The sequence below is a fragment of the Ranitomeya variabilis genome, chromosome 8 (genome assembly GCF_051348905.1).
Source record: "Ranitomeya variabilis isolate aRanVar5 chromosome 8, aRanVar5.hap1, whole genome shotgun sequence".
NCBI classification, from domain to species: Eukaryota; Metazoa; Chordata; class Amphibia; order Anura; family Dendrobatidae; genus Ranitomeya; species Ranitomeya variabilis.
Window position 1 is genome coordinate 170,609,854 of NC_135239.1, and position 129,198 is coordinate 170,739,051.

At 43.4% G+C, this 129,198-nt stretch overlaps 1 protein-coding gene and 2 long non-coding RNA genes across 3 annotated transcripts; 2 read left to right on the forward strand and 1 right to left on the reverse strand.

Moving 5' to 3' along the window:
* Positions 1-8,160: 8,160 nt before the first annotated feature.
* Positions 8,161-33,806, reverse strand: PVALB (parvalbumin). Its single transcript, XM_077278081.1, has 5 exons — positions 33,673-33,806; positions 23,853-23,926; positions 21,091-21,223; positions 10,681-10,790; positions 8,161-8,359 (listed from the first exon to the last, which is right to left on the reverse strand). The coding sequence occupies exons 2-5, from the start codon at positions 23,911-23,913 to the stop codon at positions 8,331-8,333; spliced, it is 333 nt and encodes a 110-aa protein (XP_077134196.1). The 5' UTR covers positions 23,914-23,926; positions 33,673-33,806; the 3' UTR covers positions 8,161-8,330.
* A 21-nt stretch (positions 33,807-33,827) lies between these two features.
* Positions 33,828-80,254, forward strand: LOC143788411 (uncharacterized). Its single transcript, XR_013218623.1, has 3 exons — positions 33,828-34,742; positions 35,287-35,354; positions 80,213-80,254. It is a non-coding gene; the product is annotated as an uncharacterized LOC143788411 (long non-coding RNA).
* A 9,752-nt stretch (positions 80,255-90,006) lies between these two features.
* LOC143788412 (uncharacterized) lies at positions 90,007-100,232 on the forward strand. The gene is made up of 4 exons (XR_013218624.1): positions 90,007-90,255; positions 90,922-91,090; positions 96,403-97,171; positions 100,034-100,232. It is a non-coding gene; the product is annotated as an uncharacterized LOC143788412 (long non-coding RNA).
* Positions 100,233-129,198: the final 28,966 nt, after the last annotated feature.

Sequence of the window (129,198 nt, forward strand, 5' to 3'; positions counted from 1 at the left end):
CTTCCGGTTTCCCAGAGGATGTCGGTTATCTGGGTGGTTTGTGACCGGTTTTCTAAGATGGTTCATTTGGTACCTTTGCCTAAGTTGCCTTCCTCTTCTGATTTGGTTCCGTTGTTTTTTCAGCATGTGGTTCGTTTGCATGGCATTCCGGAGAATATTGTGTCCGATAGAGGTTCCCAGTTTGTTTCTAGGTTTTGGCGGGCCTTTTGTGCTAGGCTGGGCATTGATTTGTCTTTTTCTTCCGCATTTCATCCTCAGACAAATGGCCAAACCGAGCGAACTAATCAGACTTTGGAAACTTATTTGAGATGCTTTGTGTCTGCTGATCAGGATGATTGGGTGGCTTTCTTGCCATTGGCCGAGTTTGCCCTTAATAATCGGGCTAGTTCTGCTACCTTGGTTTCACCCTTATTTTGTAACTCTGGTTTTCATCCTCGTTTTTCTTCGGGGCAGGTTTAGCCTTCTGATTGTCCTGGGGTGGACTCTGTGGTTGACAGGTTGCAGCAAATTTGGGCTCATGTTGTTGACAATTTGGTGTTGTCTCAGGAGGGGGCTCAGCGTTTTGCTAACCGTCGTCGGTGTGTTGGTTCCCGGCTTCGGATTGGGGATTTGGTCTGGTTGTCTTCCCGTCATGTTCCTATGAAGGTTTCTTCCCCTAAGTTTAAGCCTCGGTTTATTGGCCCTTATAGGATTTCTGAGATTATCAATCCAGTGTCTTTTCGTTTGGCCCTTCCAGCCTCTTTTTCCATCCATAATGTTTTTCATAGATCTTTGTTGCGGAAATATGTGGTGCCCGTTGTTCCCTCTGTTGATCCTCCTGCCCCGGTGTTGATTGATGGTGAGTTGGAGTATGTGGTTGAGAAGATTTTGGATTCTCATTTTTCGAGACGGAAGCTTCAGTATCTTGTCAAATGGAAGGGTTATGGCCAGGAGTATAATTCTTGGGTTGTTGCCTCCAATGTTCATGCTGAGGATTTGGTTCGTGCCTTTCATTTGGCTCATCCGGATCGGCCTGGGGGCTCTGGTGAGGGTTCGGTGACCCCTCCTCAAGGGGGGGTACTGTTGTGAATTCTGCTCTTGGGCTCCCTCCGGTGGTTATAAGTGGTAGCACTGCTGTCTCTGAATCGCAGCATTTATCAGGTGTGTTCACTTTTTGCAATTCTGACTGGGCTATTTAGTCTTGCTTGACCCTTTAGTCAGTGCCAGTTGTCCATTGTTCCTGGAGGATTCACATCCCTGCCTGGTCTCTCCTGCTTTGCTGTTCATTTCAACAAAGATAAGTTCTGGCCTTGATTTTTGCTGTCCACATGCTGTGGCCGTATTGTTCAGTTCTTTTCCATGTTTTTGTCTTGTCCAACTTGGTCTGTATAAGGATTTGTTTAGCCAAGCTGGTATCTCTGGAGATGCAGATATACCCTCCATATCTTTAGTTAGCTGTGGAGATTTTGTATTTTCTGTGGTGGATATTTTCTAGTGTTTTAATACTGACCGCATAGTACTCTGTCCTATCCTTTCTATTTAGCTAGAAGTGGCCTCCTTTGCTAAATTCTGATTTCAGTCTGTGTATGTTTTTTCCCTCTTCTCTCACAGTCAATATTTGTGGGGGGCTGTCTATCCTTTGGGGATTTTCTCTGAGGCAAGATAGTTTTCCCTTTTCTATCTCTAGGGGTAATTAGTCCTCCGGCTGTGTCGAGATGTCTAGGGAGTGATAGGTACATTCCACGGCTATTTCTAGTTGCGGTGTTAAGTTCAGGGTCTGCGGTCAGTACAGGTACCACCTTCTCCAGAGTACGTCTCATGCTGCTCTTAGGCTACCAGATCATAACACTGGAGACACTGGGGGCAATGCTGGAGACACTGGGGCAGATTGCTGGAGACACTGGGGCAGATTGCTGGAGACACTGGGGGCAATGCTGGACACACTGGGGGCAATGCTGGAGACACTGGGGCAGATTGCTGGAGACACTGGGGCAGATTGCTGGACACACTGGGGGCAATGCTGGAGACACTGTTGCAGATTGCTGGAGACACTGGGGCAATGCTGGAGACACTGGGGCAGATTGCTGGAGACACTGGGGGCAATGCTGGAGACACTGGGGGCAATGCAGGAGACACTGGGGCAGATTGCTGGACACACTGGGGGCAATGCTGGAGACACTGGGGCAGATTGCTGGAGACGCTGGGGCAGATTGCTGGAGACACTGGGGCAGATTGCTGGAGACACTGGGGCAATGCTGGAGACACTGGGGCAGATTGCTGGAGACACTGGGGCAATGCTGGAGACACTGGGGCAGATTGCTGGAGACACTGGGGGCAATGCTGGGCACACTGGGGGCAATGCTGGAGACACTGGGGCAGATTGCTGGAGACACTGGGGCAGATTGCTGGACACACTGGGGGCAATGCTGGACACACTGGGGCAATGCTGGAGACACTGGGGCAGATTGCTGGACACACTGGGGCAATGCTGGAGGCACTGGGGCAGATTGCTGGAGACACTGGGGGCAATGCTGGAGACCCTGGGGGCAATGCTGGAGACACTGGGGCAGATTGCTGGACACACTGGGGCAATGCTGGAGACACTGGGGCAGATTGCTGGAGACACTGGGGCAGATTGCTGGAGACACTGGGGCAGATTGCTGGAGACACTGGGGCAATGCTGGAGACACTGGGGCAGATTGCTGGAGACACTGGGGCAATGCTGGAGACACTGGGGCAGATTGCTGGAGACACTGGGGGCAATGCTGGACACACTGGGGGCAATGCTGGAGACACTGGGGCAGATTGCTGGAGACAATGGGGCAGATTGCTGGAGACACTGGGGGCAATGCTGGACACACTGGGGGCAATGCTGGAGACACTGGGGCAGATTGCTGGACACACTGGGGGCAATGCTGGAGACACTGGGGCAGATTGCTGGAGACACTGGGGCAGATTGCTGGAGACACTGGGGCAATGCTGGAGACACTGGGGCAGATTGCTGGACACACTGGGGCAATGCTGGAGACACTGGGGCAGATTGCTGGAGACACTGGGGCAATGCTGGAGACACTGGGGCAGATTGCTGGAGACACTGGGGCAGATTGCTGGACACACTGGGGCAATGCTGGACACACTGGGGCAATGCTGGAGGACACACTGAGGCAGATTGCTGGAGACACTGGGTCAATGCTGGAGACACTGGGGCAGATTGCTGGAGACACTGGGGCAGATTGCTGGACACACTGGGGGCAATGCTGGAGGACACACTGGGGGCAATGCTGGAGACATTGGAGCAATGCTGGAGACACTGGGGCAGATTGCCGGACAGACTGACGGCAATGATGGACATACTGGGGCAGATTGCTGGACTTACTGGGGGTAATATGCTGGAGACACGGGCAGATTGCTGGACACACTGGGGGCAATGCTGGATACTCTGGGGCAATATGCTGGACATACTGGGGCAGATTGTTGAACACACTGTCTGGGGGCAATGCTGGAGACACTGGGGCAATGCTGGAGACACTGGGGCAATGCTGGACACACTGTGGGCAATGCTGGACAAACTGTGGGCAATGCTGGACAATTGAACATACTGGGGTAGATTGCTGGACACACTGGTGGTAATATGCTGGACACACTGGGGCAATGCTGAACATACTGGGGCAGATTGCTGGACACACTGGTGGCAATATGCTGGACACACTGGGGCAGTTTGCTGGACACACTGGGGCAGATTGCTGGACACACTGGGGCAGATTGCTGGACACACTGGGGCAGATTGCTGGACACACTGGGGGCAATGCTGGACACACTGGGGGCAATATGCTGGAGTCAGACACTAGGGCAGATTGCTGGAGACACTGTCTGGGGGCAATGCTGGACACACTGGGGCAGATTGCTGGACATACTGGGGCAATATGCTGGACATACTGGGGCAGATTGCTGGACACACTGGGGGTAATATGCTGGACACACTGGGGGTAATATGCTGGACACACTGGGGCAGATTGCTGGACACACTGTGGGCAATGCTGGACACACTGTGGGCAATGCTGGACAATTGGACATACTGGGGCAGATTGCTGGACACACTGGTGGCAATATGCTGGACACACTGGGGCAGTTTGCTGGACACACTGGGGCAGATTGCTGGACACACTGGGGCAGATTGCTGGACACACTGTCTGGGGGCAATGCTGGACACACTGGGGCAGATTGCTGGACATACTGGGGCAATATGCTGGGCATACTGGGGCAGATTGCTGGACACACTGGGGGTAATATGCTGGACACACGGGGGTAATATGCTGGACACACTGGGGCAGATTGCTGGACACACTGGGGGCAGGGCTGGAGGCATGGGCAGAATGTAGACACGGGGCATGATTGGAGACACGGGGCAGAATGAAAGACATGGGGCAGGATGGATACCACGGAGACAGATGGGGCAGGATGGGGAGATCATATGGTGTAGAATGGATACTCATGAGTGCAGGATGGGAGAACATATGGCTGGAGCCAGGAATGAGACACACGGGGCCAGGGTGTGGGAATATTATTACCATAGGGGCTAATTAAGGGATATTATTACTGCAGTGATGTATTTATTTTATTTTTTGAGTATACTGTTTTAAATGGGGGGGGCGGTCCTGTTACTGTGCAGAGTGACACTATATCGCCTTTTTTTCTCCATGTGGTGTAATGTAGAAGTTGTGAAAAATTAAGTAATGTGTTCTGCAAGCAGAGCTCGAGATAACTGTGTTATTTCCTGCAGAAACGAGTCCTGGCTGGAAGAAATGATGGCGGTCTGTGCTGGATGAAAGATGAAGGACTTCACCTAGAGAAGTCACTGGTGAGTCAGTGTTACCTGTACACTGACACTATACACTGTATACTATATACAGAGGTCCTGTGTACAATGTCACCAGTGATCACTGTATTACCTATACATTATATACAGAGCTCCTGTGTATAATACCACCAGTGATCTCTGTATTACCTCTACACAGACACTGCATACTAAGTACAGATCTCCTGTGAATACTGGCACTTGTGATAGTATTGTGGTTTTTTTTTTTTTAATTACTGATCAGTATTGTAGTATTCAGTCACTATGTGGTGGTAATATGTGGTCTGGAAATGGTGTTGTGGTATTTGTCCCTTGAATGTGCTATTTGGTCACCAAGTGGTGGTAATATGTGGTCTTGACATGGTGCAGTGGTATTTGCTCCTTGTATGTGATATTATTCGATCACTGTGGTTATAATTTGTGGTCTGGTCATGGCGCGGTGGTATTTGTTCCTTGTATGTGATATTATTGGTCAAAATATACCTAAATTGTATTGCAGATTTTAACAAATATTTAATAGGTTACAGTAGAGTAGGGCCCGGCCATTTTTCTGGAATAATCTGGTTCGGGTATAACATGACCCCCGTCACATGACCCCCGTCACATGACCGGGGGGGGGGCACAGTGTCTGAACAGCCCGGGGCCCTGGCTACCCTTAATCCACCCCTGCATGGAGCTAACGACCTGTGAGAACGATAAGTGAGTCACCGTTACGTCACAGGATCGCTCCTGCATCGTTGTGGAGCTGCTGTGTTTGACGTCTCTACAGCGACCTAAACAGCGACGCTGCAGCGATCGGCTCGTTGTCTATATCCCTGCAGCGTCGCTGAGTGTGACGGTACCTTAAGGTTACGCGGGATCCCTCTTAACATTTTGTCTGATAGGGGAGTGCAAGTTGTCTCTAAATTCTGGAGAGCTTTTTGTGGTAAACTCGCGATGGACTTCTCATTTTCATCTGCTTACCACCCTAAAACCAATGATCAGACTGAAAATCAATGTTTAGAACACATTTTAAGGTGCTTCGTGGTAGCTAGGAAGGAGGACTGATGTTCATTTTTACCTCTCGCTGAGTTTGTCTTTAACAGTTGAGCTTAACAGTCTACTGGAACCTCATTTTTCTGTAATTATGGTTTTTGTTCCCATTTTGATGAATTTTCTATGATTAGTTGTGAATGCCCTGGGGTGGAAGTCACAGACTAGGGGATGTCTGTAGGGAAGTTCAAAAGAATATTGGGACAGATTTACTGAAAAGGGAATGCCGTGAGAAGATTTTCAGTGGGTCCTGTTTTTAAGATTGGGGATAACGTTTGATTGTCATTTAGGAACATTAAACTTAAAGTGCCGTTGGCGAAGTTGGGTCCAAAGTTTATTGGTCCATATGAGATCCTAAAGGTGGTTAATCCATTGGTATTCAGATTAAAGCTTCCTCCATCCCTTCGCATTCCTAATGTATTCCATAAATGTCTATTAAAGGAGTATGTTCCTGCTGCATTGTCTCCCTCATCCCTGCCTTTTCGGCTTTCAGTTGATGGTGGCGAGGAGTATGAGGTTCAGAAGGTTATGGATTCTTGTAGGGTCCGTAATTCCGTCCAATGCACCATCAACTGGAGGCTATACAAGCCCAGAGGAGAGATCCTGGGTCCCAGCTTGAGATGTGAAGGCTGAGCAGTAAGTCAGAGCCTTCAATTTAAAATTTCCTGGGAAGCGTGGAGGTCCGATGGCCCCCTAGAAGAGGCAGTACTGTCATGATTCTACCCCTCAGTGTGTCTGGGATGCAGTTACTGATGCTCAGCTGTCCAATCTGGTACAGGGGCGTGACAATGCCGTCAGTACTTTGACAGCTCAGTGTCCAGTCTTGTGCAGGGGCATGCTGAGCTGTTGGTGTTTTGATTGACAGCTAAGCCATCTAGTCTGAGACTGGGAGGTGCTTGCTGTCTCCAAGTGTTCACTGTCCCCAGGTGATTGCCCAACTACTTAACTGGGCTGTTAGTCCAAGACCTCTGCCAGATGTACATTCACCTTTTGTGTGGTTTGTCTGCCTGTGCCTTGTGTTCTGTTTGATCTTTCATTGCCTGACCTTGGACCTCATTCTGACCATCCATCTCTTTAACCCCTTCATTCTGATCCCCTGTCTTCCTGGTATTTTGACTTAGGACGGTTACCTGACTATACCTTTGTTTCTTCCTTATGTTTATGACGTACCCTTCTGGCTTTTGACCTTGGACTCCTTGATTATCCCGACTCACGGCTTGTCTGAGAAGTAACTCAGCATCACAGGAAATCTTCTGCTGGTTTGTTGTACATTCTGGTTGATAGACTATCCAATAGCCAAGAAGTCTCTGGTGTGATGCTTGTAAATGTCACTTCTCACATACAAGCCGTGAGGCAGGGAAGTCAAGCAGTTTGGGGTCAAATGCCAAGAGATTTCATTATAAACAGAGGGGCAAGACAGAGGAGTACACAGGTCACCGACCGATGTCAGAATTCTGGGGAGGTAGCAGATTGAGACAAAGGGGCTAGGCAAGCGGATGGTCAAATGCAAGGTTCGAGGTCGGGCAGCAAAAATCAAAATAACAGAGCACTACAAAGCAAGGCACATACACCACCAAGCTACAGCTAGGACTGGCAATAATCTAACCATTATCAGCTAATTAAATAGCCAGGAAATAATTTAGAACGGGAAATCCACGAAACCCAGAAAACCTGACTTAAATGGATGGCTGATATGTCACTCACAATATTGACAATCCTGGCACACCCCTACCACTAATTGGATGACTGGGCTGTCATTCACAAAACTGACAACCCAGCACGCCTCTGCATTTCATTGAGCGGCTGAACTCTCACTCACCGTGTCCCTAGGGCCTTGTGAAGGGCAGATTCTTGACTTCCGGTTTCGAGCAATAGACTTATTACACACCCTTTGGTTACATGTTGTACTAAAAATGTGCAATACATTTTATGTTATTTTAAAATCTATTATAATAAGAAAATTTTCCCCAGCTACATTTTTTAGGCAATGAGAATTATGGACCTAATAAACCCCTGTTAAAAGGAATCTGTCACAAGGTTTTTGCCACCTAATCTGAAGCAGTTAAAAGAAGCTCAAAAGGCTGAACGTACAAATAGTTAACTATAAATGCAAATTTTCATTTTTTAACGCTTTTTTTCAGCTGTCGGAGAGGTCTCCGACTGAAAAATACTTTTTTTTACGCATACCCTATGTGTGCCTTCACTAAATCCTAGAACCACACAATTGTCAAAATGAAGGAACCCAAGGAAAATAATAACAATAAAAAATGAATTAATGAACACAAACAAACAGATTCTATTTTCTGAGATGTTTTTGCCCTTTATTGCATTGTGTTACGCTTTGTTCCAGCACGGCGATCCAGGAGGCAGGGACCAGAGGTGGAGTATAAAACGGGAGCAATAAATAAATTGGTGTCCAAGGAGGGGAAAGGCTTTGCTAAAATAACAACAGAGCTTCTCTTGCTTAGGATTCGCTCACCAAGGTTACAAACTCTGTGAACACAAGATAAGAGTAAGTCATTCTGAGGAAAGGGACACAAGGCAAATGCAAATATGGTACAAAAATGTATTTTACTATCATCTTAAAGGGAATCCAGCAACAGTTTCTGCTATGTAATCCGAGAGCAGCATTGTGTACGGGCAGAGACCCTTATTCCAGTGATGTGTCACTTACAGCACTGTTTCAATAAAATCAGTTTTCGTCATCAGGAGATCATCACTAGAGGATGAAGTGCCTTGTGCCTCCTAGTCTAACCCTGCATCCATCACTGACTACAGTGTACACAGGAAGCTGCCAATCAGTGGTGTGGGCAGAGTTATACAGGGCTCAGCATTCAGAGCTCTGCTACATCTGCAGCAGAGAAAACTCTGATTGTATCAAAATGACTGCAAGCTGCCCAGTAAGTGATACATTGCTGGAATCAGGGTCTCAACCCCTACATCATGCTGCTCTCAGATTACATTGCAAAAACCTGGTGACAAATTCTCTTTAAGTCAACGCTGTTTCTGATATAGCGTAAATAAAGCATAAAATGCATAAAAATGAATCCAATCAAACTGATCAACTTCAGCATATAAGTATCAAAGATATCAGACCCATCGTCGGATGATAGAATAAATTGAATATTTTTTATTGTTACACATGTGGAGAGGAAAAGATTTCTGGCCCAAATGTTTACTATGCTAAATGGTATGTAATGCTGCATCTGGAATAATCTGTGTATGTCTTGTCCCGTAACTAAATTAATTACATTTCTAATGAATGTTGATCGATTAAAGCATATAATGCCAATCAGATACATTTCAAAGAATTATTGGAATTAGAATCTAAGAGAGTGATTTAAAGCCGACCGGGGAACGTATCTCACACTGGGTAATGTTCTGTTGTTGGAGCCGGTAAATGCTTGCTTACCGGTTTACTAATTACTTTCCGGGCAATCAGCGATGTTTGTAAATTGTTCAATAATTTAATAAACTTTTTCCATGATATATGTTAATATATATTTTTTATGGTGTGTTGGAGACTTCCTAACTTATTAAATTATACCAGACATTTAAAATGTAAATAATCTTAATACGGCTTACAATAAGTAAAGAATCAGATGATGAATGACACTTTCGTGGTTCTTCGCTGGTCCTAGCATATTCCGCAGCAGTGGTGACATCTTATTTTGACACCTGACCACTGCAATCAGGTGAGGTTGTCGTGGTCCTCATTGTGGTCAGTGATTAGCTGCCATAGTCATGTGTTGGGTTACACTATACGGACAAAGGGATATCTACAGGAGCTTTCATGACATCCCATTCAAAATCCTTAGACATTGATGTGGAGTTGGTACTCCTCGTTTGCATCAAAACCAGCTTCTGCTCCTTTTGGAAGGCTTACTATAAGATTTTAAAGGTGTCTGTGGGAAGTCTTGCTTATTCATCAAGAAGAGAATTTATGAGGTCAGATACTGATGGGATGGCAGGGCTTAGAATCTGTATTCTAATCCAACTCAAATGTGTTGGATGGAGTGGAGGTTCAGGTTCAGCCATGTTCTTCTACACCAAGCTCGCCCAACCATGTCCTTGTGGACCTTGCGTTGTGCACTCAGTCAGTCATGGGGAAAAGAAGAGGGCCTTCCCCAAACTGATCCCTTAAAGTTGGATGCTCAAATTGTCCAAAATGTCTTGCATGCTGAACCATTAAGATTTCCCTTCACTGAAATTAAGGGGCCAAAGCCAACCCTTAAAAAATAAGCCCATAGCCTTCTCCTTCTTCCACCAAACTTTAATGTTGGCCAAACCCAGACTCATCCATCAGGATACCAGATCGAGACATGTGATTTGTCACTTGACAGAACACGTTTTCACTGCTCTACAGTCCAGTAGCCCCGTGCTTCACACCACTCCATACAACATTGTGGTTGGTAATGTAAGGCTTGCATGCAGCTCGTGAGCTGTAACAAACCATACCATGAAGCTCCTGGTGCACAGTTTTTGATCTGACGTTAATGTTTGAAGCTCCACAGTTATGTAGTCAGCAGAGGGTTGGTGACTTTTCTGCCCTACAGAATTTTTTTTTTTTATTCTGGCAAGGGTCTGGTAGCTTTCTTTGATGTTTTTTTGGGAGACTTGACATATATTGACCGGACCTACCAAAATATGACCATCTTAAATGCAGTGTACGTGCTGATGATAAGGATGTCTCCTTAGCGAGTTTTAGTGGTCATACATTGTGCATTACAATCCCGGATCACTGTGATACTCAGAAAATGCACAGATACCTCATCTACCCCTGTAGACACTTTCTTATTTTACCACACACTTACCATCCACGCCGATTTTACCATCTCCATCTTTGTCACCGGCGTTCAGAAGTTCCTTAGTTTCCTTGGCAGAGAGAGTTCTGCCATCAGGAGTGAAACCTTTCAATATAAGACTGGAGAATGGGGAAAGTCATTAGACATAATTGTATAATCTGCAATTTTGCTATTTCATAATTTCATGTTTGCTACATTGATACATTGTAATCAAATTAACATTTTAATATTACTTTATTATTATTGTAACATTTTGGCTACATAGAAGCCGATAAGCAATCATTTGATATCCTGTTTAAACAGGCCACCACCACCCTTCCAAACAATCATTCATAGATGGTTCTGTGTATATAAGCTGTCATCATTTTTGGTAGCACGGTTCTTGTGTCCACAGGACGATCTGCTGCCGAGAACAATGATTTGTAAAACTAAAGTCCATTTCACCTGACGAACAAGTGTCTTGCTCATTAGTCGGATGATTGGCAGCCCATTTATACCTCATGATTATCGAGAAATGAGTGTTCCTACAATGCACGCTTAAAGTGTTTGGTCCCTTAATCAGTGGAGAAGTTGGATTTTTGATATCGTATAGACATGTGAATGAGTTTTGTGTTATATAAAAAGACTGGATATTTCAGATTCTTTGCTGTATTTGTTAAAAAAGAGGGCTAAAAAAAATAGAATAAATGTGGTGATCTGTCGATCAGTTCTTCTGGTTCATCTTTGTTCCTATTGATGTTATTAACAATGTAAACAGTTTACTTTTTTGTCTTCTTAAAAGAAATGATAAAAGAAAGGATAAAAGACTAAGAAAATCCAAAAATCGCCTTGAGAGAATCGATCCTCGCTGCTGATCTGACAATCTCCAAACCCAGACCACTAGAGATGACGCCATGACCACTGGTCATTTGAGCGCTACGGCCACTGACTGGTCAGGAAAGTGCTGGTGGAGATGTCATTGCTTCCAGTCCTATGACGACTGTCAGAGCTGTAGTGATAGAGAAAAGAGCAGTTTCCCGTGGTGGGTACAGCTGCAGTGCTGGAGAAAAGAGCACATTCGCTGTGGTGGGTACAGCTGCAGTGCTGGAGAAAAGAGCAGTTTCCCATGGTAGGTACAGCAGCAGTGCTGGAGAAAAGAGCGGATCCCCGTGGTGGGTACAGCTGCAGTGCTGGAGGGAGAAAAGAGCAGTTTCCCATGGTAGGTACAGCTGCAGTGCTGGAGAAAAGAGCAGATCCCCGTGGTAGGTGCAGCTGCAGTGCTGGAGAAAAGAGCAGATTCCCATGGTGGCTACAGCTGCAGTGCTGGAGAAAAGAGCAGTTTCCCTTGGTAGGTACATCAGCAGCGCTGGAGAAAAGAGCAGATCCCTGTGGTGAGTACAGCTGCAGTGCTGGAGAAAAGAGCAGTTTCCCGTGCTGGGTACAGCTGCAGTGCTGGAGAAAAGAGCAGTTCCCCATGGTAGGTACAGCTGCAGTGCTGGAGAAAAGAGCAGATCCCCGTGGTAGGTGTAGCTGCAGTGCTGGAGAAAAGAGCAAATTCCCGTGGTGGGTACAGCTGCAGTGCTGGAGAAAAGAGCAGTTTCCCTTGGTAGGTACATCAGCAGCGCTGGAGAAAAGAGCAGATCCCTGTGGTTGGTACAGCTGCAGTGCTGGAGAAAAGAGCAGTTTCCCGTGGTAGGTACAGCTGCAGTGCTGGAGAAAAGAGCAGACTTCCATGGTGAGTACAGCTTCTTTTCTTCTTTATCTACATGCCTTCAGCATGTAATTTTTTTTAAGCTGAAAAAACCCTTTAAAACAGTTTCCCTGCTGATTCTTCTCATTGTACAAATAGGTGGAGAGCTAGAAATCCCTGGTGTTTATATTTATGTGGGCGGTCCTACTAGTGATTGACAGTTATCTCTACCGAATCAGTACAAGGAAGACTGTCAATAGGTCCGCCCACTGGACTCTTACGCACACAAACACCATGGATTTCAATTAATAAATTATAAGTTATACTGAACCTAAATATCATTCTGCTCTGATTCACCTTCTCTACACCCTGCAGTCTACGGTCAGACTGTAACAACCTGACTGTTCCCTTTAAGGAATTCCGGGTCTTTTGTTTTATAGTTTGTGACATCTTATTAGTTTCCATGATGGCTATATCTCTTGTGAAGATCTAATTGTAGAGTTTTCAGTACTATTTATAGCCACTACTTTTTGTAGGGAGCTGTGCCATTACTGCTGCATCACTCCACCTTCAATCATCTAATCTTCGGGGGTGCCTGCAGAAGTCAGCCCCCCAATGATCTGATATGGATGACCTATCCTAAGCATAGATCCTCAGTATTAGTGTATGTTTGTTCACAGTGTTTCTTTTTCCACTGTTTTTTCCATTGAAAACATTGCACAAACGCCTAAAAGAATGGACCTAATATGGCTAAGGCCATGTTCACACACTGCATTTTTTTGCTGCGTTTTTTAATGCACATTTTCAGCTGCATTTTACACTACCAGCAAAGCCTATGAGATTTCAGAAATCTCATGCACACACATTGGTTTTATTTTCCTGACTGATTTGGAAAACTGCTGCGTTTTTGTAGACTGCGGCATGTCACTTTTTTCAGTGTATTCGCAGCGTTTTTTCACCTATAGGAATCAATCAACTTTCTTGAAAAGTATAATGTTACAGGGTATATACACTAGATTCCTTGATAAGGCGTTGATCCAGGGAACTAGTCTGACTGCCGTATGTGGAGTCGGGAAGGAATTTTTTTTCCCCAATGTGGAGCTTACTCTTTGCCACATGTTTTTTTTTTGCCTTCCTCTGGATCAACATGTTGGGGCATGTTAGGTTAGGCTATGGGTTGAACTAGATGGACTTAAAGTCTTCCTTCAACCTTAATAACTATGTTACTATGTTAATGGGTAGTGCAAAAAGGCAGCAAAAACACAGCAAAAAAAGCCGGTATCAGTTTTTGCTGCGTTTTTGGTTCGTAAACCTAAGAACGTTAAATCAGCGTTTTGGGGGGGGCACTAACCTTTATCAACATGCACAAGAGACAGCAAAAACGATGCAAAAAACCCATAGTAAACAAGCAACAATAAAAAGGCAACAATAAAAACGCAGCAAAAAAACGCAGCAAAATCTGCTTTTTGTAAGCAGCTTCTTTATTGCCAAGAGAGCATAAAAGAGATAAAGCAAAGCCGCACAGCTGTTCCACGACCCAATGTCAGCTGCGGTCCATCCAAGGTGTGTAAAAAAGGAGTCCGATATTCAGGTAGAGGTGCTCGCATGAAAAAAGTATGCAACTGTGGAAAATATGTAGAACAAAGCGGCAACACTCACCAGTCCAAGTGTGGTCTGAATCCTTTTATTGAGACATATCAAACAACACCGTCATCTTCACGGCTCGGGGTGGTAAAAACAGGGAAGGAGGTGAGCAGGATGTGACGACGGCCGTTTCGCGCCTACAATAGCGCTTCCACGGGTCTAAGGTGCAGGGGAGTGACGCAGACTAAAAAGGTGTGTAGGAGTAGAAACCCCACCCACCCCACGCCCCTAACCCCTGGCACCTTAAGACAAAATACAACATGTGCGTGACATAAAACATATTAAAAACCGGAAAAAACATCCCGGAATAAGTACCAAACCTAATACCATAATCAAAAAACAGAGATTATAGGTGGGGTCATGGTATGTTTGCTGCTCTTGATGTGGGTGGATATCTCCTACATTATTGTGATCTCCCCGGCCGCTTTATAAGATTCTGGTTTTTGAGCTGGTATTAGGTTTGGTACTTATTCTGGGATGTTTTTTCCGGTTTTTAATATGTTTTATGTCACGCACATGTTGTATTTTGTCTTAAGGTTTTAGGGGCGTGGGGTGGGTGGGGTTTCTACTCCTACTCACCTTTTTAGTCTGCGTCACTCCCCTGCACCTTAGACCCGTGGAAGCGCTATTGTAGGCGCGAAACGGCCGTCGTCACATCCTGCTCACCTCCTTCCCTGTTTTTACCACCCCGAGCCGTGAAGATGACGGTGTTGTTTGATATGTCTCAATAAAAGGATTCAGACCACACTTGGACTGGTGAGTGTTGCCGCTTTGTTCTACATATTTTCCTTTATTGCCAAGAGAGCAGGTTTTGCCTGCGGGAAAAAAATGCAGTGAAAACGCAGTGTGTGAACATAGCCTTACTGTTTATATGTTCAGGCTTATAATAGATGTCAAGCATTTAAAAAGAGTAACATGTCCATATTTTAGGCGTTTTCCACCAGGAAGACACTCAGTACAAGTCAGTGGGAAAGTTGAGGGTGTATTTTTGGCATATTTTGTAGCATTTAAGTGCAGCAAAAAACACTAGAATTTTCTTAATATCTTTATATATGTCAAAAAGCAACTGGAAAACGCTCTAAATAACTCCCAAAAAACAAACAAAAATATGCTGCCAGAACAGAAAATGCTCATGTAATGGCTAAAAAAAAAATGCTAGGAAAAGATGTGTGAGGTTTATAAAACTCTAGAGGAAAGGAGAGCTTCCTAGAGTGTCCTCGGCCTGGAAAACAGATGTTTTTTGGAAGTGTGAATATAACCTTGAAGTCCTGGTAAATCCCTTGAAACGAACGTCCGGTCCTTATTGGGTTCGGTTTAGGCCAGTCTCACACGTCCAGATAATTCCGGTACCGGAAAAATCGGTACCGGAGTTATCTGTGTCCGTGTGCACATGTGCGGCAGCCGTGTGCCGACTGGGTACCACACGGACCGTGCAGGAGACAGCGCTAGAGATAAGCGCTGTCCCCTGCATCTGGTGCTGAAGCCGGAATTCATTCCTTCTTCCCAGCAGCGTTCGCTGGAGAGAAGGAATGAAAAATCATTGTTTTTTGTTTTTTTTTGTGTTTAAAATAAAGATCCTTGTCACCTCCCCCCTCCCACCCCCTGTTCGCCCGCCCTCTGGAAATAAAATACTCACCCGGCTCCCTCGATGCTTCCTCTCAGCGCCGCAGCTTCTTCCTGTATGAGCGGTCACGTGGTACCGCTCATTACAGTGATGAATATGCGGCTCCACCCCTATGGGAGGTGGAGCCGCATATTCATCACTGTAATGAGCGGCACCACGTGACCGCTCATACAGGAAGAGCTGCGACGCTGAGAGGAAGCATCGAAGGAGCTGGGTGAGTATTTTATTTCCAGCGGGCGGACGCACAGGGGCTGGGAGGGGGGTGGTGACAAGGATCTTTATTTTAAACCCCAAAAAAATAAAAAAACAATAATTTTTCATTCCTTCTCTCCAGCGAACGCTGCTGGAGAGAAGAAATGAATGGCGGCTTCAGCACCACGCTGGGGGGACAGCGCTTACTGTAGCGCTGTCTCCTGCACGGCACACGGACTGCACACGGACAGCATCCGTGTGCGGTACGTGTTTTACACGGACCCATTGACTTTAATAGGTCCGTGTGATCCGTGCGCTCCCACGAACACTGACATGTCTCCGTGTTTTTCAAACGGACACACGGTCCGTGAAAACACGCTGACATGTGCAGAGACACATTGATTTTAATGTGTCTACGTGAGTCAGTGTCTCCGGTACGTGAGAAAACTGTCACCACACGTATCGGAGCCACTGACGTGTGAAACCGGCCTTAGAGAGTATTTCATATACGCCATATATCACACTTGCAATTGGACATTCTGTCTGTTCCATTTTTTGAGAACAGGTGGAGTAAAATGGATCTGTTGATTACTATGTTGCATTTTTTTCCAAAGTTTTAATGCAAATAAAAAGCTGCTTTTTACAATGCCAGCAAAAACTATGAGATTTCAGAAATCTCATGCAAACTTTGCTTTTCTTTTCTGCCTGAATTGGAAAACTGCATCGTTTTTTAAAACCTGCAGCATGTTAATTTTTTTTCAGAGTTTTTGCAGCATTTTTTCACCCCTAAAAAGCAATAAATAGTGCAGAAATGCTGGAAATAAAATCCAACCATGCGTTTTTGCAGCATGTTTGGTGGATAAAACTAACTTTATTAAAATTACTGTGGACAAATGAAACATAACCACACACAAAAAAAAAATGCTGCAAAAAAAGCTGCAGAAATGTAGCAAAACCTGCTTTTGGTAAACAGTTTCTTTACTGCCAAGTTAGTAGGTTTTATCTGCAGAGATAAAAAGGCTGCAAAAAGGCAACATGTGGACATAGCCTTATTGTGATTCATGACACACAGGAATGTCAGATGTTTCACCAGTGATTAGCAAGTGCGTTCTTGCTGTCAATGATGATCAAGAATCCATACAGTGAGGTTTCTACCCTCTGGGTCTTTCTCGCTATTTTCACTGAATCGAAAGAGGTATAAGATGTATGTATAGTGACACTGATGGTGCTCAAGATGACCTCTCACACATATATATAATAGATAGATGACAGATTATAGATAGATAATAGATATGTAAATGATAGATAGATAGATAGATAATAGATATATAGATAGATATGAGATATATAGATGATAGATAGATAGATATGAGATAGATATATAGATAGATAGATAGATAGATAGATAGATAGATAGATATGAGATATATAGATGATAGATAGATAGATATGAGATAGATATATAGATAGATAGATAGATAGATAGATAGATAGATAATAGATAGATATGAGATTGATAGATAGATGATAGATAGATGATAGATAATAGATAGATGATAGATAGATATGAGATAGATATATAGATAGATAATAGATAGATATGAGATTGATAGATAGATGATAGATAGATAATAGCTAGATATGAAATAGATAATAGATAGATAGATGATAGATAGATAGATAATAGACAGATAGATATGAAATATATAATAGATAGATATGAAATAGATAATAGATGATAGATGATAGATAGATAGATAGATAGATAGATAGATAGATATGAGATAGATAGATAATAGATAGATAGATAATAGATAGATATGAGATTGAAAGATAGATAATAGATAGATAATAGATAGATAGATGATAGATAATAGATGATAGATAGATCAATAGATAATGGATAGATATGAGATTGATAGATAGATAATAGATAGATAGATGATAGATATATAGATAGATAATAGATAGATGGATTGATAAGAAATAGATCATAATAAATAGATATTAGATAGATAGATATTGGGAGGGGACAGTTGGGGCTATTATACTGTGAGAGGGGCTGTTTGGGTCATCATACTGTGGGTGTGGGAAACCTGGCAGCCATTATACTTTGTGTGGAGACATTATACCATGTGGGGGACTACGAGGGCATCATACTGTGTGGGGAACTGTGAGGACATCATACCGTGCAGTTTAGGTGCATTTTACCGTGTTGGGTGGATGTGGGAGGGCATTGTACTGTGTTGGGTGGATGTGGGAGGGCATTATACCGTGTTAGGTGGATGTGGGAGGGCATTATACTGTGTTAGGTGGATGTGGGAGGGCATTATACTGTGTTAGGTGGCTGTGGGAGGGCATTATACTGTGTTAGGTGGATGTGGGAGGACATTATACCGTGTTGGGTGGATGTGGGAGGGCATTATACCTTGTTAGGTGGATGTGGGAGGGCATTATATCGTGTTGGGTGGATGTGGGAGGGCATTATACTGTGTTGGGTGGATGTGGGAGGGCATTATACCTTGTTAGGTGGATGTGGGAGGGCATTATACTGTGTTAGGTGGATGTGGGAGGGCATTATACTGTGTTAGGTGGATGTGGGAGGGCATTATACCGTGTTGGGTGGATGTGGGAGGGCATTATACCGTGTTAGGTGGATGTGGGAGGGAATTATACCGTGTTAGGTGGATGTGGGAGGGAATTATACCCTGTTGGGTGGATGTGGGAGGGCATTATACCGTGTTGGGTGGATGTGGGAGAGCATTATACCGTGTTGGGTGGATGTGGGAGGGCATTATACCGTGTTGGGTGGATATGGGAGGGCATTATACCGTGTTGGGTGGATGTGGGAGAGCATTATACCGTGTTGGGTGGATGTGGGAGGGCATTATACCGTGTTGGGTGGATATGGGAGAGCATTATACCGTGTTGGGTGGATGTGGGAGGGCATTATACCGTGTTAGGTGGATGTGGGAGGGCATTATACTGTGTTGGGTGGATGTGGGAGGGCATTATACTGTGTTGGGTGGGAGGGAGGGCATTATACCGTGTTAGTTGGATGTGGGAGGGAATTATACCCTGTTGGGTGGATGTGGGAGGGCATTATACCGTGTTGGGTGGATGTGGGAGAGCATTATACCGTGTTGGGTGGATGTGGGAGGGCATTATACCGTGTTGGGTGGATATGGGAGGGCATTATACCGTGTTGGGTGGATGTGAGAGAGCGTTATACCGTGTTGGGTGGATGTGGGAGGGCATTATACCGTGTTGAGTGGATGTGAGAGAGCATTATACCGTGTTGGGTGGATGTGGGAGGGCATTATACTGTGTTGGGTGGATGTGGGAGAGCATTTTACCATGTTGGGTGGATGTGGGAGAGCATTATACTGTGTTGGGTGGATGTGGGAGGGCTTTATACCGTGTTGGGTGGATGTAGGAGGGCATTATACCGTGTTGGGTGGATGTAGGAGGGCATTATACCGTGTTGGGTGGATGTGGGAGGGCATTATACCGTGTTGGGTGGATGTGGGAGGGCATTATACCGTGTTAGGTGGATGTGGGAGGGCATTATACCGTGTTAGGTGGATGTGGGAGGGCATTATACCGTGTTAGGTGGATGTGGGAGGGAATTATACCGTGTTAGGTGGATGTGGGAGGGAATTATACCCTGTTGGGTGGATGTGGGAGGGCATTATACCGTGTTGGGTGGATGTGGGAGAGCATTATACCGTGTTGTGTGGATGTGGGAGGGCATTATACCGTGTTGGGTGGATATGGGAGGGCATTATACCGTGTTGGGTGGATGTGGGAGAGCATTATACCGTGTTGGGTGGATGTGGGAGGGCATTATACCGTGTTGGGTGGATATGGGAGGGCATTATACCGTGTTGGGTGGATGTGGGAGAGCATTATACCGTGTTGGGTGGATGTGGGAGGGCATTATACCGTGTTGGGTGGATGTAGGAGGGCATTATACCGTGTTGGGTGGATGTGGGAGGGCATTATACCGTGTTAGGTGGATGTGGGAGGGCATTATACTGTGTTGGGTGGATGTGGGAGGGCATTATACTGTGTTGGGTGGGAGGGAGGGCATTATACCGTGTTAGTTGGATGTGGGAGGGAATTATACCCTGTTGGGTGGATGTGGGAGGGCATTATACCGTGTTGGGTGGATGTGGGAGAGCATTATACCGTGTTGGGTGGATGTGGGAGGGCATTATACCGTGTTGGGTGGATATGGGAGGGCATTATACCGTGTTGGGTGGATGTGAGAGAGCATTATACCGTGTTGGGTGGATGTGGGAGGGCATTATACCGTGTTGAGTGGATGTGAGAGAGCATTATACCATGTTGGGTGGATGTGGGAGGGCATTATACTGTGTTGGGTGGATGTGGGAGAGCATTTTACCGTGTTGGGTGGATGTGGGAGAGCATTATACTGTGTTGGGTGGATGTGGGAGGGCATTATACCGTGTTGGGTGGATGTAGGAGGGCATTATACCGTGTTGGGTGGATGTGGGAGGGCATTATACTGTGTTGGGTGGATGTGGGAGGGCATTATACCGTGTTGGGTGGATGTGGGAGGGCATTATACCATGTTGGGTGGATGTGGGAGGGCATTATACCATGTTGGGTGGATGTGTTAGGGCATTATACCGTGTTGGGTGGATGTGGGAGGGCATTATACCATGTTGGGTGGATGTGGGAGGGCATTATACCATGTTGGGTGGATGTGTTAGGGCATTATACCGTGTTGGGTGGATGTGGGAGGGCATTATACTGTGTTGTGGGGCACTATAGAAAGCATCATAAAGCATGGCGGTCACAGTGGGGACATCACACCTAGTTTGGGGCACTGTAGCAGCATCATACTATGTTGCAGGTACTCTGGGGACATAAAACTTTGCTAGGGGCCTTGTGGGGTCATCATACTGTGCAGAGTTGGGACAGAGTGTGGAAGGAAATTGTAAAGGGGATTCACTGTGGGAGGGTCATTCTGTGGGGACGGGGGACATTTTTAGGAGCATCATACTCTATGGGTGCCATGAAAGGAGGTCTCAGTTGGTAAGAATACTAAGGGGCTTCAATAGGGGCACAATTTCTGCGTTTGTACGGCACTACCTGTCCCTCTCCCACTCCTACCATACCTATGTGCAGTGATACCGCCTCATATATTAGATTTTTTTTTTGGAAGCTGGCAATTAGGACTTTTGTTGTAGGGCCCCATAATTTATATATATACGCCCTAATGTTTTAATCAATGTAATTATTTAATTACTGTGGTACTCACCACAGCTCTTCCTCCTCTATGAATCCACTGGCATCTTGATCCAGGATTCCGAATACTTTCTTCATGACATCTTTACTCTTGGACTTCAGGCCAACCAACTCGAAGAATTTCTTGTAGTTAAAAGATTCAGCAGCTGGATGGAAATATAAGGAATGCCGAAGTCCTTAAAATACTGTCAGATATTTAATTAATATATTTAGCGATTACAACGGGAGCAATGCCCTGATATGGCCGCAAAGCTTCTCTTCTGCTTCTGGAGAATCACTGGCTTTATCATGCAGGCCATTAACCAAATGACACACAATGTCCGTATAATCAGAGCTTTCATCAGACTGCAGACAATGTACTGAAATTGCTACAACCCCCAAGATGTCATACGAGACTTCGGGGATATCCACGGGAGCCCCGATCCTATGCCAGAACAGCCACGTGTCATGACACAAGTAACTGACGCGCTCTGCTGTGCTGGGGAGACACCCAGTAATCATGCGACTGCCGGGTCTAAACGAGGCATTGCCATTGTTGTTGCTCCTTTTCACTCCATAGCACTTACTGAATGCTATTGAGCCTGGAAAAGAGAAGACAGAAGAGGGTTAAACCACATCTGTCCCCTCTTCTGACAGCCGAGGATCCGACCTTCTCCTGCTAGATTGCAGGAGCTTTAGATTGATATTCCCATCTCCAAGATCCTATCCCAATATGTAGTAGGTGTAGTAATAATAATATGAGCAAATACCTCCAATTTAAAATGTAGTGTAGTTCTTCTGATTAGCTATGTCTCTTACTCCAAGTTCAGGGCATTGCATTAACTTAGATATCCATGGTTACGACCACTAACAACTTACTGTCACTATATGAGTGGTCATAACCATGGTTACCTAAGCTACTGCAATGCCCTGCACATAGGGTAAGCTACATAGCAAATCAGAAGAACTATACTACATTTCTAATTGGAGGTATTTGCTAATATTATTATTATTATTACACCTATTACATATTGGGATAGGATCTTGGAGATGGGAATACTGTTTTAATTCAGACAAAGCTGCAGACTTGGGACTCGAAAGGCCCATTGTAAAAAAAAATACTGTTTGGTCTTTAAGAGGTTAAAAAAGTCCTCTCTAGTGTGATACAAAGCTGTTCATGGTAAATGTGTTAGTCCGCACATATTCCATGAACGTAAGATGGAATATATATATATATATATATATATACACCCATTATATGCGCACAGGTCAGTGCTCTGACCCTGGCGTCCAGTGCTCCATGGATCCTGCAGTGCGTCAAGGTTTCTATTTAACCGAATCTATGATGTCTATGTAGAAGGAGCCTAGAATAGCCCATTTAATGCCCTTTAATAATAAATGTGCCCATACACATAACGAGAATGGCTAATTATTCTTTGGCAAGCTTTTGGGATAATCATCATATATCTGTCACTAAGAGGTTTGGTCACGAAGGATGGAAATTAAAAAAAAGTCTAAATATTTTAAAAGAGGTTACTGCATTTAAAGGGGCTTTGAGATTGCACATCCTCAGTACGGCCATCATTGGAATCCTCTTTTTTTGAGCAAAGGAATCACTTGCATGCACACTTTGGGATGAAAAATCTATGGGAGTCAATTAGTTGGGATAGATCTTTATACTCTAACAGGACAACCAAAAGGGATCATTGCTTTAATCGGGTATTCCACTCTCCAAATGCCTATCCCAGTATGTAATATTAGCAAATATCTAAAATTAGAAATGTAGCATAGTTCTTCTGATTAGCTCTGTCGCTTACCCCATGTGCAGGGCATTGTAGTAGCTTTGGTATCCATAGATATGACCACTAACAACTATATGAGCAGTCGTAACCATGAATACCTAAGCTGCTGCAATGCCCTGCACATGGGGTAAGCAACAGCTAATCAGAAGAACTATACTACATTTCTAATTGAAGGTATTTGCTAATATTATTATTATCACACCTACTACATATTGGGATAGGATCTTGGAGATGGCAATTTAAGCCTGAAAAATGCAGTGTGAATTTTTGGTGTATTATTTTATCAATCTACAGTGATTCCACATTTTATTGCCAGATGTAGTTAATAAAGTATCTCTTTAAATGTCATGCTGCAGATTACACGATGAGGACACAATTTACAGCATATCATAATCCGGGCTGGATATGACGCTAGCATCATTTCATCTTTAATTGCTTTCAGGGAACAATACGGCTCGGTGTCCCTCAGGCTGCAATTTTTTTTTTCCCCGTGATATAAAGATGTTAATCAGATGTTCCTTCAGAGCGAACGCGATCTAACGACTCACTTTATTTATTTTTTTTTGTTGCAGATTTATACAGACAGAACCAGTTGTGAAGGACAGACGGGCACAAAAGAATAAGGGATGAGATGGGAGGATGCACCGAGTCAGCAGGAAAGATAAGAAGTAAAGACCAGGGATGGGAGGGAGACCGGGGATGGGAACATGCAGCTCGCGCAATAAAGCTTTGCATGGGTTGAACAAGGTCAATCCTCCGCGAAAAAGTGAGTTTTTAATTTTTTTTTTTTTATTAAATCTTAAAGTTATTTTTTATATACGAGATATAGAAAAGTCATCCAAAGTGTCGAAAATTCCACTTTTTCGACTTTCCGGTTGTCATATTGAAAGTAGGAAAAATTCACAGATTTTGTCCAAATTTTTTCTTTTTTTAAATAAGTTTTTTTTTAATTTTTATTCCCCCAGCATAGACCCAAAGCGTAAACGTCTCTTACCTGCAAAGGCCCCCACAGCCTTTGAGATGTCGGCAGCAGCGAGTACATCAGTCATAGACATTGCGGCTCTGGATCTGCAAGAGAATGGGACAGACTGAGAGGCAGGGGATGTTCTGCTGGACTCATCACTTCCAAGGGGCAGCCGACCTGACTGCGGCTGCCTGCAGGCACGCAAACTCCGGTGACAGTATATTAAGGGGGGTGGCTAGCTGAGGGCGAAACTGCTGGCGCTGAGCCACGGGGCAAGATGCCAGTCACCTGAGAATTTACCAATGTCACATTATCCTCTGCGTCTAATCACCGGGGCAGGTTCCCCCGCTATACAGTCATCTTACCCAGAGGGTTAACGCCATTTCAGCCTCCTATACTTTCCCTGATAAGCTTTGCATGCTCTTAGCATAAATCAATTTCTTCCTGCAGTTACATCAAAGCTGCAGCAGAGATTTTTTTTTTTTTTTTTCATTGATTAGTCTTACTTGCTGCTTAATTTTGCAGTAAAGGCTTTACTGGCAGGACTGTGCTTTATCATACTGCATATAATCCGCCGTTCCCCAGTTTGCTGATATTCCTCCTAAACACTGCATGCCTGCAGCAAAAATTTGACGTTCGTGCGCCCCTCGTGGGCTTTAATAACAGAAAAATAGCAACTTTTAAATAGTTAACACCCTTGGCCCTTCTGTCAATCATGCCAATCCTTCATCCCCTCTGCAGCGTATCGTTATAGGTCATAATTATAAAGGACGACATATTGTGTATTATAGCAGTACCTGCATTGCAGATCAGGGCCGGTGCCAGGTAAGATGAATACCCAGAAACTATGGCCCGGGGCATCCCTGAATAAAGACGTATGCATTCTATATAGAGCCGAGGCAGGATGACTTGATCTTGGCATTAATGACTCTTTTTTGTTCTAGTACCATCATCAGAAGGGCCTGTGCCTTTGATGATAGACTTCGTGCCCTAAGTCATAGTCATCATGCTTTCCTTCCTACAAGCATAGAAACTGCTCATTGTGTATAGTAACTGAAGTGGTGATTATTATAAGTTTGTGAACCTCTCAGAACTTTTCGTACTTTGTCATAAATGTGACCTAAAACTACATTGGATTTTCAAACAAGTCCTAAAAGTAGATAAAGGGAACCAAATCAAACAAGTCAAAATTATAAACGTTAAAAAAGGGCTCCAATATTCAGGGGTGTACGAATAGGATACTACTCCAAAAATACAGAAAATTATGAATTCGGCACTCCCAATTCAGATGCAAGAACAATAGAAATAATTTTATTGGTATGGATACATCCACTGTTTGACGTTTCGGCCAACACTAGGCCTTCATCAGAAATTCTCCTCAGCTCTTGCCCTACCCTTGGCACAGCAGTGAATGTCTCCATGTCTTTTCTGCTCAGGTGTACCTGACCTTTTCATCCTCAAGAGCTGAAGAGAATTTCTGATGAAGGCCTAGGGTTGGCCGAAACGTCAAACAGTGGATGTACCCATACCAATAAAATAATTTCTATTTTTCTTGCATCTGAATTGGGAGTGCTGAATTCATAATTTTCTAGTCAAAAATATCAGACTTTGTCTTATGCCGCTCCCGTCAAGATCCGGCATCTTGTGACTGCAACGTCTCAGTCAGAGGTAATGGTCACAAGCTCTCAATTGAAGTCTTGTTCTGGCCTCGTTGTGGTCATAGACTTACATTGAGTTATGACTTCTGGATGGCCCAGCAAACACCGGAGGGATCCGGTAGGTCACAATGTGCAGAAGACGATCTGATCGGCGCCGAGAACAGCAGAAGACTGCGGCTGGTAAGTTTATTACTAGGGACATTAGTGATTCCTCTCCAGGGACGAAATTAAAAAGAAAAACACTGGCGTGGAACTTTAAATGAAGAATATTATCCAATATCGCATATCTGTCAGTAGCAAAAGTCTGGAGTTTTCTATCAATAGGCTAACAATCAGATGTGAGTTGGTGACCTGTTTTACTTAAAGAACGACATTACAAGACTCAAAATTCCAATAAATAGGTGGCAGATGAGAGTACCCACATGGCAAAGGGACTACAGTGGAGAACGGGCAATTACATCCGGTACAAAGTGCCAAGTGTAAACTTTAATAATGACGTTCCAAGGCTTGAAGTAATATTTATTCACAAAGCCAAGCAGGATCAATCATGGAATGTGTATGTTTCTGAGGGACATAATCAAGGAGATAATCTTCACCCACAGAATTATCCTTGTGTTTATTGTAATGTATTTCGATGATTACAGCCAATCAGTACAATACAAACAATACAGACCACACGTGCCATCATATTCCCCCACCAGTTATTACCAGTTGCGGCACTGGCCCAATGTATACAGTCTACGGAGTTGAACTACTGCTCCATCAGACTGTTTAGTGGCCGCTAAAAAGCTAAAGACAGAAACCTAATGATTGAATAGTAAATAAATAAATAGCATAGTGCATGAAAATAATATACGGAACTTGATTGACATGTTTTTTGATAAAAAAATGCGGAAGCCATCCAACCTTGTCACGGTGACCCTGCCTGGTACTGCAGATCAGCTTTGATCCATATAGTTTTACATCCTTCCGCTGCCGTAGCCGGTAACAGCTGATTTGTGGCAGTGTCGGGTGTCGGACCCCCACCAATCTGAAACTGATGATCTATCTTAAGGATAGGTCATCAATAACATACAAGTGAAAGAAAACCCTTTGTCTTATGCCGCTCCGATCAAGATCCGGCATCTTGTGACTACAACTTCTCGGTCAGAGGTAATGGTCACAAGCTCTCAATTGAGGTCTATGAAAACCTAGTTCTGGCCTCGTTGTGGTCATAGACTTACATTGAGTTGTGACTTCTGGATCACCCAGCAAACACCGGAGGGATCCGGCAGGGTGCATCTACATAGATGACTGACCCATTGTTTTGTGGTTCCACTGTTCTCTATGGGATCAATAACTTGACTGGTTAAGGAGCCGGATAAAAAAGTTGACCTCATTGTTTTTCAGCCTGACAGTGGATGCCAGACTTTTGCACAACTTATTTTTTTTACAGTTGTGGTTGTCTCAGGTCAGACATAAAGGTATGTAAATAAATTCCAAGTACGGACTACATACCGTATCATTATAGCGGTAAAGATTCTACGCAGACATGATATAATGTTTTTCTAGCCTCGGGGAGAACACTGAGGTCACTTTAAGACCATTTGATGGATGCATCTCTCAAACCCTGGGCACTATGCCACGTTGGGAATACCAAGATACACTTTTAGCATCAACACCTCCAAGCAAAAGGGTTTCCATGACTGTGGCCCTGTGCCCTTTAACAAAAAATGCCTCTGGTCAAAGCATTTGTTAGTTTTCCGAGGTTGGCAATGGTGGTAATTTGAGTGTTGCTTCTTCTGGATGAGAAGGAAATTAGAAAAACAAAAAACAAAAAGTGTATAAAAAACAGTCATTACAAAAAAACTCATTACAGTCTTAGTGACATTTCTTTGACTATTGGAGACTGATCGGATTACTAAGACAGTGTGACGCACATAGTGGGAAATGTCAGGATTGTCCATGAGATATACAAGTGCCTGGAGGAGCAACCACCGATTTCTTTGTGGCAAAATATGATTCACGCCAGGGAGCGATGCCGAGGGTCTCATTGTGTCTGCCAAGATAGATTTTCTCCTACACCAACTTGCTGACAGTGCAGGACACTAGGTGTTATGTATCCCCGATTTAATAGTAACTGTATCCTGCCTACCCCCTCCCAAATTCTGTGCTGGCATCACTTTTTTACTGGCTGCGGCAACTGGCACCTGGGGCGTTAGCTGTGTATTTATGGAGTAGTAGCGGTAATATAGACCCGATCTAACCCTCTGCTCCATCTCATGTGTCCTATTCTGCCTAAAATCTCTAATGGGTAATACTTGGCAAGATTTAAAAGGAAAGTATTTTAGAACCTTCTCAATTACATTTCAGATATATCAGCTAAGGAAATTTATGAAAGCGGCTAGCGGAAGAATTCTGGCGTGAAAGTCTCTGATTTTATGCAAAGAATTTATCATTTTTTACGATGCTCTCATTGCTTCTACAAAAAGGTAAAAATTCTGGTCTGAAAGTCTCTTTTTTCCCCAAATCGTGGGCTGTGCTTACGGGAGTTATGGGGCCCTCAACCACCCAACAGATTTAAAATCATATGTAAAAAATAATAATGGACATTTTTTTGCCTTTGTGGTGCACAGTCTAAAATAGTGTTCCCCAACTCCAGTCCTCAAGAGCCACCAACAGGTCGTGTTTTTTCCTTTGTATGGCCCGGGTGATGGAATTGTTGCCTGTCTAGATGATGGAATTCTCACCTGGGCAATACTAAGGAAATCCTGAAAACATGACCCGATGGTGGCTCTTGAGGACCAAACTTGGGGAACACTGGTCTAAAAGATGACAAATCTATTCAATGGCATAGACCATTTAAAAAAATGTATCACATTTTTCACCACTACTCTGGACAAAAACAAGTGTACAAAATCTTATGAAATTTCCCCCAAAATCTTTAAGTAGGTTCTTCATCGAAACATACAATCAGGGGTGTAACTAGAGTGGGAACACGGGTTGAAGTGACACCAAGGACCTGGAACCTTGGAAGGTCCAAAAGGTTCTTTTTGCCCATATGAGAAGACAAATATGAGTAAAGACACTTGAAAGTTGGTGACACTGTTGGAGATTTTGCATCGAGGCCCTTGAGTTTCAAGGTATGCCCATAAAGGGAGGCCCAAAAAAAGAAGAGTCCAGGAGCAGTGACCCTCCACGTGGAGCAGTCAGTAGACAGCTGTCTTTTAGGCTAGGGTCTCACGACCATTTTTCTCTCATTCGAGAAAATCAGACTGATTATGCTAATCAGAGTTTAATCAGATTTTCTCGGATGTGAAGAAAAAAAGAAGAATTTCTCCATTGTGTCAGCAGACCAAACTCGGATGACGATTTTTTCCACTGACACCTAGACATGAATGGCCAAGTGCGATCTGATCGGATGCAACTAGTGCATGTTGGGACTTTTTTCCTTGGATAACATGGGGATGAAAACTATCCATCAAAACAAAATATAGTGCTTGTCCGAGGTATAGGATCGTCTGCAGGATCACTTACACTGATCCATCAAAATACTAATGTTTTATGTGGCCGGACAACTTAACATCACCCAACTAAGCCCATAGGCCCCGAATGGTCATGGACCTCTTATACTTTAATATTTTGTAAAAAAAAAAAATGTAATGATCAGACAGTAATTAAAACATGAGACAGTCTGAAGGAAACCATATAACACTCTGGGCTGTTGATTGGCCTTACTTAACCGAAAATCGCCACCTGTTTCAGTTACGTGATACCTTAGAGCAGTCCTCAGTTAATCCCCCACTATCAGATCTAGGATATGAGACTCACACGAGAAGTAGTTCATTAGGACGCTGAGCCTCTCTGACATTTATAAAAGGGTTAATAGCATAGCCCTAATGCCACATCCTGAGAACAAGCTGCACCCGTAAATATGTTCTCGTTAAAATATGGGGTAAAATTAAATCACTTCTCACTATTTCAAGAGCCGACTGAAGCCTCCATACATTTGCACTGCCAATTTGATACCTTCTGCATGTCATCAGCATTTCTGCAGTGAAGGGTTAACACCAGTTATTAACATCCACTTGTCTGATTCTTCCGTCTTCGCGAGCAATAAAAGCGACGTTTTTTAGTCCAATCACAATCATCATAAATATAGATGACATGAATGTAGATGCGGTGCTGCAGGGGGTGTATCTGGCGCAGCATTTGGTGACGGTATATAATGTACAATGCAGCGCTCATTAATCCTATTGATAAATACATGGATGTGACAGTTATTACACTTCAGCATCTATCTCCTGATGTATTGTGCGTCGGCCAACACTTACATTGAGCGGATTCACCAGCATCTACTGGGGAATTGGGGCCACTGCTGCACAATTTTAGTGCCTGTACTCTTTTTTTTTTTTTTGGCATTTGACCATGACAGCTAGAGGGCAACTTAAGTATCTTTATGAAATAATACCACATCACTTCAACATGGCAAGAAAATCTGCCTCAACTCTTTGCCAACTACACTCAGTGTTTTATTAACATCATTTCTTTCCTTTTTCTGTTATTTCTCTACTTTAAAGAGAAAGTGGCACCAGCTTAAAAGTGGCCGCTTTTGCGCTTATTTTATTCCCGCTGCTCCCCTGAGTATTTAATGTATTGTATTATTTAAGTCCACCATACGGTTCCAGAGATATGGGCCTTTTTTATTTAGTGCTTCATATTTTGGTCAGTGCTCAGGGGGTGTGGCTCACAGGGTTGCTCTGGGGGCGTGTCTGTAGGCTGCTCTGCTGTATTACCCTGTAAGCACCGCCCCTTTAGTAAAGAACATGAATTATCACTGAGTAAAGAAGCCCATATCTCTGGAACCGTATGGAGGAATTAAAAAATGCGAAAAACGAAAAACTCAAGAGAGGAGCAGGAATAAAATAGGAGCAAAAATTGGATACTTACATTATAATTTAATTATAGCTGCACTACTTTACAATTAATTTATATAGTGCGCTCTGGTGTGTGGAAAACGCGCCTAGAAGAAATGTAAAAAAAATGGTGTCTTTACAGGATCAAAACTAATTGCTATCTTAACTCATGCTAGCAAGGGAAAAAAACTGTCCTTAACTTCTTAATATATATTAGTGGGGCCAAACATGCCAATTTCATCAGGTCCAGTATTGAAACCCCTCGACTCTTCTCTTACAACAGATTTCAGGGGCGAAAAGGATTAGTCAGTTAGATTTCAACATGCTCAATCCATTTGTTCTCATAGTGGATATAGGTGTTTGTCAGTGGCATTCATGCGCATGGGGGGAGGTCGTGAAGGATGGCTATTAGCTAAGTAATTATTTAACTAAGTGCTACTGTATCTTAAGTGTATAGACAACTTTACTTCTGCATGTCATGTCACTAGTCTGAAGATCTGATCAAACAACTCCATGTATAACAGCTTCCTGGCACTCTATAATTAAGACTTAAGGCTTCCAGCATGTTAGATGAAAGCGGGCTGTCTGAGGTGTATGGGGGACAGATAGTGACAAATGAGAGAAGGATAAGGCTCTTATAATTTCAATTGTTTGACCTTTTTTTTTAGGGGAGAAAAGCCACTGCCAGACGTATCTGGCAGGAGCTTTTTTCCCTCTCTCCACTGAAAATACATGCCTTGCCAAAACAAGTGCTCATTTTAATGGGGGATTCAGGAGAGATAGCGGTCTTGTAAAAGAACAGTTTACCCAACAGATATAGTATCTTATGTGTATGGTAAATATTAGCAAAATGGGAATAGAAGTTTAACTGCCTGTTGTAATAGCATAGTACATTATGAAAAAACAAAAATAAAATTGTTAGAAATCAGTTTATCTTCAATAATGAGATCACTAGTGATTCTATAGGTTAGATAAATAAGATTAGAATAATCCGATACTCCCTAAAGCCAAGTGTTGCTTGAGCTCATGTGGAAGTTATCTGCTCCTCTACTTTAGAAAGATTAGGTTTATCATTGATTTCGTAACAGGCAGGTACACGACCACTACTATGTTGAGAAATTCTATGCCATGTATTTTATGAAATGGTTCCAACTAATCCCATACCACATAAGCAGGGTGGCTCAGTGGTTAGCACTGTATTCTTGCAGTGCTTGAGGCTTGGGTTCTAATCCAACCAAGGACAACATCTGCCAGGAGAACGTGTTTGCGTGGGTTTCCTCCAGGTTCTCCGGTTTCCTCCCACACTCCAAAGGCATACTGGTAGGGAAATTAATTGTGAGCCTCATCGGGGACAGTGATTATGATGCCTGTAAAGTGCTGCGGAATTATTGGTGCTACATAAGTAAGTAAAAATGAAAAATACACTTTATGCACCCAAGCCATACTATACTTGTATTTCCCTGATGTTTGGAAAGTCTATGTTTCTTCCTGACTATGCAAGGCTATTACATTTCCAATGATCTATATAAGTGAATGATTGGCACATTCACATTAGTTCCCTTGAAGGATTAGTGAAGTAGTCTCCCAAAGGTAGAGTTTTTCTTTAAGAAACTAGCCAATAAAATGTTCTTCCTATACCTTGGCAGCCTCAAAACTTCTTGACTTTCCCAAACTCTGAAGCTGCCAACTGGACGGCCGCTACTTTTGCCCATATTTAGGCCAGGCTCACAACGCTACCCCTTTGCAGATTCTTTCTGATACTTGAGTGTGCCTTCGACACATCCTCATAAATCTGTCACTCTCATTTACTCCCACATCTGCATCAAACGAAACGAGTCGACACGTACTCTTATTTCAGATGATCTTTTGGAACTCGATAACGCTTCAAGTCAATAATTGAATGCGTTTGCTGAGTCTACATATTTGCGCCCCCCATAAGGATCCATTACCCTTGGCTTACAGGATGGAACATGGTGACATTTATGAACGTGAACTCGAGTACCACCTGTATCTGCTGATGTAATGGTACTGTGCCCAGCTTTACATGCCCGCTTGCTCATCATCTGCATTTTAGATGTATGAAGATTAATGGAAGTTTGAGACTTGCTCCTGCTTTTACGGCTATTTATGCATAAAAGCATTTGCAATACGACTTACACATTTTGCAGAGACCTCAATCTACCTAATATAAGTGCAAAATATTTCATAAAATACGGCAACTGAATAATCTCATCGTGACTTTTCACGACTGAACCTTTTATGCATTCTGAACATACAGAGCTGTATATCCTTTCATATATCTTACAAATTGCTCATTCCTTCACTCTTGTACTCGATCATATATTAAAAGGACATTTCACTGAACTTTTTAACATAAACTAAGTACCCCATCTAATTGGCGCTATTCCACTGATTTTGGAACAGTTTTCTTTTTTTTTTAATGCTCCAAAATTATGCCCTCCGGTAATAAAGATGCAAATTTTTCTTTCAGCCAACTGGTCTTATACCATAGAACTTCTGTTATAGAAGCGAAAAAGCAAACGCTCATAGAGAAGTTCTGCGGTATACGCCCAATTGGCTAAAGGAAAAATTTGCATCTTTATTACTAGGGAGGGCATAACTTTTGAACAGACGGGAACATAAAAAAAAGAAAAACTGTTCCAAAATTGGTGGAACAGCGACAATAAAATTATCAAGTGAAAGGACCTCTTTAAAAGACAATTCCTATTTCTTGTTTCCTATTCTTGATGAAGCGGTATACCCATTTCTGACATTAAAAATGAGGGTTTCCAGCTCTGTGACCCACACCGGTTTCGTGAACCGGGTTCTTTAGGAAATGGAGAGGTGGCTGCACATGCGCGACTCTCTCCATTCACTTCCAAAAAATTTTGAGCACAAATGTCCAAGATGGGAATACCTCTTTACTGGTCCTATGTTCTCCTAAGATACAGTAATAAGAATATATACTAAAGCCAGGTGTGTCCCATGTCTCATGGTTCGTAGACACCTGCTGCACTGGAGGAACGACCAGTATAGCAGTGATTCATTGATCACTTCTGATCATCCAAAGCTCTCAACTGTTGACCATGCTCAGCTTGCAAATAAAAAATATCAGGCTATAAAGCCCTTGAATATGATAGCTTAATGCTAGTCCCAGCTATACTATCCAACAATGCCAATGGCTTGAAGGCTAGTCCTGACAAATGTGCACGGGCGTTAGTATGTCTCAGTGCATTGCATCCTCTCTTACTGTAGATCCAGTCTCTTCTACCCAGAGCCTCCTCCCCTTGTACTCACTTGGGGATGGATCAGGATCCGTGGGAAGGGCTGAGATAAGGCAACGGTGAGGAGCCCCTAAGAAGGGATTCCCTCTTAAATACTTTCTCCATCTGTTCTATTTTGGGAAAGTCCATCCCCTCCTCCTCAGCATCTAGATCGCCTGGTGTCAGATACCCTGAGACAGCAGGATAGGGATCATGTTTATTGACAAGTAACTCATCAAGAAACTCTATTTATACGCCTGGCAGGAGCTCAGGTCCTGGACTTGGGCTTTGAAGCCAAAGGAGGAAGGACGACTGGTAAAGAGACAATCTATCTGAAATCTAAAGAGTGGGGGTAGGGATGCTCCAATTATTTAGGTGCACCCCTATATTGAATACATTCATTGTCTTTCTACTGCTCTTGAAAGACTTTTCTACCAGACTTGAAAAAGACAGAAGATTTAAGGGCTTTTTTTGTTCCAAGCAAAATCTAAATGCTTGGTGAGGAAGCGGTGCCAACGAATAGGTCAGATGTCTTCAGGATCCAAGAAAGGTGGAGTAAAAGTCTGGGCCTTGTTGATGTCTGAACAAATGGACTGTATAATGTATAAGCAGAAATTTGCTCAAATCTATATTTATCTAATTACTTTATTGGATGATGCGATGCTGGAGTTGGCAAATTTAATGTGCGCGATGAGTACGTCCTGGCAGAGCAAGAGAAGATACTCCCATAAATGGGATCTATTGGCATTTTCAACTTTGGACAACCAGACTGGGAAGTCCGCAGAGCGAAAACAATCCATTAGTGGATTAAAACTTCTCAAAATATTTTGGACACGATGGTTGTTCTTTGCTCCTTTTACTTATGGATATCGCCTCTTCCAATTTGGATCCTTATGTTTGTGGACCTCCATTCCAACGAGTAGTCTCCAACTATTACTGGAGTTTGGATTAAGCCTGCGGTTTCACAGTGGGAAGCACTTCTGGAATGGGAATGCTATGTATTAGCCACAACAAGTCATTCTACTCCCCCCTCCTGTTATATGCAGTGTGCCAGGACTACTGAATGAATAAACTCGGAGACATGCTCATAGATTATAGCTGCAGGTATGAAACACACAGCCAAGAGTCACAGGAATCCTGTACGTGTCTTTTGTGCGCGTGATCCCGGCTAGAGGTTACTGAGACTCAGATAGGAGATCGCCATTCATAATTCATAACCAGGAATTTCAGCAATGCATGGATCTCAGAAAGTGTCCGCTCAATATTATAAATATTCATGAAGCCTGAGGAGATCCTATGGCACGCATCATACTTTGATGATGAACCTTTTTCAGTTATCAAACAAAAGGTTTGAGATGCAAACTATGCCATGCTTAGGACTGACCATATCTTTACCTGCTGTCATTTATGCAGTTGTCTACAGCTTTTTGCAAGCCCTATCATTGTAATTGTATTTTCTTAGCATTACTTCTCTTAGTATTATTATATTTTTACTTCCTAGATTTTAGCGCATGTAAAAGTTCATCGTAAGTTTCATGTTTCTGTCCAGTCCTAGAATTTTGTCAATGCATTGCTCTTAATGTAATATTCATTCCTTGCCTTTATTTACAATGGAGGCTAATATTGTTCTTTTGTGTTTTCAATACAGGAAGATTACAGAAAGAAAAATGTCTAAGAAAATGCATTGAATACATTATAGCGGTAACAATCTTAAATGTAAGTAAAAAAAAGAATAATAATGGCACGTAATAAAAAATAATCAAGCAATCACTGCGTTGTCACTCTACGGGGTCATTTGTTTGGAATGGATTTTGGGTGATTATTTTTTCCTTAACTTATATTTGTGGGGATCTAGTATGTAAAATGACCACACAAACATAATGCATGATGATCATATGATGGAGAATTATGGGCATTAATATTATACTATGCCAAAAGGCTTCATATACTGTACACATAACAGCTAACGTATCATATACACATGATGGCACATTGATATCTACGACTATGTGATTTCCATGCAGGCAGTTTTATGGATTTAACTACTATGTTATTTCCTCTGATTAGCGCCTAGCTGCAAATTTAGAGAAAATACTCTTTTTATCCAAACAACACACTAATTAATGATAATATATCAAACAACTTACATACATTATATTGGCCATCAAGATCTAAAAACATTTATCTGCTTGTGGATCACCCAATGTCTTAAAACAGTGGGCTGGACGCATATATGGTAACTTTGCAGTGACATTTTAGAACATCATTTCAAAGTCAGTAGTAGGGAGCAGGATGTCAGAAATGACTGGATTACCCATAGGGAAGACAAAGATGATTCATTACCATTCCTGCCTTCCTGAGCACTGAATGATCTCCATGACCAACAGTGCTTCCTCCTCAGGTCCAAGTGATCATGTGATTGCCGAGTGCCAGAAGGGAGCAGGAGCTGCTTAGCATATCCTGATCAGCTCTGCCGTTTGTGATTCGAGAGGCTGAACTTGCCCTGTAACTGGAGCTAATATGCTAGCCCCAGTTACAGGGAAATCAGCGATAATGAAGCTGTGTTTAGATGTTGAATTGGTGCCCAAAGGTCTTTTATGGTGGGCACAATGTGTGAAATAAATGAAAAAAATATAAAAAAGCAAAAAAAAATAAAATAAATAAAAATAAGGCCCCGAGTAGCACAAAAAAATGGCAAAAAGACATTTGAATAAATAAATAAATAAATTAAAATGTAAGGGTTCTTAAAACTTCATGTATGAAAAAAACACCTAAATTGTGCTTGGTCATGATGAACTGGTGAAAATGTCCTGGTCTGGAACTAAATACCAAAAACAAAATGATTGTAAATAACACATAGAGTATATGAACAAAATAGCTTTTGTGCATTATGCATATTAATAGGGATTGTTCCCTTTCAGGTAATTTTCATTCCTGAGGCAGTTTGGTATAAAAAAAAACAAACTGCACTGTATCACCATTCCTGGCTCCACTGGCGAGTCTCTGAGCTGTGCTCGATGTCTGGCACTGATGTCTCCCCGCAGTGTTCACGTGTCACCAGCACTGCAGCCAGTGTCAAGCCCCAGGAGCAGTGATGGAGACTCGCCGGGGGACCTGAAGAAGGCGAGTACAGAACTTTTTTTTATGAAACTGTCCCTATTGATGACAATTAACTAACTCTTTAATATATTGTACACTGTACACTTTAGATAGGTTAACTGTTTCTTATGGAGTTTGTCGAGGAAAACATGAGGGTTTTTCCTATTTCAAAGGTTATTTTAGGCTGAAACTTTTATAACCTATCTAGATTAGTAAAGATTAGAGATGTGGAGCGGCCCCCAGACGCAGGGCAGTGGGGTACTCGGTACCGGGTCTCTCGGTTCTGGGGATGTCACAGTGACCTGACCCAGTCCGTGGCCCTGCAAAGGGGCGCCAAATTAAAGATGTAGGTGACGGTGTAGGTCGCAGTAAATAACGAGGACACAGGGTTGCAGTCTCTTTACCTTTTTACTGAAGGCTTCGGCTTCCGCAATCCAGAGCACTGCTAACAGGGCTGGCTGAGACCGGCCGGTCCGAAGGCACATCCAGAGTTCCCTTTGCAGGTGGAAATCAGTGCCTACCCACTAGCGCCTGGGTGTTGTAGTACTTCCCTGCTGAGCACCACGGGATAGTCCTCACAACTGTCGTGTATGTTTCTGTTCTCTCTCCGTCCCCCAGATGATATGGATAGGACGCACCCGTATGACGGGGTAGGCCTGGAGTTATTTTATAGGGACCCTAGAGACGCCCCTCTCCCACAATTGCCTCCGTTGTCTTCATTAGGTGAAAAGGTGAGACAGCCAACCTAGAGTTAACTGCCCTGCCGTAGTTTAAAGTAATGCGTAGAGCCCAATACTTCCTCGGCGTTCCGGCCGCCGGCTACGCGCCTCAGAAGGATGTTGCCGATCTCGGGGCACGACTCCTTCTGGTTCTATCGCCTTTGTGCTGTGACCTCGTTTCTCACTTCTCCACAATATACTTCGCTTCGGGTCCTTTCTTAAGATGCCGCCGCAATGAGGTGCAGGCGCGGTTCCGTAACAATCTGTCCTGTGCTAGGCCACTGTCAGGATCCCACCCCTGACAGGGACCTCCCTGTGTCTTTCCAAGCAACCTCTTCTCTCACTAGATGTTACCTAGGCAAAACCCGGTCAGCTTCTCTCTAACTTCCTATCCAACCCCCAGTTTTACCAGAGGGAGTGGCCTAATACATAGAACCCTTTGCTCCCCCTGGTGGCCGGAGTGTGAAGTGTAATGTGTGACTGTGATACCTGGTCAGGTGAACTCTTTTAGTGCAATCAGACGTACCATCACTCCCCTTAGCGGCAGAGCGATGTTACTGCAACGACCAGGTCTCTGGGGCGCTGCGGATGAGCAAACCCGAATTGTAAAGTTCGGGGTTCATACCAGACACCTAGTGTCCAAAGCTGAACTCCGAGCACGGACTTCTCCCCGAAGTCCATTTTAGTGTTCGGATGGAGAGAGAGACAGAGAGAGTAACCTTTTACAGCACCAAAGTTCAGGTTCTCATTGACTTCTGTAGGGTTTGGGTTGAAGTTTGGGTAGAGTTCTGGTACTCAAACCAAACTTTTGACTAAGGTTCGGTCAAACTCGATGAACCCGAATATCCACGAGTCCGCTCATCCCTAGTAGATATCCAACTCTGGTTCAGCATGTGCCTTGCTGCTCCATTCAAAATTTTTGGGGCTAACAGAAATAACTGAAAAAAAGGGTCCCCTAATTTGGTGATCACCTGGGGGTCTGATGGCTGGAACCTCCATCACTCACCAGTAGATAAGTGATAAATCCATCAATCTGGAATAGTCCTTTAAGCGTATATAATTCCTTTACAGTGTAATATTCACAGTATTTACTGAGACACAATAAACTGTTTTCACTGGAACTTTCACCTCCCAACTTGAACCAACCTCTTCATAACCCATCCTAGAGGTAAAGGTGTTTGTTTGGTCCATGCACATAAATCAGTGTACACTATATTACTAAGTAGATGGGCCTAAATTTAGTTTCCTAATCACATATTCTACAGCCTAATGGAGGACTAATGAAAGGATTGATATAGTACCCAGTTTAGGCCTTCTCAATTGTAAAAGCCAAGGTAGTTGTCTTATCTGCAAGTACCGGAGCAATCCCCTCACCATAAGCACTTCTGTTTATTGACCTTATAAACAGGGTCAGTAAGAAAGACTCACAGCTCAATCGTATTAAAAGCAATAGAGATACTTAATAAAAATATGAGCTCTATGAATAGCAACTTATTAAGAGTTTTAGTGTAAAATGGGCATTATGAGTTGCCCACAGGGCAGTGGGGTACTCGGCACCGAGTCCGGTCGCAAGGGGGATGTCACGGAGGCTGCGACCCGGTCCTTGGCCCTGGGCCTCAACGTTAAAGGTCTTTAAAGGGGAAAATGTACAAAGTCTGTTGTGACGCCACCTGTGGTGTTCGGTCAGTAGTGGGACTGACGCTGCGTTGAAGGGGTCCCCTGGGGGATGTTGTTGCTGCACGGGTGTTACACTTCCCACAGGTGAAGCGGGCTTCCCAGGTGTCCTATGGTGTGTGGCCAAGATGATGGTATGTGCCGATGAATAAATGGAGGAGACAAGTTGTAAGTCTTTACCTGGTTTACTGTAGGTACTGGCCACAGTCCAGGGTATGAGGCACGGATGATGGTGGTCCGGCCGGCTCAGAGGCAATGGATGGTCGCCTTATCCCAGTAGAGGTCCGTGAGCCTTTCCAACTAGCACCGTTAAAGGTGAGGTCCCTGCTGCCTTAAACTTCCTGCAGAGTCCTCTATTCACCCTGTCCTAAGACAGGTACCCGCATGACGGGCAGCTTGAGCCTTTTTACAGGGACTCTATCATGCCCCGGGCTCCTCAGGTGCTGCTGCGTCTCTGGCGTGGTGCGGGCAGTTAACGTGTAGTGTCGTGCCCTCTGGTTCTGGTCTGTGTCCTAGAGTCCCACAAAAGCCTTGGGCTCCCGGTTCCCGGTACTGCGCTTCAGCTCTGAGGGTACCCTGCCACAGTTCCCCTCTGACCTCCGTTCCTCTCCTGTGCTCCTTCCCTTCTGGCTACTCCACATTCAACCCTTCCAGGTTATCTGTCCTTCCAGAGGCTGCAGCTCCCTCGTGGCTGCCAGGCCTCTCTGTCTGCACTCAGTTCCAGACTTCCTTCTTCTTCAGTGTCTCTGCCAGACTAAACTAACTCCTCCTCCAGGTCAGGATACATATAGCCTAGGGAAGCTCCCCTGAATCCGGGTGCTGAGCTCCCCCTCCTGGCCTGGATTCAGAATGTGTTGCATGTGTGTGCCTTACCTGGTGAAGAGAACTCCATTGCCTCTGAGCATTACAATACTCTCCCCGAAGGGAAAACAACATCACTGCAGCAACCGGTAACCTGGGGTGCTGCAATTACACTTTCAACAAACTACATAAAAAGAACTGTATAGATACAGGGAAGAGCAAAGGGGTAGCAATGTTTTGAGCTTTTGACTTTCAGGCTCCATATCTCACCATCCACTACTGCTTTGATCATGAGACTACCATCATTTTATAGAAAATCATCTTGGCTATCTCATACATAAATTTGACTTGCCCGTATTTGGCATATGATTAGTTCTTGTCATGTCACTGCATTGTTACTGTTTTGCTTTTGATGATGGAAAAATATTTTTTTTCCTGAATATTACAAATTACAACCTGTCCTCGCATTCCCTAATAGCTCAGTGTATTTTTAGGCTGATGTCCAAGTGAGGAGCAGCCATAAAGATTTTCCAAGAAAAGAGAAACGGCATCATCCAGCTCATTGGTATCGGTCTCTTGGCCAAGAAGATTGCCAACTTGCATCATGAGCGCACCATGACAGTTGGAAGAATATGAAATGAATTCCGCCCATTCATTCAGAAGCCAAAAGGTGGACATCCAGGCAAAATATCGGAGTCAACAAGTCGGCTCATCACAAGGTCTATCAGTTCTGTCACAACAAACACAGCAGTGGAGATGGCTCATATGCCTCATAATACTGAGATCACAGATGTCGATGCAAGCACAGTACACAAGTGTGGAATGGTGGCCCGAAAAAACCTGAAGAAGCCTCAACTTCAATATTGTCATAGGAAGCGTCGGTTTCAGTTTGAAAACAAGTACGAAAACTGGACATTTAAAGATTTGAAACTGGTGATTTGGGGCGATGAAATGAAAGTCAATAGACTAGGCTGTGATAGGTGCAAATGGGTCTGAAAGAAACAAGGAAAAAGGGGCTAACGGATTGAGAAATTGAAGAAAATGTCAAGATTGGTGGAGGAAGCCTGATGATATGGGGTTGTTCCACAGCCAAAGGCTTTGGATGTTTGACCAGGATCGATGGTGGTCTCAATCCTGAGCTGTATTTGAGTATCCTACAAGATGAGTTATTTCATACACTCAAGTACTATGGGTATGAAAAAGATGACATAGCGTTCCAACAGGACAACAACACGAAGCATATGTCGAAATTGGCGAAGAAATGGTTCAATGACAATGAAGTAGAGGTGCTGGATTGGCCCCCACAGTCCCCAGACCTCAACCCAATCAAACACTTGTGGGAAGAATTGAAGGAAAAGCTGTATACAGACCCAAGTGAGTCGACTAGTATGCACCAACTTTTGGAACATGTAGAAGATACGTGAGATGACACATGTTTGAATCTGATCGAGAACATGCCCAGAAGGATTCAGGCAGTGTTGTAAGCCTGAGGCGGATTTACAAACTACTAACAAAATAATAAAAAATAACATTAAAATCTTTAGGAGCAAAACAGTAACAATGCAGTGATATGACAAGAATCTCCATAACTAATCATGTACTAAATAGTTGCAAGTGAAACTTAAGTATGAGATTTCCAAGATGATTGTCTATAAAGTGATGGTAGTCTCAAGTTCAAAGCAGAAATGAATAATGACATATGGAGCCTAAGAGTCTTTAGCTCAAAACATTGTTGCCCCTTTGCTCTTCACTGTAAATATAAAAAGCTTTGTAATATTTCTTATCATATAAATTTAGCCACTTTTTCCCCTCCCACCTTCCTCTTGTTCACCGTTAAAAAAAAAAAAAAAAGTCAAATTAGTCTTGTTGAAGACAAAGTGGACTGGAATGCCGGTACAATGAAGTGTCAGCTTACTCAGCGTATTGCATTGTGAAGTCTGTGGAGAAGGGAGAGTGAGCTGGAGTTAGCAAGTTTACATTGCGTTTGAGCCACACATCAGTGGCTCTGTCATGGCTTCCACAGATGGAAGCCTCAATGGAGCCACTGATGGGCAGCCCAAACATACTCTGAGAAAACAAGCAGAGACAGAGAGACATATCATGCTGCATTGTCATGCGACTTATCCATATGCCGGATTCACATCTACACTGCTCAGTACTGCTGTAAAATGTCCTTCCTGCTGCAGCTACTTCTGTTTGTGTGTTACAGAGAATGAAGAGCAGCAATCCATTTCTCTGTATGTACAGAGGCAGCATTAGGAGTGGGGGGCAATCTGAGCAATTACCCAGGACCTTCACCCCCCAAGGACCCCCTGCATCTATAGCAGAAATTGCATAAATAATAACCCTGCCTTAGCAATGTAATTCCTGCTGTTGAGAAAGTTTAAGGACCTTTGGTGACATCACCGTCATTTGACGGTGATGTCATCACAGGGACCGAAATGGGCGGGAGTTTAGAATAACTGAAGAAGAGGAGATTGGTAAGTATTCTATAGTGTGTAAATATATATATATATATATATATATATATATATATATATAAATATATGTATGTGCTCTGTGTATGTATGTCTCTGTATATATGGTCTCTGTGTATGCATGCATCCGTATGTATATGCTCTGTATATGCATGCGTCTACATGTAGCGGCTTCGTGTATGCATGCATTTGTATGTAAGTTCTCTGTGGATGCATGCGTCTGTATATACGTCCTCCATGTATGCATGCATCTGAATGTGGAAGGTCCTTATATGCAAGCGTCTATATGTAGGTTCTCCATGTATGCATGCGTTTATTTGTAGGTGCCCTGTGTATGTATGGGTCTGTATGTAGGAGCTCTGTGTATATATATGTCTGTATACAGGTGCTCTATGTATGCATGTGTTAGTATGTAAGTGCTCTGTGTATGTATGTATCTGTATGTAAGCACTCCGTGCAGGCATGCGTCTGTATGTAAGTGCTATGGGTATGCTTGCATTTGTATGTAGGTGCAGCGTGTATGCATGCGTCTATTTGTAGGTGCCTTTTGTATGCATGTGTCTGTATGCAAGAGCTCTGTGTATGCATGTGTCTGTATGCAAGAGCTCTGTGTATGCATGTGCAGCATGTATGCATGCGTCTGTATGTAGGTGCTCCGTGTATGCAAATATTCATGTGTGTGAATGGCCCAAAGTCCAGACCTAAATTCCATTCATTGTTTGTGGCAAGACTTGAAAAAATTGCTGTTCACAGACGCTGTACCTCGAATCTCACTGAGCTAAAGCTCGTTCGCAAAAAAAGAAAGGATGAAAATGTCAGCCTCTAGGTGTGCACAGGGCTGCCACTAGAAATTTCGGGGCCCCATACTGGCAAAATTATTGGGGCCCCCTTGAGACTCCGCCCAGGCTCCACCCCAGCCCCGCCTCCACGCTCCACCCCTCAAACTGTCCACAGCCCCACCGCTCTCTCTTGGAAAAACGCCACTTCTCACCTATCACACATTGACAGTTCCCATCACCAGATCACACATATAGCCGGCAGCTTTTGTTTTGGCCAAAAGATTTTTTATGCCACCAAAATGACAAGGTAGACACTTTTGGCCAGGCCCTACTCTACTGTAACCTATTAAATATTTGTTAAAATATGCAATACAATATAGGTATATTTTTATTTATTTTTCAATTTTTAAAATGACCTATAATACCACATACAAGGAACAAATACCACAGCACCATGACCAGACACCATATTATCACCACAGTGACCTATAATACCACATACAAGGAACAAATACCACAGCACCATGACCAGACACCATATTATCACCACAGTGACCTATAATACCACATACAAGGAACAAATACCGCCACACCATGACCAGATGACATATTACCACCACAGTGATCGAATAATATCAAATACAAGGAACAATTACCACAACATCATGACCAGACCACATATTACCACCACATAGTGACTGAATACTACAATACTGATCAATAATAAAAAAAAACACAATACTATCACCATAAGTGCCAGTATTCAGAGGAGATCTGTACTTAGTATGCAGTGTCTGTGTACAGGTAATACAGTGATCACCAGTGACATTATACACAGGAGCTCTGTATATAGTGAATAGGTAATCCAGTGATCACTGGTGACATTATACACAGGACCTCTGTATATAGTATACAGTGTATAGTGTCAGTGTATAGGTAACACTGACTCACCAGTGACGTCTCTAGGTGAAGTCCTTCATCTTTCATCCCGCACAGACCGCCATCACTTCATCCAGCCAGGACTCGTTTCTGCAGGAAGTAACACAGTTATCTCGAGTTCCACTTGCAGAACACATTACTTAATTTTCCCAACTTCTACATTACACCACATGAAGAAGGCGACATAGTATCATTCTACACAGTAATAGGACCGCCCCTCCTTTTAAAACAGTGTACTCAAAAAATAAAATAAATACATCACTGCAGTAATAATATCCCTTAATTAGCCTCTATGATAATAATATTCCCCATCCTGGCCCCCGTGTGTCTCATTCCTGGCGTCAGCCATATGTTCTCCCATCCTGCCCTAATGAGTATCCATTCTGCCCCATATGATCTCCCCATCCTGCCCCATCTGTCTTCATCGTATCCATCCTGCCCCATGATCCTGCCCCATCTGTCTCCAATCCTGCCTCCAGTGTCTCCAATCATGCCCGTATCACCATTCTGCCCCGTCTCCAATCAGGCCCCCATTTCTGCAATCATGCCCCCTTTGTCTCAATTTTGCCCCATCTGTTTCCATTCCTGCCCCAGTGTCTCCAGTCATGCCCCAGTGTCTCCAGTCATGCCGCCATGTCTGTCATCCTGCCCCGTGTCTCCAATCATGCCGTTTCTCCTTTCTGCCCCTGTGTCCAGCTTTCTGCCCTGGGCCCCCCGGATCGCTGCTCTCATTAAAAAAAAAAAAAAAAAAGTTCTGCTTACCTGCCGCGCTCCTGCTCTCTCCACGCAGCTGAAGCGTGCACTCGCCGGCGACTGACAATGACGTCAGACGCCGGTGACATGCATGCTGCGGCTGACGTCAGCTGCCAGCCTCGGATTGGCTGGCGGCTGTTAACTATTGACGTGCGGGCGCGGGCCCGCACGTCAATAGCGTTAAACAGCTGCAGCGCCGGCCGCCGCTAAGGGCCCAGTTCAGCCTGCGGCTGCCGGTAGGGGCCCGGTGAGCAGATGAGACGGGGCCCGATACTGGCCCCCTCTGCTCACCGGGCCCGGGCCCCATACGTCAGTCACGGCTGTAATGCCCTGATGGCGGCCCTGGGTGTGCAAAGCTGGTGGAGACATACCCTAAAAGATTTGCAACAGTAATTGCAATACATTTAAGTTTGCAGGTCTAACTTGAAAAAATGGAGAGACGTTCACGAGGTATGAATACCAACATGCAGAGCCTACACGGCTTTAAATTGACCTGAACATGAGGCTCATACTTGATGACACGAGGGTGACCTAGTACCTCCATATGCAAATTGCCTCTTCAGATACAAAGAGGACTTCTATTCTATAGCACCACCTGTTGGAAGCAGCAATCCTACAAGTCACAATCAAGTCTTGCAATATGACTTAGGATAAAAGTCAAATCAGAATCTCAATTTGCAGACACAGTGTTTCGAGCTATTGCGTCTCGTCAGTGCAAAATATTAGAACTGATTTGGCTTTTCATGGATTTCAGTAGTGAGTGGATAAATAAATCGGTCTACTACCACTCTTTTCACCATACGTGCTGGAGAGCAGGTCTTGGGCTGTAGCCATTTTTACACCAGGTGTAACAGATCAAACATCTGGGACCGGCGAGGTTTATCCCTTTGGTAGCGCCAGAGGTGCAACTGTTGTGCCTGGACCGCCAGGGTGATGTCCAAACATGCCATAATCGTCACCTTCAGGTTGTCATACTCCTTGGCATCCTGCAGGGCAAGGTCGTAGTACATTCTGTGGCTCCCCAGTAAGGTATTGAGCTAAAACTTCTGCCTATTGCTCTGGAGGCAGTATCTCTGTCTGCCAACCTCCAGATACAGTCAGGAAATCCTCAATGTCGTCCTCCAGAGTCACCTTCTGTAAGGACTCCTGTCTATTTCACCTTATCTGGCTACCTTCACTTTGGCTGGCAGGTGGTGTCATTTTTTTGGTCTGGACAGTTTGGGACAGGAAAGCCATCTACTACTGATACAGCTGCTGAACCTGCAGTAACTGCCACTGAAACGTAAATCCCTAGCCTTGTCCAGGCACTAACTAAATAGGCCTGACTACATCAGACACCGCTGAAGTATTATATATAATATAATACCTACTGGTCCCACAAGTGGACTTTGACATGTGATCCTTAATCACATTGATAGTACAGTGTGCAACCTATGTAGAACAGGTAGCTATCTAACTTGTCAGTGTTTGACAGACAGCCCATCTGGCCCCGTCCCAGCACAATCTGATTGGCTGAGGGATATGGCAGACATGGAGGCGATTGTTAGGCATTCGTTTTGCCATAGCAACCATTGTCACCCTGCAATTGTGCTGCGGGGAAGCGAATGGGCTCACAAAGGGAAGTTTTTTTTACCTCGTTAAACTCCTTACTTTTCGCTGTTACAACTGACAGAGTCATGTGAGGGGTCAATGTGCTGGGATGAGAGCTATGTCCCAGCACACACAGCAGGAGCCTGGCTGTGTAAAACAGCCGGCTCCTTTTGTAGATAGGATGGGCACAACTCCTGAGCCCAAGTCATCTGTCTCATATGTCGGATTGCTGGAAATCACCTGCAATCTTGATGTACAGTAATCAGGAAATAACAGTGTCACTCTGAAAACAGTCAGCATGTCAATTCACAAATCATTTCACAGGGAAACATATTTATGAATCGCTCACTTAATTATTAATTGACTGTAACTGACTATTTACTGAACATCTATCGTTTTTTTCATCCCTATTAGCATTACATTGATTGTAGGGCACTTAGGGGATTAGTAAAAGTACTCAGCTCTGACATAGTAATTGTGCATACAGCAGGATAACAGAATTTACTGACAGTATTAACCTCAGTCCTGCGCGATGCGTGGAGGCTCATATGTTATTATCATAGACCAAGAATTTCACCCTGAGATCTCAGCAGTGATGTGCACTTGTACAAAAAGAGATTAACAATGTAGTAATGAAAAAAAAACTTATGGGGATGGGAATACGATTGTAAAATATGATGGGCCTTTATGAAAAGAACCAAGTCATCTGCGATGTGAGTATTGGATCTCTGATGTACGGGATAGTAATTTGCATCATATCCTACATAAATCTGTAAATCATATGAACTATTATAGTAGCAGAGGGGATGTGCACATAATAGGTGCAGAAGAACTACTCAGCAAAGATTTATTCATACATGTAATAGCTCAATTTAGTTGATAGGTAAAGAAGATCTTCCTAAAGGCTCAGGCATAGAGCATAGCTGTATATCTGCAGTCTTTATGTCGTTGCATGGCGGTCATATCATCCTCTAGTTTGCATGGCCTCTTCGGTTGCCATACAGAGCTCCATTTATATGTTGTAGGTAGAAATCTACTATATTTTGCAAAGCCTAGCATTAGTCATTGTATAACTCTTAAATGTCCCTCCTTGCGGAGAGTGCCAAGCTGGTGTAAGGAGACTTTTAGGCCATGCAATGCCCCTATGGGAATTTAAATATGCAAATAGTCTCTTAAGAAGAAAGAGGACATGATCTCTGGTGCCACAATCCTAAAAGTCAATATCGACCCAATAATAAGCCTTGACACTTTATATAGGATAAGAAGCCAAACCAGAAACTCCATGTGCAAATATGTGTTTTGTAGTGTTGCCCCTCCTCAGTGCAAAGCAGGAGATCTGATTTGGCTGAGGAGTCTATTTACATACGTAAATTCCCAGAGGAGCATTGCATGGCCTATAACTCTTCTTATAGTGGCTTGGAAACATTCCCCCCTTTGAATCGCAATCAGATTCCTCTCACATAGCCAAATCAGATCTCTTGCTTTGCACTGAAGAGGGGCAGCATCCCGAAACACGTGTCTGCAAATGGAGTGTCTGGCTTATTTTTGTGTCGTAAATCATGTGGCAAAACTCGATATTGACTTTTAGGATTTACAACATCCAGTTGGCACCAGAGATTAAGTGATCTTCCTTCTGAGGAGGCTATTTGCATATTTAACTCTTAAATGTTATTTATAGCCATCATAGGAAACTCTGTAATGTGTCTTCTGCTACTTTCTGAGCCATTTCTTGCCCTCTCACTTGCGTGATGAACTCACCCAAGGCAGAGACAAGGGGTAGGCACCTTCCTAAGATGCTACCTCCTGCCTGCCCAAGGGCAAAAAAATCCTGATGGTGTTGAATGCCTGTGGCTGCTAGTATTCTGATACAGGTAGTGACACTGGTGCAGCCATAATTTGATAGCTGAGGTCCATGGAGCACGAACTATAGCAGCGCCCAGCACTTAACCTTGGTTAGGTCACCTGGCTCTCCAGGGTAGACTAATGTGTCTATTATCATCTCCGTTTTCCCATTTATGTTGGGCGATTTATTTTATTCCAGGTCACTTTATATTTAATAAAATTAATTTTGTATATACTATGTGAACTAATTGGTAAATATTATATTACCTTTATATCTTAATTTACTCTGTGACCCTTGTGTTAGTTAACCCTTGTGACTGCATTTTGTGAGGACTTCCCCTTTTTCTCTCTCTTTAGTTCTTATATAATCTTTCATATTTGTTTTGGTTATTTTAATCATGTACTGAATAAAAATTGTATTATTCTTTTGAAATATTGTCTGTGTATCATATTTGTAGGTTTGCTTAATTGAAACATGATCGAACAATGAATGATTCTATAACTTTGAAAACTCACTCCATGTTGAGCCTCACCCCTAAAATACACAACTTTTTTACCTTTGCTGATATTTTTGGGTGAAAAAAGGAACAACTTTATGGGAAGTGGTCATCAGAACGGCAGGAGGGTGCTTTAGGGGACCTGTTACCTTACTCTCTGACTGTTCATCGGGGAGTGAGGGGGCACCATCGGCTTCATCTGCCTAGGGCACCAAAATACCTTGCTCCGGACCTAACAGCATTTCCTCTGAGAATCCACAGGCGCAATCTAATGATGTTATCATGTTTCTTAGCATGAATCTCAGTACCACAGACTGAATGATGGAAGAGGGATCCAATGTTTCCCTCCTCCACCCTTTTATTCAATGGTATTTGCATTCTAAGGATGCAGATACCATTGAAATTGTGAGATCTGGTGGGGAAATAGTGGTGCTGTTAGGTACTGGGGATCCCCAATTCATGGGCAGAATGCCACTGTTTCCGGTTTCCATCTCTTTGACTGTCCTAGGCTGTGGGTTGGCCAGGAAAAGCCAAAGAGGCTGAATAAGGTCCATGGGTTACAGTTTGTCCTAGTCTGGTGTTTTGCATTCAAACAAATGCTTAAACCTGGGGAGATTTAAAAAAAAACAACAACCAATAATGGTAATGAGAAAATAAAAAGTATTTTTAACACGTATCAAAACCCAAAATAGGGTAAGCAAAAAAGGGAGTGTGGGCGGGAGCCTTGAAGAAGGAGAAAAGGAAGAATGGCAACATGACACAATAAATATCCCATGCCGGTTGGATAGGACTATGCTATAACAAACTGCAATAACAGGGACCATTAATTTTAAAATAGAGGTGGAAGACAAAAAGAGGAAGGGGTGGACTTCTGACACCAAGCTATTAGGTGCCAAAATAATGGAGTGTGAGAATACTTTGTACTCTATCAAAAGAGGATCCCAATTCCTCGATGGTCCGGTACAATATAAGAAAGGAGAGGAAAAATTTTCAAAGAATAAATTTACTAAATTGTATCCGAACCTTAACTGAGGGGTCAGGGCTCATGTAGAAAGTAAAATGGGGAATATGTGTCCGACATGCCTTTTTTTTCTAACGAGGAAGTAATTTTAGAAAATGGTTTTTAAACACCACAAAATAAGCCTGACTTAAAGCCAATTATCCGAACTACGATGCTGTTAGTTTGGGTGTTCAGACCAGAAGGCAAGTGGTGAAATGCACCAATAATATGTTTATTTTAAATGGTTTTAGATGGGCCTGACTACGGTACATCTACAACGGCTGGCCATCATCCAACAAAGAGAAAACTACGTACACGTCAGGTGTGTTGATTTTTAAGCTTGAATATCATCATTATCATATTAAAGATTGTTCTGTGCACATAGAATATTCCTCGATCTGTCCAAACATACAAATAAACGACTGTTGATTGCCATACATATAGCCGATCAGCGGTCATTAACGGCTTAGATTGGCCTTTCTAAAAAGTCACTAAAAATCATTGCACCAGAAGAACGAGAATTTTGCTTATTCGTTGGATGATTGCCAACCTGTTTGGATGGGCTGATACTTGTAGTAGTGAATGAGCGTTCCTACGAAAGCGCATTCCCTAATTATTGGCTCGTCTAAATGGTCCATGACTCTCAACCTTCTATTTTTAGGATTAGTTCAAATCTCAAAGGGGTTTCATAAGATGAGAAAAAAGGGTCTAATTTTTCTCCCACAAATGGTGCCGTTCTTGGCCATAGGATGCGTCTCATATTACGTCCGAGTCACAATTAGCTATCTTTTATTACTCAGCAGTTCCAACCTGAATTAGCACTGACATCAGAGGTGGGTAAAAGAAGCACAAGAGGAGTTAAAGGGGTTGTCTGGCTTTAAAAAAAGAAAATGAGCAATCTGATCCCTGCAGTCACAAAAACAGGACTTCATCACTTTTGGTCTAAACCAGTGTTCCCCAACTCCGGTCCTCAAAAGCCACCAACAGGTCATGTTTTCAGGATTTCCTTAGTATTACACAGGAGATACTTGCGTCAGCTGGACAACCAAGAGTCCCATCACCTGTGTAATACTAATGTAATCCTGAAAACATGACCTGTAGGTGGCTCTTGAGGGCCGGAGTTGGGGAACACTGGTCTAAACGGAGACAACTGGAGCAGTCGCTGTGGGTGACGGGGCATTAAACCAATGAGTATTGGCTCATTTGTTATTTTAGAATTTCCTGGCTTTGACAATTTTTTTTTACGTTAAATAACCCCTATTAGGCCAGAGTAACACGCGCGATAACTATCTCTTCCCAGACAATCGGATCGAATATGCTAATGACACTCTGATCAAACTCCGATCCGAGCGATATCTCTGATCCAATAATGGAGGCACAGGTGAGGAGAAGATGGAGAACTTAATTTCTCCATCTTCGCCATTGTCTGAGTGCACTGATGTCAGACTGTACTTATATCACATCTGACTGCAGTCCAATGTTTTACAAGCAGCTATAGACTTGAAAGGGTGCGTGTCATCCAATTTGTGGATCACATCGCAGCATGCTGCAATTTTTATCCACAGAGGGCTGGCTCATACAACCGTGTAACTCGGATGAGTGGTATCTGACGTGGCAGTGCAGATCTGCATTTTCCTTCTCTTGCCGATTCGGTCTGCTGAAAAAAATCCCAGCATGCTGAGAGTGGCTTCGCAAATCAGATCATGCGCACCCATATACGGTAAGTCTATTTACGCTGATACAGACAGTGGAGAAGATGGAGAAATTAAGTTCTCCATCTTCTCACCTGTGCTTCCATTATTGGATCACAGATGGCATTCGACCCAGAGTTTGATCAGAGTGTCACTAAGTTCTCTGCACTTGTGATACGATTTCCTCATGTGATAGAATCGGATCACAGTGACATGACGCTCAGCTCAAACTCTGATCAACTTGAGCCGAGTGCCACTTAAATATTTGATCCGATTCTCTCGCAAGAGGGACTCAAGACTCCTGTGACTGCCACCAGATTTACTCTATGGAAAAAGACTGAAATCTGCACTGTCCCATTATATAACATTGGTCGAATGCCATCCGAAAAAACATCGATAAGCACTGGTCCATTGTGTGAGCGAGCCCTAAGTCATACTGCTCCCTTTCTCAGACGGTGGTTATTAGCAGATTTTTAATAGAGTACCTCTGTCTTTCAGACAAGACAACAAATAATTATTTTGACATGCCGAGTGCATAACTCATTTTTTACAACGCTAATTTTACAAGGTCGTAATCTCTTGGACTTGTAAAATGCATTGATGCTCCTGGCCTTTTCCATTTTTTATTTTGTATGCTCAGTAGGACGCGCTGCTCTCATGAGCCGCTGTGATTTGACCACTGCCAATAGTAGTCGTCTGTTGGCAGGATACAGATAAAAACACCTGCTCTGAGACTTATATATAGACAGAGCATGCCCAAGTGATTGAAATAGCAGCCTCCTCCTTGTCTGCGAATCAGCAAATTGTGTCATTGTATGTTCTGTAGAATAACATATTTATTGCACTTCGAGATGATCCAAACCTTTAGTCGATGCCTGCAAGATGTCATTGGAACAGTTCCTATGTGTAGCTGCCAATCTCTCCATAGATGAGCAATGATACAACTCAGAACATAACATAGGTTCCAACAGTCAGAATTTAAAGGGAACCTGACATTAGAGTCATGTTGCCCGTATTACAAGTCTGGCTGCACCAGTGCAACCAGGCCTCTTTTACTCTGAAAACATAGTTTGAAGATCCTACTGAAGACTATAGGGAGAGACGTGACTAGTCTAATGCAGACAGCGGATGACTTCACCCAACAGCACTCCATTTGATTGACAGGCCTCTACCATATGTCTACAAAGAAAGAAACCTGTCAATCAACTAGGATGGGGTGGGAAGAAGCTGGCCGGAGGACTTTATTGGACTAGTCATGGCTCTTCCTATGGTTCTCGGATGGATCTTCAAACTATGTTTTCTCTGAAATGTTGCAGCATTTGAGAGTAAAAGGGTCATGTAGCCAGGCTTTGATTTATGCTACCTGGGTAGCGTTAATCTAATGAAAAAAAGAAATACCAACAATAAATTAAAAATATATCCTAGAATACCAAAAAATGAAGAGAAGCCCCAAAAAGTATTCAAAAAGAAAAACCCCCAATTCAATTATTCACAGAAAATACTTTATTTGGAAACAAATAACATGAAAACAACATGTAGACAAGGACATAAAAAAAGTATAAAAAACAGCTCAGTAGGGGGAAGGGTATGTTCAAGGGATCAAAAATGCAAACCACCATTCCAATTATATATGCCTCCAAAAAAAAATGCACACGTGGCTAAGCATACATAATTACACAAAAAGTAAATTGAATTATAATAAGTGTTCAATGACAATAAATTCAATGAATATTAAAGTGCATATAATAAAGTGCATGTACGGTAAATAATTTAACGATGGAAACCAATAACCTATCGTACAGGTAATAAATACTTAGGACGCAATGTTAACATCCTAGATCGTATCCATAAAGTGCTGAAAAGTGCAATTTATATACTAGATAACAGAGAGTCTGCTTAGAAGGCATGATTGTTATGGAGATTATTAAAAAACATGGAAAAATACCGAAAGCAATATATTCAAGGACATACCACAACCCCCTACCACCAGTCCAATGCTGTTTCGCTACTGCTTCATCAGGAAGCGTGGAACTTGGGGGAGAGCAATGTATAATTGCTGCACATAATTACCAAAGGGAAAATGCAATAGTACCGAGCACCGTCATTCATGTGCATGTTCTCCCCCCTCTATCACACTCCCTGATGAAGCGGTAGCGAAACGGTTGTGGTATATCCTTGCATATATTGCTTTTGATATTTACGTTTTTCAGTAATGTGACCCTATTCTATCTCCATAACAATCATACCTTCTAAGCAGTTAACTCTGTTATCTAGTATATAAATTGCACTTTTCAGCACCTTACGTATACTATCTAGGATCTTAACATTGCGTCATAAGTATTTATTACCTTTATGATAGGTTATATGCTTTCCATCATTACATCATTTATATGTACTTTATTATATGCACTTTATTATATGCACTTTATTATATACACTTTATTATATGCACTTTATTATATGCACTTTATTATATGCACTTTTTTGGTTCTTTGGTTGATGTTTTTTGTAGGCGTGTGATCAGTTGGATTTTCTGCCAGGAATTTTGCATCTCATTTGCAGAGAACCCATAATATCAAACAATACAAGTGGATTTTGCAGTGCAAAGAGTAAACTCCAAAACAAAAATGGTTAAAAGGGGGTGAAAAGTCCATTCATACACCAAAAAGATCTGATTTGCTGGCATGTTCTGCAATGGAAATTTCCACTACGTGTGAACATGGCCTAGAACATGTTGCTTTCTTTGCACTGCAGGTTTTTTTGGCCGCTCATTGCTCTGTAAGTTGTGTAAGGGTAATGTAATGAGAACTAGTTGCCAGGGATTTCACTTCACCAGTAACCATCAACTCTGCAAGCACAGGGTCAGCTCGCCGGTGTGAGGATCTTGCCAAAAACCACCATATAGATCAACTTTCTGGAACCCTGTAACATGAACTTAGAAGATTAAGAGATGTGTTTATGGAGATTGTGTTTAAAGAGTGGCCATCATTTTATTTTAGACATCAACAGTACACATGAAAATAAGCAACTTTATAATATACAGGTCTTCTCACAAAATTAGAATATCGACAAAAAAGTTAATTTATTTCAGTTCTTCTAAACAAAAGTGAAACCCATATATTATATAGAGTCATTACAAACAGAGTGATCTATTTCAAGCGTTTATTTCTGTTAATGTTGATGATTATGGCTTACAGCCAATGAACACTCAAAAGTCATTATCTCAATAAATTAGAATAATTAACAAAAAACTCCTGCAAAGGCTTCCTAAGCATTTAAAAAGGTCCCATAGTCTGTTTCAGTAGCTCCACAATCATGGGGAAGACTGCTGACGTGACAGATGTCCAGAAGGCAGTCATTGACACACTCCACAAGGAGAGTAAGCCACAAAAAATCACTGCTAAAGAAGTTGGCTGTTCACACAGTGCTGTATCCAAGCATATTAATGGGAAGTTGAGTGGAAGTAAAAACTGTGGTAGAATAAGGAGCACAAGCAACTGGGATAACCACAGCCTTGAAAGGATTGTTAAGAAAAGGCAATTCAAAAATTTGGGGGAGATTCACAAGGAGTGGACTGCTGCTGGGGTCATTGCTTCAAGAGCGACCACACACCGACGTATCCAGGACATGGGCTACAAGTGTCGCATTCCTTGTGTCAACCCACTCATGACCAATAGACAGCGCCAGAAGTGTCTTACTTGGGCCAAGGAGAAAAAGAACTGGACTGTTGATCAGTGGTCCAAGGTGTTGTTTTCAGATGAAGGTAAATTTTGCATTTCATTTGGAAATCGAGGTCCCAGAGTCTGGAGGAAGAGTGGAGAGGCCACAATCCAAGCTGCTGGAGGTCTAGTGTGAAGTTTCCACAATCAGTGATGGTTTGGGGAGCCATGTCATCTGCTGGTGTAGGTCCACTGTGTTTTATCAAGACCTAAGTCAGCACAGCCGTCTACCAGGAGATTTTAGAGCACTTCATGCTTCCCTCTGCCGACAAGCTTTTTGGAGATAGAAATGTCATTCTCCAGCAGGACTTGGCCCTTGTCCACACTGCCAAAAGTACCAATACCTGGTTTACAAACAAAAGTATCACTGTTCTTGATTGGCAGCAAACTCGCCTGACCTTAACCCCATAGAGAATCTATCGGGTATTGTCAAGAGGAAGATGAGAGACACCAGACCCAACAATGCAGATGAGCTGAAGGCTGCTATCAAAGCCACCTGGGCTTCCATAACATCTCAGCAGTGCCACAGGCTGATCACCTCACCACAGTAATTGATGGAAAAGGAGCCCCAACCAAGTATTGAGTGCATTTACTGAACATACATGTCAGTAGGCCAACATTTCAGATTTTAAAATCATTTTTCAAGCTGTTGTTATAAAGTATTCTAATTTACTGACATAACGACTTTTGGGTTTTCATTGGCTATAAGCCATAATCATCAACATTGACAGAAATAAACGCTTGGAATAGATCACTCTGTTTGTAATGTTTCTATATAATATAGGAGTTTCACTTTTTGTATTGAAGAACTGAAATAAATTAACTGTTTACGATATTCTAATTTTGTGAGAAGCACCTGTATCTGCTTCTTTTTCCTCCAGGACTGATCTTAAGGTTTCAATTCACTGATAAAACCTGTATTCGTGAAGGCAGATTTTCACATTACTGGGCTAAGAAATGACAGGTGTTGCTTTTAAAATTCTCTGGAGGGAGGAGCTAGAGGCAGATATTCTGCTACTAGTTCTCTGGAAATAACAGTTACAGTTCTCCATAGAACTTTATGAGCACCAACTGTCATCTACTATCTCAGTAATGGTAAAATCTCTATTGACTAAAAACAGATTTTACCTGTGAATTGAGAATGACAGATCAGTCCAGGAGGAGGAAAAAAAGCAGATTTCTCTACTAATATGTGCTTGGAGGATAGGCGTGAGGATGTGCTTGCGATGAGGTAATCCCTATAAGAATCCAAAGGCCGTGAGCATCCTACGCGCGCTGCAGCAGCTGCTCTTGTCTTGACTCCTCAGTGATGGGTTGCACAATCCTGAAAGGAGAGAAGTTACTTATTGCTTCGCGTTTACTTTTATACCAGATGAGACCCTATTGCGCTGTTGTCCCCCGTTTATCTGATTTTTCTACCAGGATATATGACATTATAGAAAGATTATTGCAGCAGGAATATCAGAAATACTGATTATTACCGTTTTGTGTATACAGCTCTCATACAGAACGACATGTCTCCACAAACCCTGTGTCATCTGATGCTGCTGTCATCTGTTTTTCCGCACCAACTCTTTTTTTACTAACTTGTGATGGCTAACAAAAACATTTTTTTTTCTTGGCAATCACACATATTGTATCATAGTAAAATGTGATATGTTGAGTTTGATGCATTATGTATGATGTCATCATTGTCATATGATAACAGTATGAATGATATCATCACTGTGTTATATAGCAGTATGAAGTATGTCATCACTGTGTTATATGATAACAGTATAAATGATGTCATCACTGTGTTATATGATAACAGTATGAATGATGTCATCACTGTGTTATATGATAACAGTATGAATGATGTCATCACTGTGTTATATGATAACAGTTTGAATGATGTCATCACTGTGTTATATGATAATAGTTTGAATGATGTCATCACTGTGTTATATGATAATAGTATGAATGATGTCATCACTGTGTTATATGATAACAGTATGAATGATGTCATCACTGTGTTATATGATAACAGTATGAATGATGTCATCACTGTGTTATATGATAACAGTATAAATTATGTCATCACTGTGTTATATGATAACAGTATAAATGATGTCATCACTGTGTTATATGATAACAGTATAAATGATGTCATCACTGTGTTATATGATAACAGTATGAATGATGTCATCACTGTGTTATATGATAACAGTATGAATGATGTCATCACTGTGTTATATGATAACAGTATGAATGATATCATCACTGTGTTATATGATAACAGTATGAATGATGTCATCACTGTGTTATATGATAACAGTATGAATGATGTCATCACTGTGTTATATGATAACAGTATGAATGATGTCATCACTGTGTTATATGATAACAGTATGAATGATATCATCACTGTGTTATATGATAACAGTATGAATGATGTCATCACTGTGTTATATGATAACAGTATGAATGATGTCATCACTGTGTTATATGATAACAGTATGAATGATGTCATCACTGTGTTATATGATAACAGTATGAATGATGTCATCACTGTGTTATATGATAACAGTATGAATGATGTCATCACTGTGTTATATGATAACAGTATGAATGATGTCATCACTGTGTTATATGATAACAGTATGAATGATGTCATCACTGTGTTATATGATAACAGTATAAATGATGTCATCACTGTGTTATATGATAACAGTATGAATGATATCATCACTGTGTTATATGATAACAGTATGAATGATATCATCACTGTGTTATATGACAACAGTATGAATGATATCATCACTGTGTTATATGATAACAGTATGAATGATATCATCACTGTGTTATATAACTGTATGAATGATGAAATCACTGTGTTATATGATAACTGTATGAATGATATCATCACTGTGTTATATGATAACAGTATGAATGATATCATCACTGTGTTATATGATAACAGTATGAATGATGTCATCACTGTGTTATATGATAACAGTATGAATGATGTCATCACTGTGTTATATGATAACAGTATGAATGATGTCATCACTGTGTTATATGATAACAGTATGAATGATGTCATCACTGTGTTATATGATAACAGTATAAATGATGTCATCACTGTGTTATATGATAACAGTATGAATGATATCATCACTGTGTTATATGATAACAGTATGAATGATATCATCACTGTGTTATATGATAACAGTATGAATGATATCATCACTGTGTTATATGATAACAGTATGAATGATATCATCACTGTGTTATATAACTGTATGAATGATGAAATCACTGTGTTATATGATAACTGTATGAATGATATCATCACTGTGTTATATGATAACAGTATGAATGATATCATCACTGTGTTATATGATAACAGTATGAATGATGTCATCACTGTGTTATATGATAACAGTATGAATGATATAATCACTGTGTTATATGATAACAGTATGAATGATATCATCACTGTGTTATATGATAACAGTATGAATGATATCATCACTGTGTTATATGATAACAGTATGAATGATATCATCACTGTGTTATATAACTGTATGAATGATGAAATCACTGTGTTATATGATAACTGTATGAATGATGTCATCACTGTGTTATATAACAGTATGAATGATGTCATCACTGTGTTATATGATAACAGTTTGAATGATGTCATCACTGTGTTATATGATAATAGTATGAATGATGTCATCACTGTGTTATATGATAACAGTATGAATGATGTCATCACTGTGTTATATGATAACAGTATGAATGATGTCATCACTGTGTTATATGATAACAGTATGAATGATGTCATCACTGTGTTATATGATAACAGTATGAATGATGTCATCACTGTGTTATATGATAATAGTATGAATGATGTCATCACTGTGTTATATGATAACAGTATGAATGATGTCATCACTGTGTTATATGATAACAGTATGAATGATGTCATCACTGTGTTATATGATAACAGTATGAATGATGTCATCACTGTGTTATATGATAACCGTATGAATGATGTAATCACTGTGTTATATGATAATAGTATGAATGATGTCATCACTGTGTTATATGATAACCGTATGAATGATGTCATCACTGTGTTATATGATAATAGTATGAATGATGTCATCACTGTGTTATATGATAACTGTATGAATGATGTAATCACTGTGTTATATAACAGTATGAATGATGTCATCACTGTGTTATATGATAACAGTTTGAATGATGTCATCACTGTGTTATATGATAATAGTATGAATGATGTCATCACTGTGTTATATGATAACCGTATGAATGATGTCATCACTGTGTTATATGATAATAGTATGAATGATGTCATCACTGTGTTATATGATAACTGTATGAATGATGTCATCACTGTGTTATATGATAACCGTATGAATGATGTCATCACTGTGTTATATGATAATAGTATGAATGATGTCATCACTGTGTTATATGATAACTGTATGAATGATGTCATCACTGTGTTATATAACAGTATAAATGATGTCATCACTGTGTTATATGATAACTGTATGAATGATGTCATCACTGTGTTATATGATAACAGTATGAATGATATCATCACTGTGTTATATGATAACAGTATGAATGATGTCATCACTGTGTTATATGATAACAGTATGAATGATATCATCACTGTGTTATATGATAACAGTATGAATGATATCATCACTGTGTTATATGATAACAGTATGAATGATGTCATCACTGTGTTATATGATAACAGTATAAATGATGTCATCACTGTGTTATATGATAATAGTATGAATGATGTCATCACTGTGTTATATGATAACTGTATGAATATTGTAATCACTGTGTTATATGATAACAGTATGAATGATGTCATCACTGTGTTATATGATAACAGTATGAATGATGTCATCACTGTGTTATATGATAACTGTATGAATGATGTCATCACTGTGTTATATGATAACTGTATGAATGATGTCATCACTGTGTTATATAACAGTATGAATGATGTCATCACTGTGTTATATGATAACAGTATGAATGATGTCATCACTGTGTTATATGATAACAGTATGAATGATGAAATCACTGTGTTATATGATAACAGTATGAATGATGTCATCACTGTGTTATATAACTGTATGAATGATGTCATCACTGTGTTATATGATAACTGTATGAATGATGTCATCACTGTGTTATATAACAGTATGAATGATGTCATCACTGTGTTATATGATAACAGTATGAATGATGTCATCACTGTGTTATATAACAGTATGAATGATGTCATCACTGTGTTATATGATAACAGTATGAATGATGTCATCACTGTGTTATATAACAGTATGAATGATGTCATCACTGTGTTATATGATAACAGTATGAATGATGTCATCAGTCTCCATCCTATGATAGCGGTAATAGAAGAGTGCACATTGCTCCGTGTATGATCGTGAATAGTATCTCGCTATGAAGCTTTGTTATTACCTCACGTCATATCTGTAAGTACAGATGTAAAGATGGCCGCTGTGCCAGTAACAGACGTGAAGTGAAGCAGAATTGTGGTGACATCACGGAGATCAGTGTAACGGGTAACATCCCCGTGTGTGACAGCGCGGTCCTGAGGTGTCCACAATCCTTAGTACTTGTGAGCGCCATGCAAGAAGGATGATGTTGTTACCAGCCCGGAATAACCTCGGACTTCTGCACCTGTTCAATGTGCGGATTGTTAGACAACGCTAATATATGAATTATAGAATAAATTCTGTATGACCTAATGGACAGAAGAGGAAACGCTAACCACACGCATTGCTTGTCCTGTACTGACCCTACCTTACAGCCTGTACTATACTCCACAGCTGCCTTTATGGTTTACCAGGCTTCAGAGCTGAAATCTGGACGCATTTCTTACTTGCTCAGAATCTGTCTTAGTGATGTACGATCTGGATGGAGTCCTCTTTATACCTGTCACTGTACAGTCATCTGGAAAAAATGATAACTGGTTCACAGGAGTTCAGCTCAACAGTAAGGGTTAGCTATTTCTAATAACAGCGAGAAGAATTCTGAATTCAGCTCTGGTCTAAGGGGATTTTTCAATTTAGTAATTTTGAACAATCTCTAGGATAGTTTATCAATTTGAGATCACTGGGGGTCTGACACCCATCGCCCCCAGAGATCAGCTGGATGTAAGCACAGCTCCGTTCACTGATTAGTGGCGGGGGTCTTAGTTCACACTGGGCGTTTTTGATGCTTTTTTATGCTAATTTTCTGCTGTGCTTTACAGTATCAGCAAAGCCTATGAGATGTCTAAAATCTCATGCACACACATTGTTTTTTTTGTCATCAGTATTTTGTGCTTTGCATGGTTTTTTTTGGACATACAGCTTGTCACTTCTTTCAGCGTTTTTTCAGCATTTTTCACCCATTGACTTGAATGGGAAAAATGCATGAAAAAAAACTCAACAAAAACGCTGCAAAAAAAAGCAGCAAAACCTGTCTTTTTGCCGCAATTTCTTTCCTGCCAATCACTCAGGTTTTGCTGCAAAAAAAAAAAAACGCAGCAAAAAACGCCCAGTGTGAACTTAGCCTTAATAACCGGACCTTGAAATATACATTGACATCTACTCCTTTTTTGAACAGGTGCAGATTTACACTATACATTTCCCAATTTGTGGCATAAATCACAATACATTTTTCCGACCATTGGTGGTCCCTCTCACCTATCCATCGACTTTTCAAAAGTGTCAAGAGAAGGTTGCAAATTCTTCTTTAACTATTGCATAACCTGGTGTAAAGCCTTTAATATATTTTTATATATTTTTCAGCATCGTCCAGCTAAAAAAGAAGTGTTAATTATGATTAAATATATTAGAAAGTTGGATCACTTTTTTTTAAAGTGATAACTAAAATGTGCTTGATCTTCAGCTACAAGCTCTGGCACTTGTCCCCGGCGAAGTCCCCTTCTGGTTTGTGTCCAGTACAGGACAGCTTTTTCTGTATCGGCACATGACCAGCGCTCTGTGAGAAGAAGGGATGGCTGACTGCACATTTCTAAAGTTAGGACAGCCCCTTCTTAGTCTATACATCAGATGTGTCAAAGAACGGGGCTGGCTTTGCCGACCAGCCCCCTTCACACACCGCGCCGTTCACGTGCCGAAACAGGAATAACTGTCCTGTGTCGGAAACATATTGGAAATAGATCTGCTGGGACCAGAGGATCAGGAACCTTTCAGACTAGAACTATATTTAGGAAGTTGCTTGACTTACTCATTTAATTATATTTATCTTTTTTTTTAAGCTGGACAATCGTGTGTGGAATATCCATGGTAGTTCTGCGTCTATAAATCTTGGCTGGACTGCACTGTGTGCTTCAGAACAAACGCAGGGTGTCTCGTCTGCCTGCCCTATGATATAACACTGATGTACCGGCTGTGTGGACTGGAATGACACTTGGCAGCCCAATGATTGCAGACTCCAGTACACTCCGACTGCGGTGCTGGACAGCTCTCTGGCCACTAGATGTACAATTATACCTGATCCTACTTCCCAATGGCTCCAAGTTCTAATTTAGCTTCAGGCTTGGCCATGTTTCGAATGCTGATAAATTTAGTGGGGGATTAAGAAGCCCAAAAGACATGAGAGGGCCTTAAAAGGAGCCTCAGGGCGGGAGACGGAGACTGACAAGGAAGGCATCCTGACTTGCCTTGAATGGTGTTGCAGACCTGGGATCCAGAGTAGATGCAGTAGATTGGCAGATTTTTCAGACAAATGAGTATGAAACACTCTTAGGGCCTATTCACACATCAGTATTTGGTCAGTATTTTATATGTCAAAACCAGGAGTGGAACTTACAGAGAAAAACTATAATTGAAAAATGGACACCTGCTCTGTGTTTTTGAACCCCCCTGATTTTGCCATACAAATACTGACGTGTGAATAAAGCCTTATTATGTGAAATGGTGAAACCCTTTCGGAAATAAAAAATCGATCAGCATTGGATCTTTAGGTTTTATTACTGAAAATATAAATTCTTTGCAAAAGTGGAACATGTATAGTCAGTTAAAGGAAACCTGGCGCTGTGTACATGCCGTCCGTTCAGTGGACAGTATGGTATATAGGAAAAGTAGAGCAGATTGGCGTTTGTTGGAAAAGATTCAGTAAAAGTTGCATTTTATTTATTGAAATCCCTGGTGAATATATGTATATGAGTCCAGTGGGCGGAGCTACTTAGTGATTGACAGCTGTCACTGCATGCACAGTACAGGGAAGGCTGTCAATCGCTGATAGGACCGCCCTCTGGACTCCTGCATACAGACAGCAGGGATTTCAATTATTAAAATGCAAGGCCTTGTGTTGAGTCTTTAAAGGGAACCTGTCACCTCCAAAATCGATGATGAGGTAAGCCCACTGTCATCAGGGGCTTATCTACACCATTCTGTAATGCTGTAGATAAGCCGCCGATGTTACCTGAAAGAGGAGAAAAAGACGTTAGATTATACTCACCCAGGGGGGTCCGATCCAATGGGCGTCGCAGGTCCGTTCCAGCGCCTCCTATCTTCATTCCATGACGTCCTCTTCTGGTCTTCACGCTGCGGCTCCGGCACAGGCGTACTTTGTCTGTCCTGTTGAGGGCAGAGCAAAGTACTGTAGTGCGCAGGCGCTGGGCCTCTCTGACCTTTCCCGGCGCCTGCGCACTGCAGTACTTTACTCTGCCCTCAACAGGACAGACAAAGTACGCCTGTGCCGGAGCCGCGGCGTGAAGACCAGAAGAGGACGTCATGGAATGAAGATGGGAGGCGCTGGAACGGACCTGCGTCGCCCATCAGATCGGACCGCCCCTGGGTGAGTATAATCTAGCGTCTTTTTCTCCTCTTTCAGGTAACATCGGCGCCTTATCTACAGCATTCTGTAATGCTGTAGATAAGCCCCTGATGCCGTTGAGCTTACCTCACCATCGATTTTGGGGGTGACAGGTTCCCTTTAACTGGAGCAGCATTTCTGGTGAGGCACATGGACACGTATGGGCATGCGCCCCGTAAAAATAAGTGGCATGAGCCCCTTCATTTATATTGGTGTGTGCTGCATTAATCTTAATTAATAAGCCCATATGTTTCACTGTTACATAACTTAAGACACACTTGCAGCAGGAAACAGAGGGATGTGGCTGAAGCCACATGGTGTGATAAAGGAGCCTGCTGTTCTTGAGAAATGCATGGGGTGATATTGGTGTAGGAAGATGGTCCCTCTTGCGTGTCTGTCGGGGCTGTCACCATTGTTGCTGGGGGAAGCACTTTCTGACCGGAGTAGACCTTTGAGTCTGACCGGAGTAGACCTGACTGTTGGGGGCGGGTGTGATATAAAAGAGACTGAGCGCGCGGGAATGGGGCTTTTGTTGGGTACCCAGTGTGTGCTACAGGAGAAGGTTGACTCCCTCTCCGCTGACTGACGCCAACTGACAGGCCCGCATTGCACCGCTCCATCTGCCGCGCATACAGACTGTACATCTCCTGAGACCAACTCCCCGTTATCCCCCGACCCTTACATCACTAACCAGTCTGTGCATCGTATATCTGCTGACTCTCTTAGCAGCGCTGATCTGGTGATGCACGCGGTTCACACCGTTGAGACTGCAGCTTCCACTCCGGGACTTTGTTCATCCGTAGCCATGCAGCAGATAATTCCCCGTTCAGCACCTCGTTCCAGGATCACAAAACCACGTGTAGGAAGACCAGGATACTTCGTCGACGTTCAGAGACATTGATTCACTTTTCTCCAGGACAGGCTCAGAGACTTCTCGCGCCAACTACGGCGCCGTCGTGGGATTTTCCAGCCGCCAACATCCAGGAACTAGAGACTGATAAGTTAACCCGTTATTTGACCAGTTGTAGTTACTTTATTGACGTATACATATTGTGGGCCTGTATATTTACACCCCCTTACTCCCTGCGTGGAATACTTACTGCTGAGATAAATACAACCCCTGGCAAAAATTATGGAATCACCGGCCTAGGAGGATGGCACAGACATGGCACAAAACTAAAGTCATTTCAAATGGCAACTTTCTGGCTTTAAGAAACACTAAAAGAAATCAAGAACAAAAAATGTGGTAGTCAGTAATTGTTACTTTTTTTAACAAAGCATAGGGGAAAAATTATGGAATCACTCAATTCTGAGGAAAAAATTATGGAATCATGAAAAACAAGCAAACAAAAAAACACTCCAAAACATCACTAGTATTTTGTTGCGCCACCTCTGGCTTTTATTACAGCAGTCTCTGAGGCATGGACTTAATGAGTGTCAGACAGTACTCTTCATCAATCTGGCTCCAACTTTCTCTGATTGCTGTTGCCAAATCAGCTTTGCAGGTTGGAGCCTTGTCATGGACCATTTTCTTCAACTTCCACCAAAGATTTTCAATTGGATTGAGATCCGGACTATTTGCAGGCCATGACATTGACCTTATGTGTCTTTTTTTCAAGGAATGTTTTCACAGTTTTTGCTCTATGGCAGGATGCATTATCATCTTGAAAAGTGATTTCATCATCCCAAAATATCTTTCAATTGATGGGATAAGAAAAGTGTCCAAAATATCAACATAAACTTGTGCATTTATTGAAGATGTAATGACAGCCATCTCCCCAGTGCCTTTACCTGACATGCAGTCCCATATCATCAATGAGTGTGGAAATTTGCATGTTCTCTTCAGGCAGTCATCTTTATAAATCTCATTGGAACGGCACCAAACAAAGGTTCCAGAATGATCACCTTGCCCAATGCAGATTCACGATTCATCACTGAATATGACTTTAATCCAGTCATCAACAGTCCTCGATTGCTTTTCCTTAGTGCATTGTAACCTTGTTTTTTTCTGTTTAGGTGTTAATAACGGCTTTCGTTTAGCTTTTCTGTATGTAAATCCCATTTTTTTAGGCGGTTTCTTACAGTTTGGTCAAAGACGTTGACTCCAGTTTCCACCCATTCGTTCCTCATTTGTTTTGCTGTGCATTTCCTGTTTTGGAGACATATTGCTTGAAGTTTCCGGTCTCGACGCTTTGATGTCCTCCTTGGTCTACCAGTATGTTTGCCTTTAACAACCTTCCCATATTGTTTGTATTTGGTCCAGATTTTAGACACAGCTGACTGTGAACAACCAACATCTTTTGCAACATTGTGTGATGATTTACCCTCTTTTAAGAGTTTGATAATCCTCTCCTTTGTTTCAATTGACATCTCTCGTGTTGGAGCCATGATTCATGTCAGTCCACTTGGTGCAACAGCTCTCCAAGGTGTGATCACTCCTTTTTAGATGCGGACTAACAAGCAGATCTAATTTGATGCAGGTGTTATTTTTGGGTATGAAAATTTACAGGATGACTCCATAATTTTTTCCTCAGAATTGAGCGATTCCATAATTTTTCCCCTATGCTTGGTTAAAAAAGTAACCATTACTGACTATAAAATTTTTTGTTCTTGATTTCTTTTAGTGTTTCTTAAAGCCAGAATGTTGCCATTTGAAATGACTTTAGTTTTGTGCCCTGTCTGTGATCTGCTTTTTTTCTACAAAATTAAACAACTGAATGAACATCCTCCAAGGCCGGTGATTCCATAATTTTTGACAGTGGTTGTAGATATATAAAACCTGTTAACTCTTGCTCTGCCTCCTGCTCGTAACTGCATCCCACGTTCCTGCTAGAGCCTTACACTGGCATGGCACAGCACTACATGAATGGCAGGGGCCCCTGATGACATGTAGCAGTGTTTTGCCGTCATTGAAGTTAGTGGTGATGCAATGAAAGACAGCAGGACGAACGTTCCCCTGCACCACCACATCCTAACATTCACCCAACCATCCATCCACCCTTGTCAACGCCACTTCACATGTACATAAAAATAAACTGCAGAGCATGTAGGTGAGATGTCCATAAGAGTCATTGCGTACCAAACAATAATAATAATATTTTTTCTACAGCACCGACATATTCTGCAGCACTTTATATTTTGGAGGGGACATGTGCGGCGCGCCCCCACACCGCCGCAGGGCCTAGGGGCACCCGGAGCCGGGCCTCTGAGTCTCAGTCCTGGGGTTGTCACGGTGGCTAGACCCGGTCCGTGGCCCTGTCTGTCAGTGGGGGACGTCCGGTGCAATAAGTCGTGTTGTAACGGTGCAGTTGTGGGGTGCAGGTCGCGGTAAATAACGAGGACACCAGGTTGCAGTCTCTTTACCTCTTTACTGGAGATCTCTGAGTCCTCAGTCCAGAATACGGTTCACCAAGCTGCGCAAGTCCGGCCGGTCCAATGGCACCTCCAGAGTTCACTTCACAGGTGGAAATCGGTGCCTTCCTTCTTAGCGCTATGTGTTGTAGTCCTTCCCTGCTGTGCTTACGGAAAGTACCCCACAACTGTTGTGTCTGTTTCTTAAGTTCCCTCACAACTCGATTAAATGATGTTCTTCTAATCGTCCGTCCCTTCCTGATGTTACAGTTAGAACGGCACCCGTTTGTCGGGTAGGCCTGGAGTTCTTCCGGGACCCTAGAGACGCCCCTCTCCCGCAATTGCCTCCCAAGACTTCATAGGTGATATGTGTTAGACAGCCCGCCTTAAACTGACTGTCCTGCCGCTGTTTAGAGTATTGCTTGAAGCTGAATGTTATAATACTCCCTCGGCGTTCCGGCCACCGGTAGTGCGCCTCAGCAGGGTGTTGCTCTGGTCTTACAGCATGACCCCTACTGGAATTCTCCTATTGCTTGATCTCGTTTCTCACTCAGCACAATCTATCTCGCTTCTAGTCCTTTCTTGGGTCCCGCCGCTTCCCGGAGCTGGCGCGGACCCGTTACGTTCTTTCCAATGCCAAGCCTCTGCCAGGATCCCACCCCTGGCAGAGACCCTACTGTCTCTTCCTCCACAACACCCTCTGCCACAAGGTGTTGCTTTGTTCAATCCAGTCAGCCTTCTCCTCTAACTTCCTGCCTGACCCCCAGTTTACCCACTATGGTGGGGGAGTGGCCTAATGAATAGCACCCTTAGCTCCCCCCCGGAGGCCCAGCTGTGAAATGTATTGGTGTCTGTGATACCTGATCAGATGAACTCCTTCAGTGCCATCGGACGCACCATGGCTCCCCATAGTGGCGGAGCCACAGTACTGCAACGACCAGGACTCTGGGGCGCTGCACTCCCCCCTGGTTAAACACAGTACTCCGGGACTGGGAAGAAAAAACAACAATACAAGTTAGCAAAAAGACATACAATTTTGTTGAGTGCAAACAACAATAAGCATACTTGAACAGGCTTCCCTTTATGGGAGGTGAGGACACTTGAACGTTACAAACAGAGTTAAATATTCAAACATTATAAATTACAGGCTATAAATAACTCCTGTTACCCAACCGGGTATTCTACTAAGTGCAAACATTATTGAACAATAATTTAACTTTGCCTTTAAGGACATACACTCTTCATCCACTAAAGACCTTCCTATAATCACATTATAAGGCATTTTAACTTTCTCATTCTCCTTCTTTGAACCTGCAGGACCGCCTGTCCCTATGGCACCAGACCTACTGCCTCTCCTTTCTTTTACAGGACCGCCCCGTTCAGCCAGGGCCTACTGCCTTTCTCTACTATACATGGTATAGACATAACATTCCTTTCAATTAGAGAACATGGAGCCGGCTCTACTTGGCTCCTATTAGGACTCACTCACTAACCCCTACGGGTTCACTTTCTGTCCTTAGTAACACATTATTAACTTTCTATGGGGACTCAGGGTTTACCTTCTATCCTCACCTTCATTATTACTTTCTTATATGCAAAACAGTTACATTTCTTCCAGAGCATCATCATCAGTATTTCTTTACATTTAACTAGTTAAAACACATACAACTTTTCTCATTCCAACATTATCATGGCATTACTGTTCTTAAAACAGTATCTCTCGTAAGTACGCTGTTGGACATCCCCTTTAAAAGAGGATCAAGTCTTTCTGAGGTAGCTCGTCTTCTCAGCCTACCAGTCTTTGTTCAGCAAAGGTTCCAGAACGGTATCTTCGCAAAGAGTCTTTAAATAAAACCAGTAGGAAGCGCCTTTAATAAGGTGCAAACTATTTACAAGAAAGTTTGGATCATGCACTGTTCATGATTTCTCAGTTTGTAAAACTTGTGCAAAACTGTAGAAAAACAAACAATAAGGATCCCGGGTCAACAAAGGGATCCCTTTTAAGTTAACCCTAGACGGGTTCAGCAGCAAAACAGGAACAAACAGTTAAGAACTATATACATTTTTTTTAAGGCATTCATGCTTACTCATTCTTCGGGGAGGAAGGTGGTTTCCTCCCGGGCCTCACCAGACCAACGGGTCGTCCGGCTGGTTCAAGGATCGGGTCCCGCCCCAACAATGACAGGATCCCCCGCCGGGATGTTCTTTTTACCGAGGATCCGGCACGCCCCCACGGTGCATGGTAGGTCCGGGTCCCTCGCTGCTCCCCAGGATCGGGTTCTGTTGTCTTATCGGTGGGAGGTTTCTCTTCGGAAGTTGCAGCGGCGGCCTGAAGCGCAACGCACCGCTGGACGCCCCGCGCCATCCAGCCCGCTTCGCTGGTTGCCCTCCTCCACCTGGTATAAGTGACGGCATCACCCGGCTCCAGGTCGCGATCAAATCTTCCACTGCAAGGCTCCACCTCTTCTCGGTCCACGTGGACTTGTAGCGGCTCCCCGATCTCCTGGATAACCCCGCGTCCATATTGGGGGTTAAAGGAGACCACTACACCCCAGTGGGACAAGGGGGGCTCCGCAACAGTAAGTCCACCTGGGGTACCGGTTGTGGCCGGGCTCGCCATGCAGCCATCATGTGCCGCAGGCGTTCGGCTTCAGGCATGAGCTTCAAGCCTGGTGTCAGCGGCGCACTTCCAGCCGCGACCGGGTTGAGAGGATCAAGGGACATTGGAGACAAGCAGACCTCCGTGGGCTGGCCCAGCCGAGCGGTCACTCGAGCATCGGCCTCCAGGCGAGCAGCGATCCGCCGGGCCTCGGCTGCGGCCACGCACTCTTCCGACGGCGGCCTGGGGGGTCGGCCCATCGTTGGCTCCGTAAGGGTCAGCTCCCGCAGCGGCGGCGTATACTGAGCCACACCGGGCTGTCCAGCCTCTCTCGGAGTTCGACCATCCCCATGCGGTGCTTCTGGTGTCGCCATCTTTATCTCCTCTCCAATGTCTTCTTCCCGCGGTCTCTTTCGTGGGCGGCTCCGTCTCCATGGTCCCCATCCTCCAAACAGGATCAAGAGGCGGACTGTCATGTTCTCAATGGCAAGAGAACATAGCATCAGCATATATAGGAACTAGCTCTTGGAAGATGGGAACTGAGCTGACCATGAACTAAACCTAACACACAACTAGCAGTGGCCGGGTAGCATGCCTACGTTGATTCTAGATGCCCAGCACCAGCCGGAGGACTAAATAATGCTAGCAGAGGGAAATATTAGTCCTAGCTCACCTCTAGAGAAATACCCCGAAAGGAGACAGAGGCCCCCCACATGTATTGGCGGTGAATCAAGATGAAATAACAAACGTAGTATGAAAATAGGTTTAGCAAATTTGAGGTCCACTTACTACATAGCAGAAGACAGAAAGGGCACTTTCATGGTCAGCTGAAAACCCTATCAAAACACCATCCAGAAATTACTTTAAAACTCTGGCATTAACTCATAACACCAGAGTGGCAATTCCTGTTCACAAGAGCTTTCCAGACACAGTAACGAAACTACAGCTGTGAACTGGAACAAAAATGCAAAAACAAACATGGACAAGAGTCCAACTTATCTAGTAGTTGTCTAGGAGCAGGAACAAGCACAGAGAGGCTTCTGATAACATTGTTGACCGGCAAGAAACTAACAGAGCAGCAAGGTTATATAGCGACTCCCACATCTTGATGGGAACAGGTGAACAGAGAAGATGAAAACACCAGTTCAATTCCACCAGTAGCCACCGGGGGAGCCCAGAATCCAAATTCACAACAGTACCCCCCCCTCAAGGAGGGGGCACCGAACCCTCACCAGAACCACCAGGGCGATCAGGATGGGCCCTATGAAAGGCACGAACCAGATCAGAGGCATGAACATCAGATGCATTCACCCAAGAATTATCCTCCTGGCCGTATCCCTTCCACTTGACCAGATACTGGAGTCTCCGTCTGGAAACACGAGAGTCCAAGATTTTCTCCACAACGTACTCCAACTCACCCTCAACCAACACCGGAGCAGGAGGCTCAGCGGAAGGCACAACCGGTACCTCATACCTGCGCAATAATGACCGATGAAAAACGTTATGAATAGAAAAGGATGCAGGGAGGTCCAAACGAAAGGAAACAGGGTTAAGAATCTCCAATATCTTATACGGGCCGATGAACCGAGGCTTAAACTTAGGAGAAGAGACCCTCATAGGGACAAAACGAGAAGACAACCACACCAAATCCCCAACACAAAGCCGAGGACCAACACGACGGTGGCGGTTGGCAAAAAGCTGAGTCTTCTCCTGGGACAACCTCAAATTGTCCACCACCTGCCCCCAGATCTGATGCAATCTCTCCACCACAGCATCCACTCCAGGACAATCCGAAGATTCCACCTGACCAGAGGAAAATCGAGGATGAAACCCCGAATTACAGAAAAACGGGGACACCAAAGTGGCAGAGCTGGCCCGATTATTGAGAGCGAACTCTGCCAATGGCAAAAAAGCAACCCAATCATCCTGGTCAGCAGACACAAAACACCTCAGATATGTCTCCAGGGTCTGATTAGTCCGCTCGGTCTGGCCATTCGTCTGAGGATGGAAAGCGGACGAAAAAGACAAATCTATGCCCATCCTAGCACAGAATGCCCGCCAAAATCTAGACACGAATTGGGTCCCTCTGTCAGAAATGATATTCTCAGGAATACCATGCAAACGAACATTTTGAAAAAACAGAGGAACCAACTCGGAAGAAGAAGGCAACTTGGGCAGAGGAACCAAATGGACCATCTTAGAAAAACGGTCACACACCACCCAGATGACAGACATCTTCTGAGAAACAGGCAGATCCGAAATAAAATCCATCGAGATGTGCGTCCAAGGCCTCTTAGGAATAGGCAAGGGCAACAATAATCCACTAGCCCGAGAGCAACAAGGCTTGGCCCGAGCACAAACGTCACAAGACTGCACAAAGCCTCGCACATCTCGTGACAGGGAAGGCCACCAGAAGGACCTTGCCACCAAATCCCTGGTACCAAAAATGCCAGGATGACCTGCCAACGCAGAAGAATGAACCTCAGAGATGACTCTACTGGTCCAATCATCAGGAACAAACAGTTTATCAGGTGGGCAACGATCCGGTCTATCCGCCTGAAACTCCTGCAAGGCCCGCCGCAGGTCTGGAGAAACGGCTGACAATATCACTCCATCCTTAAGGATACCTGTGGTCTCAGAGTTACCAGGCGAGTCAGGCTCAAAACTCCTAGAAAGGGCATCCGCCTTAACATTCTTAGAACCCGGTAGGTATGACACCACAAAATTAAACCGAGAGAAAAATAATGACCAGCGCGCCTGTCTAGGATTCAGGCGCCTGGCGGTCTCAAGATAAATCAAGTTTTTGTGGTCAGTCAATACCACCACCTGATGTCTGGCCCCCTCAAGCCAATGGCGCCACTCCTCAAAAGCCCACTTCATGGCCAAAAGCTCCCGATTCCCAACATCATAATTCCGCTCAGCGGGCGAAAATTTACGGGAAAAGAAGGCACAAGGCCTCATCACGGAGCAGTCAGAACTTTTCTGCGACAACACTGCCCCAGCTCCGATCTCAGAAGCGTCGACCTCAACCTGAAAAGGTAGAGCAACATCAGGCTGACGCAACACAGGGGCAGAGGAAAAATGGCGCTTAAGCTCCCGAAAGGCCTCCACAGCGTCAGGGGACCAATCAGCAACATCAGCACCCTTCTTAGTCAAATCGGTCAATGGTTTAGCAATATCCGAAAAACCAGCAATAAATCGACGATAAAAGTTAGCAAAGCCCAAAAATTTCTGAAGACTCTTAAGAGAAGAGGGCTGCGTCCAATCACAAATAGCTTGAACCTTGACAGGATCCATTTCAATGGAAGAGGGAGAAAAAATATATCCCAAAAAGGAAATCCTCTGTACCCCAAAAACACACTTAGAACCCTTCACACACAAAGAATTAGACCGCAAAACCTGGAAAACCCTCCTGACTTGCTGGACATGAGAGTCCCAGTCATCCGAAAAAATCAGAATATCATCCAGATACACAATCATAAATTTATCCAAATAATCGCGAAAAATATCATGCATAAAGGACTGGAAAACTGACGGAGCATTTGAAAGACCAAAAGGCATCACTAAATACTCAAAGTGGCCCTCGGGCGTATTAAATGCGGTTTTCCACTCATCCCCCTGCCTGATTCGCACCAAATTATACGCCCCACGAAGGTCAATCTTAGAGAACCACTTGGCCCCCTTTATGCGAGCAAACAAATCAGTCAGCAACGGCAATGGGTATTGATATTTTACAGTGATTTTATTCAAAAGCCGATAATCGATACATGGTCTCAAAGAGCCGTCTTTTTTTGACACAAAGAAAAAACCGGCTCCTAAGGGAGATGACGATGGACGAATATGTCCCTTTTCCAAGGACTCCTTTATATATTCTCGCATAGCAGCATGTTCAGGCACAGACAGATTAAATAAACGACCCTTTGGGTATTTACTACCCGGGATTAAATCTATGGCACAATCGCACTCTCGGTGCGGAGGTAATGAACCAAGCTTGGATTCTTCAAAGACGTCACGATAGTCAGACAGGAACTCAGGAATTTCAGAGGGAATAGATGATGAAATGGAAACCACAGGTACATCCCCATGAGCCCCCTTACATCCCCAGCTCAACACAGACATAGCTCTCCAGTCAAGGACTGGGTTGTGAGATTGCAGCCAAGGCAATCCTAGCACCAAATCATCATGTAGATTATACAGCACCAGAAAGCGAATAATCTCCTGGTGATCCGGATTAATACGCATAGTTACTTGTGTCCAGTATTGTGGTTTATTATTAGCCAATGGGGTGGAGTCAATCCCCTTCAGAGGAATAAGAGTCTCCAAAGGCTCTAAATCATACCCACAGCGTTTGGCAAAGGACCAATCCATAAGACTCAAAGCGGCGCCAGAGTCGACATAGGCGTCCGTGGTAATAGATGACAAAGAGCAAATCAGGGTCACAGATAGAATAAACTTAGACGGTAAGGTGCAAATGGAAACAGATTTATCAAGCTTTTTAGTGCGCTTAGAGCATGCTGATATAACATGAGTAGAATCACCACAATAGAAACACAACCCATTTTTCCGTCTAAAATTCTGCCGCTCGCTTCGGGACAGAATTCTATCACACTGCATACTCTCTGGCGACTTCTCAGTGGACACCGCCAGATGGTGCACTGGTTTGCGCTCCCGCAAACGCCTATCGATCTGAATAGCCATTGTCATGGACTCATTCAGACCCGCAGGCACAGGGAACCCCACCATAACATCCTTAATGGCATCAGAGAGACCCTCTCTGAAAGTCGCCGCCAGGGCGCACTCATTCCACTGAGTAAGCACAGACCATTTACGGAATCTTTGACAGTAAATTTCCGCTTCATCTTGCCCCTGAGATAGGGACATCAAAGTTTTTTCTGCCTGAAGCTCCAAATGAGGTTCGTCATAAAGCAACCCCAAGGCCAGAAAAAACGCATCCACATTGAGCAACGCAGGATCCCCTGGTGTCAATGAAAAAGCCCAGTCTTGAGGGTCGCCCCGGAGCAAGGAAATCACAATCCTGACCTGCTGTGCAGGGTCTCCGGCAGAGCGAAATTTCAGGGACAAAAATAATTTGCAATTATTTCGAAAATTCTGAAACCCAGATCTATTCCCCGAGAAAAATTCCGGCAAAGGAATTCTCGGCTCAGATATAGGTGCATGACAAACAAAGTCTTGCAAATTTTGTACCTTCGTGGCGAGATTATTCAAACCTGCAGTTACACTCTGAAGATCCATTACAAACAGGTGGACACAGAGCCATTCAAAGATTAGAAGGAGAAAAAAAAAATAAAAAATTCTCAGCAGACTTCTTATTTCTCTCCTTTCTCAGCCAAGGATTTTAACCCTTTAGTGGGCCGGTCAAAACTGTCATGTTCTCAATGGCAAGAGAACATAGCATCAGCATATATAGGAACTAGCTCTTGGAAGATGGAAACTGAGCTGACCATGAACTAAACCTAACGCACAACTAGCAGTGGCCGGGTAGCATGCCTACGTTGATTCTAGATGCCCAGCACCAGCCGGAGGACTAAATAATGCTAGCAGAGGGAAATATTAGTCCTAGCTCACCTCTAGAGAAATACCCCGAAAGGAGACAGAGGCCCCCCACATGTATTGGCGGTGAATCAAGATGAAATAACAAACGTAGTATGAAAATAGGTTTAGCAAATTTGAGGTCCACTTACTACATAGCAGAAGACAGAAAGGGCACTTTCATGGTCAGCTGAAAACCCTATCAAAACACCATCCAGAAATTACTTTAAAACTCTGGCATTAACTCATAACACCAGAGTGGCAATTCCTGTTCACAAGAGCTTTCCAGACACAGTAACGAAACTACAGCTGTGAACTGGAACAAAAATGCAAAAACAAACATGGACAAGAGTCCAACTTATCTAGTAGTTGTCTAGGAGCAGGAACAAGCACAGAGAGGCTTCTGATAACATTGTTGACCGGCAAGAAACTAACAGAGCAGCAAGGTTATATAGCGACTCCCACATCTTGATGGGAACAGGTGAACAGAGAAGATGAAAACACCAGTTCAATTCCACCAGTAGCCACCGGGGGAGCCCAGAATCCAAATTCACAACAGCGGACCTTGGCTGTTGACGGACACGTCCTCAGGACCAAGAAATGTTTAGACTGGGCGGCCATTGTTCTTCGCGCTCTCTAGCTCGTTTACGCCCACTCCACGCCCCTTCTCTTCTCCTGCGCTTCTCCTCAGCGCTGCAATGGCGGCGGTTTTGGCGGCAATCCTTGTAGTAATGGCAGCACACAGTCTCTCAATAAAGTTACAGTCCAAGCACAACGAATCACAGTTCCAAGTATAATAAATCACAGTTCCAAGGCACACATGACCTGATTCTTCAGGCTTAAGTAGATCCTGTTCGTGACGCCAAGTTTGCGGCGCGCCCCCACACCGCCGCAGGGCCTAGGGGCACCCGGAGCCGGGCCTCTGAGTCTCAGTCCTGGGGTTGTCACGGTGGCTAGACCCGGTCCGTGGCCCTGTCTGTCAGTGGGGGACGTCCGGTGCAATAAGTCGTGTTGTAACGGTGCAGTTGTGGGGTGCAGGTCGCGGTAAATAACGAGGACACCAGGTTGCAGTCTCTTTACCTCTTTACTGGAGATCTCTGAGTCCTCAGTCCAGAATACGGTTCACCAAGCTGCGCAAGTCCGGCCGGTCCAATGGCACCTCCAGAGTTCACTTCACAGGTGGAAATCGGTGCCTTCCTTCTTAGCGCTATGTGTTGTAGTCCTTCCCTGCTGTGCTTACGGAAAGTACCCCACAACTGTTGTGTCTGTTTCTTAAGTTCCCTCACAACTCGATTAAATGATGTTCTTCTAATCGTCCGTCCCTTCCTGATGTTACAGTTAGAACGGCACCCGTTTGTCGGGTAGGCCTGGAGTTCTTCCGGGACCCTAGAGACGCCCCTCTCCCGCAATTGCCTCCCAAGACTTCATAGGTGATATGTGTTAGACAGCCCGCCTTAAACTGACTGTCCTGCCGCTGTTTAGAGTATTGCTTGAAGCTGAATGTTATAATACTCCCTCGGCGTTCCGGCCACCGGTAGTGCGCCTCAGCAGGGTGTTGCTCCGGTCTTACAGCATGACCCCTACTGGAATTCTCCTATTGCTTGATCTCGTTTCTCACTCAGCACAATCTATCTCGCTTCTAGTCCTTTCTTGGGTCCCGCCGCTTCCCGGAGCTGGCGCGGACCCGTTACGTTCTTTCCAATGCCAAGCATCTGCCAGGATCCCACCCCTGGCAGAGACCCTACTGTCTCTTCCTCCACAACACCCTCTGCCACAAGGTGTTGCTTCGTTCAATCCAGTCAGCCTTCTCCTCTAACTTCCTGCCTGACCCCCAGTTTACCCACTATGGTGGGGGAGTGGCCTAATGAATAGCACCCTTAGCTCCCCCCCGGAGGCCCAGCTGTGAAATGTATTGGTGTCTGTGATACCTGATCAGATGAACTCCTTCAGTGCCATCGGACGCACCATGGCTCCCCATAGTGGCGGAGCCACAGTACTGCAACGACCAGGACTCTGGGGCGCTGCACATGTACAGACAAGAAAGACATAACAGAGAAAACACATTATTCAACAGATACCAAGAGGAGTGAGGGCACCTGATCACAAGTATACAATCTATGAGGAAATGGGGGAGACCCAAAAGATGAGTGGTAAAAAGTGATTGTATTTTATGGTCCAGCCATCAATATAATAAATAAGGTATTCACATAACACTGCATGAAGCGGCCACCAACCAGTATGTGTACAAATGCAGATACAGAATGTTAATAAGTACATGGAGGGTGTGTGAACAGATGCTACGAGGAACCAAATCTGGAAGGAAATTTTGGAAGGGCAAAACTGGAATAATTGTATCAGTAAGGTGAGGCGATAGGCCAGTCTAAAGAAGTCTTGGAATTAATTGAATTTTCTGAGGTAATTGCATTCCAGAGAATTGTCACAGCTTGTAGACATCTTGGAGACAGGAATGGGAGGTTCCGATGATTGAGGATCTTAGGGTACCGTCACACAGTACCATTTTAATCGCTACGACGGCACGATCCGTGACGTCGCAGCGATCGTATGATTATCGCTCCAGCGTCGTAGACTGCGGTCACACGTTGCAATCACGGCGCTGGAGCGATGCCGAAGTCCCCGGTAACCAGGGTAAACATCGGGTAACTAAGCGCAGGGCCGCGCTTAGTAACCCGATGTTTACCCTGGTTACCAGCGTAAACGTAAAAAAAACAAACAGTACATACTTACATTCCGGTGTCTGTCCCCGGCGTTCTGCTTCTCTCCACTGTGTAAGCGCCATAGCCGGAAAGCACAGCGGTGACGTCAGACGTCACCGCTGTGCTCGCTTTCCGGCTGGCAGACGCTCACACAGTGCAGAGAAGCTGAGACGCCGGAGGACAGACACCGGAATGTAAGTATGTACTGTTTGTTTATTTTACGTTTACGCTGGTAACCACGGTAAACATCGGGTTACTAAGCGCGGCCCTGCGCTTAGTTACCCGATGTTTACCCTGGTTACAAGCGAACACATCGCTGGATCGCTGTCACACACAACGATCCAGCGATGTCAGCGGGTGATCAAGCGACGAAAGAAAGTTCCATACGATCTGCTACGACGTACGATTCTCAGCAGGATCCCTGATCGCTGCTGCGTGTCAGACACTGCGATATCGTAACAATATCGCTAGAACGTCACGAATCGTACCGTCGTAGCGATCAAAATGGTACTGTGTGACGGTACCCTTAGTCTTAGGTTATTAGCAGAGCGGGGGGCACCTGCAGGGTGAGGTACAGAGATGAGGGAGGCAGGTGGAGATAGAGTGGTGCTGAACCGTGGAGTGCTTGGTGGGAGAGAGTGAGAAGTTTATATTGAACTCTTTAGTGGATGGGCAACCAGTGGAACGACTGGAACAGGGTAAGAGACATCGGTGTAGCAGTTGGTCAGGAATATGATCCTGGCTGCTTTAAGGACGGATTGGAGAGGGGAGAGTTTAGTAAGAGGGAGACCAATTAGTAGACAGTTGTAACGACAATGAGTAAGAGCTTTTGCAGAGTCAAAGGTAAGAAAATGTCAAACTTTAGAGATGTTTTTGAGGAGTAGGTTACATGAGTGGGCAAGTGATTGGATATGGGGAGTGAAGGAAAGATCTGGGTCAAATATACCAAATATCAAAAAATACCAAATTCCTTTAGGCACGCAGTTGCATGACATAAGATTGCACCCTACTACATTGCAAATCGTGATATTCACAATTTTACCTAAATGTAGCAACCGGACAGCTGGGTCAGCAATGACCAAACCATGCTGGATTTCTTTACAACCACATTCACTATGATTAGATATAGGCAGAAGCAGACTATTTGGGATCCTACTGTCTCATGAGTACAAGTATATCCCTTCCAATTTTAAAATTTTTGCATTTAATGTTCTGTTTTATCAAGTTATCGACAAACACTTACTTACAAATCACCTCCTTAGATTCAGTGTCAAACTGGGTTGGCAAAGGCCCACCAATGACATTAATTTTGGGGTCCACTGTTCAGCTACATATAAAAATAATCTGACTCTAGTACACTAATTTACTATTGCTTCTATATAATATTAATTTGGCTAGCTTGTTTAATTGTTTAATGAATGATAAGATGATACCTTTTCCCTGCAAATTGTGAATCATAGCACTGCTCATCGGCCTACTTTCTCAGGGGCCCACTGGAGGATTCTCCTGTGGGCCAGTCCGAGTCTGGTTATATTCTCTATTTTTGTATGATTAGCCCATACTACTCTCACCCAGTATTTTGTGTGCTTATATGTACTTTTCATTTACTTATGAGTTTCACATTTGTTTAAAAATGTACTCTTGGTGGTGGACCATAAAAAGGAGTAAACGGGTTGTTCTGCGCAGCAGTGAAAGAATGGAAGATGCCAATCAAGTAGTATGTGCTTTATTTCTCAACGCGTTTCAAAGTATACAACTTTTTCACCAGGACAACCAGGATGGTGGTCTTAAAATAAGAATACACATACTGGTCACTTACTGGACCCTTATTGCTCCACCACTGGCTTCAGGCTTATACCTAAGCTGTTTTTTCCTGCTTGAACAGATTGTGACCACTGCAGGTCATCAGAGGTCACCTAACCCCCCCCCCCCCCAGACCACCAGGGAACACCTGCAGCAGTTTAGGTGAGCGGTGGTAGTCAGGGAGTTGTGTATTTTTTCTTTTTTAGGACCACAATGGGCACATTTTAAATTATTTAAAACTAGTGAACATCTGCATTAAAAACTTTCTGGTGCACATTGTAAAGTGCTAATATTCATTTTATCCAAATATCCCCTTATGAAAGAGCCGTGTATTATATCCCCTGTATATTGGTGACACTTGGAGACATGTATGTGACCAGATCCATATTCTTTTCTTTCACTACACCTTCATTATACTAATCAATGTATTTTCTCCATGCAAACACCTCCAGTTATTTGTGTTCATTATTTTTTTCATCTGACAAACCTGGCATGGCATTGTGCTAGTACAGCAGCTGCTAAGGAGCCGGGAGGTTTGGTGGCAGACTGCTAATTGGCTGCTGCTTCTAAGAGTAATGAATTTTGCAGCATGTCATAAAATGCTTCTAATTAAAAACACAACTATCCGGTCTACAAGATTCTCATCTGCCGCACACATAAGCCCCACACAACCGTTATAAAGCTGAAGCATGCGATGCAGCCTCCTTCTGATGGATCTCACAGATTTTGTTGTGACTGATGATGTGGTAACTTTCATTGTAGAGGTGTAATTAATGAATTGCTTGAGATAAATGCTTCTCTTTCATCTGCCCCTCAACTACGATCTCAAATTGTAGGTATCTTTACTTATGTAGAACTAGATGTTTAATAATTTTCTTAAGAAAGTTGTGATTTTTGTCAGATTATAAACCACCAAGATTTGTGGTAATAGTAAGGGCCGTGAGGACCTCTCACTTGTTGTGGCAGCTCCCTTCCCACGTCGGGAGGCACACAGACTTATAGTGGTTGCCCTCATCCCACCCCAGAGGCACATAAGACATATAGTGGCATCCCTCATCCCACCTCAGAGGCACATAAGACTTACAGTGGCATCCCTCATCCCACCTCAGAGGAACATAAGACTTATATTGGCATCCCTCATCCCACCCCAGAGGCACATAAGACATATAGTGGCATCCCTCATCCCACCTCAGAGGAACATAAGACTTATATTGGCATCCCTCATCCCACCCCAGAGGCACATAAGACATATAGTGGCATCCCTCATCCCACCTCAGAGGCACATAAGACTTACAGTGGCATCCCTCATCCCACCTCAGAGGCACATAAGACTTACAGTGGCATCCCTCATCCCACCTCAGAGGAACATAAGACTTATATTGGCATCCCTCATCCCACCCCAGAGGCACATAAGACATATAGTGGCATCCCTCATCCCACCTCAGAGGCACATAAGACTTACAGTGGCATCCCTCATCCCACCTCAGAGGCACACAAGACTTATAGTGGCATCCCTCATCCCACCCCAGAGGCACATAAGACTTACAGTGGCATCCCTCATCCCACCTCAGAGGCACACAAGACTTATAGTCCCATCCCTCATCCCACCTCAGAGGCACATAAGACTTACAGTGGCATCCCTCATCCCACCTCAGAGGCACACAAGACTTATAGTGGCATCCCTCATCCCACCCCAGAGGCACATAAGACTTACAGTGGCATCCCTCATCCCACCTCAGAGGCACACAAGACTTATAGTCCCATCCCTCATCCCACCTCAGAGGCACATAAGACTTACAGTGGCATCCCTCATCCCACCTCAGAGGCACACAAGACTTATAGTCGCATCCCTCATCCCACCCCAGAGGCACATAAGACTTACAGTGGCATCCCTCATCTCACCTCAGAGGCACACAAGACTTATAGTCGCATCCCTCATCCCACCTCAGAGGCACATAAGACTTACAGTGGCATCCCTCATCCCACCTCAGAGGAACATAAGACTTATATTGGCATCCCTCATCCCACCTCAGAGGCACACAAGACTTATAGTCGCATCCCTCATCCCACCTCAGAGGCACATAAGACTTACAGTGGCATCCCTCATCCCACCTCAGAGGAACATAAGACTTATATTGGCATCCCTCATCCCACCCCAGAGGCACATAAGACATATAGTGGCATCCCTCATCCCACCTCAGAGGCACATAAGACTTACAGTGGCATCCCTCATCCCACCTCAGAGGCACACAAGACTTATAGTGTCATCCCTCATCCCACCCCAGAGGCACATAAGACTTACAGTGGCATCCCTCATCCCACCTCAGAGGCACACAAGACTTATAGTCCCATCCCTCATCCCACCTCAGAGGCACATAAGACTTACAGTGGCATCCCTCATCCCACCTCAGAGGCACACAAGACTTATAGTCGCATCCCTCATCCCACCCCAGAGGCACATAAGACTTACAGTGGCATCCCTCATCTCACCTCAGAGGCACACAAGACTTATAGTCGCATCCCTCATCCCACCTCAGAGGCACATAAGACTTACAGTGGCATCCCTCATCCCACCTCAGAGGAACATAAGACTTATATTGGCATCCCTCATCCCACCTCAGAGGCACACAAGACTTATAGTCGCATCCCTCATCCCACCTCAGAGGCACATAAGACTTACAGTGGCATCCCTCATCCCACCTCAGAGGCACACAAGACTTATAGTCGCATCCCTCATCCCACCTCAGAGGCACATAAGACTTACAGTGGCATCCCTCATCCCACCTCAGAGGCACATAAGACTTATAGTGGCATCTGTTGTGAACTCCGTTTTCGGGCTCCCTCTTGTGGTCACAGATGGTATTGTGTGACTTTGGTTTTTTGGCTCCCCCTGGTGGTTTGGTTTATTATCCTGAGGGTCTGGCTGGATCAGCTGCCTCGTTATTCACCAGGGAGGCTCCTATTTAGCTCTGCTTCACTTCCACTTGTTGCCGGCTGTCAATGTATTCAGTGCTATTCTGATTACTCCTGATTATCTCGTTTTCTGCCTCTTCAGGATAAGTTAAGTTCTGTTTGAATATTTTTTGCTCATCTGCCTGCAATATGATTTCTGTGTATGATGAGTCTAGTCCAGCTTGCTAATATGTGATTTATTTTTGCTGGTAAGCTCTGGGGTACGGAGTTGCTTCCCCCGCACCGTTAGTTGGTGCGGGGGCTCGAGCAATCTCTGCGTGGATATTTTGAATAGGGTTTTTTATTGACCGCACAGTTCCCTTCCTATTTTCTGCTATCTAGTATTAGCGGGCCTCATTTGCTAAATCTGATTTCATCTCTGCGTTTGTGCTTTCCCCTTAACTCACCGTTAATATTTGTGGGGGGCTATTCTATATCTTTGGGGTCATTCCACTGAGGCAAGAGAGGACTTTCTTTCCCTCCAGGAATAGTCAGTTTCTCAGGCCGTGAAGAGACGTCTAGGATTTTTAGGTAACGCTGCCTATAGTTGTTTGCGGATAGGATCAGGTTGCGGTCAATCTAGTTACCACTTCCCCAGAGCTAGTAGTCTGTTCAGTTACTTAGCTAGTCCGACCTGCGATCCTTGCCACTAGGATCATAACAGGCATCCCTCGTCCCACCTCAGAGGCACATAAGACTTATAGTGGCATCCCTCATCCCACCTCAGAAGAACATAAGACTTATACTGGCATCCCTCATCCCACCTCAGAGGCACATAAGACTTATACTGGCATCCCTCATCCCACCTCAGAGGCACATAAGACTTATAGTGGCATCCCTCATCCCACCTCAGAGGCACACAAGACTTATAGTCGCATCCCTCATCCCACCTCAGAAGAACATAAGACTTATACTGGCATCCCTCATCCCACCTCAGAGGCACATAAGACTTATAGTGGCATCCCTCATCCCACCTCAGAGGCACATAAGACTTATAGTGGCATCCCTCATCCCACCTCAGAGGCACACAAGACTTATAGTGGCATCCCTCATCCCACCTCAGAGGCACATAAGACTTATACTGGCATCCCCCATCCCACCTCAGAGGCACACAAGACTTATAGTCGCATCCCTCATCCCACCTCAGAAGAACATAAGACTTATACTGGCATCCCTCATCCCACCTCAGAGGCACATAAGACTTATAGTGGCATCCCTCATCCCACCTCAGAGGCACATAAGACTTATAGTGGCATCCCTCATCCCACCTCAGTGGCACACAAGACTTATAGTGGCATCCCTCATCCCACCTCAGAGGCACATAAGACTTATACTGGCATCCCCCATCCCACCTCTGGGGCAGACAAGACTTATTGTGACATCCCTCATCCCACCTCAGAGGCACATAAGACTTAGAGTGGCAACCCTCATCCCACCTCAGAGGAACACAAGACGTATACTGGCATCCCCCATCCCACCTCAGAGGAACACAAGACTTATACTGGCATCCCCCATCCCACCTCAGAGGCACATAAGACTTATAGTGGCATCCCTCATCCCACCTCAGAGGAACACAAGACTTATACTGGCATCCCCCATCCCACCTCAGAGGAACACAAGACTTATAGTGGCATCCCTCATCCCACCTCAGAGGAACATAAGACTTATATTGGCATCCCTCATCCCACCTCAGAGGCACACAAGACTTATAGTGGCATCCCTCATCCCACCTCTGAGGCACACAGGCTAATAGTGGCATCCCTCATCCCACCTCAGAGGAACACAAGACTTATAGTGGCATCCCTCATCCCACCTCTGGGGCACACAGGTTAATAGTTGCATCCCTCATCCCACCTCTGGGGCACACATGCTAGTAGTGGCATCCCTCATCCCACCTCTGGGGCACACAGGTTAATAGTGGCATCCCTCATCCCACCTCTGGGGCACACCAGACTTGTACTGGTATCCTTCGTGCCACCTCTGGGGAACGCCATACTTATAGTGGCATCCCTTATCCCAGCTCTGGGGCACACCATACTTATAGAGGCATCCTTCATCCCCCTCTGCGGAACACCAGACTTATAGTGACATTCCTTCTCTCAGCTCTGGGGCACACCAGAATTATACTGGCATACCTCATCCCACATTACGGGCAAAACAGACAACATCCACCAGACACCGTGTACGGGTATTCTCAAATTTGTAAGTTATCCCCTATTCATTGGATAAGGGATAACTTCAACATATCTTGAGGTCTGACCACTGAGACCCCCACCAATTGCAAGAACGGAGACTCTTAAATGCCCCATGTGAATGGTGCGGTGGTCGATCACATGCATTGTGCTCAAATTATTTTTATGGGAGTGCTAAAGACCAGCCAAACTCAGCGCTCCATTCACACAGGGATCTTCAGAGCCCAAGTTCTCAGGATCAGTGTTTGGACTATAGTGATCAGGATGATATTCCCTGACCTATTGATGGGGAATATCTTCAAAACTTGAATACCTCTTTAAGGTGCCCATACACATGTGATAGATTTTGGCTGAACGTTTGTTCATTGTATTGCTATGTTAACTGACCCCCATACACCTGAACATTAGTGAGGGGAGAAAGTCATTGGCAAACTCCTCTAGATACGGCTTATCTCACATAGAACATAGTAATCAGCTGTTTAAAATTAATATCTCTCCTGACATCATCTGTCGGGGTAGGAAGCTCCTTTATGAATTAGATGATCAGCCGGTTCTCCCAAAATAGGCAGTTTGGACAACTTTGTTCTAGTGTGTGTGGGGGCCTTTATGGCAGCCACGTTTAGGAGAGGAAACTGCAAATGGTCATGGACTTTTCTACTGAAGTTGTGAGAGTTATGGAGGCAGCCAAGCCAGAAAGTCTCTTAGACATTAATAGGAATACCCACAGACATGCATGATTTCTACACCTGTTTTTTTTTTTTTTACTGGATTGGACAACAAAACAGCCAGCCATTTTCCAGAAAGGAGTTGGTCTAAAAGATGAGCTTTAGATACACTACCTGTAGACAAAATGAATGTCATGGGAGTATCTACTAGATGAGGCACATGCCTTGAGGCTACCACCAACCACCATCCCTGCAGAGATGTCCAAGACTTATCTCTCCAGGGATAGTGGTTGGTGGTAGCCCCAAGGCAAGTGCCAGTTCTATTAACTGGCATGGCTATTATCCATTCTTGAAGAAGAGCTCTGGGTAGCATGGCCCCCTTCTATAAATAGTCCTAAACTGACATCACCATTGGAAAAAACTTCATCCTTAGATTGACAGCACCATCAGATACACAAACCACATGGTGATTGAAGCATCATGGATGGGTTGACCATTTCCTATGAAGAAGATCTTGCTTGGCATCTTATATCAAAGAAAGGTTGTCCACAAGTGGATCATTCCTCCAAAGTGCTATAATATACTCATCTTCTTGGCTAGACATAATCTATACTAATGCCACGTTCACTGGTTATTTTTTTCTCTTATCAGTCATGCAGTAAGTAAGGGATGTCACTTTTTTTCTAATGACTGTGCAGAGGACATTTTCATGTATGTTCAGGCCTCTAATTGACTGCTTCCACTGTATGCAGACATCGGCGTCTGATAGCACAGCAGAGCAGCAGTGAATGAGTTAACGGTTGATTTAGCAATAAGTGAAATGTAATTTAGTGTGATTATCCTTATAGTACCAGTAAATTATACCTTTTAATTTAACTGGCTTATATCACAACAAACAAGAGAGAAATGCTCGCACTGTGTAATCTTATATCCATGACTGTGATTCAAGCTGGTGACATTTGTAAGGACATCTAAAGTCACTAAAGCAATTCACATAAAAATGTTATTTTTGACTTAAGCCAAAAGGTTTAAGAGTGGATCAATGACTGCTTAAAAACATAAAGATTGCCTATGCAGCTGCTACGGGGCACTTGCAGGAAGTAAGGCCTATACAGGTTCTACTACCCTATAGTGAAACTGATGGAGCCAATCAAGGCTGTAGAGGTCCTGCATAGGTTCTACTACCCTGTAGTGAAACTGATGGAGACATTCAAGGCTGTAGAGGTGCTGCATAGGTTCTACTACCCTATAGTGAAATTGATGATGTCAGTCAAGGCTGTTGGAGGTCTTGTATAGGTCCTACTACCCTATAATGAAATTGATGGAGACATTCAAGGCTGTAGAGGTCCTACACAGGTTCTACTATCTTATAGTGAAATTGATGGTATCAATCAAGGCTGTAGAGGTCCTGCACAGGTTCTACTACCCTATAGTGAAATTGATATAGTCAATCAAGGCAGGTCCTGCATAGGTTCTACTACCCTGTAGTGAAATTACTGGTGTCATTCGAGGCTCTAGAGGTCCTGCACAGGTTCTCCTACCCTATAGTGAAAATGATGAGGTCAATCAAGGCTGTTTTGGTCTGGCACAGGTTCCACCACCCAATAATAAAAGTGATGGTGGTAGAACCTGTGCGGGATCTCTACAGCCTTGAATGACTCCATCAATTTCAATATAAGGTTGTACGATCTGTGCAGCACCTCTACAGAACTTAAATTGAAATGTATTTGGACTGAGCTGTCCTGTAAATGTTCAGCCCCCTTACAAATCAAACTAAAGATGGATATCAGAAGATTCTGGATTTGGGCAGGTGTAACTGTACGTAGAGCGCCCCCAGATGCAGGGCAATGGGGCACTCGGTACCGGGTCCCTCTGTCAGGATTCTGGAGATGTCACGGTGGCCCGACCCGGTCCGTGGCCCTGCTAAGGGGCATCCAATTAAAGGTGTAGGTGGTGGTGGTTTAGGTCGCGGTAAATAACGAGGACACAAGGTTGCAGTCTCTTTACCTTTTACTGTAGACTTCGGCATCCACAATCCAGAGCACTGCTAACAGGGCTGGCTGAGACCGGCCGGTCCGAAGGCACATCCAGAGTTCCCTTTGCAGGTGGAAATCAGTAGCCTTCCTACTTGCGCCTGGGTGTTGTAGTACCTCCCTGCTGAGCATCACGGGATAGTCCTCACAACTCTTGTATCTGTTTCTGATGTTCTCTCTCTCCGTCCCCCAGTTTGGATAGGACGCACCCATATGACGGGGGTAGGCCTGGAGCTATTTTATAGGGACCCTAGAGACGCCCCTCTCCCACAATTTGCCTCCGTTGTCTGCTTAGGTGAAAAGGTGAGACAGCCAACCTAAAGTCAACTGACCTGCCGTGATTGAAGTAAAGCGTACAGCCAGTACTCCCTCGGTGTTCCGGCCACCGGCTACGCACCTCAGAAGGATGTTGCCACGATCTTAGGGCACGACTCCTCCCGGTATTATCTCCTTTGTTGCTGTGATCCCGTTTCTCACTTCTCCACAATATACTTCGCTTCTTGTCCTTTCTTAAGATACAGAAGAATGAAGTGCAGGCGCGGCTCCGTAACGATCTGTCTCTTGCTAGGCCTCTGTCAGGATCCCACCCCTGACAGAGACCCCCCTGAATCTTTCCCCGCAACACCCTCTCTCACTGGATGTTGCCTGGGCAAAACCCAATCAGCTTTCTGTCTAACTTTCTATCCAACCCCCAGTTTTACCAGAGTGTGAGGAGTGGCCTAGTAAATAGAACCTTTTGCTCCCCCTGGTGGCCGGAGTGTGAAGTGTAGTGTGTGACTGTGATATCTGGTCAGGTGAACTCCTGTAGTGCCATCAGACGTACCATCACTCCCCTTACCGGCAGAGCGACAATACTGCAACGACCAGGACTCTGGGGCGCTGCATACGCAGGGCCGGTTTTAGACAAAGTGGGGTCCTGGGAAAAAAATAAATAAAAGTAAGGCCCCAAATTCTACACTCACATTATATTAACAATACTTCCACTAACCCATAGCCTGTCTAATAAGACAATGTGACTGATACCTGGAGAATATACATACACCATGCATGTGTAGGTGTGAGTCCAAATAGCAAGCACTGGGCACCAAACACTAACATCAGTGTGAAAATAACTGCCAGGGCTAGGTTTAAAAAGCAGCCATGGTGCTCAGTTAACATATAGACAAAGTAGAATAATAAGAGAGAAGAAATTAAGCCGCTCACAAGCTGCATAAAAAAATTCCATTATTTCCAAATAAATGCATATCACGGGAGAGTTACATGGTGTAGTACTGGGTATTTGTTATTTGTTTTTTTATGCAGCTTGATGAGTGGTGTAATTTCTTCTCTCTTATTTTTATTAAGTGCAAATGTGACGTCATCAGCTCATGTCACCTCCCGATGCAACAACAAGCGACGGTGGACAAGAGAGTGTTTTGCTTAAAGGGGTTGAAAACAAATTATCATCCATCCACAGAATAGGTGATAACTTTTTGCTCAGCGGGGTTCCGACCGTTGGGCCCTGCACCTATCGGCACTTTTATCCCCGTTAGAATGAAGTGACATTGTACATATGTCACCTGGGCTCCATTCATCTCCTACGGAGCTGCTGACCTCGGCGCTCAGCTTTTTCTGGCAGCCTTATAAAAATTCAATGAATCAGTCAGGCTTCCCCATACTGATGATTGATGTAGGTTCCAGAAGTCGGACACCCACCAATTAGTAAGTTATCACCTATCCTGAGCAGGTATTATTGATTTTGCTATTTTTATCACTTTACCTTTGTGCTTTTTCTTAGATATAGATTTTTGTAAAATATTTTTTACATTATTAGTTAAGGGTGTCTGTGTGTATATGTGACTGGTGTAGGTGCAGTATAAATGTTGTGCTGACTAAGGGCAGGCATCTCCTGGGTGGCAACACTGTGTCCTGACAGGAGCTGCTCTGTAACTATAGGGGGTCAGCCCATGCTAAAAACTGAATTACACTGTGACTTTAAGAGACAATGCTCCCCTGTGATTTGCAGTGAGTTGGTTTTGAAGAAGAAGCAGGAAGTGTGTCTGTTCAGTAAGGGAAGAGGGAGCCTTGTGCCTGTGGGAGAAGGGCAGGACTATAAATGAGAGACTGGTAAATGAACTAATGGCTTCAAGGGAGAAGATAGTGCCCGGTTTACTGCAGGATCAATGACCAGGACTGGATCAGAAGGAAAGAGTTGCATTGCACAGCTAATGTGGTTCTCCCCAAGCACCTGTAACCTGGGAGAGAAAACAACACTGTGGTACCAGTAATCTCTCAACATTGAAAGTGAGAACTAGACTTGCCCAGATCTGGAAAAAGACAGATCAGTTAACCTGAAGGAAGAGCTCAACACAACATACTCGGCTCCACTACATCAAGATGAAGGGCTCATACTCACTTGCGAGAAACTCGGATGAGTCTCACACGTCAATACCCAGCACTGCACCCGGCACTCAGGAGCGGAGCATGCAGCTGCAGTGCTGATCTGATCTGCTGGGTGTAGTGCCGGGTATTGACATGCGAGACTCATCCAAGTTTCTCGCAAGTGAGTATGAGCCCTAAACTGAAGCTACCAGACTTTCTTCTAAGCTCTACAGAACTGTTAGTGTACACTAGTGTTCAACTGTATTAGTGTGTAGAGCAGGGTACTTTAGCTAGGGTGCTGTGGCAGCACGGCCCCGTTATCGGAAGCCAAGTAGGCAGTAGTTACAAGAGAGTAGTTTGTAGAAATTGTTTATACTGTTTGTATTGGACTTTGCATTGCCATAGCTGGAGTGCAGCTTGTGTGACACATTCCAGCTATCTCTCCTTGTATCTATTATTGCTGTCATCATTACAATAATCGTTAGTCTTATTTTCCGGCATTTAATCCTCTTTCAATAAAGCCGGTATTTTTTTCTGCCTCCTCGTCTACTACTCCATGTTTGAGTCCTGCCCAACTGTGTCGTTCAGGTATCGCTACATAACGTCAGGACCACGTCATCAGGAGTCACTTTCAGCCAGTGTACATAATGTCCTGACACTGAACAGCAGCTCTCAGGACACAGTATAAGTAACTATGGGCAGAAGAAGAGGCAGAGCTGAGGTGGCAGTGCTGCTCCCCTGACTTCTACCAATACAGGTAATGATTGTTCTTCTCTTAGTTATCTCCCTGTTACTTGTCCCCTTCTCTCCTGCATGCTCCTGCCTTTGTGCTGCGTTGCCAAGAGTTATATGTAGCTCCATTGTAGCGGTGGCGTTCGGGAGCCAACTGAAGAGTTACCCTTAACGTAATCTGTCTACTTACCCACTGCCGGCATTAAGACTGCATACATCACATCACAAGTGGGATTCCAGCAAGGGGCCCCTCTGTGGATAGGGGGCACTAGGCAAGTGCCTTGTCTGCCTGCCCCTAACCTTAGTTTTTTATTTAGCTGCTTGCCTGTTACAGAGATTCCTTGGCATGCTCTTCTAGACTTCAGCTAAAGCCTGTGCCAGATGATGACTCCTGAGCCAAGCAGCAAATAAAGGGGCACAGGGGGCATAGAGAATAGGGTGTCTCTGTACTGAACCAAATATCCGATGACAGTAAAAAGGGATTTATAAAGGCTTAATCATTCCCAAATGTGTAACTCGGAGGTCCTTGGCCCCGAGGCAACTACGTAACATGAACCCCCTCCTATCACATGTGCTATTAAGGCTACTTTCCCATATATATCATCTCCACTGCAAACGTCTGGTAGAAGAGATGTCGCCACAATATTCACAGTGGCACTTACTGCTGCAAAAGCTGTTGTGAAGAAGGAGCAGAGGAGCCACGGATTTCACACTTTGCATTCACACCTACATCTGCAGTACAAACTAACATGCAGTGGATCTGAAATACACAGCTCCTGCCAATGTACCGTGCAGAGTCTTATAACTCTGGGGTCTTCTTGTGTTTAACACCCCTCACTTACCAGGCACTAGAAGCAATTACTACCTAATGTTAAAATGGTTTTAACATTTTTTTTTTCTTAAATGCATGGAGCGCCCCCAGACGCAGGGTCGCGGGGTACTCGGTACCGGGCCTCTCTGTCTCGGTCCTGGGGTTGTCACGGTGGCTAGACCCGGTCCGTGACCCTGCTAAGGGGAGTCCAATTAAAGGTGATGGTGCGTGGTGCAAGGCGCGATGAATAACGAGGACACAGGGTTGCAGTCTCTTTACCTCTTTACTGAAGGCTTCGGGATCCGCAATCCAGAGCACTGCTAACAGGGCTGGCTGAGACCGGCCGGTCCGAATGCCCATCCAGAGTTCCCTTTGCAGGTGGAAATCAGTAGCCTACCTACTAGCGCCTAGGTGTTGTAGTACTTCCCTGCTGAGCACCACGGGATAGTCCTCACAACTGTCGTGTCTGTTTCTGTTGTTCTTTCTCTCTCCGTCCCCCAGATGATATGGCTAGGACGCACCCGTATGATGGGGTAGGCCTGGAGTTATTTTATAGGGACCCTAGAGACGCCCCTCTCCCACAATTGCCTCCGTTGTCTGCTTAGGTGATTTAGGTGAGACAGCCAACCTAGAGTTAACTGTCCTGCCGTGGGTTTGAAGTAATCGTAGAGCCTATTACTTCCTCGGCGTTGCGGCCACTGGCTACGTGCCTCAGAAGGATGTTGCCTCGATCTTAGGGGCACGACTCCTTCTGGTTCTTTCTCCTTTGTGCTGCGATCTCGTTTCTCACTTCTCCACAATAAACTTCGCTTCGTGTCCTTCCTTAAGATGCCGCCGCAATGAAGTGCAGGCGCGGCTCCGTAACGATCTGTCCTTTTCCTAGGCCACTGTCAGGATCCCACCCCTGACAGAGACCCCCCTGAATCTTCCCAGTAACTCCCTCTCTCACAGGATGTTACCTGGGCAAAACCCAGTCAGCTTCTCCCTAACTTCCTATCCAACCCCCAGTTTTACCAGTGTGTGAGGAGTGGCCTAATACATAGAACCCTTTGCTCCCCCTGGTGGCCGGAGTGTGAAGTGTAATGTGTGACTGTGATACCTGGTCAGGTGAACTCCTTTAGTGCCATCAGACGTAACATCACTCCCCTTAGTGGCAGAGCGACATTACTGCAACGACCAGGACTCTGGGGCGCTGCACCCCCCCCCGGTTAAATCCAGTATTCCCGGACTGGGAAGAAGAACAACAATACATGTTAGCAAAAGACATACAAAATTTTGGAATGCTATAAACAAATAAATATAACAGTGCTTCCCTTTATGGGAGGAGAGGACACTTGAACGTTACAAACAAAAACATATTTACAGTGTGCAACAAGACATTTTAATAACAATTATTAAATAACTAGCTATAAATAACCATTATTACCCAACCGGGTATTCTATCTACTAAGTGCAAATTCTGAACAATAATTTAACTTCTCCTTTAAGGGCGTATACTGAACCCACTAAAGGCTTACTATAAAACGCTATAGTACAAATTAACTTCTTCTTTGTTTCTCTTTTCTAAGTGCAAAATCTCTCAACCATCTCTCTATGGCTTCCCGGAGGACTCACTAACCCCTACGGGTGTTAACAGCAAAACAGCAGGAAAACAATCAAATAACTATTTACATCCTCATAGCTCCGAGGTTTACTCCTGTTCTGGCGGTCGTAGCTCTGCAGGCAACAATGGGCGGGGCCATCCGCCCGGATACCTGCAGCCACCAGGTGTGGTACCAGAGGCCCCCTCGCTCCAGACAGGGGTCTGGGTACCCACAGTTTTAAATCCCGAGACGACCGGAGTACTAGCAATCTCTGAGACCAATGTTCCGGCTACAACGGTGGTAGTGGCAGTGATGGCGCAGGTCGTAGTCTTAAGGATGGTGCACGTCGGGGTAACCACAGTGGTCTTCATGGTGACGGTAGCCTGGCCACAAGGGGGCGCCTTCGCCACGGGGGACAATTTCACCGGCACCTTAGTTGGGGGTGCCACGGAGCCTCGCCTCTTGTGGACGTTCAAGGTGAACCACCCCTTTTCCCCAAAGTGCCGGGTGTAGGTGACTTTATCCCCCGGGTAGAGATCCCGATCCGGGTGGCCCTCTCTAAGGTGGGACTCTACATCCCTCCGATTCACAAAAATTTCAGCGTACAGGCCCGGCTCCTTAATGAAGCCCCAGCCCCACGGAGTTTAAAGGCAATGATGATGCCCTGCCTGCGCGGGGCCTGGTGGGTGGTGCGGTCCTTGCGGGCCCGGTCCTTCACCACGAGGTCCCGCTGGTGGTGGGCCTCCCGCTGGGCCTGGTACTTCTTTTCCTCCTTCTCCCACCGTTGGTCTAGCTGGGCCTGGTATTCCGCCCAGCTAAGGGCCTCCACCATCTCCACTTCCTGTGTCTTCACCCCGGGGAACCCCATGAAGTCGGATCCTGGGTTCACCCAGTGGCACACTGTGCGCTCCGCATAGACCTCACCGGGCAGGGTGATTGGTGAGATCGGGGCCTTCAAGAAGTGCTCCATACCCGTGGCCTGATCCCAGGGTGTAAGGCTCTGGAGTCTATAGGCCCCAGGGAGAGGGGGTGCTGCGACGGGGCCTATCAGTAGGTCCTCTGCTGGCGTGGCAGGGTCGGTGGACTCACTGGCCGGTGCGGCTTCCTCCATCGTGGCTGGCTCCGCTAGCGGCGGTATCGGTGGAGACATTGGCAGGAGCTCCGGCAGCAGCGCAGGGACCGATGTCGGGGGGTCCCCCTCCGGCACCTCCTGGTACGAGGCTTTGGCCTCCACCCGCAGTTGAAGGAGCTGCTCAATTAATTCCTCCATCTCGATTTGCAGGAGGTCAGTGTCGACTGTGGAGATTTGGCCGTTCTGCTCTTCCGGGTAGCTGGGGGAGTCCTCCACTTCAACCCCACACTCTGGTTCTGAGCGATCGGCCATGGCGTCCTCCACGTGGGTTGCTTCCTGGCCTTTTTCCCGCTCTCTCCTTTGTGGGCGGTTTCTTTTTCTTTGTCTCCGCCCTCCATTGAGGATCAAGAGGCGGATCTCGGCTGCTGACGGACACGTCCTCAAGGCACAGAAATATTTAGACTGGGTGGCCATTGTCTTTCGCGCTCTCCAGCCTGTTCACGCCCACTTCCACTCCCTTCTTCTTCTCCTGCGCTCCTCTTGGCGCTGTAATGGCGGCGGTTTTGGCGGGAACTTTTGGCGGCAAGTGGCAGTACACAGTATTTGCAATAAGTCACAGTTCAAGCACAATTCAGACACAGTTCCAAGGCACGCATGACCTGATTTTCAGGCTTAAGTAGATCCTGTTAGTGACGCCAAGTTTGGAGCGCCCCCAGACGCAGGGCCGCGGGGTACTCGGTACCGGGCCTCTCTGTCTCAGTCCTGGGGTTGTCACGGTGGCTAGACCCGGTCCGTGACCCTACTAAGGGGCGTCCAATTAAAGGTGATGGTGTGTGGTGCAAGGCGCGATGAATAACGAGGACACAGGGTTGCAGTCTCTTTACCTCTTTACTGAAGGCTTCGGGATCCGCAATCCAGAGCACTGCTAACAGGGCTGGCTGAGACCGGCCGGTCCGAAGGCACATCCAGAGTTCCCTTTGCAGGTGGAAATCAGTGCCTACCTTCTAGAGCCTGTGTGTTGTAGTACCTCCCTGCTGAGCACCACGGGATAGTCCTCACAACTGTCGTGTCTGTTTCTGATGTTCTTTCTCTCTCCGTCCCCCAGATAATATGGCTAGGACGCACCCGTATATGGGGTAGGCCTGGAGTTATTTTATAGGGACCCTAGAGACGCCCCTCTCCCACAATTGCCTCCGTTGTCTGCTTAGGTGATTTAGGTGAGACAACCAACCTAGAGTTAACTGTCCTGCCGTGGGTTTGAAGTAATGCGTAGAGCCTATTACTTCCTCGGCGTTCCGGCCACCGGCTACGTGCCTCAGAAGGATGTTGCCACGATCTTAGGGGCACGACTCCTTCTGGTTCTTTCTCCTTTGTGCTGCGATCTCGTTTCTCACTTCTCCACAATAAACTTCGCTTCGTGTCCTTCCTTAAGCTGCCGCCGCAATGAAGTGCAGGCGCGGCTCCGTAACGATCTGTCCTTTTCGCTAGGCCTCTCTCAGGATCCCACCCCTGACAGAGATCCCCCTGAATCTTCCCACTAACCCCCTCTCTCACAGGATGTTACCTGGGCAAAACCCAGTCAGCTTCTCTATAACTTCCTATCCAACCCCCAGTTTTACCTGAGTGTGAGGAGTGGCCTAATACATAGAACCACCCCCCCTATTGGCCGGAGTGTGAAGTGTAATGCGTGACTGTGATACCTGGTCAGGTGAACTCCTTTAGTGCCATCAGACGTAACATCACTCCCCTTAGTGGCAGAGCGACGTTACTGCAACGACCAGGACTCTGGGGCGTTGCACATGTATTTGGGGCTAAAAATAATTTTGGCAATTAAGATTCATTAACAAATTTTCACCGTTTTGCTTTCACAGGCTCTTTGTTTCTCTGCACTTTCAACTTTGATGTGGTCTGCGGTCATAAATCAGCGGAGAGGATCTCAGAAAAAGACAGATAAGAGTTACAAATGCTCCCATCCCATCAGACTGTCAGAACGAGCTCACTGATAGGTTCTCAGTTAATCCACATTCCGCAGCCAGCAATAGACGATGCAACACAGAGGCTGTAGAAGGCAAATGGTGCAAAATATGTAACAAAATGCAATTACAAATTATATTTTTTTGCCCAAAATTTAAAATTTTTAATCGAGAATGTTCACTTCTCTGGCCGATATATTCTTAGATACAATGCAGAATAATTTGAACTGTTTTTTTTTGCACTTATCTGTTATATACCCAGCTCCTTATACATTTATGTAATACTAGTTATCCCCGGTCTCCAATGGAAACTGTGCCCGTCAGACAGTACGTGTTGTTTAAAATGCGCAAATCCATCACATTTACCCTGAACTTGCCTGCGTTTCTTTTAATAAGTGCCTCTATTTGTTTGTTACCATTTATTCCATTTGCACATCGGTGACATTGTGTCTGAATTCATACCGTGTGTGTCATTGATTCCACGGCTATGTGTCTGACTCTGAGACGGGAGTGTGATCTCTGATTGAATTTCTCATTTTCAGCACTTTATAGACTCGTCTGCAGCAGCACGAATCACCTCCCTACCGCCATCTGCAGGAGAGCCTGAGCACTGCAGCAGCCCAGGAGAAGAAGGCCGCCATAAACCGCTGGAAGGAAATTATCAAAGGTGTTTCATGATAAGTGAGAACACACGAACACACATTTTGCGAAATAAAAAAAAATCTGCACATTATTTTCATAATTAAAAAAAAAAAATACTGCACGATGATCCACAATTGCATATTTAACCATTTTAAGTTCTTTCTGCCACGAAGAAGACTCAAATACTGCAGAGATCAATTTCACTGTCAATCCTAATCTTCCTGGTAGATTGAGGACATTTTTAATTTTTTTGCTTTCTGTATTTTTCCTCTCCTTTCTCCTATTTTTGTCAAAAAAGGCATATGAGGTCATGTTTTTTTTTTCTGGACAAATTGTGGTTTTGAATAACACTATTCATTTTACCATATAATGTATAAAAAAAAACCAGGAAAAAAATTCCACCAAAACAGCAATTCTGGAATTTTTATTTTTTTTAGTTTTTACGTTGTTAAATGTGCAGAAAATGGCTCAGTAATTTTATTCGGTGGGTCAGCAATTGCTACTTAAAAAAGGGAAAAAAGCAAAATAAAAAAAATGTGGCTTCGGTCTTCGTATCTTTTTTTATAGTTGAGCCGATAGAGTTAAAGGAGTGCTTTTTTTTATGCACGGCGAGTTGTAATTTTTATTGAATGAATATATATGAATTTTTATTATATTTATTCTATTTATTTTGCAGGTGAGGAGACTAAAACAGTGATTCTGGCATTTAGATTTTTTTTTTTAATTTTTTTAGCTTGAGCAATTACTCATGTGGCAATACTTTCTTACATTTTTTCTAGTTGCATGAATGGAAAAGGGGAAATTTAAATTTTTATATTTGTTTATATATATTTTATTTTTATGTTTTTCTTTAATAGTCCTTCTAGGGGAATTCAAAATGCAATCGCTTTATTAAATATTTAAATAATTTTATTATATCATAAAAACATGACAAAATACATAATATAGGGGAGAGAACAAAGCTCAGGCGAAACGCGCGTCGGGCAGGTGCAGGCTGCCACGGGGCTCTGGTACTGGTCAGTATTACATTGGATCTCCTCTCCTTATGGCACTATGACACTTTGTCTCTATAGGACCAGGCACTTATACTGGTAATGTATGCACATATTGTAGTGACTCCTCAAGCACTACATTGCAATCTTTATCTGCACTTTTTGGCACTATGACACTTTATTTCTATATGACTACGTTGTACTATATTGAATATATGTGCATTTATTAGATACTATATTTACTTGGCACTTTATTGCAATATATTATTTCCTTTTTAATATTATGTGGATTTTATAGTCAATAACTATCACCTTATACATTATATTCTATACTTAGGTTCAGGAGATCATACTATATAGGTACCATATATCAGCTATACTGTATACATCTTATTGTCCACATAACTATTATTATCTATTATATTTGCATATTTGATATCTATATAGTTTAACTTATCGGATTTACCCTAGTTGTGTGGCATTATGTATAATAAGGCATTTCTATAACTCTGACACCCCGTATTTCATTTCCTTCTGTCTTGTTCTCTCCCCTATATTATGCATTTTGTCATGTTTTTATGATATAATAAAATTATTTCTTCTAATACATATGTTGTAGCCGTGCATCATATCTGTAGGTATTATAATCTTGAGTGGATGCACCTCATATATTCTCTTTTGGTGTATATGTATGTTCTCCTACATACTGTTGTCACAATTGACAGTTGCATCTAAGAGGATAAACTGATGTAGCAATTAGTCTTGGGTGCCAGCTGTATTATGCAGCCAGCACCCACACTGTATGGTTTGAGCTTAACTCCTGTTCCCACTCCATAAAGTTTGTGCCCATGTAAGAAGGTGTGCCATAAGAATCGAGAATCCTCAGCGCTGTTTGGCATTTGTGCAAGAACACTGCCATCTGCCGTCCTAGAGAGACCCTACGGAACCAACTGAAAGAGAGAGTGTTTCAGGAAGGGAGAGTTTAGATGGAGCACCAGGTCAGTCAGCTCTCTGCTCAAACTGAAAAACCAACATGAGGATTGCAATAGAGTCTTTAAGAAGCAACTGTAACCTCTTACACTGCAACAATATCTATTCTTTACCATCTCACGCGCCTCTCCACTCGAGAACCATGCCTGCTACTTTCATAGCTTCTTTATTTCAATCATAACTCCAAGGACGCTCCTGGACCTTTCATTAATAAGCTGCAAATACAGGCTGTGATCGACTGCAGAACAAGCCATGACATTGCACAGTGTGTACAGTCGTGTCAGGGAGCAGAGGCAGAGCGCTGGTCCACACAGGGCGGTGTATAATGCATTGCCATGGCTTATTCTGCACCGACATGTGTGGATCGGTGCTCTGACTCTCCTCCCTTCCTGACACATGACAGTACACATTATACACGGTCTTGGATTGTCCTGTGAATTTGATTGAAAACACCAAAAGTCACTCAATTTTGGCACAACTCCAAGTTCTGCTAAACTTTTGTGACTTTTCAAAACTTTTACTCCACTATTTGGGTATAAAAGCTTTGATGAATCGGGGCCTTTGTGTCTTTTTTTTTGTGCAGACAAGTAGCCAAGTAGTTGTGTACATTGCACAATTGGCAAGACCTATCCTGGTGAACATGCCCATGCAAGTCATAAAATGGTGTACCACTTACCAGAGCAGTGGTGTTAGTGAATTTTCCCCATAGTTGCCGATGGACTGCCTCACATTTCACCACCGAGGAATATTTGTCTGTAATATGTCACTTTTGACATTGTACATCACATCCGTTTCACATTTTAACGTCCTTTTTGCTTGCTTACTATAAACTAAAATGGGAATTGAAGAGTGCTATGTGGCAATGCAAATGTTACACTATTTACTAAGAATTTGATGCTTTCTAGGTTTCCTCTAAGGTATCTTAAAGGGCATGACTGAAAACATGACCACAGACTTCAGAGTGTAGCAGTTTCCCAACTTTCCTATGAACTGAAGAAAAGAAAACAGAACAAAAAAGTGGAACATTAGATCTTGTGAACATTATTTTACTGGTAGGCCACATTCACATAACCATATTTTAGGGCCAAACACTATTCATGAAAAAAGCTGCACTTAGACCAATGTTATTCAGTAAGGCGGTGCAGATTAACTTTTTTTTTTCACAGTGAAATTTTTTTCTGTGCTTGAAAATAAATTGCAACATGCGCAGAGTCATATCTGTTTTTCATCTGAATCACATAAGAAAATCACATACAAAGTTTATGGGAGCAAGTAGAGCACATATATGACATCTATGTGCTGTCTGTTTTTAACATTCATGACCCCAGAAGAAACGCGCGTCGGGGTGAGGGGACGCTGAGCGGATCTCTGTTGGTGTTTGAGTGAATTGTTCACAAATTGGTACATTTGATTCTATTTAATATACTCTTTTATTTTGACTTATTTAAACTGAATAGTGTATTCTAGCACCTCGCTCCAGGGTCAATTGCATCTAATATAATAGAGATATGGGAGACAACACAGGTATATAATGGATTCTGATACCCTATACTTTACATTAGTTTCTCCCTCTCTTTACTTACCTCAACAGAGACTTATGTTTTGGCTGTCTTTCTATGTACTAATGCCAGTGTATTGCTGTTATGTGAGACCATGTGATTGATTTCAGATTTTTCTCTGGACCATGGCATGGGGAGTCGTTGTACTGTTATTATTATACCCCACTTATAAGTGTATTGTCTCATTTTTTCTACTATCGACTAGTTCAGCGTCCCTTATACGGCATTTTCTGCTTTTTTAGTGATATGTTTTAAGGTGTTTCAATAAAATATATACCGTATATATTTTTATTATTTTATGGACTGCTTCATTACTCAACTGTATTTACCATATGGTGTTGGGTTAAGAGTTATTGCCTGTTTTAACATGGTAGTGGGCAGGATGTACGAAAGAATGAATGATAAAACACTGATGGTAAAATATGGAAAAACCGATGAAAGTTGGATCCAAAACACTGGTAAAAAACAGTCCATTTTTTAGAGTACAAGAGAAATCATTGATGACTAATTCAACGACTTTGACAAGTTTTTTTCACTCGCTTTAAGCTTGTGGTCTACAGAAAGGCTAAGGCACCGACGCATACATAGGGCGTCAGAGTCCCAGAGTAGTGACATCATTGCACCGCGTTGGGGCTCTGATGTTCTGTGCGTGCTGTCGGCACTATGACAGCATGTTACCTTGCCGATGGACTCATCAGGATCCTGAGTTAGGTGAGTATATGATTTTTTTTTTTTTAAACTTGTGTTGTGATGAGGGGGCATGATGGGGGGACCCTTATACATAGCGTGGAGAAACCTGAAGGTGTGGGTGGGGCCATCATACATTTAAGGGACTAATACAGGTGCCATTATACAGCTTGAGGACTAATGCTGGAGCCATTATACAGCTTAAAGACATTATACAGATCGGGTGCTAATGTGGGAGGGATTATATAGTTTGGGAGTGAATGTGGGGGCCTCTATACAATTTGAGGGCTAATGTGGGGGCCATTATACAGTTTGTGAGCTAGTGTGGGGGCCATTATACAGTTTGTGAGCTAATGTGTAGGCCATTATATAGTTTGGCAGCTAATATGAGGGTCATTATACAGTTTGAGGGCTAATGTGGGGCCTTTATACAGTTTGGGGGCTAATGAGGGGGCCATTATACAGAGTAAGGGCTACTGTGGGGGTCAGTGTTTTAAGGGAGCAGTGGGGACATGATACTGTGTTTAGTGACGCTGTGGACCCATTATACTGTGTGTAGCGGAGCTCTGGGCCCACATACTGTGTAGAGGGCAGTTGTGGAATATAATATTGGTATAGAGGAGCTGTAGGTGTATTGTACTGTGTATAGGGGAGCTGTGGGCCCACCATACTTTGTATAGGGGAGCTGTGGGCCCACCATACTGTGTATAGGGGAGCTGTGGGCCCACCATACTGTGTATAGGGGAGCTGTGGGCCCACCATACTGTGTATAGGGGAGCTGTGGGCCCACCATACTGTGTATAGGGGAGCTGTGGGCCCACCATACTTTGTATAGGGGAGCTGTGGGCCCACCATACTTTGTATAGGGGAGCTGTGGGCCCACCATACTGTGTATAGGGGAGCTGTGGGCCCACCATACTGTGTATAGGGGAGCTGTGGGCCCACCATACTGTGTATAGGGGAGCTGTGGGCCCATCATACTGTGTTTAGGGGAGCTGTGGGCCCATCATAATGCTTATAGAGGAGCTGTACATTGACGCACTAAGAGGATATTATTGATGTTAAGTGGGCACTTAAGAAGCATTATTGTTATAGGGGCACCCAGACTATTGTGGCTGTCAAAAGTGCAGAAGGGGCATTATGATTTTCTAGGAGCAAAATGTGGACAGTTTTCTATGGTACTTGCACAGGAAATTAATAATTTCTAGAGGGCAATTTTAGCATCTAGAGGGCACAAAGGAGGTATTATTCATATGTAAGGGGCAGAGTGGTGGCCATTATAATGTGGAGCAGTAAGTGAAGCCATTATTGTACCACACAGCTGGTGCAGTAATAGGGACATGGCCGCAGCCGCTTGATTGGGGTATGAGTAGGATGAGGCGGTTGTCCATGTTGGGAATAGATGAGTACAGTGCTGGAAATGTGAGAAGTGCACGAGTCTGCAGACGAGTCTTGGCTGGAGAAGCTGTCATGTCTGGCTGAGCCAGATGGAAAAGACGGGAAAAGTGAATCCATAAGAAAGAATGTCATCTGTAAGTCACCATCTATAAGGCTAGGGTCACATTGCGTTATGTGACCGCGTTTAACGGACTACGTTACACCGCAGCATAACACGGTGTTAACGTAGTCCGTTAACGCCGCCATAGCCTGTAATGGTGAGCGCGTCGCTAGCGCCCGCCCACATTGGGCGGGCGCTAGCGATGTCGCGTCATTTGAGTGACGGACCTCGGACGCTGCTTGCAGCGTCCGCGGCGCGCCCGAGGTCCGTTCCTCGCTAGTGCAGATCGGGGATCTGCTCTAGCGGGGACGCCGAACGCGGACCTTAGGGAAGCATTGCATTAGCGCAACCCGCTAGCGCTATGCGCTTAACGGATTGCCCTAACGCAATGTGACCCTAGCCCCACTGCACTGCAATCTCTTATATGTTTTGTAGGTCTGGTGTCTACAACTACATGGTCACCATATGGTGGTTATTTAGATTTTTGGTCTTTGTAGAGATTTTTTCCATTAATACTATTAGACTACGCCACCGTAGCTGTAATCAGTGGATGTGGGCCCACTCAGATGATTAGCCACCCTGTGCTGAACCCTTAGTAATGCCTCTAGTATTAAGGCATCTATTTCTATGATTGAGAGTGAAATCAGATTTCACTCTGGAAAGTGGAATTCAGACACTGTAAAAACACACGTAATCTACTGACACTGAAAAACGATCATCCAGTGGAACTTTTACTTTGGCTGCTTTTCCATGTTATCCTTCTGCTGTTGTTCAGCTACATTTGGGTAATAAATGTGCAGTAAAGTATAGTGGATACTGCCATTCCCTTCCTACAACAAGTCTCCAGGACTTTTGCATTGAATTCTAGCTTTCGTTAATCAATAGCACCCACAGGCAATTTTTCCGCCATTTTGAACTCAATCTGTTGACCATGAAATGATGAAATATTGATCTTTTCTATGAATTCGATAAAACAAGAATTGCAAATAAACTCCCTGGGGCGTTGGAATTCTCTTTGACCATCTACTGTATATTTGAGGTTTTGGAGTTGTGAATGGGCTGTTTTGGTGTGAGACAGATGATGATCACTTGAATGCTCCAATACTGGACTATTGATGCCAAAGGTGAAGTAATTTCTTAATGTATACTTCAAAGTAGCTCTAAAGTGGAGCTTCACTTGAAGAATATACTTAAAATAGTGATCTAAGTTTATTTATCCAAAGGGATAGAGGGAGATATATAAAGATATGTAAAATGTCCTGATGAATGTCAATATGCATAACTATTTATAAGATATCCACATTCACATAATGAGCATTAATACCACCGATTCCAAATGAAGGTCGCGCCAACACACTCTTTGGGTGGCTGGCTTATCATTACAGCTATTAAATGACAAAATAGTTGTCATGATGGGCATTGCCACGCGACAGGTGCTGTTAATTGCTATGATGTTAGCCCCTTCCCTCATTCAGCAAGAGGATTAAACTGCCAAAAACTCAACATAGAAAAATGCCCTGTTATGTTTACACTGGGAACACTATCATGAGGAACGACACAGAAATATATAGTAAAACAGAAAGGATTGAGGAGTTGCTGAGATCCACCATTTCCAAATCTAATTCAGTGACCTTTTATCAGTGCTTGATTAGACTTTAAGGGAAAATTTCACCACAAAATGACCTATTGTTTAAATTGGGCTGTTAGGTGAAATGTATGTATAAAAACAACCTGATATTAATTTTATTCAAATTTCATTATCACTATCTACAGTATGTTTAACAGCAAAGAAAACATTGTCCATTAAGCCAAATACCAGACTCATATGTCTCATAAGGGCAACGCTGAACAGAGATCAGATTAACTTTGCTGCATTATTATAGTGAATGGATCCTTTGGGGATTTCATCTAAATCGCTTTACTCGGAGATTTAGGTGGAAACCTCACTGTAAGTGCTCAGCGTAGAGCACAGGATAAACAGGATCAAAAATGTTATATAAAATGTTCCCAACAAAAGCTTCAAATGAATCCACAAAAATAGCAAGTCCCCACTCAGGTCTGTCATCTGTTAATGGAAATATTGAGGGCTTCCATGTTACTGGTAGTACAAAGGCTCTGGAAAAGCGCTATGGCTCCTCACCCACCAAAAGAAATTCAACAAATTCTGTACTCCCAAATGCCTCCCTTCCATATGAAACCCACAGTGTGCCTAAACCACTTTTAGCGTCCACGTTTGGCATTTCTGTAACAATGAGAGCCCGGCTAATTTATGGATGCAGGTCTACAGAAGCACAAGCTGGGCATAATGTACTGGGCACTACACAATGTTCTGGTCTGCAATGTGCTGGGCACTACAATGGAAGATTTGCAATTTTCACTCGGCAACATCCGTGGTGTCGATATGATCACTGCACCCCTAGATTTATTCATTGAGAGGTGTAGTTTGTAAAATGGGGTAAATTATGGCAGTTTCTGCTATTTTGAGACCTTAGGGGCTGTGCCAATGTGACATGACACCCGCAAACTATAATAGTAAAATCTGCACTGTAATATGGCACTCCTTCCCGTCTGCGCTTTGCACGGTGCCTCAAAAGTAGTTTGGGACCACTTATGGGGTATCAGTAAAATATAAGGAAAAGTTCATCAGCTCACCCTTGAATTGTCCACTGCCGGTGCAGTTATCCACGAAGGTGCATGGAATAGCATTCAAGCCCACATGCAAAATTACTCCATGATAATCCAGCACATCTTCTTGATTATAAAAAACTTTATCACTGATAAAGTTTTTTTTATAATCAATAAGATGTGCTGGATTATCATGGATTAATTTTGTATGGGGTATCCGTGTATTCAGGAGAAATTGTGCAACAAATTGTACTGTTCATTTTCTTCTAATATCCCTGATAATACCTTCTTCTAATGCTCCTTTCCTTCTAAGCCCTGCCGTGCGCATAGACAATAGTTGTCCACCACATAAGGGGTATCAGCATACTCAGGAGACATTGCAAATTTTGGGGTACATTTTTCTCTCTACCTTTGTGAGAATAAAAAATTGAGGCTAAAATTACATTTTTTGTGGGAAAAATGTTTTTGTTTTTTTTATTTTCATGGCTCAACATTATAAAACTCAGTGAAACCCCTGAGGGTTCAAGCTGTTCACCACACATCTAGATAAATACCTTCAGGGTTCTAGTTTCCAAAATGTGGTCACTTTTTGTGTTTTTTTTTTCTCTGTTTAGGCACCTCAGTGGCTCTTCAAACATGAAATGGCGTCCGCTATCAATTCAGCCAATTTTGCATACCAAAAGTCAAATGATGCTTCTTCCCTTCTGAGTCCTGCCGTGCGCCCAGACAGTAGTTTGCCACCTAATATGGGGTATCATCATACTCAGGAGAAATTGCAGAACAAATTTTGGAGTCCATTTTTTCTTGCTAACCTTGTGAAAATGAAAAAAAATGGGGCTAAAATAAAATTTTTATTGAAAAAAATTAAAAGTTTGATAATTGCGATACTTTTGCCAAATTTCCGATATTTTAAAAAATAAGCGCAAGCTATATCGAGCAAATGTTTCCACTCTCGTGAAGTACAATATGTCACGAAAAACAATCTCAAAATCACTATGATACATTTAAGTGTTCTAGAGTTATTACCTCTTAAATTGACGCTGGTCAGAATTGAAAAAATTGGCATTTTCATGAAGGTGAAAACAGGCTCTGGCGCAAAAGGGTTTAGTGCAATTTAGCCTCCAAGGATGCACCCTCACATGTAATTAAACCTGAATGTTTCCTTGCTATTATATCTTCTTCTTCTTACAATTTTCCACCTGAGGATATTCTCTAGTCTCAAAAGCACTGCACCAGAAGGTCTTATCATGAGCCCATTCTTCTTTTCTGTCTGGTCACCCGGGAGTTAAACGAACAACTGAATTCAATTTTTGTTTTTACTTTTGCCCTCAATGTATGCAGTTCAAACACTCCTGTCTAGCACCTCTTTGTCCCCTTCACTTTCTTCCTATACCACAAAAGCACTGGACTGAGATTTTATAGACTTTGTTACAAATCTACCTGAGGCAAAAGGGTTGACTACTGTCTGGGTTGTAGTGGACCGTTTCTTCAAAATGTCTCATTTTGTTCCATTGTCAAGAGTTTCATCTACTCCATAGCTGACCCAGGGATTTTCAAATAAACTTTCTGGGTCCACGGTGTCCCAGCTTGCATAATTTTTGACCATGGTGTTCAGTTTGTTCCAGGTTCTGGCGGGCTCTCTGCAAGATTTTAAAAATCTCCTTAGACTTAACCTCACCTTAGCACCCCCAAGGTAATAAGTAAAGTGAGGGAATCAATTAGTCCATGGAATAATATTTACAAATTTTCGACAACTTCCATCAAGATAATTGGTGAGATTTGCTTTCTTGAGCCGATTCAGACTACAACAATTCAGTTTCAGAGTCTTCTGGGTAATCTCTGTTTGTTACGTTGTTTAGTTAGGAACCTTGTCTTTCTCTGCGAATTTCACCTAAATGTCTACTTCCTGCTGTGAACAGTGTCTCTCAGGACATACACAACATCTGGACAGAAGTGCACTTCAATTTGGCTGCAGCTGCAAATAAAGCAAAGAAGAGTGCTGAGAGGTACCTTTGACCTGGTCCCAACATATATCCTGTAGATGAGGTTTGATTTTCCACAAAAACATTTGGTTAAAGACTTGTTACAAAAGATGGCTCTTAAGTTCATTGTGCCATTCCAAATTGTTCAGCAAACTAATCAGGTCACTTTCTGTGTGAAGCTACTTTCCACATGAAAAATTCATAATTCTTTTCATATCTCCTTACTATGTCCTCTGGACTTGAACAAATTCTCTTCTGCAGTCAAGACAGTTTCAGCCTTTGCTTCTGATTCAGACATAAAGTATGAGATCAAACAAATTTTGTAAAGTAAGAAGGTTCATGAAAATCACTTCTACTTGATAGACTGGATACAGTCCTGAGGAAAGATACTGGGCACCCAAAAAGAATACTGATTATAGTCTTGCTTGAGATATGTCATACCAAGTGTCCTCTTTGATTTGTTACTGACAGTTTTGGTAGGCTCTCTAAAAGTAGCCATACTGTTATCGTGAATTCAGGTTCTGGCTTCACTCCCTTACCCTATATCTACCACCCATTGCTGTGCTCCATATTGGGTTTCATAAGTTGCTAGACTTACCCTACTGTCATCATAATCCAAGACTTTTTAAGGTTTATTTTGACACATATAAGGTCTCTGAACATTCAGTCAATATTGTATTTAATTGCTATTTGTCTTGGAGTTTGCCACCATCCAGTACCTTCTGCTGCAGCTTTGGAAACTCCAGGGGTTTCTACAGCTTGCATTTACTGTTCCTCAGACCTACTAATTAACCCATCATTTGCTGTAAGCATTACAAACTGTTACATTACATTAGGCTGCAATCATCATTATGTCACATTCTGCCCCAATAATTTCTGCAAACTCTAGTACCCACTAATCTGACATTTATCACTTATCCAGCCAATGTTGATCTTTGCATAAAAGTGTAAAACAGAATATATATAGGGACTTATATACAACACAGTGTAATAAAACTAGGCTAAAATCTGGGGTAGGTATGCAAATCATAAATCAATTAGAGGTAATCTGTCTTCAGAATATTATCTATTGCTTAAACTAGGTTTTTGTGTTAGCTGTATTTTGTGTGTGTGTGTGTGTGTGTGTGTGTGTGTGTGTGTGTGTGTGTGTGTGTGTGTGTGTGTGTGTGTGTGGGGGGGGGGTTCTAGATGACAATCTGCATTAATAATAAAAAGTACAAACAGCAATTTTCACACTGGGACTTTTTAAATTCTAACTTCCTGTTGTTTCAGGAAACAACACCTGCTGTTCTATTAATGAGCCTTGATGAAAGCTCTGCCAGAGAGGATAAGTAGCATGATTGTATAATAACCCAAGTGGCAAGTGAGAAAATTGCAAAACTACAAGATGTAGGTATTACTGGTACCCGATACCACAGTGAAATCTGTAGAAATACAGTTGTGTGAAAAAAAGTTATTTCCTATTCTTCCCGATTTCCTATTCTTTTGCGCATGTTTGTCACACTTAAATGTTTCAGATCACCAAACAGATTTAAATATTAGAAAAAGATAACACAAGTAATCACAAAATGCAGTTTTTACATGAAAGTCTTTATTATTATTAAAGGAAAAAGAAATCCAAACCTACAGGGCCCTGTGTGAAAAAGTGATTGCCCCCTAATCCTAATAACTGGTCGGCCACCCTTAGGAGCAACAACTGCAATCCAGTGTTTGCGATAATGGGCACTGAGTATTTTACAATGCTCTGGAGGAATTTTGGCCCACTCATGTTTGCAGAATTGTAATTCAGCCACATTGGTGGGTTTCCGAGCATGAACCGCCTTTTTAAGGTCATGCCACAGCATCTCAATCAGAATAAGGTCAGGACTTTTACTCTGCCACTCCAAAGTCTTAATTATGTTTTTCTTAAGTCAGTCAGAGATGGACTTGCTGGTGTATTTTGGATAATTGCTTTTCTGCATAACCCAAGTGTGCTGCAACTTGAGGTTACAAACAGATGGCAGGTCGTTCCCCTTCAAGATTTTGTGGTAAACAGCAGAATTCATGGTTCCACTTACCGCAGCAAGTCTTCCAGGTCATGAAGTAACAAAACAGCCCCAGACCACACTACCACCACCATATTTTACTGTTGGTATGATGTTCCTTTTCTGAATTGCTGTGTTACTTCTACGCCAGTTGTAATGAAATCATATACCTTCATAAAAGTTAATCTCCTGTCTTGTCAGTCCACAGAGTATTCTCCCAAAAGTCTTGGGGGTCATCAAGATGTATTCTTGCAAAACTGAGATGAGCCTTTATGTTCTTATTGCTCATCAGTGGTTTTCATCTTGGAACTCTGCCATGCAGGCCATTTTTGCTCTGTCTCATTCTTTTTGTGGTGTCATGAACACTGACATTAACTGAGGCAAGTGTGGCCAACAGTTCTTTGAATGTTGTTGTGGGGTCTTTTGTGACCTCCTGGATGAAGTCGTTGCCGCGCTATTGGGGTAATTTTGGTTGGCCGGCCATTCCTGGGAAGGTTCACCACTGTTCCATGTTTTCGCTATTTGTGGATAATGGCTCTCATTGTGGTTCGCTGGAATCCCAAAGCTTGAGAAATGGCTTTATGACCTTTTCCTGACTGATAGATCTCAATTTCTTTGTTTCTCATTTGTTCGATAATTTGTTTGGATCGCAGCGTGATGTCTTGGTTTTCAAGAGCTCTTGGTCTACTTCACTTTGTCAGGCTGGTCCTATTTAAGTGATTCCTTGATTGAGAACAGGTGGGCCAGTAATCATGCCTGAGTGATGCTAGGGAATTTGAACTAAATTTCCCATAGATTTCTTAACCCTTAACACCCAAGGGTGGTTTGCCCGTTAATGACTGGGCCGATTTTTACAATTCTGACCACTGTCCCTTTATGAGGTTATAACTCTAGAACGCTTCAACGGATCCTGATGATTCTGACAGTGTTTTCTCGTGACATATTGTACTTTATGATAGTTGTGAAATGTATTTGATATTACCTATGTTTATTTGTGAAAAAAACAGAAATTTGGCAAAAATTTTGAAAATTTCTCAATTTTCCAACTTTGAATTTTTATGCCCTCAAATCACAGAGATACAGTACAGACCAAAAGTTTGGACACACCTTCTCATTTAAAGATTTTTCTGTATTTTCATAACTATGAAAATTGTACATTCACACTGAAGGCATCAAAACTATGAATTAACACATGTGGAATTATATACTTAACAAAAAAGTGTGAAACAACTGAAATTATGTCTTATATTCTAGGTTCTTCAAAGTAGCCACCTTTGGCTTTGATGACTGCTTTGCACACTCTTGGCATTCTCTTGATGAGCTTCTAGAGGTAGTCACCAAGAATGGTTTTCACTTCACAGGTGTGCCCTGTCAGGTTTAATAAGTGGGATTTCTTGCCTTATAAATGGGGTTGGGACCATCAGTTGCGTTGTGCAGAAGTCTGGTAGATACACAGCTGATAGTCCTACTGAATAGACTGTTAGAATTTGTATTATGGCAAGATAAAAGCAGCTAAGTAAAGAAAAACGAGTGGCCATCATTACTTTAAGAAATGAAGGTCAGTCAATCTGAATTTCTTTTTTCTTTTTTTTTTTTGGGGGGGGCGTTTATACCATTCCACATTTGGTAAAATGGATAAAGCAGTTTTATTCTTTGTGTCAGTGTGATTACAGTGATACCTCATTTATATCTTTTTTTAAGTTTTGGCGCTTTTATACCATAAAAACTATTTTATATAAAAAATAATTATTTTTGCATCGCTTTATTCTGAGGACTATAACTTTTTTATTTTTTCGCTGATGATGCTGTATGGCTGCTCGTTTTTTGCAGGACAAGATGAAGTTTTCAGCGGTACCATGTTTATTTATATCTGTCTTTTTGATCGCGTGTTATTCCACTTTTTGTTCGGCGGTATGATAATAAAGTGTTTTTTGCCTCGTTTTTTTTTTTACGGTGTTCACTGAAGGGGATAACTAGTGGGACAGTTTTGTAGGTCGGGTCGTTACGGACGCGGCGATACTAAATATGTGTACTTTTATTGTTTTTTTAATTTAGATAAAGGAATGTATTTATTGGAACAATATTTATTTTTTCTTTATTTAGGAATTTTTTCTTTTTTTTATACATGTTTTTTTTTTTTTTTTTACTTTATAACATTGCCTCGGGGGGGACAACACAGTATAGTGTCAGATCGCTGATCTGACACTTTGCAATGCCCTGTGTCAGATCAGCGATCTGACAGGCACTGCAGGGAGGCTTGCCGGCGCCTGCTCTGAGCAGGCACTTGCAAGCCACCTCCCTGCAGGACCCGGAAGGAGCCCCATGGCCATTTTGGATCCGGGGCCTGCAGGGAGGAGACGCTTGGTACAACGCGATCACATTGCGTTGTACCGAGTGTCTCAGGGAAGCACGCAGGGAGCCCCCTCCCTGCGCGATGCTTCCCTATGCTGCCGGAATTCTGCGATCATGCTTGATCGCAGTGTTCCGGGGGTTAATGTGCCGGATGTCAGCTGTAATAATCAGCTGACACCCGGCGGCGATCGGCCGCGCTCCCCCCGTGAGCGCAGCCGATCGCCTATGACGTACTATCCCATCACTGGGAATTAAGTTCCAGGTCACCTCGATGGGATAGTACGTCACATGGATTAAAGGGGTTAAACCACAGTTACTTTATGGGAGGGTGGCAATCACTTTTTCACACAGGGCCCTGTTGGTTTGGATTTCTTTTTTCCCTTAATAATAAAGACCTTCAGTGAAAAACTGCATTTTGTTATCTTTGTCTAATATTTAAATTTGTTTGGTGATCTGAAATATTTAAGTGTGACAAATATGCGAAAGAACAGAAAATCAGGATGGGGCAAACACTTTTATACACAACTGTATATAATATAAATTCCAGCAGACATTATAATGAAGTAATCTAAGTTATGTGCCCATCAATAGATAAGGCAGACAGCATAATGAAATTTGCAAGCATATATATTTCTTAATATTTATTTCAAGAGTGCCCACCATATCTTTTCTAAAATAGGCATCCAACCACAGCTATGAATTATTTAGCATATGAGAAGTTGCCTTGGGTTTCCACGACCTGTATAAAAGCACTTGGCATCTAGCCTGGTGCCTAAAATTTCTAAAATAATTCCTGCATGACTGCAAATATATCTATAATTTATGTCAGGTGATAGAATATTCTACATATTTTAATACCTCTGTTCAATTCTGCTTAGTAACCTTTATACAAAAGGAGAATTAGGAAATGTGATCCGTGATGAGGAGGCTAAATACAGAATAAGGTCTCGCTGATATCTTAGTGATATGAACAAAAGATTTGATTTGTTGAAGTCGAGTTGCTGAGATCTTTACCAGTCACTACAACAAAGAGGTAGAAGTCTGAGGTATAGCTAGGGGCAGGACTGGCTCCAGGTTTTCGTGAGCCCCGGGCATAAGAGTCTCAGTGGCTCCTTTACCACATACTACAATTCATGATGCACCGATACGGCAGAGAAATATAGGTATAGTACAATGCCAAAGATTTCACTTCTTACATTACATGAGTGACATCAATAGCTCAGAAACCAGACAGTATAGTCCTCCATACAGTATTATGGGCACCACATAGTGCTCCATACAGAATAATGTGCCCCATATATTGCTTCATACAAAATAATGGACCCTATATAATGCTCCATACAGAATAATGGACTATATATAATGCTCCATACAGAGTAATGGACTACATATAATGCTCCATACAGAATAAAAGACCACATATATTACTCCATACTTAATGAACCCTATATAAGGCTACATACATAATGGGCCCAATATAATGAACCATACAGTATATGATGGGCCCCATATATTTCTCCATACATAATGAGCCCCATATAATGCTCCATACAGTATATGATGGGCCCCATATAATGCTCCAGTGTATGATGGGCCCTATATAATGCTCCATACAGAATGGGCCCAATATATTGCTCTAGTATACAGCATATGCTCCAGTATATGATGGGCCCCATATATTGCTCCATATACAATGAGCCCCATATAATGCTCCAGTATATGATAGGCCTCATATAATGCTCCATACAGAATGAGCCCAATATATTGCTCCAGTATGCAGCATATGCTCCAGTATATGATGGACCACATATGATGCTCCAGTATATGATGGGCCCCATATATTGATCCATATATAATGAGCCCCATATAATGCTCCAGTATATGATAGGCCTCATATAATGCTCCATACAGAATGAGCCCAATATATTGCTCCAGTATACAGTATATGCTCCAGTATATGATGGGCCACATATGATGCTCCAGTATGTGATGGGCCCCATATTATGCTCCATTAGAACCTATATTACCATAATATAGTGACCATATAAAGGTAGATAGCAATTGAGCAGAGCATAAAAGTTCAGTTATATATAGTGACTCATAGTTGAAGTTCCTTCTCGTGTGAGTTGTTCACTTTTCCTGATTCTCCACCTGGCCCAGAACACCACAATGAATTCTTCCAGCTAAGACTCAACTGAGGAGTTTGCAACACAGACACATTTCACTTCTTGTGTTTTTAGCTCTGTCCCAATCTAATCCGGACCTACACAAACTCTCCATCATGCCGATACCACTGTTCCTTGTTTCTGCATATTTGTCCCTATTACTGCATATGCTGTGTTGCATTGTAACAGTACTTCTCTCAGTGCCCTATATAGTAATGATGCCCAACTGTATGCCCCTTCCACAGTAATAATGCCCAGCACTATGCCCCTTTCATAGTAATAATGCCCTAGTTGTGCCCTTTAGATGGTAAAATTACTGTTTAGAAAATAATAAGTCAGAGAGCATTTATTATTTTCATCCCTTGTGCCGATTAGACAATAATAACATAATAATCTGACCTTGTGCCAACAAAACAGCAGCCAACATCTCTCACTGAAATTTTGCTTGGTCTTCCAGATCTTATCTTGATCTCCACTGTTCCAATTAGCTGCCATTTCTTATTTATATTTCGAACTAAGGAAAGGGCAACTTGAAAATGCTTTGCTTTCTTCTTATAGCCTTCTCCTGCTTTGTGGGCCTCCTCCATTTTCATTTTCAGAGTGCTTAGACAGCTGCTTAGAAGAACACATGGCTGCTGTTTTTTGGCACAAGGTTAGAGGAGGCTGGGTTTTTATAAAGTTGGGAAATTTGCATCACCTGGCCTTTCCTAACAATGATAATGAACAACCTTAACAGACTAATTAAGGTCTGAAACCTTAAGGTACCTTCACACTAAACGATTTACCAACGATCACGACCAGCGATACGACCTGGCCGTGATCGTTGGTAAGTCGTTGTGTGGTCGCTGGGGAGCTGTCACACAGACCGCTCTCCAGCGACCAACGATGCCGAAGTCCCCGGGTAACCAGGGTAAACATCGGGTTACTAAGCGCAGGTCCGCGCTTAGTAACCCGATGTTTACCCTGGTTACCAGCGTAAACGTAAAAAAACCAAACAGTACATACTCACATTCCGGTGTCCGTCAGGTCCCTTGCCGTCAGCTTCCCGCACTGACTGTGAGTGCCGGCCGTAAGGCACAGCACAGCGGTGACGTCACCGCTGTGCTCTGCTTTTACTTTACGGCCGGCAGTCACAGTCAGTGCGGGAAGCGGACGGCAAGGGACCTGACGGACACCGGAATGTGAGTATGTAGTGTTTGTTTTCTTTTACGTTTACCCTGGTAACCAGGGTAAACATCGGGTTACTAAGCGTGGCCCTGCGCTTAGTAACCCGATGTTTACCCTCGTTACCAGTGAAGACATCGCTGGATCAGTGTCACACACACCGATCCAGCGATGTCTACGGGAGATCCAGCGACGAAATAAAGTTCTGGCCTTTCTTCTCCGACCGACGATATCACAGCAGGATCCTGATCGCTGCTGCCTGTCAAACACAACGATATCGCTAGCCAGGACGCTGCAACGTCACGGATCGCTAGCGATATCGTTTAGTGTGAAGGTACCTTTAGTCAAAGTTCTCTGAGCCCACAAATCTCCAAGGGTGCCCAAACGTTTGCATTGTCCTATTTTCCTTTTTGTATTTCCCTAAAATATAAAGGAAATGTGTAATCTCTAACTGGAGGACTTTTACAGATTGTTTCAACTTCAACTTGCATAACTGTTCACAATAACAGTAATTTTGATAAGGGATGCCTAAACTTTGACATGCCACTGTACGACCCAGTTTCAAGTCTTTTGCAGCCTCTAACAGGTTTTCCTCCAGGATTACCCTGTATTTAGCTTCATCCATATTTCCATCTGCTTTGACCACATTTCCTGTCACTGCTGAAGGACTGCACACCCACACCATCATGCTGCCATCACCATGCTTGATGATGGGGATGATGTTTTCAGGGTGATGTGCAGCGTTAGTTTTTCGCAACACACACAATGTTTTGCATAAGCAATTCTACTTTGGTCTCAACTGACCAGATCACATTCTTCCACATATAAGCTGAGTCCCCTACATGGCTTTTTTCAAACTGCAAATGGACTTCTTATGGTTTACTTTAAAAAATGGTTTTCGTCTTGCCATTCTTCTATAAAGGTCAGACTTGTGGAGTTGCCCTGTGGACAGATTTTCCCACCTGAGCTGTGGATTTCTGCAGCTCCTCCAAAGTGACCATAGGCTTCTCAGCTGCTTCTCTAATTAGTGCTCTCCTTACTTGGGATGTCAGTTTAGATGGATGGCCATGTCTTGGCAGGTTTGTAGTTGGCCCTTCCAGTTTTGGATGATGGATTGAACAGTGCTCCATGACATGTTCAGAGCATGGGCTATTTTTTTTTATGAACTAACCCAAATTTATTCTTCTTCACAACTTTATGACTGACCTGTCTGGAATGTTCCTTGGTTTTCATGATACTATTTTGTCCCTAATGTTCTAAAAAGAACCACCTGAGGCCATAACAGAACCGCTGTAGTTAGGCTGAGAATAAATCACACAAAGGTGAACTTAAATGACTATTTATTTGATTTCTGGAAGCAATTAGTCAGAATTGTATTTAGTTTTGTCAATCTACAAGGCACTGAATATATAAGGAGGTCACAATTTTCAGATTGATATTTTTAAAATATTTTAAAAAACAATGCATCTCTCATACTGTGATGGTCTTAAGTAAGGGAGAGGGACCTCAAACTATCCCTGGTACTTGGACCTTAACTATCCCTGTCCCTGGGGTTCCCTTGAAGGTAGAGATTCCTGGGTCTCTGACCTTACTATGCTCCTGTTAAACCCTAAAGAGAGTCCGCTGTCGGAATATTCACTGCTGCTCCCCGCGCCGTTGGGATTATGGGTGTGGGGAGTAGTGAATATTCATTTTTCTTAATAGCGGACAAACATGATAGTCGAGCCACTGCAGAAATATTAAAGAGAATGAATGTTAACTGCTCTCCACTCACATAGTCCCTCCCACCTCGGTGTCAGCTTCAGCGCAGAGAAGTGGGCGAGATTATGGGCGTGGGGAGCAGTGAATATTCGTTCTCCTTTAATAGCAGGCACACGTGTTAGCCCCAGTGCCTGCTCCTGTCTCCTGTGACTTGCTCCTCCGCCGCCGCCCCCAAAGCCACAGCCGGACTATCTTACAGTATCTTCTTTTTTACCCCCAAAGTGTGCCCCCTTCAGGGAGGCAAGAGATAGCACCCTAGGCAAGTGCCTACCCTGCCTACCCCTCATCCTGGCCCTGCACAGTGTACACTGAAAACTGCCAATTGGTGGTGTGCGCGAGGTAATGCAGAGCTCAACATGCAGAGAACAGCTAGATCTGCAGCAGATAAAACAGTGATTTTATCAAAATGACAGCCAGCTGCCAAGTAAGGGATACATCACTGGAATCAGGATCTCTGTCTCTACAATATGATGCTCTCGGATTACATGGCAAACACCTGCTGACAGATTCCATTTAACAGCCATATATAGTTGTTATTCAGTGGGTAAGACCGCCCACTGGACTCTAAATCCTAGAACTAGGATTCAATTAATGCCTTAGTAATTCTAGTGAATTTTCAGTTGTGTGTCATTTTGTATAGGAAATTACTGTTGCACATGTTTCCTTCAATGATATTTCCAATTATAGTGTGATTGCTGTTATAATTCCGGTATAAAAAAATACACAAAAATAGTGTATTTCTTCTTAAGCCAGAGTTACACTTTGCACTGATAGTCTTTTTTTTAGACTCGGTTTTCCTCTTTAAAGCTCATTAAGCAGATGTTGCTTCTATGCCTTTGGTTTTACCTTTATTGAACTTTTACTGCACGTAGCTGGAAAGCAGCAGAGCATGTAATAATCAATATCTCACTTCATCTTATACAATTACCATACTGATTTAGAGAACTCACACCTACGGAAGGCTCCGCCGTAGATAAAGCTCTTGTTGTATTAATATGCAAATTAGGTATGAATGAGTAATGAAGTATCCGGCTAATATACTGGACTGGATTTTATTTAGCATTTACTATTACAAAGGCATCGATAAGATAATCGTGAGCAAAATAAAATGTTTAGGACACAACCAATAATGTACATTGTATAAAATCCAGAAGAATTTCTTTTGTTATTGATGGCTAAGACACAGGCACAAAAGGAACAAAGAACACCCCCAAAAATAATGGATCTCAATGGAACAAAGAGGGATTTTTTTTCCTGTCACTTACAAATCGTGATGAACCAATGAAGCAATGTAAATGTTTATCCGGAATAGTCCTTACGAAATCAGAACAGACCCAAACCATAGTAAGTGCTATTTAACCCCTTAGTGACTGAGACAATTTTGACCTTAATGACCAAGGTAAATTTTACAATTTTGACCAGTGTCTCGTTATGAGGTAATAACTCTAGAACGCTTCAATGGATCCCGGTGATTCTGAGACTGTTTTTTCGTGACATATTATAGTTCATGATAGTGGTAAAATTTATTTGATATGACGTGTTTATTTATGAAAAACAACGGAAATTTAGGAATTTTTAAACTTTAAATTTTTGTGACAGGAGAAAATTTGTTGTGCAATTTCTCCTGAGTACGCCGAAACTCCATATGTGGAGGAAAATTACTGTTTGGGCGCATGGCAGGGCTCGGCAAGACTTTGTTGGAATGCACCATGTCGTGTTTAGAGAGCCCCTGATGTGCCTAAATAGTGAAACCCCCGACAAATGACCCCATCATATAAACTAGACCCCCAAGGATTTTATACAGGGGTATAGTGAGCATTTTGAACCCACAGATAATACACAGACTTTGGTAACATTAGGTTGTCATATTGAAAATTTTCATTTTTTTTCACGAAACCCCCCCCCTAAAAGTGACCCCATGACCCCATTGTAGAAACTGCACCTCTCAATGAATTTATCTACGGCTGCAGTGATTATTTTGTTACGTCCACGCCAGGCTTTTTTTCTGGAGAATTGCAAATCTGCCAGTCTAGTACCCATATATTGTGACCCCATACAGTGTACAGCTCCCATGTATTGTAGCACCCCCATACATTGTGCCCAGCTTGTGCTTCTGACAATACGCACCCATAAATTAAGTGCCTTCTCTCCGTTACAATAATGCCAAACATGTGGCCGCTTACTGTTGTTTAGACCCAATGGGGCTCAGAAGGAGGGGGGTATTGGATTGGGGAGCACAGAATTCACTGTATTTTATTTGAGGGGTCGGGGGCCAGGTCGCTTTTCCAGAGTCTTTGTTCTAGCAGTAATATGGGAATCCCCTATAGCTCCAGAGACAGATGACGGATCTGAGTGGGGGCTGGTTTTGTGCAGGATAAATTAGGGTTTTTATTGGTAACATTTTGGGGTACGTTATATTTTTCAATCGCTTCCAGAATAAGGCTGGATCACATTCTTGTGTTCTACGCTGAGCACTTACATTGGGATTTCCATATAAGTTGCACAAAAAGGCAATTTAGATGAAACCCCAGGCAGAACCACCCACCATGAGGCAGATATAGACACTTCGTACACCGTTTGGCATCTGTTTCGATGGTATCCATCTTTTTAGATGTGCAAAGATCTGTGGTCACCCACACAAGTACGTTAAAAAGACACCTAAAATAATGGGACACCGCTGGAACACTGAGCAGTCTAAAGTGTCTCCATCTGCCTCATGTGACTGGTTCCATCCGGGGTTTTGTCTGAATTGCGGCTTTGGGAAATTTACACGGAAACCCCGGCATAAGCGCTCAGCAGAGAGCACAGGATAAATGTGAGCCGAGCATTATTCTAATTTTTGGAAGGTAGAATGAACAAATAGACAGCAGTACAAGAATAGTTCTTATTTTTATTTTTACATGGTTCACCTTGCAATATAAGTGATAAGGTGCATTTATTCTTCGGGTCGGTGCAATTACAACGATACCAGCTTTATATAGGTTTCTTTATGTTTTGCTGCTATAAAACAATAAAATGCTTTTTTATAAAAAGTATTATATTTTGTCGACATATTCTGAGAGCTGTATCTTTTTTATTTTTGGTGAACAGAGCTGAATGAGGGCTTATTTTTGGGGGGACCGAGTTGCAGATTTTTTTCGTACCATTTTGGGGTGCATAATATTTTTGAATGCTTCTTATTCAGATTTTTCAGACACAGAATGAACAAAACCAATAATTCAGTTATTGTTTTTATTTTTTATTTTTCATTCACCGTGCGGTAAAAGTGATAAGACTGATTTGCGCTTCGGGTCGGTATGATTTTGTTTTTGCATCATCATAATCTGAGAGCTGCAATGTTTTAATTTTTTCCAAATGAGCCATATTAGAGCTTGTTTTTTGTGTGACATTTTGTCAGTACGTGCCTGCCTGTGTGTCCATTATGCCAGTTACTATACCAGCCACGACATCCAGTACTTGCTTAATCTACCATTCCTGGCCGTTCCTGGCTCCTGTCTCTTGGGGGTCAGCTGCCATCTACCTGAGGTCAGTCCTGGTGTAGCACCTAGTTCTGTCTCTCTCATCCCTCCTTGGATTGCAGTATCGGCAGCCACTGTGCATCTGAGGTTGGACTTGGTGAGACACCTAGTCATGCCCCTCCAAGCTCTCCTCGGATCATGGCACAGTGATTCCACCACCTAGTCTGTTACACCTTAAAGGCGTTTTCCAAGAATTCCAAAAAATATATATATAAAAATAAATGTATTTGGAAATAAATCCCTAAATTCCTATTGAAGAGACTGCTCTCACTGTTGTCCACCCTTGTCTTTGTGATATAATACTAGAGATGTCAGGAGTGCTCAGGTAAGAAGAGACTGCTCACACGGCTGTCCACCCTGTCTATCTGATCTATTATTGGAGATATCAAGATGCTCAGGTAAGAAGAGGCTGCACACACTGCTATTCATCCTGTCTATCTGATTTATTATTGGAGATACCAGTGGTGCTCAGGAAAGAAGAGGCTGCTCACGCTTTTGTTCATCCCGTCTATCTGATTTGTTGTTGGAGATACCAGTAGGGCCCAGGAAAGAAGAGGCTGCTCACGCTGTTGCCCACACTCGTATTTCTCATTGAAGACTGGAGATACCAAGGTTGCTGTGGTAAGAAGTGGCTGCTCACACTGCTGCTCACCATGTTTATCTAATATATTATTGTTATACCAAGAGTGATGAGGTAAGAAGAGGCTGCTCACACTGCTGTCCACCCTGTCTATCTGATCTAATATTGGAGATACCATGGGTGCAGAGGTAAGAGGAAGCTGGTCAAACTGATGTACACCATGTCTACCCAACATATTATTGGTATACCAGTGGTGATGAGGTAAGAAGAGGCTGCTCACACTGCTGTCCATGCTGTTTATCCAATCTAATAATAGAGATACTAAGGGTGCTGAGGTCGGAAGAAGCTTCTCACACTGCTGGTCACCCTGTCTATCTGATCTAATACTGGAGATTCCAGTAGTCATGAGGTAAGAGTCTGATTTCATTGCTGTTGACCTCTTATTTCTGAATGCTGAGTGGTTGCTGTGACCTGGAGATAATGTGACAATTTTTGGTATAGGTTATAACCAGGTTACAGCAGTGGAACTTACTTCTGGAAATGCTCACAGGCACCTGTCCTATTAATATTTTGGGACAGGTTTCTGTCTCTATAACAAGGCTGTAACCTTTTTAATGTACTATAGTGACTAACTCCCAAGACAAAACAAGTGTGATTTGCTAATTAATCCCTAATTAGCCGAAGACAGTTTTGTCCTTCCTGACCAGATCAAATTTTTAAAATCTTACCTGTCACTTCATGTACTCATAACTTTGGAATACTTCTAAATATCCCAGTGATTGTGAGAGGTTTTTCATGATACAATGTAATTTGTAAGTGGTAAGAATAGGTTGATATGATTTGTGCTTATTTATTTATTTTAAATATCTGAAATTGTGTAAAAATTGTGAAAAAATAGCAATTTTTTAACTTTTAATTTTTATGCCCTGAAACAGATAGTCATACCAGACAAACTAGTTAATACATAACATTAACCATATGTCTACTTTTATGTCAACACAATTTTGTACCCCTTTTTTCCCAAAATATTTTAGGAGGATTAAAAGTGAAGCAGTATTTTTTTTTTCTTTTTTTCAGTGAAAATTCATTTTCCCAAAAAAGTATTTCTCCCAAAAATTATTGCACTTACACGTTTTGTTATACACGTTTTACTTCCTTTTTGTGTATTGTAACAGCACAAGAAAAATCAGAAAAAAGGCAATTCGACATAATTTCACACAAAACCCCAAAAATGGGCCAGACAAAATTGTTGGCACCCTCAGCTTAATATTTGGTTGCACACCCCGTGGAATAAATAACTGCAATCAATTGCTTCCTATAACCATCAACAAGCTTCTTATAGCACTCAACATGAATTTTAGATGACTCTTCTTTTGCAAACTGCTCCAGGTCTCTCATACATGAAGGCGTCTTATCCCAACAGTAATTTTAAGAACTCCCCACTGGTGATCAATGGGATTTAGATCCGGACTCAGCGCTGGCCACTTCAGAACTCTCCAGCACTTTGTTTCCATCCATTTCTGGGGGTTTCTTGCTGTATGTTTGTCCTGCTGGAAGACCATGACCTAGGTAGCAAACTTAAGTTTCTGACACTGGGCACTACAGTATGACCAAAATCCTTTGCAATCTTCAGATTTCATGGTGCCTTGCACCCACTCAATAGCTAATTTTTTACATAATTTTCTGGCTCTCAGCTCCTCAAAAATGTGAGTTTCTGCTCAATGTGATGTGGCGGGCTTTCAGTGCTGCCCATGTGACCACTGTAAACCACCTTTCCCACAACTACATGCTTCTTCTCCAAGTTCCCTGCTCTCCTTCTCCTAAGTGCTCTGTAATCTGCTAATGGCCACGAAGTAGGGCTGCCAATGAGACATAGTGCTGGGCATAGTTTTTAATATTATATCAATAAACATGATTCTTGTCTGTCCCTATCACCCCATGTAGAGGTGTCAAAGCCTCCATTCTCCAGTTCTGTATGTGTTTGTGATAGACTGCTTCTATATATCAACTGACACATAATATATAACTATCAAACTGGCCATATGCCTGTATAGAGGACCACAATAAGCATGTCAGGACACTCCAAATGCAATAAATCCTACAAAAATCACGGAGTCATTGTCCAAGCAAGAATGTAATAAAAAACATATCAAAAAGTTTATTAAAAAAATACAAGGCATAAAACATAGAGAAATTAAACACTGAGATACAGTGATAATAAGGATGAAAGAATCTTGTGGACAAAAATTCACATAAGAGGCGAAGACCACTTGATGACAAACACCAATGAATCGTGCAAAATATATATACAGTACAGACCAAAAGTTTGGACACACCTTCACATTTAAAGATTTTTCTGTATTTTCATGACTATGACAATTGTACATTCACACTGAAGGCATCAAAACTATGAATTAACACATGTGGAATTATATATTTAACAAAAAAGTGTGAAACAACTGAAATTATGTCTTATATTCTAGGTTCTTCCATGTAGCGACCTTTTGCTTTGATGACTGCTTTGCACACTCTTGGCATTCTCTTGATGAACTTCAAGAGGTAGTCACCAGGAATGGTTTTCACTTCACAGGTGTGCCCTGTCAGGTTTAATAAGTGGGATTTCTTGCCTTATAAATGGGGTTGGGACCATCAGTTGTGTTGAGCAGAAGTCTGGTGGATACACAGCTGATAGTCCTACTGAATAGACTGTTAGAATTTGTATTATGGCAAGAAAAAAGCAGCTAAGTAAAGAAAAACGAGTGGCCATCATTACTTTAAGAAGTGAAGGTCAGTCAATCTGAAAAATTGGGAAAACTTTGAAAGTGTCCCCAAGTGCAGTGGCAAAAACCATCAAGTGCTACAAAGAAACTGGCTAACATGAGGACCGCCCCAGGAAAGGAAGACCAAGAGTCACCTCTGCTTCTGAGGATAAGTTTATCCGAGTCACCAGCCTCAGAAATCGCAGGTTAACAGCAGCTCAGATTAGAGACCAGGTCAATGCCACACAGAGTTCTAGCGGCAGACACATCTCTACAACAACTGTTAAGAGGAGACTTTGTGCAGCAGGCCTTCATAGTAAAATAGCTGCTAGGAAACCACTGCTAAGGACAGGCAACAAGCAGAAGAGACTTGTTTGGGCTAAAGAACACAAGGAATGGACATTAGACCAGTGGAAATCTGTGCTTTGGTCTGATGAGTCCAAAGTTGAGATATTTGGTTCCAACCACCGTATCTTTGTGCGACGCAGAAAAGGTGAACGGATGGACTCTACATGCCTGGTTCCCACCATGAAGCATGGAGGAGGAGGTGTGATGGTGTGGGGGTGCTTTGCTGGTGACACTGTTGGGGATTTATTCAAAATTGAAGGCATACTGAACCAGCATGGCTACCACAGCATCTTGCAGCGGCATGCTATTCCATCCGGTTTGCGTTTAGTTGGACCATCATTTATTTTTCAACAGGACAATGACCCCAAACACACCTCCAGGCTGTGTAAGGGCTATTTGACCAAGAAGGAGAGTGATGGAGTGCTACTCCAGATGACCTGGTCTCCACAGTCACCAGACCTGAACCCAATCGAGATGGTTTGGGGTGAGCTGGACCGCAGAGTGAAGGCAAAAGGGCCAACAAGTACTAAGCATCTCTGGGAACTCCTTCAAGATTGTTGGAAGACCATTCCCGGTGACTACCTCTTGAAGCTCATCAAGAGAATGCCAAGAGTGTGCAAAGCAGTCATCAAAGCAAAAGGTGGCTACTTTGAAGAACCTAGAATATAAGACATAATATCAGTTGTTTCACACTTTTTTGTTAAGTATATAATTCCACATGTGTTAATTCATAGTTTTGATGCTTTCAGTGTGAATGTACAATTTTCATAGTCATGAAAATACAGAAAAATCTTTAAATGAGAAGGTGTGTCCAAACTTTTGGTCTTGTACTGTATATGTATATATATATATATATATATATATATATATATATATATATATATACTGTATATATATGCATATGTAAATTCACCATATAGGAACAAAGGGGAGGAACACATACGCAATATAATCATATCAAATATACTAAATTAACAAAAATAATATAACCATAAGGGTGAAGTTGCACAGAGAGAGCCAGATCCAGGAGAGTTGTAAATCCTTTCATTAAGGGGATGGAATGTTGTTCTCTAATGGGCAAAAACTGTTTTCTGCTAGTTCAAGTGGTTCAAGATACACCATGAGACATGAGTACTAGATTACACAAAGGACACACAAATTAAAACCCAAATCTAGAGATTAAAATTTTTTATAGAAAACAAATAAAGTTTTTCTTTATAAAAAGGGAACAAAACTTAATTCAGACTCGTCAGTGCGATGGTACCCAAAGTTGTTATGCAACGGCATTCCAGCTGCGCAAGTATGCGCTTCATGTCCCCACCTCTAATGCTGCTACGCACTGGGTCAATGCCGAATACTTGAAAATCCTTTGGATTACATTTATGATGTAACCTGAAATGGCGGGGAATGGTCTTAAGGGTGGCAGCAAAATCCACCTCTCTTGCGGCCATGATATCTCTAACATGCTCACGGGTACGTACCCGGAGTTCACGTGAGGTTAAACCAACGTAAATCATTTTACACGTGCACGTGGCAAAATATACCACAAAGGTAGTTCTGAAGGAAATGTAGTCTGTGATCTTAAACTCTCTGGAGCCATCAGCAGAGGTGAATGACATTGCACATACATGATTACGACATGAGAGACAATCTACGCATGGATAGAATCCCCATTTGCGTTTGTCAGCTTTGAAGAAGTCTGGTGTTTTTGCCACGTAGTGGCTCCTAAACAGAATGTCCTTCAGAATCGTGCTTCTTCGTGCCATCATTAAAGGTGAGTCTGATAGACATTTGGAAAAGGGGGGTTCTGTTTTTAATATAGACCAATGCCTGTTCAAAATTCTCCGCATGGTTTCCCACTGGTAATTAAAGGTTGAAATATACCATATTCCTGAATTCTTAACTGTATTGGTAGTGAGCAAATCATGTCTCTTAGAATTCCTGGCATGGGAGTAGCCACGTTTAACACTTCTCTTACTATAACCACAAACCAGGAATCTCTCCCAAGGTCCAATAAATGCCTCTCAAACATCTCATCCGAGGTACATATGCTCCTCATATGTAAAAATTGCCCAATCGGGATGGCCTCAAATGTGGAGTTAGTATGGGAGGAGGAGGCATGGAGAAGTGCGTTGACCGACGTCTCTTTCCGGAAGACGTCGGTATAAATGGAACCATCATTCTGGTCCAGCAACATGATGGCTAAAAATGGGATCGTCTGATGGTGATAATTATAGGTGAGCCTGATGTTGAGATGTTTGTGCAGCGCCCCAGAGTCCTGGTCATTGCAGTAATGTTGCTCTTCCACCAGGGGGAGTGATATTGCGTCTGGTGGTACTAAAGGAGTTCACCTGATCAGGTATCACAGTCACACACTACACTTCATACTCCAGTCCACCAGGGGGAGCAAAGGTGCTATCTACTAGGCCACTCCTCACACATGGGTAAAACTGGTGGGTTGGATAGGAAGTTAGTCAGAAGCTACCTGGGTTTGACCCAGCGAGGACCTGTCAGGTAGTCAGGGGGAGAAGGAGGAACATCTGAGCTGCATACAGAGGGTCCCTGTCAGAGGTGGGATCCTGACAGAGACCAAGCACGAGATAGAACGTTACGGAGCTGCGCCTGCACCCATTGCGGCAGCATCCTAAGAAAGGACACGAAGCGAATTGTATTGTGGAGAGTGAGAAATGAAGTCACAGCACAAGGAGATAATACCGGGAGGAGTTCTGCCCCAAGATCGACAGCCTCCTTCTGAGGCGCGTAGTCGGTGGCCGGAACACCGAGGGAGTAATAGGCTCTACGCATTACTTCAGAGACCGGCAGGACAGTTGATTCCAAGTTGGCTGCCCGACCTTAATACCTATGAAGACACGGAGGCAAATTGTGGGAGAGGGGCGTCTCTAGGGTCCCTATAAATAAGCTCCAGGCCTACCCTGTCATACGGGTTGTCCTATCCATATCATCTGGGGGACAGAGAGAGAGAGAACATCAGAAACATCCACGAAAGTTGTGAGGACTATCCCGTGGTGCTCAGCAGGGAGGTACTACAACACACAGGCGCTGGTAGGAAGGCTACTGATTTCCACCTGAGTAAGGGAACTCTGGATGTGCCTTCGGACCGGCCAGATTCTGCCTGCCCTGTGAACGGTTCTCTGGACTGTGGACGCTGAAGTTTTCAGTAAAAGGTAAAGAGACTGCAACCTTTGTGTCCTCGTTATTCACTGTGCCTTACATTGTCCACCATCACCACCTACACCTCTGGGAAGCCCTGGGGACATACTTCACCTGTGGGAAGGTATACCATCTAGCTGCCATTCCATCACCCCAGTGGACCCCTAATGTTGTGAACTCTATTTCTGGGCTCCCTCTTGTGGTCACAAGTGGTACTGTGTGAGTGCTGTCTTTCTGCAGGTTTGTGACTGGCATCAGCTGTCTTGTTATCTGTGGGCTGGTTTTCTATTTAAGCTCACTTGGACTCTCAGTCTATGCCTGCTGTCAATGTATTCAGTGCTATTCTGATTCCTTCTGACTACCTTGCTCCCTGTCTCTTCAAGAGAAGCTAAGTTTCCATTTTGTTCATTTTTTGATCATCAGTGTTCTATATGTTTCTTGTCCAGCTTGCTAATATGTGATTTCCCAGCTTGCTGGTAGCTCTGGGGGGCTGAGTTTCTCCCCCCACACCGTTAGTTGGTGTGGGGGTTCTTGATTTCTCAGCGTGGATATTTTGGTAGGGTTTTTTACTGACTGCACAGTTCGCTATCTGTCTTCTGCTATCTAGTATTAGCGGGCCTCATTTGCTGAATCTGTTTTCATTCCTACGTGTGTCTTTTCTCCTTACCTCACCGTTATTATTTGTTGGGGGCTTCCTATATCTTTGGGGTTATTTCTCTTGAGGCAAGTGAGGTCTTGCTTTCTCTTTAGGGGTAGTCAGTTTCTCAGGCTGCGTCGAGACGTCCAGGATTTTAGGCACGTTCACCGGCTACCTTTAGTGCGTTTGGATAGGATCAGGTTTTGCGGTCAGTCCAGTTACCACCTCCCTAGAGTTTGTGTCTATGTTTAGTTACTTAGCTAGTATTTCCTGTGATCCCCAGCCACTGGGATCATAACACCCTAAGCAGCATCGGTCACCCTGACCGAATACCACAGGTGGCATCACAAACACCAGACAAACTACTCCTTTAATTGGACGCCCTTCAAAGGGCCACGGACCGGGTAAGGCCACCGTGACATCCCCAGAACCAAGAGGGACCCAGTACCGAGTACCCCATTGCCCTACACCGGGGGGGGGGGGGGCGATCCATTTGTGATTCAAATCCAACATAAATTTATGAAGGTCGTCACCTGATCCCTGCCAAGTAATTAAGACATTGTCAATATAACAAAACCATCCCAGAATCTGGGGGAGGTGGAGTGTACACCCCCTTGAAATATGCATCTCTCCCAATACCCCAAGAAGAGATTAGCATACGAGGGCGCTCACGCCACCCCATGGCTGTGCCACAGTTCTTGAGATAATTTTTTTACTTTTAGGGACAAATTCTATGTGTAAGGACAAGACACAATAAACTCAACACCAGGCTCCTAATCTCCACATCAATGTTGCTGGATTCCAGAAAAAAAGGTATCAGCCTCCAATCCATCATCATGGCGGATGGAGGTGTATAGTGCCTCTACATCCGCCATGACAAGGAGCATATCAGGTTCCAGAATCATGCCATCCAGACGTTTGAGGACTTCTGTATAGTGTCTCTGACATAGGAGGGCAGCGTCTCAATTTGAGATCTCAAATAATAGTCAATGTACTTACATACTGGAACTCATAGCCCTCCCATGCCAGAGACAATAGGACGTCCTGGGGGTTTGGTGGCATCTTTGTGGACCTTGGGGAAAAGATAAAAGGTAGGAATTACTGGAAACTTGACAGATAGATCATCAAGGGTCTTTTTTCCAAGTATATCAGACAATTCTACTTCAAAAACAGGTAGAGGGTTATGAGGAAGTAGGACATAAGTTTCTTTATTGCGTAACTGTTTCAGATATAATTATAT

Coding starts and splice junctions, on each gene's coding strand:
- PVALB (XM_077278081.1), bottom strand. CDS start 23,913: ATGTCTATGACTGATGTACTCGCTGCTGCCGACATCTCAAAGGCTGTG. Junction 21,224..23,852: donor GGCTGTGGGGGCCTTTGCAG/GTAAGAGACGTT, acceptor ATTTCCATCCAG/CTGCTGAATCTTTTAACTAC. Junction 8,360..10,680: donor TGGTAAAATCGGCGTGGATG/GTAAGTGTGTGG, acceptor TTGTGTTCACAG/AGTTTGTAACCTTGGTGAGC.